This window comes from Mustela nivalis (assembly GCF_964662115.1).
Source record: "Mustela nivalis genome assembly, chromosome: 17".
Taxonomy (NCBI): domain Eukaryota; kingdom Metazoa; phylum Chordata; class Mammalia; order Carnivora; family Mustelidae; genus Mustela; species Mustela nivalis.
Window position 1 is genome coordinate 43,861,930 of NC_139036.1, and position 128,662 is coordinate 43,990,591.

Genomic DNA, 128,662 nt, shown 5'->3' on the forward strand with positions numbered 1-128,662 from the left:
GCTGCATTCAGGAAATACATGTTAAATAGATAAATGAACAGAAGATGTGGCCAGTAGGTCTCATTCATGGTAGGTAGTCAGTAAGTAATTCGTTCAGTAAGTGGGCGAAAGTTCTGGGCACTCCAGGATTGCCACCACAAAGCCACCCCCACCTATCTTCCTGCACCCCCTACCACCACCCTGCCACACACAAATTCATCTTCCAGTATTGAAGTTAAGACTACAAGCACTCCCACCAGGCTGTTTAATTCGGGTCTGTTTGCTTCCAATTGCCTGAGATGGGGAGAGGAGCCTCGTGTGAATTAAAAATTCCCACTCAGCCAGTAAAGCTACATACAACACCTCTCATATCTTATTTTTTAGTCCCTGGAATAAAGCCTGGGCATAACAGAAACATGAGGGAGAGACAGATATATCCATCTAGGATATAACATCTAGGAAATGGGATTATTGTGTACCTATGTGCTGGGGTGGGGGTGGGAAAGAGGAATGTCCAGACGAAGGGAATGAGAAAAAACTTGGATTAAAGGCCATTTTGTTTACCTCCCCCCATGCACCAGTGACAACCACGTGAGGTGAGTTTTCCACAAGTACATAGTACAGAATCAAATTTTCCCTTGGCTTTATTTTTCCATCTCTTCACCCATTCCCAATTCAAATGTGACAAGAATGCAGAGCCCTCAGGAGGAAGCTAAGGTGTTGAGGACTGGAACTGGGACACTGTACGCCCACAAAATAGTTGTAGGAGCCTGACTGGGTTGTCCCCACGGGAACAATACCCCTACCCCATCCCACCACCTTCATGACTTTATCAACAGCAGTGGCCAGGGACATGTGTGGGGAGGGGCAGGAGACGGATTCATGAAGCTTCCCTGGGTACCCCTCCCACCTTAATTCCCTCTGGTCTCCAGTCTCTGCCTTCTACTGCCCTAGTCCCTAGAAGGTTGCTGAGATGTACTAAGGGTCAAATCCCTTTCTAGGCTTGGGAAAGATGCTAGCATTGTGCTAAGGCAGAGACCAGGTGAGTGGGAGGAATGCCTGCGAGAAGAACACAGCCATTTGTTGCCCCCTGCCGCTCCCCCCCCCCATTCTTCCCACTCCTGTCCAGGACGACAATTCAGCTGGAAAGACTTCTGAAGAACAGCCTTTTTTGTCGTCTACATCTCTACCTGATGTCCACCTCTCTATCTGCTTTCCCTCCTCCTGCTGCCTTCACTTCCCTTTGCAGCAGCCCCTCCCTCTCCAGAGGGCTCTCCCATCCCCAGCTCCTCTGGAGCCCCACCTGGGCTTGTGCACTGCCATGCCCAGAGCCACAGTGACCAGCATGGTGCCCAGGGTATCCAGCACAATAGCTGTCTCAGGCAGGCAGAGCCGGGCCTCCGCACTGCTCAGCACCACCCCCAACTGGTGAGGGCCAGGAGAAGTCAGGTTGCCCAGGTTGACCACCCACAAGTGCCACAGGTGGTCCAGGTTTCCCAAAGGCCTACTGCAGGTCAGTCTTGCACCCAGGGGTTACTAGCCAGCAGCAGCCACATGCCTGCCATCTAGGTGTTTGCAGTCACCTTGAAACTAAGGTGTGGCAAGCAGTCATCTACTGGAGAGAGGCTGCCTGGCGCAAATGAGGCTGCAGAGACCTCAGCTTCCAGCACACTGATGTTACTCCTAGCCACAGGGGACCTCCAGGCCTGCATGGTGGCCAGGCCACTCATAGCAGTTTCCAGCCAGCAAGAGCTAGTGTAGACAGAAGAGGCCCCCAAGCCTGGCTCTGCCCAGCTCGGTCAGCCAGTTGGGACTTAGCTTGAACTGCTCAGGTTCCCCAGGCCCCACAGGCTGCAGGGGTCCAGGATGATAAACAGGTTGTGAGAGAGAGCCAGGAGGAGCAGAGAGTCTGGGGTGGTGAAGACGTCCAGGGGCAGGCAGGCCAGCTGGTTGTGGCTGAGGTGCAACCACTCCGGGAGACCCAGGCACCCCAGGGCTCCACAGCCAGATCCCACAGCAACACCCAAAGTCCCCACTCAGATTATCGTGGCTCAGCTCCAAGAGTCACTCTGCCAAAGAGCCTGAGAGGGAGGCTGAGTTGGGGGAGAACTCTCATACCCCGCACTTCCTGTGACTGGACAGGTGCACGGTGCTGGGCTCACTGCCACCAGATTCCTGAGTAAGGCCATAGCCACCATATGGAAGGAGTAGCCACACCTCCCCCATCCTTGCCCCATGAGGGGCTGGGAGGATGATAGCCTCAGGCCTGCATCAGGCTCATGGATATACAGACCTTGGTGCCTCACTCCTCCAGCCAGGACTCTGGGGAGTGTGGGTGTGCTAGGGAGAGGAAAAGCAGATACTACTCAGAGGTCTCACCATTTGCCATGTCCCCCAACATGGTCTTATGGACACCTCCCTCCATCTCCCATAATTTAACCTGCTACCAAGGCTCTAGCAAGTGCCATTGCAGCCTGAGACGCCAGCATTCTGATCCCCTACCCCTGCCACCTGTCTTTCCCTTATGCCTACTAGGATGAAAAACAATCAGGGAAAATGGCCTTTTTAAACTCCGGCACCCCTTCTTTCCTCTCACTCCATACCCACCCCCACTTATTTCCCACAGCCCAGGAGCACCTCTGCCTTTTCCTGGCCCTAAACACTCCCTGCGTCACTCAACCAGCCAACATTTGCAGAGTCCCTGTTCTGCAAGAAGACACAGCCTTGACTGGACCCTGGCTTAATCTGGCCACTGAGGTCAGAAGCGCAAGGCACTCCCTTGTATTCCTGGCACCACCTGCCAAGTGCAGCCCCAGCCCAGGAATAGCAGTGAAAAGAATCTCAGCTCTAGTTACCTGCCCTCCTGGCCTCCTGCCAGAACCCCAGCCCCAAGCAGCAGAGACCCGATCTTAAGGAAGCCACAGCGCTGAGGGTGGGGATGGGGCAGGGGGCAGGTTGAGGACATCTCCAAGGCGTTGTGGCCTTATAACCAGGGGAGTAGGATCCTGCCCTGCCTAAGACCACCACTCCTCACTCCCCACACCATGGCCCTCCTTTTGAACCCCACATCCTGGCCTATCACTTGTCAGGATGGCAGCCTGAGGCCCCTAGGAGACCTCCACTCAGCACATCTCACATCCACAAGTCAAAAAGGGGCCAGGCATCTTCTTTTCATTCTATACTGCCTGCCTAAGAAATATGCCATCATCTATAATCTGCATATATATTTGCCCATCTATAATCCATCTTCTCTGGACACAAAGGAAAGAAATACTCTCTCTCCTCACTGGGCCAAAGGTCAAAATACTCTGTTCTGGCCTTTGAAGAGTGTCCAGCATTGTCTCCTGAAAACAGACTGGTCTGGGGACAGGGTGTCTGTACCCACCACTTCTGCCTTCCCCTAGGAGGCCAACCAAACAAGTTTCTTTCTGGGTTCCCTAGTGTGCTCACCAGCCCCACGCAGCAGGTCTTAAGAGAATCCTAATGGCCATATGGAAGACATGGTTACCAAGCGCCAGGCATCTCATTAAAGGCTTGATTTAATCCTCAACTGAGACACTCATTTTACAGAGGAAACTAACACTCGGCAAAGATACATAGGCTGCCAAGTCACACTGTTGATCAGCGGCTGCGGTGAAATCTGACATGACCTAGACCTGTCTGAATCCGGCCATGTGCCTAACCACCAAACCACAGTGACCAAGACTGGGCCACTGTCTCACTTGCCAAACACCCCTCAAAAAATTAAGGTCTACGGGTGAATAACACAGATTATCACCAGAATGGGAAAAGCAGCTGAGCAACCATCAACTTAGAATATGAATCTGACCCTTTGATTGATCAGATCTGGGCCCCTTTGAATTAGTTCAAGGGATCTGGTTCAAGGAAATTAAAATGAAAAATTTGAAAAATCACTGTCCATAATCTTTAAGGGGTACCTGGCAAGCTGTCGCTGGAGTGTGTGACTCATGATTGTGGGGTTGTTGAGTTCAAGCCCCACCTTGGGTATTGAGATTACTTTAAAAAATAGAATTTTATTTAAAAATTATAATAATCTTTTTTTAAAAAGATTTTATTTATTTCACAGACAGAGATCACAAGTAGGTAGAGAGGCAGGCAGAGAGGGGGAAGCAGGCTCCCTGTTGAGCAGAGCCCGATGCAGGCCTCGATCCCAGGACCCTGAGATTATGACCTGAGCCAAAGGCAGAGGCTTTAACCCACTGAGTCACCCAGGTGCCCCCCAAATTATAATAATCTTCATTGGATGCCTGGGTGGCTCAGTGGGCTAAGCGTCTGCCTTTAGCTCAGGTCATGATCCCAGGGTCCTGGGATTGAGTCCTACATGGGGCTCCTTGCTCAGCAGGGAGTCTGCTTCTCCCTCTCCCCCTGCCCCCTGCTCATGAGCTAGCTCGCTTTCAAATAATAAATAATAATAAGATCTTTTATTTAAAAATTTTTAAAAATTAAAAATTATAATATCTGAGAAAATATTACAAACTGAAGGTTACCAGAGACGAGCTCGCTCATCAAAAGTTCCAACTTTCATTAAGTCAGACAAGTGTAACAACAGTTAACAAAATTCAAAAAGGTTCATTGAGCATGATGTGTGAGCAGTTACCTAGGACACAGCGACTACCAGGTGCCCGCATGAGGGCACCAAAAGTAAGTTATACTCAAACAACTTCGATTCCTTTTTTGATAGGCTAACTAGATGACTATCTCAGACAAACATCTGGATCTTATTAAAGTCTCTCATCACATTCCTTGCGATAATGAAAACACAGAAGACAGTTTATACAAACTGGAATTAATACAACACTGGGATGGATAACCGCTATATTATAGAATCAAGATTTTTTAAAAGCTCTTAACAGGCTGGAATAGTTGGCTGAAAAAAGCCATTTCACGCTCCCAGTCACATCTGTGTGCCCTCGGCCGGGGCCTATGAGGAAAGGAAATATCCTGAAGAGCAGGGCCAGCTTGCTGGACACCTGAGCTCTAGCCATGGCTCTAGAAAGGAGCTGCTGCTTACAGGACAAAAGGACACAGTTTCACAAAGCAGTGAGCTCCCCATCAATGAAAGAGGTCAAGTAGAGACAGACAGTCTATTGAGGATGCTGGAGAGAGGATATTTAAACTGGAAGATGCGGCGCCTGGGTGGCTCAGTCGGAATCACCCTTGGGTGATTCCGGGGTCCTGGGATTGGAGCCCTGGGTTGGGCCCCCTGCTCAGCAGGGAGTCTGCTTCCTCCTCTGCTCCTCCCCCTCCCATGCTCTCTCTGTCTCACTCATTCTCTCTCTCAAATAGATAAATCTTTTTTTTCTCTTTTTTTCCCAAAGATTTTATTTATTTATTTGACAGACAGAGATTACAAGTAGACAGAGAGGCAGAAAGAGAGAGAGGGAGAAGCAGGCTCCCTGCGGAGCAGAGAACCCGATGTGGGGCTCGATCCCAGGACCCTGGGATCATGACCTGAGTCGAAGGCAGAGAGGATTTAACCCACTGAGCCACCCAGGTGCCTCAAAATCTTTTTTTTTTTTTTTAAGATTTTATTTATTTGACAGAGAGAGAGCAAGAGAGAGCACAAGTGTGGGAGCAGCGGGCAAGAGGGAGGGAGAAGCAGGCTCCCCATTGAGCAGAGAGCCTGATGTGGGACTTGATCCCAGGCCCCTGGGATCATGACCTGAGCTGAAGGCAGACGCTCAACCGAGCAACCCAGGTGCCCCTCAGATAAAATCTTAAAAAAAAAAAAAAAAAATTATAGGGGCGCCTGTGTGGCTCAGTCATTAAGTGTCTACCTTCAGCTCAGGTCGTGATCCTGGGGTCCTGGGATTGAGCCCCACATCAGGCTCCCTGCTCAGAGGGAAGCCTGCTTCTCCCTCTCCCACTTTCCCTGCTTGTGTTCCCTCTCTCACTGTCTCTCCCTCTCTGTCAAATAAATAAATAAAATCTTTAAAAAAAATTATAAACTGGAAGGCTGGACTATTCCCTATGAGCTGCAAAATCCGTGACATTTCTAAGTCAGGGTATCTGTGCTGAGCTTCTTATACCGCCTGGGCCATCCCGGCCCCAGAAGCCTCCTCTTTCTGCACACTGTTCACATACTGACTTCTGGCTTCTCCTTCCCATAGCCAGGACACAAGGAGGACAGTGGGACACTTTCAGAAAGAGTAATCTGAACAAAAGCCAAAATGTATCTGAGAACAGCTTCCATCTGCAGGGGTGAAGAGTCCATTACTGGATCCCAGCCAAACTGCCCCTCCCCCTACAGTGCCCACCTGATGAACACCCTTGGTTGTGCCCAGCTCTCCACCTTCTGTGTCAGCACCTCGGCCACTTGGCGGGACAACCTCAAGGTCACACAATGGGCATCTGGTTACACGCTAAATGCATGAGTTTAGACCTCAGAAACCATGCCATTTCTCCCGTGTCTACTGAACCAGTGGACATGCTCTCCTTTGCCCTCACCTCCCCGTTAAATCTACGAACACCAGCAACTGTACAGTCTTCTCCTTCCTCCCTCTTTATAGTGGAAGGAGAGCCTCTTCCCATCAGAGGCCAAAACATCTGTGGCCATGGATCTTGTCTACGACCTTCTGGAGTTCACGATGAGGTAATGACTCTGAAACACCCCAGCTGCAGCCCAGTCCCTGCTGAATGCCAGGCTTGTCACCCACCTGTCCAGCTGCCATCTGCTCTTCAGGGTTTCATGGGTAAGACAAATATGGCAGAACAAGACTCTTGATTTTTCCACAAAACTCTTCCTCTCTCATTGTTTGCCATCTACCCGGTAGCTGCTCTCAGTTCCTTTCCGCCCACCATCTCAGCCTCAATCCTTCTTCATCAGCAAGCCCTGTTCCTCTGTCACCACCATGTCATGCCTGGATGACCGGAATGCAGCGATGTGGTTCCACCTTTGCCCCTTGACAGACTAAAGCCCTCGACAGCTTCCAACTCTCGAACAGCTCCCCACTGTGCCAAGAACAGATTCCAGTCCCTACGATGGCAACGAGGCCCTGCCTGATCCGGCTCTTGCTCACGGGGCTTCAGCCACCTGTCTTCTAGTCATTCCTAAACACCCCAAGTTCCTAGCACCCTCACTTAGCACCTGCTGCTGCCCCTATCCAAGCACTCTTGGCTGGCACCTCGTTCAGATTTCAGCTTATATGACATCTCAAGGGGCCATTCCAGAATGTTGTCTTCAGAGCAGTACCTGTACCTCCCCACAATGACCAGGAGCAGCTACCTGAAACCAGGACAGAGACCAGAAGAAAGGGGGCCGGATCCGAAAAGAAGCCACCACTTATGAATTCTTCCACTAAAACTAACTGCAGAGAGTCAGCATCAGAAGGGTTGATGGGACAGGTTATTTGAGAAGTCACTAGAAATATGCCTCACCCTCGCCTCACTTAACCAGTCAGGAAGCGAGTTAGTTCCCTGTTAAACTTTTCAACAAAATTGAAAATGACAAGAAAATGGGACGGGGAGGCCACAGCCCGCCCAGGGTTGGTCCCAGCCGCCGAAGCATGCACTCAAGAAACCTGAGGGAGAGCCCCGCTGCTCCCACCTTGCCCTTCATCTCCCATGTCCTTTGCTGATCCCTTGTCCTCTTTTCAAGCTGGACCTCCAGCCTTCCTCAAATCCCACTCCATCCTGGATGGCTTTACGTCTCCTCCACTCAGGCAACTCATCTAGTTATTAAACTGGTAACTTTCGAACTTCTACCTTCAATTATATTCAACAGCCGGGTGCTAGGGAATACTACAAAAATGAGGAAGTCATTATCCTTGCCTTGGAGCCTCAAAATTCCCCCATCAGACCACTCAAGGCAAACCTAAACAAATAACGTATAATGCACATCATACATGCCCCATGACGTGAGTAATACAAAAAAATTCTAGGAATCGCCTTCTACCTTAATTGTCGAGGATGGCTTCCGAGGTGGCTCTGAAGCAAGGCATGGTAGGATAAGACAGACAAGATAAAATAAGACAGGCTGGGAGTAATCGGAGAGATCATCTATCCCCGTGTTTCTTCGATCGTAACAAGTCTAAGATGCTAAGATTAGCATGCCCTTCGTGAGCTAGGGATGAGGCAACCACAGCCGGCAAGTTTCATCCGACCTGAAGCACACTGCAGTGTAGAAGTGCAAGGGGTAGGGATAAAGAAATGTTTTAGAATCTGGAAGTTTCGAAAGATGTTAGCCATCAGGGGTGGGAGTGGGAAAACGTTCGCCTTATTTTCCAGCTTTCTCTAATGAGCCATTTAAGTCTTTTAAAATAAAAAAGAACAAACTTGTTTTGAAACTCTAGCCCCAGTAGTCTATGACCAGTGGACGGCAGCCAAACAGCATCCTTTTCTCCCCTTAAGGTCCCCTGTGCTCTTATGCCGAACCCCTTAAGTTTAGGCTGTACATGCTGATGATTCCTTTTTTTTTTTTTTTTTTTAAGATTTTATTTATTTGACAGACAGAGATCACAAGTAGGCAGAGGGGCAGACAGAGAGAGAGAGGAGGAAGCAGGCTCCCTGGATCATGACCTGAGCCGAGGGCAGAGGCTTTAATCCTCTGAGCCACCCAGGCGACGCCATGCTGATGATTCTTAAAGGAGAAATCTCTGGCATGAGCAGCCTCTTCCAGCAGTGATAAGAAAGCAAACGCACCATGTAAACAATGACCATCCTCCAATCCCAATTCCCAGACCTGCCCCGGCCTCTCTCCCCACCGCTGCTCACCCTGCAAGTTGCAGGTCCTAGCCTCATTCGTTCTCACCACCGTGTCCCTCGTGTCAAGAAGACAGGCGGTTCTATCCCTGCGTAGGACTAAAAGATCTCAGTATCTTCCTTTACTCACTAGTAGGTCTTGTGGAAGAACATATTGCAACACACACACATTCTTAACTTCAAAAATGTAAAGGGGCCTTTATCCTTCATCACGAGTTCCAGGCTGGAGCTCCTGACCTAAGACCGCAGTGCCTGAGCAATTTTCAAAGCAGCAAGAAACTGCTCGGCCTCTTCACAGGACAGACTCAGCATTGGCTCCCTGTGCGCATGCTACCTAGAACGTCCTGACTACAGCTTTGCCACAGCAGTAAACCCGAAGGCATGCGGCCACGGGGAGGGGAAGTCATTGAGCGCTGGGGTAGGGAGGTCGGTGTGTCCTGCGGAGCTACCTGCACACGGGTCATCAGAGACGTGAGCCCTCCACACCATACTCTTCAACAGTTCAGTGCTCGTCCAATCTAGCCGGCCTTTTCTGCCACTCTGCCCTGTCTGTGCCCCATCCTACACCTGGCAAGCAAGTGAGCAGGGGACATGCCATCAGTTTGGAAAGTCAGAGCGTGGCAGTAGGAGCCCACATGTGGATGTAAGCCTGAGGTTTTGTTCCAGCTCTGTCAGCACAGGTAGCAGTGGTTCTCAGGACAAGTCACTTAGCCCTGTGGAACCCACTCTCCTTCTGTAAAAGGAGTGGTTTTCATATTATAATCAAAGGGATTCCCCTCGACTGCAGGGCAGAGGTAGAGGTGAAATCGGTTAGAAAAAAGGCAGGACTGAGACAACCCCCTCCCTTGCCCAACTGCTTTACCTTATCAACCTCATTTAAAATGCCATATAAGGGGCCCCTGGGAGGCTCAGTTGGTTAAGCCACTGCCTTTGGCTCAGGTCATGATCCCAGAGTCCTAGGATTAAGTCCCACATCGGGCTTCCCCTGCTCTGCAAGGAACCTGCTTCTCCCTCTCCCTCTGCCTACCACTTCCCCTGCTTGTGCTGTGAAATAAATAAAATCGTTTAAAATAAATAAATTTAAAAAATGCCACATAAAGGGGCGCCTGGGTGGCTCAGTCGTTAAGTGTCTGTCTGCCTTCAGCTCAGATCATGATTCTAGGGTTCTGGGATTCAGCCCCACATTGGGCTCCCTACTCAGCAGGAAGCCTGCTTCTCCCTCTCTCACTCCCCCTGCCTATGTTCCCTCTCTTGCTGTGTCTCTGTCAAATATATAAATAAAATCTTAAATAAAATAAAAAATAAAAATAAATAAAATGCCATGTAAAGCCAGGCTTCCAAAACAAAGCCAGAGCCTCTGATCTCCGTCTGTCAAATAAATAAATAAAATCTTAAAAAAAAAAAAAAAAAAGGAATCATCAGCATGTACAGCCTAAACTTAAGGGGTTCGACATAAGAGCACGAGGGACCTTAAGGGGAGAAAAGGACGCAGTTTGGCCTCTGACCAGCTAACATTTACAGAGCACCTTCCGGTAGCAAGCATTTTAAAGATCTTTAGCCTTCCACACCAACAGTAGGGAACAGGTATGAGTTCCACGTTGACAGTGGGGAACCAAAGGCTCAGACTGGTGAAATGATTTACCCACAATCTCAAAGTGAGGAATGGGAGGGTGGGGATTCCAGCCCAATTAGTTATGCTTCCAAAGTCCTTGTTCTTTCTTCTTTACCTCACTGCCTTTTACACTGTCTTAACTCCACATCTTGAACTGCTTCAGGTTCCCCATCATTTCATAAACTAAAACTGAAGAGTCAAAAAAGTACTCTCTAGCAGAAACAGTTGGTACCCACAGTCTTCCATTCACACCTACAGACTAATGGGGAGGAAGTGATGGTGTGGATACATGACACAGACCTTCCTCCCAGGCTTCTATTTTCCATTAATCACATTCAATCCTTTAATGGCATCTCTTACGGTTTCTAGAGCTTACAAGGCCTCCCTTCTGCCTCCCTCTTTCACCTTTTCCAGAAGCTTACACTTCCATGCAGACTAAATTGAAGGCCTGGTACTTTAAATCTACAAGTACCAGGCAGATGAAAGTACCCTTCTCAGTCTTCTCGTTTTTCTTCCAAACAGCCCATAACAAATGGCCTCATGTATGTGTCCAGCTCTGTGTGCCCCTACCCCACTCACACACACCTCCCAACCCTGGATCCCCTTCTCAAATTATACACTTTGCACTGTATCTCTGGGTGAGCTGCATGGGGTAGAAGGAGACAGGGTAAAGAGCAGAAAGCAGAGAATCTAAAGGGAAAGATTACCAAACACCCCCCCCTTATGCCCCCACCCTCTGGGGTCTCTAAAGCACGTACAAACCTGAGACATGAGTGATGGTTAAAAAAATTTGGGTTTTATTGTTTTTGCTAAACAATACTAAAAAAAAAAATTTCATTTTGAAGGCAGGGCTTGAATTATTTAATTTTGATCCATTTATTTAATTAAAAAAAAAAAAGGAAGGGGAAAGAGATCATGGCCAAAAAGATAGTAGTTAACCCCCACCCCACCCCCAAAGCTCTAGCCAGTCACATGAGCATCACCCACTTCCCACTAGGTGCCTGATATTCAGCTGGTGGCACACTCGGCCCCACTGGACTGCCCTGAAGGCACAGGGGCACCGCGTGCCAGTTTTTGCGCTCAGCAGGTTAGTCAAACCAGACAAACTGGTGGGCTAAAGTCCAGAAGTTCTCTCCAGGTTTTCTGCCCATCGGCTGAGCACATACAAACTATCATAAGCTTGTAAAATTTAAGGGGGTGGGGAAGGGCATAAAAGCAGGAGGTTGGTGGGAGAAGAGAAACTACAGGTCACCCAAGCTTTCTCCTGGGCTAGTGGCTCTGGATACAGACTTCGAGAGACCGGGAGAGGTGGGCTCCAGGTTTCTTATGGAAGAAAATCATCCTTCGAGGAGGAGCTGAGACGTGCCATGCAAAAGTTTTCTTCCTGCAGAGGGCACAGGAGACAGGGCAGCGGACTCTCCCATCTAGGAGACAGGAGAGTGGTGAGGAAGTTCTTCTAGTACCATGAAGTAAGACAAAAGGCAGAGGGAGAATCCTGAGGTTCTGGCCCAATGTGAGACTGGTACACACACATGGTTAAAGACTAAAAAGCCATCAGGAACCCTCACAGCCGAATCCCACCTGCAAACACTGGCTCTAGAAAGTGCTGCAGAAGATTCTTGCTGTGAACCAAGTCAAGTTAGTTGCCTGGCTATAGGTGGTGGGGAGGGTAATACGTTTTTATTTTCGAAGGGATGAGGTGGGAAGAGCGGCCATGATCTAGTAAAAAGAGACCTGCAAGAAGCAGAAAATATTTAGAGAACATTTTAATATATATTTTCATATATATATTTAAAGTTAAGAAAAATAAAACTAATTCAAGCCATGCCCTGTGCAAAAAAAGGAAAAAAAAAAAAAAAAAAGAAAGAAAAAAAAAGACAAATTTAAAGTGAGACCTCTGTCTGCTGCTCTAGTCTCAACTTAAGTATCACAGTCAGCTTGTTACTTTTATTTTGGAAGAGAAGATGTAAAAGTTTCTTTCGATCACTCAGAAGGCAAGTGTAGCCACTTATAAAAACAGAATGGCAGGGACAGACTAGGAAAGTCAGAGGTGAAAGGGCAGAGCAGGAAAGGAATTTTCAAAAATAAAATTAACAAGGTGACTGTTCCAGAAGGGGGCTGTGAAAAGGACATGGTGGACCGAAGTCTGTTAGTCAAGTAATGATTCAACTTTTAAATTATTCTCTTGTTCTTTTTTGTTGGGTGTTTTGTTTGTTCAAGTCTAAGATTTGGAAATGCCGACCCTTTGTTAACAAGAGCCAACAGGAAATATAGGATCCCTTCCCTCCCCCGGCCTGCCTCCGCCGAAGCCACCACCATCGCCTCGTCGGCTGGATGCTGGAAGAGTCCTCCGTGTGTGCGGACTCAGGATGACAGGGCAGCCTCCTTCTGTGGTTGCTGGGCTTGTGAACGCTGCAGTATCTTTTGGCTTTCCACGTCTCTAAAATGTTTTTCAACCTGAAAGAGACCAGTTCAGCCTAGGTCAGAACAGGAGATAGGCACCAAGGCCTCCCAAACAGTTCATGCCAGGCCTCCACAGCCTGTCCTGGCTGTCCAGCTCAGGGACCATTCAGGCCCCTCCGCCCTCGCTATCTGCGGGCCTTCTTGGCCAGGGAGAGGTGGCGGCCTCTTTGTTTCAGCCGCATGTGCTGCACCTTCAGCTCAGACTGTCTAAAAGAAAGTGAACCGGTAAGCTCAAACGCAGTATGAAAAGAGATTATTTTGACCCCAACTCCCTCTCCCCTCTTCATGTAAGTGCAGAAAAGCTGACAGGGAATTCACAGTATTAGACTTTTTACACCCACAATGTTGGTCTCTTGATGCTCAGAGTGTTTTTACAAATGCTGCAACTCAGTCGAGACAGTCACATGACATATGCAGGGTCACAGACGCCAAAAGCAACTGATTGATACCAACCAGCCCATCCTGAGAAGAACCCAGCCTGGGATGAGAGGAACTGCTCAGGCACAGTCCCATGGAATGGTCTGGCTAATTCTGAAAAGCGACACTGCCAAGGACATGGGGCTGAGCGGTCACTTTATCACACTGCCCAGTGGGTTCCCTCCCCACACAAGTGGCCCAGGCACAGCAGCGAAGCACTGCAGCGCAGGGGACAGGGGACTAGGCAGGGCTGCTCTCGGGCTGGCATGTCAGAGCAGGCAGAGACTGCAGCACAAGGGCCTGCCCTGAGGCTGGAGGGGTGAAGGCCAAGGAATCATCATCTCTCTAAAGGTTCCCGGCTCCTTTACTTACTATTTTGCGTACATGGCTCAGTGCACTCCCCTCTTTGCCTTTACAGTTTTCCACTTGATATGGGGGTGTAATAACAACTTCTTCCATGACTACGATGTTTTTTTCTTGCCATTTACAGTCTTTAATGCTGGAAGGAGAAGAAAGCAGGTGAAAGTTGCCTCTTGGAGGCATCCCACACCTCCTGCCTGATGAATAAGTAACTCGAGAAAACTGACCCCAACTTCTCAGCTCAAGCTCACACAGTAACCAGAGGCCAGCAGCCCGTAGGGTGCCGTAGCCAAGAAAGCCCCTGGGCATCACTGGCTAGGAAAAGCAATGACATGATGCACATTCATTCCAAGGAGAGCCCAGAAGAATTACTCAGAAGCAATGGGGACCTAGAAAACCAGAGAAACCTTGGTGGCAGCCTCAGAAGTCTAATCCAAATTGAATTCAAATGAACAGCGAGGCTCAGGCCACTAGATTCAACTAAAGTAGCAGCCTAGGGCAGGGGCTGGCAACCTTTTTCTATAGAGTCAGACAGTAAGTATTTGAGGCTGTGAGCGCCATCCAATTTCTGTCATAACCACTGAATTCTGCTGCTGTGCCTACTACAAAAGCAGCCACAGATGATACATAAAGAAAGGAGTTGATCTGCCTGCAGTTTGCCAACCTTTGACCTAGGGGGAAATAGCACCTTTAGAAAGACGGGAAAAGAAATTCCCCCAACTTGCTATGATCTGCACACTGTCCCCTACCTCCCGAAACGGAAACCGCTCCTCAAACCAGCCCCTCTCAATTATCAGACAGCTGGGCACTTGCCAGACTGGGAAAACCCATTCCAGTTCACACTTGGGGAAACGCAGGGCAGCTGATATTCCTCAGAGTTCCCTCACATACCTGTAAATGTTCAGACACTCATACCACGGCCTCAGACAGCTCTGATGCCAGCTGCCATCTGTGCACCAGACCCAGGTGGTTAAATAGGGTAACAGAAGGCAGCAGGGGGGAGGGGGGAGTGTCAAATGTTTCAGTTTTTCAGCAGCTAGGGAAGCTAGTGGAGAGTCAAATGACTTCTGCTGTGACAAAATGTCTTTTAGGAGGTGGTAATAAGGTGGCCTTCTGCTTTCCCTAAACCCTATATACACCCCGATGTACAATTAATTAGAAAGAAACAGACACGTAACTCTCCCTTAGTAAAACTGCATCAGCTTCTGGAGAAAGTTACAAGATCAAAATAATAAAGAGAAAGAAGCAACGAGTTCTAAATTATTGAATACCAGTTCTGAAAGGGATCTTCAGGAAAATCCAATCCCAAACGAAGTTTTGCACTTGAAGGCACAAAGGCCAGGGAAGACAACCTGCCCGCGATTCCACCGTTCTCCTGGACGGGAAAACCCATGTCCCTGGACACCGAGGTGCTGCCGACACACTACCCAGCACCTCTGCTGACCTTCAGGAACACGACTACCACACAGCGCGGCCAGGCAGCATCGCCCCCGGGGACAAGGGACCCCTATGCTCCCCCGACTCACGTCTTGTGTATGGTCTGGAAGAGCTGCTGGCCCTCTAGGGAAACACCAGCGCTGATTGCATAGGCCTGGCTCAGCTTCTCCTCCTTCTCTGTCCGTGCTTTGCTGGCAAGCTAGGGTGGGGGAGAGGAAAGAGACTCAGAAAAGCATTCAACTTCATTCTTCCCAACAGTCAGGACCTGTTGAGGAAAGGAGGCTAGGAAAGACTGGTTTGGTAGCTTCAGTTTTCTCAGAGTCCAAAAGTGAAACAAAGCGCACCCCAAGATGCCTGAGTAGTTACCGCTACGGTGGCAAACATTCCTTCCATCCACTTACTGAGCGCCCACCAGGTACCCATGCGCTGTGCTAGGCTAGAGATACAGCACAGAGGCGGGGACTGGACAGAGACCACAAACAAAAACAGAGTAACTTCAGACGGTGCTAAAAGGAGCTAGGCAGAAAATAAAGCACAGCAATGTTACACAGTGGGACTGGGAACTGACAGTCGGAAAAAAAGGTAACGCACACATATCTATGAAAGGAGAAAATTAAGAATTTTTATCAGTCACTGCTAGAGTCTCAGGTTCAGAAATTAATGCCTATGACACCTTCAGAGACCAGAATTTTAGATTCTAAAGACGACCTTTCTGGTACCACTATCTGTGCTCACATGGGGAGCCAAAACTCAAGTAAACCTAACCCATGGATACTGTTGACCTTCAACTTAAAAGACCGATATCCTACTCTTTAGAATATGGAATGGTTTGCATTCTACTTTATGTTCATTCCTTATCTGCCCTCTAGTGGAATGCTCACAAACTGATCAAAAGAAATTCTAACAAACTCTAGTACAGTAGTTCCCCGCCCCTCCCCTCCTCTTATCCAGGGTCAACCTTGGTCTGGAAACAGCTGACGCTCCTCCTGGACATATCATCAGGTCAGGTCAACAATAACCTAATGCTACATCACAGTGCCTACATCATTCACCTCATTTCATCACATCACAGAGGCATCTTATCACCTCCCATCAGCACAAGGGTGAGTAAAAACAATACAATGAGGTATTTTGAGATAGAGAGAGAGACCATATTCACGTAACTGTTATTACAGCATATTGTTATACTTTTTCTGTTATTAATAATTATTGTTGTTAGTCTTTACTGTGACTAATTATAAGTTAAACCTTATCATAGTTATGTGTGTACAGGAAGGAAAAAAAAACAACTAATACATATAGGGCTCGGTATTATTCCCGGTTTCAGGCATCCTCCAGGGTCTTGGGACTACAAACCCTGCAGATAAGGGGAGACTACTGTAGTCTACTAAAATCTAGTAAATCCCTTCCAACAGGGGTGGGTTGCCCTGTCAACCCATACTGTCCCTCTAATACACTTCTAGCCCCCACCCTACTGTACTCGTTGCTAGAGACTCCAGAAGTACAAATTTGTTTCAGTGTAGAGCAAAACAAATGTGCTGGACAAGATGGTTAAAATGAAAGGCAGAAAATACATCTGAAAGTCAAACAAATGATTTGGAGATTTTTCAGGCCCACAAACATGAGCACGATGCTGCAGCTAGTACACTAAAGACATACAGACACACACATGAGAACAAACAGTTTGTCCCCAAATACCAGCTCCTTATAATAGAGAGTCACACCTCATACACATCCCCAAGTACCTGGATATTTGGAATTCCTAAACATTTCTATTCCATTTTAACAGTGACCCCTCAAACCATAGACCAAATACAGTTTGTTTATTTAGGCAAAGTATCTATTGTTAGCAAAATGAAGCACTTTATTAAGGTGTGGGTTTGACCATGAAGAAGAGAAAAGGAGACCTTTGGGTTATGGGGAGCACTGCCTCTGAGTTTCAAAAATCATCTGAGGGGTGAGGGGTGTGAACACAGAAGAGAGAGGTCATGCATGCTGTCATTTCAGTGTCCCCAGGGAAAAGAGGAAAGAAAGGCCAGAACTCTGCAGTGATCTGAAGCCTGAGCTCCCTTTTCACATAGTCCCCAGCACGTGGAGAGAGCCAAGTACAGCAGCACTAAATAAATAATCTTTCAAGCCTGGTCCTGCCATTCTGGCCCTACCAGGCTAGAACTCCACAGAGAAAGAAATGCACAGGGCTGACAGTATTCCCCAGAGCCTCAGCAATCCCAACTGCAGCAAGAAAGCTCTCGGTCTCTATAGAAAAAGAACCACTGATGGCCTATTTTAAGCAGCAAAAAGCAAAACTTAGTCACCCAGAAAACCCTGATAATAAGGAGTTTCCCTGAGTCTCACTTGCCAAACAACCCTGTACAAAACCTGAAGTCTTCAAGGAAAGAAGGGAAAACCAGGGGGCAACAGCGCTCCCCTGGATTAACCACACTCTCCCAGGGCTCCTATGGAGCGCAAGTGACCAGGCAGCTATTTACCTTACCCTGTGAACAGGCAGGAAGGTCTCACTTGCAGGTCTTTTTAAAAATGTTTATCCCACGCGCTTGGGTGGCTCAGTGGGTTAAGCCTCTGCCTTCGGCTCAGGTCATGGTCTCAGGGTCCTGGGATGGAGCCCACATCAGGCTCTCTGCTCAGCAGGGAGCCTGTTTCCCTTCCTCTCTCTCTCTGCCTGCCTCTCTGCCTACTTTTGATCTCTGTCTGTCAAATAAATAAATATAATCTTTAAAAAAAAAATGTTTATCCTTGGGGCGCCTGGGTAGCTCAGTGGGTTAAAGCCTCTGCCTTCAGCTCAGGTCATGATCCCAGGGTCCTGGGATCAAGCCCCACATCGGGCTCTCTGCTCAGCAGGGAGCCTGCTTCCTCCTCTCTCTGCCTGCCTCTCTGCTTACTTGTCATCTCTGTCAAATAAATAAATAAAATCTTAAAAAAAAAAAAAAAGTGTTTATCCCTGGAACGCCTGGGTGGCTCAGCATCTGTCTTCAGCTCAGGTCAGGATCTCAGGATCCTGGGATCAAGTCCCACATGAGGCTCCCTGTTCTGCAGGGAGCCTGCTTCCCTCCACCACCCGACGTAGGCCTCTCTGCCTACTTGTGATCTCTTTCTGTCAAATAAATAAATAAAATCTTTTAAAAAAACGTGGGTGCCTGGGTGGCTCTGCTGGTTAAGCAACTGCCTTTGGCTCGGGTCATGATCCTGGAGTCCCAGGATCTGAGTCTCGCGTTCCCTGCTTAGCGAGGAGTCTGCTTCTCCCTCTGACCCTTCCCCCTCTCTCTTTCTCTCTCAAATAAATAAAATCTTAAAAAAAAAAAAAACAAAGTTTATCCCTGAAAACCAAAATCATCTCCCTGTGTTGGATCAGACAAAGCTGCTTCTATAAAGCTTGTGTTGACTAGACAAGAGAGGATACCCCCAGCAAAATATCCTTGTCACCTACATAGCAAATTAAAAACTAACCTCACCCAAGAGAGGAAATGGCTCAGGAAACCAGGCACCTATGCTGAATGTTTAAGAACAGAACTGACAAATTTAGGCTAGAAGAAGGAAAAGGCTAGGAAAGGAGTCACTTTTGAATTCTTGCCAGAGGCAGAATAAAACGTATATAAATCTCAGCCAGAAGTGATTCCTTTGGACAGCCTGAGTAACAGCAACAGTTAGAAAACAAGGATTTCAAAATACGCTTCCAGCCCCCCAAAATACCAGGTGTATAATCTCCTCTAAAGGCTCTGAGAGCAAAGGAGAATAGACTAGATGATTCTCTATTTCAACTCATAGTGCAAACAGGTCCCAAATGCTAAATGATAAAGTGCCTTAGAGGGGTATCTGTGTGGCTCAACTCGTTAAGTGTCCGACTCCTGTTTCAGCTCTTGGTTTCAGCTCAGGTCGTGATCTGAGAATCGTGAGATCAATCCCTGCAGCAGGCTCCGCACTCAGTGCGAAGTCAGGTTGTCCCTCTCCCTGCCCTTCATCGCCCTTTCTTGCTCTCCAATAAATAAAATCTTTACCAAAAAAAAAAAAAAGAGCCTTAGAAAAATCAAAAATCAACAGAGGGGCGCCTGGGTGGCTCAGTGAGTTAAGCCTCTGCCTTCGGCTCAGTTCATGGTCTCAGTACCCTGGGATCAAGCCGCGATTTGGACTCTGCTCAGCAGGAAGCCTGCTTCCCCCTCTCTCTGCCTGCCTCTCTGCCTCTCTCTCTCTCTAATAAATAAATAAATCTTTTAAAAAAAAAGAAAGAAAAGTCAACAGAAATCAGAGTAAACTGACTGTATTTCAATTTGCCCCAATATTCTCAATTACTCTACTTGTACCTGCAATTGTGCTCTGGGGGATCTGGATGCAATGCAACCTTTGAAACCTCCTGCTGTCTGTTTATGAATTGTATTTTCATGGCAATCTGAAAAATGTTTTTATCTGATTCAGCTACATAGATCTTCTTTCACCTGGAACTTATACAAAGGGGTAAATTTCTCCCTCAGAGGAACCTAACAAACAGGAATAAGGATGGTTACCCTCACAAAAGGAATCCAGAAGTCTCTCAAAACTGGGGGTGAGATTATCTTGCTCTTTTTAGGCATGTTCCTGAAAATTCATGGAAACCGTAGATAAGACTCCTTTTGTAAAGCAAATGACTATCACTCTACCCTCAAGTTAGCAGTTACTTAGGTTTGAATCCCCCCACATCACTCATGCATATGTATAAATGGTCCAGTTACTCCAAGATAGTAAGTTTACAGTTACTGTCAAACCACTAGAGGGAACCAATAAAAGCTGCCCTCAGTAGAGGTGTAGGGTGTACCTTTTAAACCTGGGAAGATTGCACCTGGGTGGCTCAGTGGGTTTAAGCCTTTGCCTTTGGCGCAGGTCATGATCTCAAGTTCCTGGGATCGAGCCTCACATCCGGCTCCATGCTCATCAAGGAGCCTGTTTGCCCCCACCCCCCGACTGTCTGTCTGCCTACTTGTGATCTCTCTCTGTCAAATAAGTAAATAAAATCTTAATAAACAAACTTAGGAAGATAACCAGGATAGCAATTTTTAAAAATTCAATGACTACCACCATACTACATCTATTTTCAGTGAAGCATGCTAGCTGCTGGCCTCTCTTCCAATCAAAACTGAAGTACTGGGGCACCTGGGTGGCTCAGTGGGTTAAGCCGCTGCCTTCCGCTCAGGTCATGATCTCAGGGTCCTGGGATCAAATCCCACAGTGGGCTCTCTGCTCAGCAGTGAGCCTGCTTCCCTCTCTCTCTCTCTGCCTGCCTCTCTGCTACTTGTGATCTCTCTCTGTCAAATAAACAAAAATCTTAAAAAAAAAAAAAATGAAGTACTAACTGTTGAGAATCTCCAAGACTATTAAAGGTAGCACTTTACAAACTGAGTTCAGGCAAAGTGAGAAGCACAAACCTATGATTACTTATTACTAATGTGCATGTGGCTTCATTGAAATGACTGCACAAGACAACCTGTGCTTACCTGCCTCTCCTTTTATTTTGTATGAAACTCAGTGGAAACAACTATTCCTGGTCTACTAACCAGTGCTTCCTCCCGTGGCCGTTCTGGATATAGCAACTTGATGTGGGCAACAGAGAAAAGTATGTGAACTTGATACCAAAGCACATCAATATTAAAAGGCATCTAGTCATGCCTGCTGCGGAGTAACCCTTGAATGAGTGAACTAATGCACAAACCTCTCCTCCTACACTTAGTGACATGGAGAAAAGGAAGCAGCCACAACGACAAAATCTAAGCGATACGCACTTCATCCTGTTACTGAGTCACCAGCTGGGCCAGCTTAGCCCCACACACCCAGACTGGGAAAGCACAGGCGCTGTGGGGAACCCAGACGGGTTCCTACCGCAAGTATTTAACAGGCTGCGACAGCTGAGACAACAAGGGAAGCAGAGTCCAAAGAGGAACACACTGGATGTGACCTACTGACTCCAATGAGCCACTCTGAGTTTGTCTCATGTGTGCACGCGGGCCGTCCAGCCAGCTGCCCTCACACGGAGGCGAGGAAGCACTGCAGCTGCCACCGGGGACCTGCCGGCACTGGCTATCATGCCTGTGGAGGCGGACGGATGACAGACCATGGCGGCTGAGAACCGTGGCGGCCAAGAACCACCAGCATCCTAGGGCCTGCGCTTGCCTCTGCAGTCCCCATCCTGGGGTGCGCCCTCAGAAAGCCCTCCTTCCTAGCTAGCAACAAGCAGGCTCTCAAAAATATTTGTTCCAGCTTCCAATCAGTATCCCCAAGTCTTCCTGTTCCCTCGCTGAAAGCTCCTATCTGACAGTTTCAGTAAAATACTGTTCTTTACAACTTTGGATAGTTGGGAACTCCAAAAATAGAGTACCCCACTTGTCTTTGTATTTTAGAATATATAATAATGTATAAAAACACTGAATCAAATAGGAACTATAGAGCCTAAGAGGCTTGATAGTTAATATTAAAATTCTAAGAGCCAACCTGCTGAGTGAAAGCCTACTCCATCCTAGGCACCAAGCTACACACCTCACATGTATTAAAACATTTAATCTGCACAATGGGGCGCTGAGTGGCTCAGTAGGTTAAGCATCTGCCTTCGGCTCAGGTCATGATCTCGGGGTCCTGGGGTCAAGTCCCATGTTGGGCTTCCTGTGGGGAGTCTGCTTGTCTCTCTCCCCCTCCCCCTTCCCCCACCCCACTTGTGCTCACTCTCTAACAAATAAAATCGTAAAAAAAAAAAAAGATCTGTACAAGCCTACAGAATAGGGACTAAAATTCCTCCTACTTAATAGATGAAGAAACTTAGTGACTTGGCCAAGTTTACCAAGCCACAAGTGGGAATCTGAATTTCAACCCAGTCTGACTCCAGAGCTTACATTCTTTTTTTTTTTTTTTAAAGATTTTATTTATTTATTTGACAGGCAGAGATCACAAGTAGGCAGAAAGGCAGGCAGAGAGAGAGGGAGGAGGAAGCAGGCTCCCCGCTGAGCAGAGAGCACGACTCGAGGCTCAATCCCAGGACCCTGGGATCATGACCCGAGCTGAAGGCAGAGGCTTTAACCCACTGAGCCACCCAGACACCCCCAGAGCTTACTTACATTCTTAATCCTTTGCTACAAACAGCTTCACCTAAATAAGTCTAAATTATTGTTGAAAATATAAATTTGAATGCAAAAGAAAATACTTTCAGAAAGGAAAAACATTTTTTTTTCCAGAAAGGAAAAACTTTTAAAATTCAGCTGCCACCTTCTCTTTTTGTCAACGTATTCTGGCATTTCCACCAATGTCTCCAGTTCAGAACAAAGCTGTCTGCCTTCTAGAGAAGGACTGCTCTTACCTGAAAAGGGCCCCAGTCTCACCCTAAACGTCAAGAACATTATTTTTGTTTTGTTTTAAAGTTTCTTTTATTTATTTGACAGACAGATATCACTAGTAGGCTGAGAGCCAGGCCAGGGGGGTGGGGGAGAGCAGGCTCCCCGTCGAGCAGAGAGCCCTATGCGATGCGTGGCTTGATCCCAGGACCCTGGGATCATGACCTGAGCCGAAGGCAGAGGCTTTAACCTACTGAGACACCTAGGCGCCCCTTTATTTCTTTTGTTAAAGGTAAAGCATAAAACTGTTTTTCAGAAAACACATCTTGTGTGACAAAGAATTTCAGGCCAATAATTGTAAGTACTCCCTGGACCCTCATTTTCTATTTTTTTTTTTTTTTAATATTTATCTAGGGGCACCTGGGTGGGGGGAGTGGGGTTGAGTATTCTCTCCATCTGCCCCTCCCCTGGCTCATGCTACCACTTTGAAATAAATAAATCTTAAAAAAAAAAAAAAAAGAAAGAAAGTGGAGTACCTGGGTAGCTCAGGGGGTTGAGCCTCTGCCTTCGGCTCTGGTCATGATCTCAGGGTCCTGGGATCACACCCCACACCGGGCTCTCTGCTCAGCAGGGAGCCAGCTTCACCCCGTCTCTGCCTGCCTCTCTGCCTACTTGTGATCTTTATGTCAAATAAATAAATAAAATTTTTAAAAATAAAGTTACATTGAGTGCTTTGAGCTAAGATGAAAAACACCCTGCAAATCCAGAAGGCCATAGAGACGTGATACTTGTTAAACCATCATATTGCTATTGTACAGTATCGACCAGCCTCAAGTCACAGCCAGTCCACAAAGGCTAAGGTTTCCCTCTCCGGCTTAAAACGAAACCTAGTTTTAAGTCAGTGGTTTGTTAGCAACTTGTAATTATGTCACCAAACACAATTCATAACTCTAACAGAAAACTAAATTTCCAGGACACTAAATAATTTCCTACTCCAGAGACCCTGAAAGCAGTACTGCTGTGGAACCTCTAAGTGGCCCTTCCAGAGAGAAAACTGGCTGAGAAAGAAGCTAAAATCTGACCTCAACAATCTGAGAGTATCCACTCAAATTAGCCAACTCACACGTGGCTGTGAGGATTAAGGGAGACAGCCCAGGTGAAAGCCATAAGGGAGCTGTAAAGCACTGTATAAATATTAGCCGTTAACACTATTATTATAATATCATTATTGTTAGCACAGAGGTGGCTTGTGGGTCATTTCAGAAAAATCCATACAATCCAACCTTTTAGCCAATGAGCTCAGTGCTCTCTCCTTTTTGGTTTCTGTAAGAGCTGCTAGACAAGTTATAAGTCCTAAACAGAACATCTTAACATATTCCAAAATATAACTAGAATAGTAAGTTGGAAATGTCTTTAACTCTATGTGCCTAAATGGGGGCACTACCTATGGAATAAAGAGCTGGGGTGCCTCAATCATTAAGTGTCTGCCTTCAGCTCAGGTCATGATCCCAGGATCCTGGGATAGAGCCCCACCTTGAGCTCCCTGCTCAGCAGGAAGCCTGCTTCTCTCTCCCACTCCCCCTGCTTGTGTTCCCTCTCCCCCTGTGTCTCTGTCAAATAAATAAAATCTTTAAAAATAAAAATAAATAAATAAAGAGTTGATTTTGGGGTGCGTGGGTGGCTCAGGCAATTGAGTGTCCAACTCTTGATTTTGGCTCAGGTCAGGGTCTCAGGGTGGAAAGTGAGCCTATGTCAGGCTCCTCCATGGCAATGAAGTCTGCTTAAGATTCTCTCTCCCTCTCTCTGTCCCTCCCCTACACCTACCTTTCCTCCCCTCCTAGGGAGCACATGTGCTGCTCTCCTTCTTTTAAAAAAAAAAAAAAAAGTTGCTTCTATTCAATGGTACTGAAATTAGCCATGCCCTGTTGTTTCCTGGGCTCTGAAAAGAGAGAAAACAAGGTAAAATAGAAGAGCCATACCCCTTTACTACCTCAAAGAGAGATTCTGGCTCAAACTCTTGCCTACCACACACTAGCTGTGGGAACCTGAGCACGACGCACAACCTCTCCAGAGCTTCAGTCCATTCATCTGGGGCCCACCCTGAAGGGTTATTGTTGGAATTCAGCGAGCATGTACAGCACCTAACACCAATCCCAGCACGTAACAAGTCCATTCCCTCCCTCTGAGAACTAATAACCTCCAGGTTAGCTTCCCGACAGAAGAGCAAAAGCTTCTAAACTGTAGATGGACAAACTGAGCACCTTCCAAATTAGCTTGACTCCATTTAAGTTCCTTCCTTTTATAATTTACTCTTCAAGACCCTACTCCACTATTACAACAGAAAAGCCTTCCCTAAAATGTTTACCACTCTGCGCCAAGGGTTGGCAAACCAGAGCCTCTGGGCCAAATTCAGCCAACCACCTGTTTTAGTTATGCCATATTGGAAAGACCACACCCACCTGTTTCTGTATCATCTATGGCTGCTTTTGCTACAAAGACAAAGGGGAGTAGTTGTGACAGAGAATGGATATCCCACAAACCTAAAATATTTACTATCTGGCCCTTCACAGAGAAAGTTCGCTGGCCCCTGTTCTATGCGCCCACAACACCTTGCTCACACCTCTCGTAACACGGACCCCGCCGTACTGTCAGCAGCAGCTAAATGCTGCTCTCCCTCGCCACCACCAACACACATGGGATTCTTGAGGGCAAAAGGCAGTCTTAATCATCTTAACATTCCCAGTGCCTGGAAGGGAAGGGGAATGAGAGGAAAAGAGGATAAAAGGAAAAGAAACCTCAACTATCAGAATTTCAAAGAACAGTTCGCAGTTTCAATAAGTGACTAACACATGGTCACACAATTTAGCTGCTGGAAGAACTCAGCTCTTCAAACTCCCCACATTCGACCACACACACAGTTGGCTTTTGACACAGTGTGCAGATCCTTTCATTTTCCACTTCAGGTACAATTTGCTGAACTCTCCAGGGTAGTTTCTGATATTTACCTAAGTTAGTCTCAAAATTCCAGGGCTAGAACTTGACTGCATCACCCTTTTCTCCACAAGCCTGTTCTGCAGCTGTAAGACCAAAGAGTTAGGATGCCCTTAACCGCAGAAGCGATACCCCCACTGACCCAGCAGTACAGCCCTCAGTTTAAACCACCTCCACGTCAGAGTGCAGAGGTGGCTTCAGTCACACACAGGTGGTGCACTCTGCCAATAACTCGGGCCTAGCAACTGTCCCCACATCCCACGATGTCAAGAAAGCCCCCTTTACAACTAAACCCTTAACAACCTAATGAAGGCTCACAGGACTGGCTGCCATGCACTATAGCTAACTGAGCCACAAGTCCCAGCCCAGAGTACTGCATCCCCCGCTATGGCTCTGTCATTTGGACGCTGAAGTTTGAATGCCACTGAATGTGACACGCTTCAGAAGGCCAGTGATTGTTTAGACAGGCTTCCTGCTGAACCGCGGACCCCAAGGCAGAGTTTGAACTCAAGACACTGAGATCAAGACCTAAGCCAAGGGGCACCTGGGTGGCTCAGTTGCTTAAGCGTCTGCCTTTGACTCAGGTCATGAACCCAGGGTGCTGGGATCAAGCCCTTTGTCAGGCTTCCCACTCAGCGGGAGTCTGCTTGAGATTCTCTCTCCCTCTCCTTCTGCCCACCCCATGTGCTCTCCCTCTTTCTAAAATAAATAAATAAATCTAAATTAAAATAAAATAAAATGGCAATCACTCGACCTTGCTAACTTCATCTGATACCACTCACTATTTAACACGTCCTGTCACACAGCAGTAATGGGCTCTTCCTTTTCACCCCCAACCTAAACCATGATGCTTTCATAAGGAAACAGCTGTGTCTGCTCACAGCCACAGGCAAAACACTGGTGGACTCTAACCTGGTACTGGGGCCTTGACATTACACTCTAATCAAGTGAGCCAATAGGTTATATACAGCTTCTAAAAGCTAGAAAAATTTTTATCTGACAAAAAAGACTTGCTTTCTCTAGAAACATAATTGTTTCCATCGGTGCTAACTCCATATCTCCACATATTAGGGTCACGATATGGTCAAGGGCCCACCTGACAAGACAGATCCACGAACAAAGGCAGCAGCTAATAACCACTCCAGAAGTGTACTTGTACTTGGGAATTAACCCTCAAATCACTGGAAAGTCTATGGCTATGCTAAACCTTACCTTATTTTTTTTTTTTAATTTTATTTATTTATTTGACAGAGAGAGACAGAGCAAGAGAAGGAACACAAGAAGGGGGAGTGGGAGAGGGAGAAGCAGGCTTCCTGACAAGCAGGGAGCCCGATGCGGGGCTCGACCAGGGATCATGACCTGAACTAAAGGCAGATGCTTAACGACTGAGCCACCCAGGTGCCCCTAACCTAAACCTTAGCTTTGAAATCGGGAGAACTCAAAACAAAGAGTAAGCCAGCTCTTCCCTGAATACGACAACTACCTAAAGGTAAACAATTTTTTTTTTTAAAGTGAACTCTGTGACTCTTTTGTTTTCTCAGCCGTTCCAGAACTACCCCCCTGCTACCGCACCCAATCTCCAAATACCCTTTTTTATCCAAAGGCACCCAACTCCTTCTTCATTACCAGGGGCTAATGATAAGCTTTTTGAATCTCTTCTTCCTGGGTGCATCTGGTAACTCAATGCTTGTTAGCAAGATCTAAAGAGGTAATAAATGGATAAAAGAGGCTGACAAATTAGTCAGTGGTTTGGTAAGGGAGGTGGATGCCTTATCTGCGGATTTCAATTTCTATGCTTTGTCAGTTTTCCTGCCTCCCCCCACAACTCACAAATATCTCTTCAAGAAAGTCTTCTCCGACTCAGCAAAGTGAGAAGATGACTTACATCTCATTCAATGCACTGGATGCATTTATCTTAATAAATACATACACTTGCCTTGGCTATGTCCATGAGTTCTTTCCTAAGGGTCTCAGAGGTTGAAAGCACAGCCTCCTAGGTTCTGTGACTACTCACTCTAAACTCCAGTACCCAGCCAAGTGTTAACTACACCACCTGGTAACACTGCTCTCGAAGTTCAAGTTAATTCTGGTCACCAAGAAGAGATCTCTTAAAAATATTTAACTCTGTTACATATTAATGGCATTCAATACAATTTTGATTTTCCCCAATCTTGGGTTGGCAAGTTCGGATAACTGAACAAATGTCGATCCAAAGCCAGGAAAGACTGACAGAGTAATAGCATTCATGTTCTTGGCTGCCTTCCCTTAGTCACAATGCCCCCCCATCCTCCCATCGTGCCCCTATGCCTATTCAAGGAACATCAGTTGGCTACAAATAGCTAAGCAGAAGAACAGAACTAATGCCTGCCAATTCTAATCAATTGATCTAATCCCCGCAGCAACTCTGTGAGATAGGTTCAAACATTATCCCATTTTTACAGTCAGGAAATTCATGCTTAGTACAGTTAAGAGGCAGAGAAGTAACTTTAAAGACTTACCTGCTTGGTTCCTGCTTTTTCTACTAGACCACAATGCTCCTGACCACACACACAGGTTTCTCTACGTAGAAACATTACTAACATGGGACTTGGCAGTCAAAACACATCAGACCTGAGTTCAAATTCCAGCTCTGTTACTTAGTAGGTGGATGATCTTGAGCTAGTGACTCGTTCTCTCTGAGCCTCAGTTTACTCTCTTATGAGATGCTGATGGTACCCATACCATAAGAACTGTTAGAATTAAATGAGATGTCTACCAGTTGCTAGCTTAGAGTGGCACATAGAAACATTAGTTTCCATGCTACCAGCCACATAACCCAGAACAAGTCACTTAAACTAATAAGCCTGTCTTCTCATCTGTTAAATGAAAAGAATACACTCTAAAGATCACACAGTGTGACTGAGATAATGGAATGAGAGGTGTCCAAGTTCTTTGCAAGTTGTGGTCCCCAGCAGAGCTTACCACAGCGCGTTGCACAAAATAGATTTCAGGAAATGTTTTATAATGCTACACAAGAGCAACCTTGTTAATGTTGACATGTCCCAAATCGTCTCCTGAGAACACTACTAACCCACGGGTAATCTCCATCCCCAGAGAGCAAGAAGCAGAGTCAGTTCAAAGGAACTTGTTCAGAAACATCATACTTCATCCTGCCACGTGGACACTACAGTTCTTCTTGTCCTAAAGAAACATTAAACCTGGGGCGCCTGGGTGGCTCAGTGGGTTAAGCCGCTGCCTTCGCCTCAGGTCATGATCTCAGGGTCCTGGGATCAAGTCCCGCATCGGGTTCTCTGCTCAGCAGGGAGCCTGCTTCTCTCTCTCTCTGCCTGCCTCTCTGCCTACTTATGATCTCTGTCAAATAAATAAATAAATAAAAATCTTAAAAAAAAAAAAAAAAGAAACATTAAACCTTCCCCATGACAGAATAAACTAATAAGCCACAGGGTGAGTAATCTGAACCTCACTTATGACTGGCTTTGATGTGCTTTTGTACTTCTATTGAAATGCTTCTGTCTTAGAGTCAGGAAATTCAGAACACTTTAACAGGGTACCACGGTACTATGGAGAAGATCAAATGATACCTGTGACTTCCACCTTCAACAACCCTACTGTCTCTCACATCCCACATCTGTGGACAGACACAGGACTTCTTAGCCAGCAGTGAACTGTCAATGGAAAGCAAAACAGACTCATCTCTAAAAACTGCTAGTTCGTACCTTCTCTAGTTGGACTGGAATTAAGTATTTTCTTTAGAAGTCCTTCTCCCCCCCCCCAAAAAAGTCCTTCTCTTCCATTTCCTGCTGGGTCAGAGTAAACAAATATCCAATTTATATCAATGGGATTGATTAAACGGAGCTCTTACTAGATCAGCAACATGAGCCAACATGTGATGGTATCTTCCTACTGGAAGTGGAGCACATAAGTGGTGTTTCCTAAGACTGTGAGAGCAACAGCTTCCTTCCAGGGATCTCTGAACACTTTAGTTCCCTCCTAACATGCTTAAACAACTCTCCATCTTAAAAAATCCCCAAGTCCATGTTCTTCAATGGGATGAACTTCTCAGGTCATTCAAGCAATATGCAAACAACTGCCCAGATTTAAGTTTTCGGTAATAGTACAGCAGGCTCTTCTAAGTCTAATTGAATCCAGGGAATCACAAAGCCTCCTCAAACGATAGTTTCAAGGGAAAGCCAATATAGCTGACTCCTCAACACGTCTGGGAAGGGAAGAGTGAATAAATGAAGTCCAAAGATAGCCCTCCAACCTAATTTTAGTTTTTAGTTTCTGACTCCTCTTCCCAGCAAACCTTTTTCAAGACCTGGGAAGCATGCCACAAAATAAGAAAAGTAAGAACTTCTGATCTTCCCTAACCTATTGATTCCTGCTGCTTTCTTGAAAGAGTGGGTAAACAACTAGTTTACAACAATACTAATAATCTAAAACTGACCAGCACAAAGCAAAACCCTAAAGACAAACTCCATAACCGAGAACTATTTATATTTGAGGTCAAGCATAAGAAAATTACCTCTTAACAGTCCCCCCATAATACTTCAAGCCCTCTAAATGGGGGCACATACTGGTCCCAAGAACAGAAACTTAGTCCTTTACATTTGAGAAAATCATCCCCCTTCCAGATAATCTTTCCTCTAATACTCACTAAACATCCAGTTATTTAGTAACAAACTTCTCATACCTTATAGACACCAAAAGTAACTACTTTCTCTTCAATATACTAGGAATAAACAACTTCACCTGAATCTTTCAAATCTCTTCAGTCAAAAAAAAAAGACAACCACTCAAGGAGCTCCTACATTCTAGTAGGAGGTACCTAAGGCAGGATTTTAAAAAATCTATAGATTTCTAAGAATGGGACATTCTATATGCAACAGCCTTTAACATGAAACCCAAGACCCTCCCAAATCTGTCTTCAGCCATAACTAAAAAAACAAGTGGCATTTCCCTGGAATCTGAAAAAAAGGGAGCTCCAGATCACAGGTAACTATATTCCACCAGCCTCAGTTACCCTCTATTGTTTCAGCTGCCTGAGTGTTTCCTTGCTTTGCTGAATTGTAGCCAACATACCACATTCCCGAGAGAGAAGCAAGAGAATATACGTTATTACAAGACTCCTCCAGAGGGAAAAACTTCCACCACACTAACTCAAGAGACTTAAGGAAAGGCAGCTGCTACTAAAATCGAATGTCTAATAAGGTTTAATATTCATTCAAAAATATTAAGCACTTATTCTGTGCAAGGCTCTGTATATTCAGCCATATACAAAACAGGGATGGTTCCCAAGCTCTGAACAAAGTTTGGTGAGATAGAAAAGCAAAGAAACAATACACAATTATATTTATAAAAAGGCTACAAATAGGGTTATCTTAAATTTCAATTTGCCCAGGACACACTGGTCTATACTTGCCCCACTGTACCAGCGTAAAACAAAAGCACTAACGCTTTACTCTCAAAAATGTCCCAAGTTGGACTATAAATGCTGCCACCTTAACTCTAAACGATAAAGTACTGTAAGAGAGAATAATGGGAGCAAATTACTTTAGCCTGGGTGATCAGAGAAGACTTCTTGGAAGAGGTGCTGAAGGATGCGGCTCCAAATTCCGGAAGAAAGAGTGTTCCAAGTACAGGACAGCAAAGACTACAGGGCATGGGGGTTGTATTATTACTAATGTTATTATACATGAACTTTCACTCATAGAACTGGAGAGTCAAAGTGATTTGGGGGTTCCCACATCATCAACATATCCATCCAAGATTAAAATATCCTAAGCCTCTAATTCTGTCAGACCTCAAAATACAAACATAAAGACAAAAATGAAGCTCTAACGCAGTAGTTTTCAAATTTTTGTAGGTCATGAATCAGAGATCTGCAAAGTACTCCCTATGTTCACCAAAATCACATATATTCATGTGTGCACAATTTCAGGAGGTTCACAGGCCACACCCCTACCCAACCCCACCAACACCAGAAGTTCACACATGGACTCCAGGTTTAAAAAAAAAAAAGTCCTCTTTCACAAAGGACAAAAGCAAACTCTCAACTTTCTCTATTTGGGCATTAAAAGGTTTCTTAAGTCTTCTGAGGATACCCAGGAATAAAGAGAACACCTAAACTGACAGGTCTTTCAAAAAGGTTTCGGAACAATTTTAAGTCAATGAAAAAAGGAAAAACAATGGACAATGTATGTATGACCAAAAGTCAATGAATCTCAAATCTCCCCACCATTCTGGAGAGCCAGAACTGCCCTCAAGTCCTTACCTTACTAACATTGAGTGAAGCTAGGGGAGGAGGGGTTTCTGTTCGGTCATTAATTATTTCCACTTCTGAAACATACTGTAAGTTTATGAGCAAGATGTCTGCATGGTTGGGCTTTCCACTGGAAGAGGGACATTCTGGTGAGAAAATAAAGTTAAGGAAAACAGGGGCAAACCGAGCACTGACACATCCCAAAAGGGGCATGGAAAACACAATTCACACAAGGCTGGTGTAACAGGTGTGCCATGAGCAAGAGGGGGGAGCCTTGCAAGAATCACAGCTCTCCTCAGGGAATCTCTGCCGGCCACCTTCTGCCCACTCAAAACCCAGAACCCAAAGATCTCAAGCTTTTCAAAGCCAAATACCATCCAAAATTGGAAACCTCAGAAAAGGTTTCTGTCACCTCTCTGGTTGGAGGGAGAGATAATGCAGTGTTAATGCCGTATATATAGTTTGTCTAGGACCTAAGGAACCACACAGGAGAGGCAGTACTTTCTGTTCTTGGTATAATACTCCTTTCATCTATATACTGCTCTTTTCACTTTTTTAGATTTCAGATTTCCCATTCTGCAGAGGAGAAAACTACAGCACTTGGAAAGGAGGCTCACTCAAGGTGAACCCAGCTAAATAAATCATTCATTTATATATATATATATTCATTCATTCATTCATTCATTCACTCACCTGCCCTCCAACTATTTATCAAGAGCATATTATATGCCAATTAAAAGTAAAGGAATTCCTCATGCCAAAACCCTTCCAATTAAACCACTATCATAAAAGGTCTGTTTGGTCCAGATCTGAGTTTTTATTAAAAAAAAAAAAAAAAAAGGCATGGCTGTTGCTGTAGTTTCAGAGGATGTCCTCCTAGGCTACAAATCTACAACTAAGTGATTAAATAATTTAAAATACTTGCCACTCAAATGCAGCACTCGGTAGGGAAACTTCCTTTTGAAAGATGCCATAAAAGATTACTCTTCCAAAAAAAAAAAAAATCCAAATAAACCCACCTGTGGCTCAGAAAGGGGAAGGGGTGGCATATTTATTACAATCAGGAAGTACTATAATTCCAAGATTGAGTTTCCTGGAGTAATTCAGAAATCATTTCCACCCCAAAGAAGCAGGCCTTCTTTTCCATTCTGTTTAACACCGCCACTTCCAAAACAGGAGGCAACTACTATGGAAAAGTCAGGACTCCATGTGCTGGGCTGAGGAGGAGAAGATAACTTACTCTTTCACCTGTAGCCCACACAACCCTACGGGAGCCCCTAAAAAACGTGGTCTTCTGTCTGGACCAGGTTTCCTATGCAAACATTCTCAAAACAGCAATTTTCAAATGACTGAGAAAGCTAATTCAATACTCTCCGCCCCCAATAGCACCATGCACACTCACCAGCAAAACAAGCCCCTATCCCCATTTCAGATACAAACTCTGTCCTGCACTTATTCTCCCCCAAAGCAAGCAAGGCCCATTTGGTCACCACCCCACCGCCCTTCCTTGGACCAAATCCCACCAGAAGACACCCCTTCTTAAACTATACCCTTGAGCTACTAGCAGTTCCTTAATCTGCACACCCCCTCCCCACATGATTCTACCCGCCCCCCTTCCATCCGGGCTCCAATCCACCAGCCCCCTCCCACGACCACCCTCTCTCCGGATCACCGTGTCCCCTCTCACAGCGTTCCCCCGAAAAGGCATCCTCGTGTCAAGCCCCCTTCCACCCACTGACCCTCGCTCGGGGCCCAGCTCCCACAAGGGGTGGGAGACAGGGTCCCCAAAGCGGACCGAGGGACACGCGAAGAGGGGGAGGGGAGCTCAGGCCCGTGCGCATGCGCTCCGGGCGCCGCGGTAGCCGGTCGCCCCTAGGCCCGGAGAGGGCCCCAGCCGCCGCCGTCGTCCCCCACCCCCCCACCACCGCACATACACGCCGGCCCGGCCTCGGGCTCCGCGCAGCGAAGGATACTTAAAGCCAGCATTTTGGACTGGTAGTCGAAGGCTACCACCTCGCCCTGCAGCCGCTGCTCCTGGCACGTCCGGCACGACACCTGGCTCCCAACGCTGAAGTACTCGCCCGGAGGAGCCGCCATCTTGGGAGAGCAGCCGCGGCCGGCGGCGGCGGCGGCAGCAGCGGGCGAAAGCCGGGCCCCCAGTGAGCGCCGCGACGCGACGCGACGCACGAGGCGCACTGACGTCACACGCTAGGGCGTGGCCTCGCGCTGGGTGGGGCGGGAGCCTAGGTGGAAAAGGGAAGAAGAGGAAATAAAGGGCAATCTGAGTTAGTGTGTTGGTAAAGTCTTTGCAGAGTCATTTTCAGAAGTTAAAGATAAATGACCTACGTGGGATGAAAAAGGGAAGGAGGAGGGAGCTGCTGTTTACGTATGTGCGCACCTTGACACAAGGGTTTAATGAATGAATTCTATATTTTATATATGAGGAATGTGAGGCCCAGAGGACTTAAGGAAACTTGCCCAAAATTACTATACCCAGTTATAAAGTGGTAGTGGAAAGAACATTGCTTATAGAATTAGCTAAACTGGGATCGGAATCCCAGGTCTGCCACTCGCTAAGTTCTATGAATTTGAGCAAATTACTAAACCTGATCCTGAATCTATTTCTTCCCTCTTACTACTTACTGAAAATCCAATAATCTTTTGGGATAAGAAACACCACCTTCATTTTACAGAGGAAGAAACCAAAGTCTTAGACTGAACTTGGCTGGTGTCACACAGTCAGAAAGGATTTGGTCTGCCTGACAAATGCAATTTACAAAGATGGTGCTATTTACTGCTCTGCTATACTAAATAATACTGTCTAGAGTATTTTTTAGTGAGATGATGTGTACAAATGAATGGTATGTAGTAGGTCTTTAATAAATTGTTGTTCCTCCATGATCACCCATCACCCTTGGAACTTGAGAGGTTTCCCCATTTCCCATCTTGCCCTCTCTAGAAAGCCAGGCAAAGGGCAGGAATGAGAAGCAGTAGTGACAAAGGTGGCCTTGGGGCAGGAGTTTTGGCCCTCCCCCATTAGTGTCCATCTGACGTATGAAAGTTTAAACATGCAAGATGCAATTTTCAAGCCCTGTCATCACCAGTTTCTATCCCTAATCCACCTACTGCCCCTCCCTCCATGGAAATTCTGGAGTCTCATATCTGACCAACAATAGGCTGACCTTTCTCTAGTCCAGACAGAGGCAAAGGGCCAGCCCTGGTCCTACTTAACCTGAACACAGTTCAAAAGTGTTTCCTTGCCCTGCAAGAGACATCAACTTCTCAATATTGGGTGTATAGTAGTACAATCATTGTAATAGGAATAAATATACTGCTCCTTCTTAGTTGTGTTTTTTCAGAGAACTTTCAAGCCTGACCCTCTCAAGTCACATGTAACTGCTGCTCCACTTTTTATATGGTAGCATGATTATAGGTTTTCATATATATGACTGTCAGGTACTGTTAGGAAAAGCTTCCTAGAGGAAGTGAAAAAATCTGAGACCTAAAAGACTAGCATGATCTCTAAAAGGAGAGAGAGACTGGTGATTTCAAGGAACATAAAGTAGTTCAGAGATATGATGAAATGGAGTTGTGGGGGTAGGCTGGTTAAGGTTGTCTTGGTAGAGCCTGAGCAAACTTTTAAAGACCTAGAAAATGTAGGCTTTCTCCTTGGGGCAATTGAAAAACATTTAGCAAGGAAATGAAATGACATTTGTATCCAGCTTCCCTTCCCTACACCTTTTTAATTAGTGAAATTAATATTTTATTTATTTATTTATTTATTTATTTGACAGAGAGAGCGATCACAAGTAGGCAGAGAGGCAGTCAGAGAGAGAGGAGGAAATGGGCTCCCTGCTGAGCAGAGAGCCCAATGTGGGCCTCAATCCCAGGACCCTGGGACCATGACCTGAGCTGAAGGCAGAGGCTTTAACCCACCCAGGCGCCCGTGAAATTAATCTCTTTCCAAGAACCATATTTACATTCTCAATTTCATCCACCCATCAGAAAACTCTCCAAGAAAAAAGTTGCTTGAGGTAGGAAGAACTGGGGAGCCACTCAACAGTCTCCCACCCCAGCTCTACCTCTAGGCAGAACCTCGCCTAGAATAGCTGAGGTTTCTACTTTGTGTGTGTGTTCCTGGAGAAGATTATTCCAAATTTTGTCGTGGGTGTGTGTCCCTCCTCTTCCCATACCAACCCAGCTACTATCTCACGGTTTTACCTGCCCATCGGGGTTTTGGAAGGCAAAGAAATGAAAGGAGGAAGGTAAAGCAAGCTTAGAAGTGGGAGGAAGTGTGACTTAGACTGCTACGTGTAAGAATTCGCAAGTGTTTACAGAAGACTCCTCAAAATTAAGAGGCTTATCTGTCAGCTTCCAAATCAATAACGGATGAATTTGGGCGGAAGATTCTTGGGCTGGGGGAGAAGAGCATGGTCTGATTAGAGGTGTACGTAAATTTAAGGTCCCGCTTCAGCGCTGACCGGCAATGCCTGGCAATGCCGATGAAGCAGTGCCCGTAGCCTTCTCTTCATGAAATCTCAGAATATCTCTGGAGGGTAGCGGTACCGGAGAAAAGAGGTCTGGTACGGAAGGAATCCACTTGTCGGTGATAACACATCCACCTCGCAGCGGCAAAGCAAGAACACCGGGCGCGTTGCCGACCCGCAAGTCAGTCCTTCCTTTGACCCGGAACAGCAGCGAGAGCCGCCTCTGCGCCCAATGCCCACGTGCCGGCAACAGCGGCCACGTGGGGCTCTGCGGAAACGCCTTCGCAAAGATTTGTCCCCTGCGCTGCCCAGTAGAAAGGAAGGCCCGGGAAGAGCACTGGAGGAAACGGTACCGGCTAAAGGCCCGGCTCGCGCGAGTCTGGGACTGCTGAGGGGCGGGGCAGGAGGCGGGGCTCTGCGCCGGCCGCGGGCAGGGGGCGGAGCCGGGGGCTCAGAGAGGTGGGCTTTGGGCCGCAGTGGGGAGCCGCTTCCTTGTTTCCGACACTCCTCGGCTTCCGCCTTAGAGCATAAACCGGCCCGGCCGGCCCCTGGGTCGTCATGGAGTCCACGCTGGGCGCGGGCATCGCGATGGCCGAGGCACTGCAAAACCAACTGCCTTGGTTGGAGAACGTGTGGCTCTGGGTCACCTTTCTGGGCGATCCCAAGAGCCTCTTTCTGTTCTACTTCCCCGCGGCCTACTACGCTTCCCGCCGCGTGGGCATCGCAGTGCTCTGGATCAGCCTCATCACCGAGTGGCTCAACCTCGTCTTCAAGTGGTGAGACAGCGAAGCCCTCGGCGCCCTGGCCCCCCAACCCCTAGGGCCCTGAGTCCTGGGCAAGCCCTGATCTCTCTAAGCAGGTGCCTTAAAGGCTCGGACATCCCCCGCCAACCCGCCCCACTGAACCCATAGCCTTAAGACCTCCTGTCCCCTACCCCGTGTCCCCTGACTTTTTTCCTTTGAGCATCACTGTGCATCTTGGCCTCAGACCTCAGAGTCCCCATGTTACTCATTAAACCCGTATTTCTCAAACAGGCCTGACCGAGAAATCACCTAAGAGGCGCCTTTAGAATGCTGTACCTCATCCCACTTCAGACATACAGACTTAGAAATTTCAGGGAAAGGGTTGGGAATCTGTATTTTAAGAAGAGGCTAGGGCAGCTTAAGTAGCAAAAAGTCCTGCTTCTCAGCTCACGCTTTCATTCATCTAGTCATTCATTTATTTGACATAGTTGCTAAGAAGCATGCTTTGTGCCAGGCTTCACAATAGCTGCTAAGGTGCTGGAGAATTAAGGTGCATTTCCTGGACCGGGACCAGCAGCTTGGGAAGCCCTGGCAAACTTGCTAGAAGTGCAAGATCTCAAGCCCCAGGCCAGAGCTACTGAATCAGAATCTGCATTTTATCAAACACCTCAGGTAATTGGAGTGCCTAGTAAGACTTGAAAAGCACTGCCTCCCAGGGAACACTTGCTCCTTCCTTTTCTCCTCCGTTTACTAGTGGGCTCCTCACACAGACTTAGAAGCTGGGAATCCCAGGCAAGTGTGTGGGGCCCCCAGGGCTTATCTCTTGGTGCCACCTGTTCTCTCAAGGGTGAAGAGGGGAGCTATGCCTCCCGCTGGGTGTGAGCTGCTCCTCCCCATTCACCTCACCCCCTGTTGTCTGATGCCTTGCCTGGGGGAGGGGAGTTCAGAGGAGACATTTGAACAGGCTGGAATGACTTGCTGAAAAACAAAATAGGAGTTACCCTCCCCTCCACTCTTCTCTGCAAGAGTTTCATCCCTCCTGAAAAGGAAAAAGCAACGGTCTCACCATTTCCTTTTTGCCTAATTGCCTTTGCTTTGTGCTCTCTCTCTGCTCAGAGTCTCTGTGAGCTCTGTTGGGTAGACACATTCAGTGCTCCTCCCCCACGTGACAAAGCCCTTGTTCATTTCCTAAGTGTGTTTGGAGCACCTGGTGTGTGAACCTGGTGGCAAGGAGAGGCAGCTCCCTTTCTCGTGTCCCTCCCCAGCAGCATCTTTTCTGGTCTGCCATCTTTTCTCTTTCTGGCCCCAGCAGCATAGCCTCTTCTGTGTGCTGTTTCCCAGGGTCCAGCGAAGCACCTGCCAGGCCAGGGGAACTTGAGCTTTTGGTCCTCCTTGTTCCTTCTCAGTTTCCTCTGTCCATTTCCCTTTCCCGGTTTCAAACACCGGAGACCCACCTAAAGAGTTCACATGTAGGTAATTGAGGCTGGAATTTGGGGAATAGGAAGAGGGAGAAATAGGAGCATGAGTAGGGGTCTGGGAGCAAAAGAGGCAGGTCGCAGGCTCGCTAGGAGTGAGAAGAGTAGGGCTGGCCTTGCAGTGGGGTAAGAATGAAACTAATGAACATTTCTGAGTGTGCACTTGCACACATGTGCACACACATGGTCTCTTGTCTCCTCATCACTTCTTTAAAAATAGCGTGCATTCTCTTCCAAAGTTAAAAAAAAAAAATCACTGCAAGGTAATGCACAGAATTGGACTCCCCTGCAGACTCCACCATGCAGGCCTTCCAAAAACATCTTTTTGCTCCCTGTCTGTTCCCCTGGCTGCATGTGCGTGTAATGTCATCTTGCATCTGTTCTCTTCTAGGTTTCTGTTTGGAGACAGGCCCTTTTGGTGGGTCCATGAGTCTGGGTACTACAGCCAGGCCCCAGCCCAGGTTCACCAGTTCCCCTCTTCTTGTGAAACTGGTCCAGGTGGGAAGCCCCAAACCTCCCTGTCCTGGTGTGGTTAGGGTTTGGTGAGTGTTTCAGAGTGCTTTTTAGCCATGGTGGCCTACCCAGACACCCAGCCCCTCTGTTACTGATCCAGAGAACAAAGAGAGCCCGGGAAGACTGAGTTGAATTCTGGGAGGAGAGCGCCCAGGCCAGAGTGCAGCTAACCACCCTGTTTTGAGTAGAGCCAAGAGATACAGGGCAAAGCAGAAACCTGAGTGCAGTGGGCTCAGGCAGCGGTGAAGTAGGCTGCAGGGCCGAGGGAGCCTGGACCAAGGTGGGGCGGGGTTAGGGGCAGCGGTGGGGGTGAGGGGGACATGTGCAATGGCAACTGCATTCAGCTATCACCAGGGGCTCCTGAGTTCCACGCTCATGCTCTCACCTCAAGCTTCTGGATCCCCTGGCAGGCAGCCCTTCTGGACACTGCATGATCACAGGAGCCGCCCTCTGGCCCATCATGACGGCCATCTCTTCCCAGCTGGCCACGCGGACCCACAGGTACGCCTCGGCATTGCCTACCATCCCCCCAATCTCTGGATCCAAAAAACCCAGCAGCAGGGCAGCCTGGGAGCTGGAGTTCTGGGGGCCTTGGGGTATTTGGTCAAACCATGAAGTGCTTGAGTGCTGGGGGAAGCCGAGCTGTGTATGGACACCCCCTGAACTGTTTGCTTTTCTTTGTAGCCACTGGGTAAGGATGATACCCAGCCTGGCTTACTGCACCTTCCTATTGGCGGTCGGCCTGTCCCGGATCTTCCTCTTAGCACATTTCCCTCACCAGGTGTTGGGTGGCTTAATAACTGGTGAGCACCTGGGGCCCCAGGGTGGGCCTGGGGGTGCCTCGGCAGTGGGAGGACCGGTATAGGATCTTCCCTTCGTACAGTGGACCCCAAGGTGCCCTTACAGCTCAGACTATTTTGCCAAGCTGCCCTACAGCTCAGGGGGCTCATATCCCCAAACCCCTTGAAGCTGCTGTTACCCCACTTCTCTAGGTGCTGTCCTGGGCTGGCTCATGACCCCCCGCGTGCCCACGGAGCGGGAGCTAAGCTTCTATGGATTGACCTCACTGGCCCTCTTGCTGGGTGCCAGCCTCATCTATTGGACCCTCTTTACACTGGGCCTGGATCTTTCTTGGTAAGTCCTGCTTTGAAGCTTGGGCAGGCTGGGGCCTGTCCTGCTTCGCCTTTACCTAGCCTTGGTAGGTCCCTGGTTTGCTGTAGCTAAAAGGGGACACGTTCCTTTTCACAAATAGACTCTCCCGGGGTCACAGCAGAACATGGGGGTAGACCCCAAAGGAGCTAAAAGCCATTGGTCCTCATGCTTCGAGGGGAATCTTTCCTGGCAAAGACCCTCCTCCCCATAGGTCCATCAGCCTGGCCTCCAAGTGGTGTGAGCGGCCTGAGTGGGTGCACGTGGATAGCCGGCCCTTTGCCTCCCTGAGCCGTGACTCAGGGGCCGCCCTGGGTCTGGGCATCGCCCTGCATTCTCCCTGCTATGCCCAGGTACGGCGGGCATACTTGGGACATGGCCAGAAGATAGCCTGCCTTGTGCTGGCCATGGGGCTGCTGGGCCCCCTGGACTGGCTGGGCCACCCCCCTCAGATCAGCCTTTTCTACATCTTCAATTTCCTCAAGTACACCCTGTGGCCATGCCTGGTCCTGGCCCTCGTGCCCTGGGTGGTGAATACGTTCAGTGCCCACGAAACACCACCTGTCCGCTCTTCTTGACTTCAAGTGCCTCCTGTTCCCATTTGCATCCCCCACCCCAAAAAGCCAATACTCCGTGATCTCCACACTCCGGAAGGCAGCCCCATTCCCTTTCCAGCTCCCAGCAGGCCTTGCTCATCCTCAGTCTCCCACTGCTCCGTCATCTGGTCTTAGCCCCAGAGAAGGGCCTTCTCTCCTCCCAGAAAGGCTGGTCATCCTGCCTTCCCCCTCTGAGCTCCCAGGGAGCTAAGGCAACATCAAGACCAATGGGCTCCTGTAACACTGTGAGGGGCTCAGAACAGCCCCAATAAAGCCCTTGAACACTTCCGGATTCTTTTCTTGCCTATGCGCACATTTCCACTGATCTTGCCTGTGTGTGTCCAAGTGAGACCCTTGCCAGGCCACCTGTTCTGCACTCCCCACACCCGTTTCCACGGAGACCTTCCGCCTGCGCCCTCTCCCCAGCATCACCACCTAGGCCACAAGAGAGATCCCATGAAATGCTATGGCTAGGTTTGGTGAAACCTCGTCTCTAACCTCTGAGGACAGAGACACTGCTCCCTCCCACCCCAGCCTCTTGTTTCCTAAATTGGCTACTCCAGGGACTGGAGAAAAGCAGAGCAGTTTTTTGGGCCAGGATGGGGAATAAGAACCTCTATTCCATTTGGAAGCCCAGAGAAGAGAGACAACAGCCCCAGAAGGCACTGCCAGAAACAAGTTTATTTACATAAAGACACACAGTGTTAACAGATTACAAAATACTTAACTGAAATCCATATCCAGGGAGACAAAGCAAGGAGTGGGTTTACATGAGAACCAGACCAGCCATGGGGAGAGGGAGGGTTAAGGGCCCGGAGCTGGGGCTCAGCAAGGGGAGGCTTGCTACACTGGGCCTAGCCCCAACCGCATCCCCCAGGAGGATCTAGAACACACTAACAATACACAAGACACAGCACACAATGAGCCAATGGTGGTGGGACTCCTGGCCCTCTCCTAGCTCCCTCAATCCTACTCAGGCCCCCATTAGGATAATAAATATGTAAACAGGTGAGGCCCTCAGGATGGGGTGGAAAGAAATTATGTGTGATGTTGGGAGGAAGAGGGAGGAAGACTCAGCCCCCTGGGAACCGCTTCTCATCTTTGGTTTCCTACAGGCTAGACTGTATTCCCTAGAAGACTTATGAGCTCCCCAACCTCTTAAACAGAGGGCTAGGCTGGGCTCCTGGGAAAGAGAAAGGGTGCTATTCAGTCCCTCCTGGTCTTAGCTCCCTTGGGCTAGTGACCAGCAGAGGAAGCCCAGGAGGAAGGGAAGCTATAGCTGAGGGCAGGTTCCTGGGTTCCTGGGTTCTGGCCTTGCCCCTTCTAGAACCCCTACCCTCACCATCCCTGGGCTTCAGGGTCAAAGGCCCCAGGAGGGAGGTGGGCCACTGACCCTTCTCATGGCCTGCTGGATGGCTGGGGTAATGTGGTCCTGAACAGCAGTGGGTCTCTCACCAGCCTGGAGTCCCCCTGCAGGGATCACCTCCCCCTCCCCAGGCTGTGCCAGCAGAGGGCCAGGGAAGCCAAAAGAGTAAGGCAGAGAGCAGGCCTGGTTCTGCAGCTCCCCCGGTCCCGCAGAACCTAGGAGTCCTGCCCCATCCCATCTCCACTCTGACCCTCTCCAGCCCCTGGGAACGGAAAACAAGCCAGGAGAAGCATGAAGTAAGATTGCCTGGCCCACAGACCACAGGCCCACCTCTTGGGGCAGAAGCCCTCCCCTCAGTGCTGAGGCCAGGAGAAAGGAGGGGAAAGGGGTCTATACGGAGATGGTGACGACAAAGAGGGAAAAGGGTGGGGAATTGCAGGATGGGAGACCACCTCCCTTCCGCTCTGTCTCACACTGTAAAGCAACCTTCCTGATCTTCCCCTGAGGTTGGGAGAGGGAAGGAGGGTGAAATTAAGGCATTTCCCCCCAAGTCAACTGAGGCCAAGGCACCAAACTTACTGTTCCCTGTTCCGTCAGGGAGACCCCAAAGCCAGACGGTACTATCTGGGCCCCCATGCCCACCTTAAACTGGCCCAGGCCCCAAGGAGGAAAAGGATAGCCTGCGGGAAAGTGGGCATGGGACACAACACGGATGAGGGGCTGGAAAGGGCACCCCCGACACACGCCTTACAGGGGAAGCAGACTTCTAGAATGGAGACGTGGGCCACGCTGTGGGAAGTTGGGGGCGAGGCCCAAGACAGCTTAGAGGAGCAGGGGGGCAAGGCTGAGAGACCCACACGGCACACGTTGTTGAATGTGTGACTTTTTGTTTTTAATAGAAAAAATAAACAAAATCACAATGATGAAGCCCAGAGGATTGGGGGCCAGGGTGTCACAGGGCAGGCTCCTGTTCCATGGGCTCCTCTGGCGGCCTGGAGGAACAAGCACAGGGTGATTGAGGGGGGTGGGCACTGAGGTAGGGGCACCAGCTTGGGCAAGGGCAGAAGTCAGAAAGGAAGGTTACCTGGGGCTGTGCTCCCGGGCTGCAGCAGCCTGGGCCTGCTCGGCCCCCACTGACAGCAAGGCCATGGCGCTCACAGTCTCTGCCTCCTCTGTCTCACCTGCCTGAGCCTCCCGCAGAGAACGGCCTAGACCAGCGGCGAACCTCTGGACGCAGCTCCAGTGTTTGCCTGTGGACAAGGGGCAAGCAGGGGTCAGGGAGGACAGAGAGCCCCATACTACATCCCCAGCCCTGGTAGGCCTGTAAGCTTCTGCCCCTTTGGCTGGCTGAGGTCTGAGCCTCATCTCACGCACTCTGGATCTCGATGACTTTCTCTAGCGTGGCCACTGCGTTGATGTTGGGCTTTTGTTGCAAGACTGCCTCATCCAAGGGCTGCAGCTGGAAGGGGAAAGAAGAGAAGGCTCATGGTGGGGAGTGAGCCAGGGTGGAGCCTAGTCCCCTAAACACCCCACATTCGGCCCCAGAGATCTCCCATGACTGGGGCAAACCTAGCTTTCTGGAGGAACCCTGGGTCAGAAAGCCCTCCCTGGCCAGCAGCTGTCTTTAGGACCCAGGAAAACCTTCCCACCTTCTTGATCAGTGTTGCTTGATCAAGAAAGGGGCCCTCCCTTACTAGCCTCTCCCTGGCCCCTCACCCCCACTGCCTCCCTGTACCCCTTACCTCTACACTGAGCAGAGCTGAGACACAGGCCTCAGAGGCATCACAGATGGCGGTCAAGTCGTGGCCTCCCTCCAGGGCCAGCACCACCCGGCCCCCTGCCAGAGTCATCAGCTGCCTGGTCAAGTGGCCAAAGCCTTTAGGGATGGGTAAAGGGAGGAAGAAGAAAGAAAGAAAACAAAACAAACAAAAAAAAACAGGAGAAGGTAAGGAAGAAGAGAAAATAAACACAAGAGGTGGAACAAATAGCAGAAAATAAGATGGCAGATTTAAGCCCCAATACATCTCCATAATGAAATTTAATGTCAATGGACTAAATGCTCCATTAAAGATAAAACAACAGATGAGATTTTTAAAAATTCCAATTATACGTCCCAAGGAGCACCACTGAAACACAAGGGATCAACAAGCTCTATCCCTATGATCTGGGAGGAGACGTACCCTCTGCTACCCCACACCCACCTGCTTGTCCCCAAGTCCAAGACAGGCAGAGGGAGAGTGGGAGGCTCCTGCCAAGATGATTCAAGTCTCAGACCTGCCCCCCAACCCCGCGTCCATCATCCCAGCCTCTGCAGTACCAGTTCCTTCCTGCTCTGTGTCCCCACTCAACCCCCTCCTCACTGCTCCGCAACCTCCCTCCATCCCCCAGCACTCACATCTGGCGGTGACAGAGTAGCCACCCAGTGGAGACAGGTGTCCCTCAACAGCATCAAACCCGGCAGAGACCAGGACCACATCAGGTGAGAACTCGTGGGCAATGGGCATCACCACTGTCCTGCAAGAGGAGAGGGCCCAAGCTGACCCGGGCGGGTGGCTAGGCCAGGCCTCACCTAGCTCTCTTCCCCACCCAGAGACAACCCCCTCCACCCGCACCAAACTGAGTGCCTTCTGCCCCCCCATGGCAGGGCCCAGGGGGCTCCCACCCCGCCCTTGGCCCTTCTCAGTCCCCACCTGAAGGCCGTTAGGTACTCCACGTCTCCGATGGGGGGGTCCACACCTCCCGTCCATGCCACGTTCACATTGTACCCCACGCCCGGCCCTCCGCCAACCTGGCAGCACGGTGGGGGAGGGGTTATTCTTACTGCCTGGGGATCCCAGACATCGCCCCCACCCTCAGCCCTGATTCCAGCCCTTGCTCCACTCACCGCTGCTCTGCATGGAGGGGCAATTGGCCTGTGTGGTCCTCCCACTAGGAGCCCAGACTCCCTGGGGACCCAGCACCACCACAGGCCTCCGGGGCTCCCTGCAGGGTCCTGTTCTGCCACCTCTCCAAGGGGCCCCACGTTTGAGCCCAGGAACCTTACCTCTTCAGGGGCCCCCGAGCCTGGAAAGAAGTTCCCGTTGTCGTAGCGATGCAGGGAGATGTAGAGCACAGAGGGATCATTGTAAAACGCTTGCTGGGTGCCATTGCCGTGGTGAATGTCCTAGTGGGGAGGGATGGAAGCATCAGAAAAAAAAAATCCCAGGCTCTGGCCCCAAAGGTCAAAATTCCACTTGCCCCCCACCTCCACTCTACGGTGAACTCGGGGGGTGCAGCCCATCACTGGCTACAGGGCATCGTGTTCCGTTCACCACGGTATCATCCCATGCTTCTCTACCCGGGGTCCATGGGTCACTGTGCAGACACACAAAGCTGCGGGATACGTATGGTGGACCTGCCTGCAAGCCCATTCCACTCAACAATTGGGAGGAAACATTAGAGCTGGTAAGGAATTGAAAGCAGATACATTCTGATGAACCCAACGTTTCCATGAATTTCTAAGCCAGATCTGGGCTTCAAAGAGATGTCGTCTTTGCTGATGACTGCTCCTGGGTACTTTCCAGTCACCAGGAGTGGTGGGTGCCTTTCCCGCTGCCCTGAGAGGTGGGGTTTGAGAAGCGGTGCCCAGCAGCAGGAACACAAGCGTCAGGCCCAACACCCCAAACTATGTGACTTTGTGGCTATGTCACCCAACAGCTCAGGGTCTCCACTTATAGAAATGCACATCCATACTTGTTTGTACTACTCGATGCAGCCAGGAGCAGTACTGTGTGTCCCAGCAGAGTCCACCCCCCCCCCCCATCAAGAGTGGCTCCGGGACGCCTGGGTGGTGCAGCCTGTTAAATGTCCAAACTCTTAGTTTCAGCTCAGGTCATGATCTCAGGGTCGTGAGATAAGGCCCCGCATGGAGTTTCGTGCTCAGCACAGAGTCGACTTGGGTTTCTCTCTCCCTCTCCCTCCAGACCTGCCCTTCCCAGCAGGCATACACACTCACTCTCTCTAAAACAAATAAATCTTAAAAAAAGAAGAGTGATTCTAGCAATGCTGGTAATGGTCTATACTATTCAAGGTAGAAAACCTTGGTTGCTTGAGGCTACAAGGTGGGGGCCAAGAGGGACGGGGGCTAAAACCAGAGCCCCACGGGAATGGGAGGGCTGGGCAAATGCTCCAGCAGGAAGAGCTGTGGTAAGGCCTCAGGCCCAGCAGTGGTGCGGGCTCCTGAGGAAAAAGGGGCAGTGTCGGGGTGAGGCCCTCCTGAAGGCAGACCCCGACCCCAGCAGCCCACTGCCTACCCAGTCCACGATGAGAACCTTGCTCACGTTCAGCTTCTGCTGCAGGAGTTTGGTTGTGATGGCTACAGAGTTGAAGAAGCAGAAACCCCTGGTGGCCGGGTCGGGGGAGAAAACGGTTGGGGAGGTCAGCTGTAGCAGATGTTTGCTACATCAGCTCAGCTGGGAGGGAAAAGGGAAGGGGGGAGGGCAGTGGGTCTGGCGGGGGCAGAGGGGGCACTCACATGGCTGTTGACTCCTCCGCGTGGTGTCCCGGGGGCCGGATGATGGCAAATCCATTCTGAAGAGGTGCAGACGGAGGGTCAGAGACAACAGACAGACAGGCAAGATGGCCACAGAGAAGGTGGATACAGGAGGAAAAATAAACCAGGCAGGGAAGAGAATCCTCATGCGAGGAACACAGCTGCAGGCCACATGCACCAGTATGCACCATCTCTGACCTCGAGATACCCCTGAGAGCATCAGATGCCCGTGCCTCCTTCCCAGTCCCCACTGGACGCCTCACCTCCCTAGCTGGTCCAGGAGCTAGCACCTCCCCCGCCCCCGACTCCGGCATCCGATAGTTAAGGCACCCAGGGACAGTGCCTTGCTCTAGGGAAAGGCAAAGTTGTCCCTGTCCTCCACCCCTGAGGACCAAGCTAAGGCGGGGCCGTGGCCTTGGGCACACACTCACCTTGAGCTCTCCTGAGGCCACCTTGAAAGCCAGCTCCACCAGGCAGCCCACTGCCATGCGCACAGCACTGGAGGAGTGCATTTCATTCCACACAGTGTCACTGTCCACCTGCGGGGGCAGGAGAGCAGGCTTCAGCGTGCCCCCTGCAGGGGGAGGGCAAGAATGGGGGTGGGCACCTGGACAGTGGGCCCAGCAGCCATGGTGGGCAGGAAAGGCGGGGCAAGAGCTGGGAGAGCCACCCACCCACCCTATTAGCAGGTACCCTACTCACCCCAATGCCCCCACAAGGCAGCACGGCGTACATCTTCTGGCTGATGGGGCCTGCATAGAAGAGGAACAGAGCTACTTGGGAAGCTGGGGCCCGCAGAGGGTGGCGAGCGCCATGCCTGAAAAAGGCGGCCAGACCCAAGCAAAAGATAGGCCTCTGTGGCCTGCACCGGCTGGAAGAGGTCTGTGCTCTATTCTGGGGAGGGGACACCTTACTTCTGGGGCAGATGGCAAGAAGAAAAAGGGGACGATCAGGGAGAAAAGCAGAGCCCTCCCCTATCACTGACCTGCTCCTTTCTACCAGCTGCAGTGCACCCCACCCGTGTGATAGTCTATGTGGACTGGAGACGTGCACCCTAGAGATGGGCAGTGCAGCAAGGGGATGGCCTGTGCCCTAGGGGGCCCACCTCCCTACCCTGACAGTTCCCTATCTCCACAGGGCGGTGGACATAGCCCGGACCCCGCCTGCCGGCTCACCGAGCAGCTTCTTGCTGTCCAGCTTCTGTCGGTTGAGGGGACTGGTCCCATAGAGCAGGGTGTGGTACTCGGAGTGCACCGTCTGGATCTCGTCCAGTGTGGCTTTGCGACCCCGGATCCGCTGCGCGGGGAGAGCAGAAGAGCCCGGTGAGGGGACACGCCGAAGGCCCGGCTCTCCCTGAGGCCCACACCCTCTCTCTGCCCCACAGCCTGGGACGCATGGAGCCACTTTCTGGCCTTCAGAGAATCCAATGGTTTTTGTGAATGTGCGCCCTGACCCCCAGGCGCCCCGGTCCAGGACCGCCCCCAGTCAGCAAAGCAGGCTGCAAGGGAAGGGACAGAAAGGTGGCTGAGGGGACAGACCCTGAGATCAGGGGTTGAACGAAGGATGAAGATGACACAGAGAGAGGCTTCGCGGACGGGGAGACACAAGGGTTTTGGCTGGGTCTGAGCTAGGGGGTGGAAGAAGGAATGGCTCCCTTACCTCACACTTGCTAAGCAGGCCCGTTTCCTGCAGCCGCGACCAGATGCTCTGGATCCGGCCGGCGTGCTCAGGGTGCACGTGTGTGTTCCCACACATGCACTGGTGCTTCAGCATGAACGTGTCGTAGACCACACCTGGGCCGCACACACACCTGTCAGCCCAGCCAGCCGCGGCCACCCTCGGCAGGGCTCCCTTTGCTCCCGCCAGCCCGCCCTGTCCCGGGGACCTCCTCACACCCTGCCCCCCAGCCACCCTGCCCCTCTTATCTCTGCCTGTGGTCCCCTTCACCTGTTACTGCCCCTCAAAAGCCTCCCCGCTCCTCAAGCCACAGCCAAAACCCCCACTGGTTTTGATTTCTGCCCACCATGCTCTCAGCACTGTGCCCCCTCTGGGGCACGGCCTCCTTTTCCCCCTTCTGTCATAGCCCGTGTGTGCCATGCCCCCAACTCCCGACACCCCACTGGTGGGGTCAGACCATCACCGGGCATCTGTGCCCCCTCAGAGCCCAGTCCATTCGGGGACGGACTGAGGCCTCACTTTTGACCTCACAGAGAGGACAGGGCCCAGAGAAGGCCGGAGCCCAACTGAGACAGTAGGTTCTCGGCACCCAGGGACCCAGGGCTTATGGGATGATGGCACAAAAATCCCGTGGTCCCTCAGCCGGTCGTACAAGGCTGGGTAGCCCACACAGGCTCCTGGTACATGCGGGGGGAGGACCACTGGTGTGGCGGGGCTCACCTGTGGTGAAGAGGTGCTTGGCGGGCTGGTCTGGGGGGCTTTTTAGGCCGCCAGGAGCAGCAGGTGAGGACTGGGTGCGGCCCAGGGCCTGGTGGGGCACAGTGGCCAGGCTGAGGGGCGCCTGGAACACCTGAAGTGGTTGCAGCTGCTGGGCGTCGGAGAACACCTGCACAGGAGGAGAGCGGGCAGGAGATGAAAGTGAGGACAAGTGTCCTGGGGCCTCTGGGGGGCCCCCCTGTTCCAGCCCTTCTCTTCCAAACCCGCTCCCCATCTCCTCCCACCAGAGACAGGAGGCACTGCAGCCTTCACCACCGCCACCTCCCAGGAGATGGTAGGGGGGCGGGGGGGACGTGATGAGTCAGCCAGAGTAGCACTGAGGTAAGAGGCAGGAGGGACGGGGGCGTGGGAGGGGGCAGGATGACTCAGGCCTGGAGGGCTCAGCGCTGTCCGCAATGAATGGAGTGCTGCTAGGTGCGGGGCAGACTGGAGTAACAGTGGGGGTGTGTGTGTACACACACACACACACACACACACACACACGTGTGCACATAGAGACCGATGCACAACTGGCCCAAAGCAGGCGGAAACACATGGGCGCTCGCAAGTACACACACGTGCGCGCGCGCACGCACACACACACGTGCACACACACACACAGCTCAGCAGGGGGGCAGTCACAGTGGCAGCCAGGACTGGCTGGTGGACTGGGCGGAGGAGGCTCTCCTGAGACCAGCACAAGCAGCGCCCCCTTCTACCACCCCCTGCCCCCTCCTCCTCCGTGTTTGCCCTCTACACAAAGCCACCGTCCCCCCACCCCCTCCCCCGCATCCTGGGCCACACAGAGCGGGGAGATGGGGATGTGGGGGACAGAGGGGCAGTGATCAAGGGCTGGGGTGGAGGGGTCACCTTTTTGTAACCAGCGCTGGACTCATCCAAGTCGGGCCCCTCCTCAGGGCCACTCTCGCCCTCCTCATCCTTGACCTGGATGCAGTCCTCCTCCCCCTCTTCCTCCTCCTCTTCCTCCTCTTCCTCCTCCTCCTCCTCCAGGTCTTCCTGCGTGCTCTCGCTCTCCGTGGAGCCTTCCCGGGGGATGGTCAGGGCTCCCTCCCCAAGCAAGGCCTCCTGCTGCTCGGTCAGCTCCTCCTCCGTCTCCTCGGGGTGGGTGGTGGGCTGCCGTGACAGCTCCCCAGTCTTGGTGAGGATCTGGAGGAGCAGAGCGAGGGGGGACATCTGCTGGGAGGGGGCGCAGCCATGCAGCCGTGGCCCAGGATGGTCTGCCCTTCCCTGGCCTCCCCTGGCAGCTGGCCAGCCGTACGGAGCCTCTCCAGGAGGCCAGGTGATATGTTGGAGCAGATGGAGCCTGGGGGATGGCCCAGGGCATTAGCCCCCCGCTCCCCTCGCTCCTTAGCTGCCAGACCAGTGCCCTGCTCTGCCCGGCCCCCAGCACCGCCCTGGCCCTTGGCCGCCCCCAGCTCACCTTGCCCAGCTGCAGCTGCTGTTGCTTCTGCTTCTCCAGGAACTGCTGGTGCTGCTGCTGCATGACGAGCTGCTGCAGGGCCTGGGGGCTCTGGGGCAGCGGGGATGACTGCGTGCGGCTCAAGGGCCGGTGCCGCGGAAGCTTGCCCACTGTCCGCATGCTGGTGGCCACACGTTCACCTGTCACCAGCGGGGACTGCCCGTGGAGTGGCACTGTGCAGCGGGAGGAGGGGAGGAACCATCACTGCCAAGGAGCCAGGCACCCCCGTCCTACCCCAGCTCTCTCCCCCTCCTAGAACGCCACCACCTACATAATCAGGAAAAACCCTGGAGGGGCCTGGGGGCACCTGGCTCCCCAACCTGAGCCCCATTCTTCCTCCTCCCCACAATGGAACGGTCCTGTAAGCTCAGAGTCACTGCCTCCAGCAAGCCTTCCTGGAATCACCACTCTCTCCCTTAGATTCCCTTATGATTGCACATATAGTCTTACGCCCTCAGTGTAGGTAAATAATAACTTGTTTCCTCCAACTGCAACAAGACTGCCCTGATAGTAGACATGGATGCCATTGGGTGGGGAAGCCTGGGGCCAGGATTGTATGTCTTTTAGGCAGAACCTCTTCTAATGCCACTAGCTGCTGAAGGTCTGAATGTCCAAAACTATGCTGTCCAGTTCTGGGATGCCAGCCACTTGTAACTACTGAGCATTTGAAATGCAGCCCCTCTAAATTGAGATGGGGACGTCTGGGAGGCTCAGTCGGTTGAACATCTGATTTTGGTTCAGGTCAGGATCTCGGGGTCATGAGATCAAGCCCCACGTTGGGCTCCCTGCTCAGCATAGAGTGTGTGTGTCCCTCTCCCTCTCCCACATACATTCTCTCTCCCTCTCTAAAATAAATAAATAAGGAACCCTGGGGAGCTCAGTCAGTTAAGCATATGCCTTGGGCTCAGGTCATGATCCCAGGGTCCTGGGATCCATCCCCCAACAGGCTCCTCGCTCAGCAGGAGCTGAGCCATTCCCCCTGCTTGTGCACGTGCTCTCTCTGACAAATAAATAAAATCTTTAAAAATAAATAAACAGGGGCGCCTCGATGGCTCAGTGGGTTAAAGTCTCTGCCTTAGGCTCGGGTCATGGTCCTGGGATCGAGCCCTGCATCGGGCTCTCTGTTCAGCAGAAAGCCTGCTTCCCTTCCTCTCTCTCTGCCTGCTTCTCTGCCTACGTGTGATCTCTGTCAAATAAATAAATAAAATCCTTTTTAAAAAATAAATAAATAATTTTAAAAAATAAAAATAAATAAACAAAATACAATCTAAAAATACATACATAAATAAGGGGCACCTGGTGGCTCAGTCAGTTAAGCTTCTGCCTTTGGCTCAGGTCAGGATCCTGGGGTCCCAGGATCGAGTCCCACATCGGGTTCCCTGCTTGGTGGGGAGTCTGCTTCTCCCTGTGACCCTCCACCCATCTCATGCTTGTCCTCTCACAAATAAATAAAATCCTTTAAAAAATGACAATATTCCAGATTTACTGAGTTAAGTATGTTATTAAAGTTAATTTTAACAGTTTCTTTTCACTTTTTTTTTCTTAAGATTTTAATTTTAAGTAACTGCTACACCCAACATGGGGCTCGAACTCACAACCGTGACCGAGATCAAGAGTCATGTGCTTTCCCAGCAGAGCCAGCCAGGTTCCCCATTTTACATATTACTACATGGCTCCAGAAAACTTGAAGTTGGGGTGCCTGGGTGGCTCAGTGGGTTAAGCCTCTGCCTTCAGCTCAGGTCATGATCTCAGGGTCCTGGGATCAAGCCCCACATTGGGCTCTCCGCTTGGCGGGGAGCCTGCTTCCTTCCTCTCTCTCTGCCTGCCTCTCTGCCTACTTGTGATCTCTGTCAAATAAATAAATAAAGTCTTAAAAAAAAAAAAAAAAAGAAAACTTGAAGTTTCAAGCGTGGCTCATGCTGTAGGTCTACTGGATAGCGCGGCTCGAGGACGTGAGCACGTGGCGGCTGTGGATGACCTCGAGAACAGTGCCTGGTGGGCTGTATGTACTCAGTCATGTCTGGAGGACACAGGAGAAGTCACCGATGCCCTGGAGGGCAGCTGGGACAGAGCTGGAGAGCAACCCTAGCTACTCCCTTAGGGCGGCCCTGCGGGGCCTCTGCAGCAGCCTGACACCCAGGTGCCCCCCCATCCCCCCCGCATAGCCACCCACCCCCCTCCCACTCACCAGCGATGAGGGTGCTCTGCTGCCGAGCCTGCTCCAGCAGCAGCACGTGCTGCAGTAGGGAGGCGTGACCGTGGGGGCTGCTGTCGCCCTCCAGCGCCACGCCCAGCAGGCAGCCAGGGATGGAGGATGTGCTCATGAACTTGCCCGTCAGTGCGCCACCCTGCCGCAGGGACTGGAGGGCCTGCCTCTCGGCCTCCTGCTGTGTTGACAGCTTCGGGGAGGCCTGTGGTGGGAAAGGGAGGTGGAGATGAGGGAGGGGCTTATATGGCCCCGAGTCCTGCCAACCAGGATCAGCATCCCTCACCCACCCTCTGCCCACCAGAAGGCCATCTGCTCTCACTCGGGGCCTTGTGTGGACCAAAGCCCCAGCTGGAAGCATCCAGGACAGCAGACCTCAACACCAGAGGGAGGAGGAGGCACACGCCCCATACTTACGGTGAGGTGTGAGTTGGTGACAGTGACTGTGGCCTGCAGCCCTAGGGAGATGTTGGGCAGAGAGGGAGACGTGTAGAGGCTGAACTGGTTGGGGGAGCTGTCCAGAGGGAGGGCCCGGTGCTGGGGGAGCATCTAGGGAGCAGTTGGGAGAGACAGGCATGAGAGCCAGCAAAGGAGGGTTTTCTGGGGCCAAGGACTCTGAATGGTGCCTCGCTCTCCCTGCTCCCCACACCAAGCCCCACCTGGGGGTACTGAGAGATCACAGTCCTCCAGAGGCCCATGGGACAAGCCCACCTAAAAGCAACAGGTCCCTCTAGCCTGTCCACATGGGCAGGGAGGTCCCTGCTGGATACTCTCAGCGAGACAGACAGGAAGGAGCTGCCTTTCTTCTTCCAAGGGAAATGGAGCAGGTTGGCCCACCCGCCCAGCCCTCAGCAGGCCTGTACCTCGGTGGGGATGTTGGGGACTGAGCCAGTAAAGCCATTCTCAGCAATGGTGCTGTGGGAGCTGTTGGGAGAGCTGGGGCCGGAGCCTGGCGCACTGTTACACACGGACGACACTACGGGAGAACTGGCTGTCACTGGGACATGCTCAGAGTCACCTTCCCCGCCCCCCCACTCCCAGGACCTCAGAACAGGAATGAGACAGAAGTCCTTACCCCCAGGCCCAGTGCCAGTGATCTCAACAGCTCTCTTCTTAAAGGTGCTAATGACTGTTCCGTCCTTGCGTCGCAAGAGGGGACTACTTCTCCGCTCAGCCACCTTCTGCTTTAGCCTCGAACGCACTTTCAAGTTGGGTTCAGAGGCTGGGGAGAAGGGAGCCAGGGCTCAGATGCACCCACACGAATAGGTACACACCCACCTCCAAGGAGCCATATTCTAGAAAGCCAGGCTGGCCACCACACACCTGTTTTGCGGAGGGGGAAGTCATCGCGGCTGTCATAGGGCCCAAGCAAAGGCAGTTTGTAGGAGGGAGGCGTCCCAGGGGGGCCACTCTGGGGAGGGGAACTCTGGTCCAAAGAAGCATGGTGGGCTCCCCTGGGGGATGTGGGGTGGGATAGAAACAGACCTAGGTTACTACCCAGCCAATGGGGCCTCCCACCCAGCAAGCACCGTTAGGAAATGCCCAGCACATCAAGGGATAAGAAATGGATCCTGGGGGGACGCCTGGGTGGCTCAGTTGGTTAAGCGGCTGCCTTCGGCTCAGGTCATGATCCCAGCGTCCTGGGATCGAGTCCCACATCGGGCTCCTTGCTCGGCAGGGAGCCTGCTTCTCCCTCTGCCTCTGCCTGCCATTCTGTCTGCCTGTACTCGCTCGCTCTCCCTCTCTCTCTCTCTGACAAATAAATAAATAAAATCTTAAAAAAAAAAAAAAAAAAAAAAAGAAATGGATCCTGGGGAGGGAAGAAAGGAAAAAAGCCAGGGGTGGGAGTTTCATCCCCTAAGAAAGACTGAAGGGCCCGACTGTGGGTTCCGGCCAGGAGACCCCCTGCCATCCTGCAGCCAGGCAAGCTCCTGAGCAGGGCAGCTCTGTGTCCCACGCCTGCCAAGGGCCATTACCAGCATTTGGGATGCTGTGGGAGGGAATGGTTGAGGCCGCCTGGCGTGGGCTCCTTTGACTTCGACAGGAGGAATTCCTGGAGCCTCAGCTTCACCTCAGTGCTGGCGATGGCACCTGCAGGACAGGGCACGGCTGACCCGGGTGCTCGGCGCCCAGACCCCTGGGCTGGGGACGGTGCGGGAGGCCCCAGGCCTTACTCTCTTTGCTCTTCTCCTTGTTCCGCAGGATGAGCAGCTGCTGCTCCAGCCGCTGCTTCTCCAGCTCTTCCTGCCGCTGCTGCTCCCGCTGCCGCTGCTGCTCCAGCTCCTGTTGCCTCTTGGCCGCCAGCATCTCCTGCTGCTGCTGCAGGGGTGCGGTGGGGGGGAGGGGAGAGGGACGACGGGACGGACCCAGGGTGAGCCAGGTCCGGGCGGGGATCGGAGGTCTGGGCAGCCCCCCCGCGCCCCCCTCGCTCACCTTGAGGTGCTTCTGCAGCTGGACCTCATGCTGCCGTGTCAGGTGGTCATGCTGTTTCTGGAACTCGGCGAACAGGAGCTGCTTCTGCAGCTGCTGCTGCTGCTTGAGCGCCAGAAGCTCCTGCTGCAGCTGCTGCTCCCTCAGTGCGGGGTCAACAGGGCCTGCCAGAGCCCCCCGCAGCTCCGCGGGGCTGGGGCTGCCTCCCCCACCCCCCATGGAGCTGGGCATGGCTCCAGGCAGCACCGGCTTCACCTCCACTGTGGGGACAAGAGATGGGCGTCAGGGAGCCCAATGGCAACACCGTGACACCTGGGCAGCCATGTTGGGGCCCCAGAAAGCCACCAGCCAGGACTGCCAGATCTAGGAGGGAAAGTTCTGGGAGAGGGACAGGAAAACCCCTCTGCTCCGCAGAACCACATTCTGTCTTAGCTGAAGTCAAAGACATGAACTTCAATAAGAAAACATGCACAAGGGGCACCTGGGTGGCTCAGTGGGTCAAGCCTCTGCCGTCAGCTCAGGTCATAATCTCAAGGTCCTGGGATCGAGCCCTACATCGGGCTCTCTGCTCAGCAGGGAGCCTGCTTCCCCCTCTCTCTCTGCCTGCCTCTCTGCCTACTTGTGATCTCTGTCTGTCAAATAAATAAATAATATCTTATAAAAAAAGAAAAGAAAAGAAAACATGACAAGCCGGGACACCAGGGTGGCTCCATCGGTTAAGCGTCCACCTCTTGGTTTTGGCTCAAATCAGGATCTCAGGATCCTGAAATTGAGCCCCACAATGGGCTCTGCACTTGGCGGGGGGGGGGGGGGGGGGATTCTGCTTCTCCCTCTCTCCCTCTCCCACTTTAAGCTCACTCTCTCTCTAAAATAAACCATTCAATCTTTGAAACAAAAAGAAAAGAAAAAAAAATATGCTTAAGCATGAAGCACAGTCTCTGGGAGACTGAGTCCTCAACCTGTGATACTGTCATTGACGGTTAACGCCAGTGGGCATTTTATAGGAACTCCTTTACGGAAGAGGAAACTGAGCTTTAGGAAAGTTGAAGTACATGACCAAAGACACACGGCCAGGTGACCGACGAACTGAATGTGAATCCAAACCCTATGCTTGCACCCACTGTCCTTCCCAGGCCTCCTCCCCACCTTTCAACATCACACATTCCCTGCCAAGAAGCCTATACTGGAAGAGAAACTGAAGCCGAGGATGGTTCTAGAACTCAGGGGGCTGGGAGCCAGGGCTCTTAGTAAACCCAGGAGAGACCTGTGGGGACCCTCTGGACACCCCTACTCTTGCCTCCCCCCTTCTCTCTGTCCCACACCCAGATGGGGCAGATGGGGCCCAAAGGAGAGGCTATGAGACTGGGGTTGGGGGGTTGGAGCAGGAGGCCTCAGGGAAAGGGGGTGCAGGGCTGCATGAAACCAGGGACAGGAGGGGGCTGGGAGTCAGACTCTGCTTCCTTTGCTGGATTATCTCCTTTCAACAGTTTTATTGTAATTACCCTGAAAATGCCGCTATATATAGAGTGAGCCAAACAGCAGCTGTGCCTGGGGGGAGGGGGAATGAGAGAATGGGCGGGCGGTGCAGGGAGGAGGTAGGAGGAGGAGACAGGAAAGGAAAGGGAATCAGACAGGAAGAAGGGTAACAGCATGGGGTGGGGTGGGGTGGAGGGACGGAGGCTGGAGCTCAGGCAGAGATCTCAGAACTCCAGTCTCAGGGAGAACCAGCAGGGAGGGGAAAGGGGTAGAGGGGCCAGCTAGGTCCCAAGACCTTAGGTCCAGGCCCCCATGTGGACAATGGATCCCTGGGCAAATGTTCCAAGGGGCTCATGGGAAGCATGGGTCTCGACTTCATCCTCGTGCACTGTCCTCTGGTCACTCAATGTCACTCCCCACCCCTGCCCTGCGGTTGCCAGGGCAACTGGGCAAACACCACACCAGCAGGGAGCCCTAAGCCCAGCCCGAACTCCACAGAGCCTCTGGCAGGAAGGGGAAGACAGGCTACCCACTGCCTGGAAAGGAGGAAGTTGAGAAAGGCAGGGCCAACCCACCTTGTTTCTCTTCCATTTCTTTCTCCAAAGAAAGCCCTCACTTTTCTCACTCCAGCCCAGGGAGGCCACAGGGAGCTGGGAAGACCTTCCTGTGGCAAGGCAGCCCACTCCAGCCTGGGCCTGGAGAAGGAAGGACCCCAACATGCTGGCGGCTACCAGTGTGCCTCCTGCCCTCGTGAGCAGACCTCTCTGCCCAGGCTCCCATCCCTTATCTTCACTGGGAGTGGACAGGGAGTTGGGAGGGGACAGAGGGCTGAGCTAAGAGAGGCTTCCATACCCTGCACAGTCTGTGGGTTTGGATCTCTCCAGTGACACTGAATGAGTTATCACCCAGGCAGGGACCAGGCCTGCTGAAGGTTCGGGCCCTGCTACGACCCTCATGCCTGAACACGGCCTCTGGGACAGGCTGGGGGAAGGTAAAGCCTGAGCAGAATAGCTTGGTCCCCGCCCGCCTGTTCTCCGCCCAGCACTGCTAGGCACGTTCCTCTGTGGTTTGCCCGCCAGCCACACTGACGACTCTGTGGCCACGAGGCCTGAGCCACATCTGCAGGAGTGGCCAGATGTGGCCAGGAGGGCAGGGCTACATACAAAGACACACACTCACTCACTCCCTTTCCCTCCCAGCCCCCGTCCTCCCCCAGCACCAGGAGGAAGGGCCCTTGGAAAGGCCCTGCAACGGGGCTTTCCTGGAGGTGGCCGACCCCATCCAGTGTGCAAAGCAGGGTGAAAGCAAGGACCCAGCAGACAGCCTCTGGTCTCCCCAGCCCTGGAAATGCTCAGTAAAGCCCCAAGCTGGCTGGAGAGTTATCTATTCCTCGGCATGGCTTGGCCCGTGGCACTCGGACCGCTCAGCCAAGAGAAGGACAGGCTTCAACCTGCTGCTCCCAGCAGGCCTGGGGCTGTAGGAGCTGGACGCTTGCCAGCCTGCTGCCTGCCTAGGGAAGGGCAGGGGTCCAAGCGCTCCTGGCTCCCAGCAGATAACCCGGCTTGGGATGCAACTGCCGCCAACAGGGCTGGCTTCCCTTGCAGGAGCCCCGCGGAGAGGGCACGGGCTCAGGCTCGGGGACCCTCCCCCCGGGGTGGCAGGGAGAGTAGGCCCCAGCTGTAGTGGGAGCCACAGCCCCATGGCTCTGCAGATAGCAGGACAGGCCGTGGGCTCTACCACACCAGCCTCGTTCCCATGCAAGTAGGAAGCACAGCCGATGAGGGAATATGAGTCCACAGGTGCTGTGGTGGCCCGGACAGAACACAGCAGCCCAAGGCCTACCCGCTCAGCCCAGCTCTAACGGATGACGGCTGAGCGCCTGGAGTCCAGGAAAAGGTGCGGAGGAGGCACAGAGCCTCTTGAATGAAGGCTGCTGGACACAAAACCTGCAGCCTGGCTGGCCTTGCACCCCCTAGAGGATCTGTGCCCTCTGCCAGCGGGGCGTGAGCAGAGCAGATGGCCATGGTTACCATTAGAACCAAGCACCTGGAAGGTGAAATGGGTGTGTGAAGACAGGAGGAGGCTCTCGACCGCCTCCTGGTGGACCAAGACAGTGGGAGGACTTCGGACGACAGAAGAAAGCAGGCTTGAGGGGCAGTGCTCCCTAAGAGGAAAGGCCAGGAATTCCAGCTAGCAAAGAGATCCCTGAAAGGCCAGGAGAGGGGTCAGTAAGAGGGTAAGGCCCCGGGGCCCCCATGCCTCCCTCAGACAGAGAGCTGTAGAGAATACAGAGGAAGTCAGATGGCCAACACAGTCACCTCCTAGAGAGGGAAGATGCAACAAGGGTCCAGGTCTACCCTCCTCCAGACTCTGCTCCTGCGGGACTCTGACCCTTCCTCTTGGGAGCAGCGGCCTTAGGAGAACGTTATCATCTTATCCTTCGGCCTTCTGCAAGACTGACTCACGCTGCCTCCACTAAGAAGCCCCAGCCTAGGTAGATGAGTGGGCAGGGCGGTGTATTTCTGGAGTGGCCTCACGCAAACCAGGCTCTGCCCGAGAGGGGCTGCCCTGCCCAGTCTCGTGGGCCCACCTGGGCGGTGCCAAAACCTTAGTGAGGATGCTTGCCCCACCCCCACTTCTCCGCGAGCCCCACCAGCCAAAGGCGGGCTCCCGCCGCAGAGTCTTTAGGCAGCATGCCCAGGGATAGATAGGCTGGCTCCTAGGTAGAGACAAGGCAGGTGCTGGCGGGACAACCTCTGGGACGCGCACCAGCACAGCCTTAGACTAAAAAGAGTGTCCAGACAAAGGGACGCAGCCCCCAAGCAGGCAGGAGCTCTGGGATGTAAGCAGCAGGTTTTAGCAACAGCTTTAGGAATAAGAGTTCAAAATAAAAAACGCATCTGGCTACCGGAGGGCAAAGCCAAGCCTTCCCCCTGCTCGGAACATACCTATAAGCCATGCCCCAGCTCTGAGCCCTCAAGTGGAGAAATCACCAGTTCCAGAATCCCTGTGACCCAAACCCTGGCAACAGGGAAACCGGTGCCTTCTGACCCACCCCTGGAGAAGCCAGAGATGAAAGGGCAAGCCCACAGGCCAAAACAGCTTACCGCTTAGCTCTTTAAAGACCCTGCTCCCTGGAGCCCACCACAGAGGGCCAGGGCAAAAGGAAGGGACCCAGGGTACGCGGATTAAGAGCCAGGGGTGCACTGAGCTATTTGGAAAGTCTACACAGGACAAAAAAAAAAAAAAAAAAAAAAACAAGGCCTCTGCAGGTAAGACCTGGGTCAAAGGAACTACCCTGCTGAAATGGGGAGAGGATGAAAAAGGCCTTTGCAATCACCTGCCTCAGGCCCCTCTGTGCACAGACGAAGAAACCAAACCTCTTGGGCCACTGTGCAGAAGATCCCGGCTATGCAGTGGGGACTCACACCCTCTGAACACTTATCTAAGAGCCTGACTCCACCACAGGGCAACTCAGGCCCTCTGCACCAGCCCGCCTATGGAACCAGGCCCTCTGGAGAGCAGCACGCTGCCAGCCCACCCGGAAGGCAGCGCCTTCCCCTGGCACCTGAGCCTCAAGGAGCTCCCTCCACAGGCTGGGTGGTCCCCAGCTTCCTTCAATGTCCAACGCCCTCATTCTGTCCCTCTGGAGAATGGGAAAAGGAACTCGTCCCTTCCTTGGCCTTGAGGGATCTTGGAAGGAGGCAGGGAACAGCATCTCTCACTCCTCCCCGTGACGCTGATGACCCCTCCCCACCAAGGACGGTTTCCCATGATCTATTTCTGGGCTCTTACGTGACTAGGGAGCCCAATTTAGGCTCAACAGGTTCTACCACAATTCAGACAGTATTTCCCCATGCGCAAGCTGGGGAGGACTCTCACCTAGCAATTTTCGCAGTTCCTCACGTAACGCAAGCTCACACACACCACGTGATAGTTAAGAGCCACGGCCCTGGAGTAAGAAAACGCCCGGGTACAGGTCAGGCTGCGCCACTTCCTAGCGCAAGGCCCTGAGCCCCTCTCTGTGCTCCAGGCAGGCATCTGTGAAACAGGAGTAAGACCAGCACCTTCCTCCCAGAGCTCTTAGGCTCAGGAAAGGACTCCCAGGAGAGCCTGGCCCCAGGCCCAGGAAGATCTCAGGGGTAGCTGGTCAGGGCGATCACTAATGGTTCCTGCTATCTGTGTGTGTCCCAGACCCCTCTGGCAGTCTGGACCACTTCTCAGAATGTTTCTCAAGTTTAAGAAAGAAAATATGTAGAACTCAGGGCACCTGGGGGGCTCAGTTGGTTGGGCATCTGCCTTCAGCTAGGGTCATGAACTCTGGCTCCTGGGATCAAGCCCCCACATCGGGCTCCCTGCTCAGCGGTGAGTTTGCTTGACCCTTTCCCGCTCCCTCTGCCCCTCCTCCCACTTGTATGCCCCCCCAAAATAAATAAAATCTTAAAAAAAAAAAAAATACTTAGAACTACTCCAAGCCAGAGGGAGGCCTTAGCTCTCTGGTTTCAGATCACTCCAAGGTCGCTCTGTGGTCCTGATCAAAGCCCGGCCTGAGTGCCCCACACAACACACCCTGGGGTGGCCAGCAGCTAGATCCCTGCGCTCTAGCAGGGATCTCTGGGAACAGCCTCCTGCTGACCACAGCATATCCAGGCTGTCTGTCCTGCCTCGCTACATCCCAGTAGGGCTGCCCCGTCCTCTGTAGCACAGCCCACAGGCCTCGGCCTCCCTCGGGTTCCTCATAAGCATTACTTAGCACAGATGCGCACAAGTGTGGCTCCCTGCTCTCAGGGCCCCAACCCCAAGCAGTCAGAAAGTCTTCTCTGGTCTCCTGCCTCCCTGTGCCAGCTCGCTCTCCAGTACCATCCCACATCTTCCTGGGCCCCTCTTCCTGAAAGGCAGAAGCAAAGTGCAATCGACTTCAGAGGCTCTTAGAACGTCTGAGCGGGAAGGGCCTGCTGATGAGCAACTCAGCTTCCCAAACCAACAGAGGCCAGGGGGCCACAATGAAAGAGGTTTGTCCCTGGGGCGCCTGGGTGGCTCAGTGGGTTAAAGCCTCTGCCCTTGGTTCAGGTCATGATCCCAGGGTCCTGGGATGGAGCCCCACATCGGGCTCTCTGCTCGTCAGGGAGCCTACTTCTGATTCTCTCTCTGCCTGCCTCTCTGCCTACTTGTGATCTCTCTCAGTCAAATAAGTAAATAAAATCTAAAAAAAGAAAGAAAGAAAGAAAGAGGTTTGTCCACATCATCTGGAAAGGAGGCAGAGTAAGACTTAGGGCTTCCACAGGGTCTTCTCTCTAATAGCCTCCCAATAAAAAACAACAACAACAAAAACAAACAAACAAACAGAAAAACCACCAGGAGAAACCATGATGGCTGCTCCGGCATTTAATGAGAGATGAAGAGAGGAGCCAAACTCTGCATTAAGGATGCAGGGATCTAGAGAGAGCATCCATTAGGCCCCCAGCACACCAGGGCCCAGGAGCGCAGGGGAGAAGGGGGCTGGGTGGTTTGAACCCCCAGAAACCTTGAGGCAGACGATGTGACTGAAGGACCTCAAGCCAGCAGGTGTGTGGACGCCTGCTGGAAGGCGCGAAGTGTCTTGCTGAGGAAGAGAGAGTCACTCACTGACCTCGGCTGCTATCTGGAGGAGAAATGGACTTACTTCTCCCAGCCCAGACATTTCCAGGGAACACTGGGGTGCCCAGTTAGAGGCAGCTAAAAGGCACGCTACCCATTCAAAGGCTGCAGCTGTTGGTGGGACTGTCCACTCCACACTTGGGGTGGACAGCAGGGGCCCCAGGCCAGGGGATCTGCTTCCATTCCCCAAGTGCAACTCAGCCTCCAGCAGGGCACCCTGCCCACCTGGTCACCTGGCCACTTGCCATAATCCACCCCCCCAGCTGGGGTTGAGACACGGGCTGCCCAGCATCTCAAGACATTCTCCCTCTGCAGGCCGCCAGGCTGCTGGGGGCTGGGTGTGCCTCTGAATGGGGCGATAGCCTTCTTCCCTCTGCTCCAAGGAGTCCCAGAGCCTGTCCAGGCCTTCCAGGGCTGCTGGTGACATGCACTGGCAGGCTGCGAGGCCCCATGACCGTGTCCACCCGACTTCTGTCCACACAGCCCTTACCCCCAGCACGGTCTAAGTCCATTCGCATCAGAGTCACTGGACATATGTCCAAAATGCTGGCTCCTGGGCTGCCCTACAGAATCCGAACCCTTCAGGGGATGGGGGGGCCAGGCTTGGAGGTCTGCACTTTAATATATAAATTCAGTATATGTAAAATCAGTAATTCTGATGCAACTGAAAGTTTGAGAACTTTCTTTCTCATGGTGTCCCCGGGCGGGCGGGCTGCACGCACTTCTGCTGCTAACCTGACAGCTGTTACAGCTGTGTGTGTGGACACAGTTAATCTGATTTCCTGTCTGGCAGCTGTACAGCAAGGAAGGGACAGCTGAGGGTCTCAAACACAAGAAGAGTGGATGGGGGCAGGGGAGCTGGTCTGATCAGGATGGAGTGTTCAACTTCGCGTCCAAGGTCCCTTCTCCCTTGAAATCCCTGCAGGAGGGACAGCGTTGACCAAGGAGTCCCCAATGTTCACAGAAAACAAAGTCTCCTCTCTGAGAGCTCAGGAGCACCCCACCCCACACACACACACAGAGCCACACTGGTCTCTATTCCTGAGATGCTTACACTCAGGAGGCACTAAGACAGGTCGTGTAGACTGTATACTACACAAGGACACCCAACCCAAGGGGCCAGTCAGGACTGAAATTAAGCCCACGCCTCAAGGGCAAAGCCACCTGCTCCGGCATGAAGATGTACACCCTCCCCAGAAGAAGGGCCACCTCTCAAAAGCGTACACAAAGGAACAATTGTGTGGACCTGAATCCGAATCCCAGCTGTCACTTACCCTCTGACCTTGGGCAAGTTCCTTAACCTCTCTGATCCTTCTCAGTTGTACAACATGGCTAATAAAACCTTCCTAAAAGAGACAAGGTAAGGAAAGCCTGATATGCTCGTGGCTTAGGACTTAATTAGTTCCCTTCCCACCTGAGCCTCGCCCTTCCTACTTTCCCCACACCCCTCCACCTACACGCCCACACACCCCGCCAAGCTTGGAATGGCCCCAAGAACATGAGCAAGAGTATCCAAGGGAAAACCCAATACCGAACCCAAACGCCATGGCACTTCCCAGCATTCACAGCCTCCTTTCCTGGCACAAGCAGGACTCACACCCTCCCTCACTGGGGAAAGGAAACTCCTCTTCCACGTCTGCTCCTTAAAATCTTGCACGATGCCCGTATCAGCGCTGCCCAGTCCGGGCCACAGGGGCATTCAGGGCCCACAGGAAACACGGGCTCCCCCAGCACTGTGTCCTGGGGAATCCCACACAGGAGCTCGAGCCCCGAGGCTCCCCAAGCCGCAACGAGGCCTGAATGATGGGGGTGCCCTCTGTGTGGTGGGCTGTTGCAGAAAAGTCCGGCAGAGATCCCATCCATCAAGTAAGATCCCTATAGGGCTAGAAGAAAGTGATGCCTGGTCCCCCTCTTTGAGCAGACACAGCACAGAGCGCCCTGCAGCCCCCGTGGGCTCCCCGCTGCCAAGGCTCTGCTCACCCACTGGGGCAACTCAGCATATCTGTCTGCTCACCCAGATGGCCAAGCCCCAGAGTAGAACCCAGGAGTCCTGACCTCAGCCCTGGACACCGGCCCCTTCAAAGCAACCTTCATTTATCCATGCGCCAGGCTCTGTGCTACACAACGGCCATGCACAGACAGCAACAGACCGCTCAGAGAGCAAAGGATGGCCCAAAAACAGAGTTCCAAAGTCCTGCTGGTGAAGCAGCCAGCCACCCTGGAAAGCCCTGTTCCCCAGCCTCTCCGGCCAGGGAGACCGGGCAACACATACTGCCCAAGAAGCGTTCCTGGACACCTGTTTTTTTAGCCATAGGCTTCGTTAGGCCTCCTGTTTGGATACTGATCAAGAGATAGGGAGAGGAGGCGGGCGGGGGCGGGGGGGGGGGGGAACACCGGGCTGCCTGGGCCCTCATGGCCGTGTTTATCCGGGGTGGATTTTTTTTTAACCCAAAGGTTAAAGCGTTTCTATTTGAAACATCTATTTACATTCCAGAGTCCAAAAAAAAAAAAAAAAAAACACAAGGCAGCCGAGCTCCAGGCCTATATCTGTCCCCAGCCGCGTCACAAACACAGCATCAGAGCTGCGCAGGGGGAACATTCTTAGCCCTCTCCCGGAGCTGCTGAGGTGACTCACACCTCCCTCCTGCCAGCATGGACCACACCGCCGATCAGAAAGCTAGGCAATGCATGCGTGAGCGTGTGTGTGTGTGTGTGTGTGTGTGTGTGTGGTAGGGGGACACAGGGATCTGGAGAGAGGGCTGGCCCAGAGGAGGTCTATGCAGGGACAGGCAGCCTTAGGGAAGGGACAAGAGCAGCAGGGCTCCAGCCTGTGAGGGTTTTGGGGTCTAACTTGAAAGAAGGTAAGAGAACATGCTGAGGAGGCAACTTCAGACCAACTGCCAGCCGCTGCTGGGAAGCAAGGGACAGCAGAGTAAAAGGGCAGGATGCGGACCGAAATGTGCATGATGGGGGAGAGCTGCCCGTCAAGTCCTCTGCCCTCCAGGGGACCAGCTCTCTGAGGCTTCCAGGCAGGGGTCCGCAGGCACTTAGAGCTTACAACTGAGAGCTGCCGACTCCACCAGACCAGGGCTAGAGCTCTGGGTTTACATTTCCTCCCAGGGGATGGTGTCGGTCCCCCCGCATGTCCAGCCCCCAAGGTTAGGCCCCCATCCCAGGGGCCTGTGTGGGCACCCTGCAGGGCTGGCTCCTAAGGTTAGGCCCCTACCCTTGGAAACTCTGTGGTCATCACTGCCCAGGCAGAGGGCAGGCCTTATTCCAAGGATTTTCCAAAATTTCCCAAAACATCTGTCCTCTGACGCATCTTAGTCCAGCTGCAACATTATCCCTGGACAGCTTAGAGCCAATCACAGGCACCTGCAGAGACACACAGCTCCCACCTCCCAATTCAAAGCTTGGGACCCCCACCCACGTATCCAGAGGCCAAGACTCCCAGTACACAGGCACACAGACACCCACACCTAAGTGCCAAGCCACTGCCAGGAGGGGCCAAGCGGGCAAGGGTCCAGCAGGCCCCTCCCTAAAAGAAGCATCTCGCGGTGCCGGCCCAGTGGGAAGGCTGTGCCAGAACAGCCTGATGATGCCAACAGGTTCCTGGGAGGGAGGGAGGGAGTGGCCCAGCTCTGGGGGACCCCACCCCCAGCCAAGAACCAAAAATGTCCCTGCTGAGAAGGTGGCAGGACCAGGGGGTCCTCAAGCCCAAATGAACTGTGGTAACACTCCTTCGCCATCACGAGATGGGATGAAACCAAGGCCTGAGGGACAGAGAGATGAGGAAGCTAAGAGAGCCAGGACCCCCGACATGCCAGCTGCCAGCCTCTACCTAACCCTACCACATAGCCTCTATCTAACCCTACCTAACCCTGCATCACATCTGATTCCCTGGGAACTCCTGACTGGGAGACTTGCAGAAGCCACATGCTCCCCAAGAACCCAGCCAGAGGAGCTGGGGTCGCCTTTAGTCTTGTGGATCCTCAGCTAGCTTATTCCTTTGCCCGGACCTGGGAAGCAGGCCCCTGGGAGGCAGGTCACTGACCCACTTCCTCCCCTCCGACCACAGTGCCAACTAGGCCAGGATCCTCCAGCGATCCATGGCCCCCAGCAGCTTAAGCTGACCCTGCCGGAAACCAGAGAGACTCTCGAATGCAGCACAGTGTGGCTGGAGGGTACGGCGGGGAAGGCAGGGTCAGGCCGGGGAGAGCCACAGAGCCCACCTCAGGAAGCCCAGCTCCCCCGACCGCCCATCTTCTCAGCAAAGCCCTCCACAAAGATCCAGGCAGGACCCCAGCTGGGCGATGCTTAGAGCCAGAAGCTTGGCCCAGGGACAAGGATGCGTGATGGCAGAGGGCAGGCGGGGACACCGAGGCACTCACCTGCCACAGGGATGCCGTGTAGAGGGGTCCGAGGCAGGATTTCCAAGGCTGGTTCCCGGCCTGACATCCCATCTGCTGAGAAACAGGATTCCGTCTCATAGATGGTCTGCAGCATCTCCACGAGCCCCTGAGCCTTGGGCACCAGCAGCATGCCAGGGAAGGGGCCGCCGGAGGCGGGAGGGGGCTGCTGGAGGCGTGAGTCGGCCAAAGGGAAAGGTGGTCGGGCGGGGCCCTCGCTGCTCAGGGGCTCCCCGAGGCCACTGCCGCTGGGACCCGGGCAATGGGGAGGCGCCTCATCCGGCCTGGGCGCTCCAGGCAGCAGGAGGAGCCAGGAGGCCCCAGAGCTACAGGCCCGGCTCTCCGCTAGAGGGGCATCAGACCGCGGGCCTTGCCCAGCTCCCAGGAGCTGGGCTATATGGCTGAGCACTCAGGGGACAGGAAGGGGAGCTCAGCAGGCAGGCGGGCTCTCAGTGTTCCCTCCCAGCCCTGGGTGACAGCTCTGGGCCTGGCTCCCTGCTCCTCCTTCCCGAATGAGCCGCCGGCAGCTGGCAGGAGACTGAAATAGCAGTTGGGGGAGGGCCCTGTCTATAAATAGGTGGAGCATGCTCAGGGAGCCGCCGGCTGGCTGCCAGGAGCCCAGGAGCCCGGGCTGGCGGAGGCCCCAGGGGGGGGGAGGCGCGTTCCACCCCAGGAGGAAGCGCCAGGCAGGGGGATGGGGGCCAGGGGAGGGCCCGCACTCAGGGCCAAGGCCACAGAGCGGGGTGGCCGGAGGCTGGGCCGGGGAAGGGCACAGGCCAGAGTACCCATGTGTCTGGGACCGGCTCGGGTGCTATCCGAGGGGCCGGAGACCCAAACACCAGATTCAATCTCCACATTCCCTCTCGCCATCAGAGCAGGTAAAGAAACCAGAAGGGTCTGGGAGAGGGTGGCAGACAGGGCCACTTGCCCTACCCTCACATCTTCCCTGGAGCCCTCCTACCATACCAGCCAGATGGGAATTGATTTGATTTCTGTCCTCCCTCAAGAGCTGGAGGGTGCCTCCCCACCCCCTCAGTCAGAAGGGAGACCCCTGGGCAGCAGCTGAATGGCAGCTCCCTCCTACCCCTAACCCCTGGAAGGGTGTCACCTCCAGGGGCTGCTCAGCTGCCATCCAGGGAGCAGAGGCGGTCTTCCCGGATAGGCCTTGGCCCTCACCACGGAAGGGGACCAGGGAGCACCTGCCCATTGTGGGAGCACACACAGCTCCTCCCTGGCAACATACCAGGGGCGACGCTAGCAACAGCACATACATCACCTCGTTTACTCTGCACGATGACCTCAGGAGATAGGTGCAGGTGGGGAAACTGAGGCAGAGAGATGCAGTCACTCACTCTAGGTCATACGGCTGCTTAAATGGTAAGGCCGGGATGTCTGAGGCTCCAGTCTGAGTGCTAACCACCACAGCCCACTGCCTCCTACACAAAGGAACACATGAAGCTGCCCCAGGGTTTCCATGAACAGGTACGATGACCCCCAGCACCCCAGGAGACACAGGCATGAGGCTGGAGCCCCTCTAAGAACTTAGGAAGCTGATAAAAGCCAGCCCTTCCCTCCCAGCTCCAGGCCTGGCACAGCAGCCCATGCTCCTGGGGCCCTGACAGGACCTCGGGCTAGGGCCCCACAAGGACCGGTGATGCCCGCCTACCCTGCCCACTGCTGGCTCGTCCCTCCTCCTCAGGTTGTGCCTCCCACTGGTACAGAGATCCCACTTGGCCCCCTGACCTCACTGGAGCCTTTTAATAGCCTGGTTATTCCTGGGTCTGGATCCCCCTCCCCCCTTCCTGATGTCACAGTTGCTATTTTAGAGCCCCCTCCTGGCCCCTCCTTGCCCCCGACTCCAGGCATGGAGCCAGGGACACCTGTCCTCTCCCTGGACTGGATGACCTCACCCTCCTGTCGGGAGCCCTGGAGGAGCTGGCCAACCAAGGACACAGTAGCCATGGCGCCCGCGGCCCATCTTCCCAGCCGGCTCTCTGGCCAGGCAGAGAGGACAGCAAAGGGGCAGGTGAGGGGAGCACGGGGACAGGGGAGGTGGCGGAAGTGGACTTTCCCAGGCCCTGGACTAGCCGATATTCTATGATAAGATGTACTTTGAGGTGGGGGATGGGAAACAGGACCTGAACAAAGATCCAGAGCCTCAGCTTCTCTGCCATGGTTGACTCTAGAAAAATGGTGATGGAGCAGTGCTCCCCATGCGGGTTTGGAGTTGAGAGACACCCCAGGGGTAGGCCTGGGGACCTCATTCACGACCTCCCGCTCCAACCTCATCCTGGCTGACCAGACTCTCTGAAGAGGAAGAGAAGGGAAGACCAAGGCCCCCCCAGCGGGGTGATGGGCAGCAGACTCAAGACAGCCCCAGAAAGCCGGAGGCAGCAGCCCCTCCCAGCTCAGGACTCCACCCACCCACGCTGGGAGCAACCAGAAGGGCTGGCTAGCCCTGTCCCGGCTCTCTCTGCCTGCCCCAGGCACATGAGAGTATGGTAGGGGAGCCCTGTTCTAGAGGAGGAGAAGTCATCAGTTACAGTGACTCAAAAGCAGGGCCCCCCGAACCCAGAGCAGCAAAAAACCCAAGGAAAAAAAACTCCTTGGTAAGGGAAGACAGGAGCACCCAGGGGTTTGGGCACCCAGAGGTGGTCAGAGCCTGGGGCTCAGGGCAGGTGCCAGCACCGTCAGGACTTCCGGTAACAGCACGAGGTGGGAAGCAAAGTGCCAGGCAGCCAGATAATCCTCCATGCACTTCCCAGAATCCTCCAGGGGAATTAGAGACAAGACCTGGGGTGGGGACAAGTGTCTTCTTTTCCTCTGAGATTCAAGTGATACAAGGTCCTCTTAATGTCTAACCTCAATCCTTCCTGCTTTATAGCCTCTCTCTCTGCGGTTCATTCATCTTCTCCGTCCCAAGCCATCCAGCTCTCCCAAGGGTCATCCCACAAATCTTCCAGAGCACCCACCAAGCACAGGGTGCGTGGGCTCCACTGGGAGCAAGCACCACCCCCTCCAGGCCACAGTGACCTCATTCCCTTCCTAGAGGCTGGCTTCGGGACTCCCAACCCTCTAAAGGTTAGGAGGGGAAGAGCCCAAAGCTGGCTTCTTGAGCTCTTCTAGGCTACCATTTCCTGGGTACAAAAGGTTGGGGGAAGGCCCTGACCTAAAAGAAAGCAAGTCTTCTTCGTGCCCATTACAAATCCAAGGGCTGGCTCAGGAGCGCCCTGGGTAGAGCAGAGCGTGCCGGCTGTCCCAGGGCCCCGGAGCCATCAGGCCTGCCTGCCCTCCAGTTTTCTCCTGCCCTTGGAGGCCCATCATGCTGGAGCCCGTTGGCACTGCCCGGGAGCTGCCAGGTGCCAGGTTCCGTGCCAGGTGCTGGCTGAACCCAGTCCCGGAAAAACGTGAACACCTACTTTGGCCTCTTTCACATCCCCTTAGGGCTGACCCTGCCTCTGACTATCCCATCTGAGCCTTCGATGGGACTTTCGACTGATGAAGCGGGAAGAGGAGGGCGGAGCAGATCCCAATCTGCAGGGAGCACAGGTGCACCAGGGGGCACCTAAGTGGAGACTGGATGCCAAGAGTCCACTTCCCAGACCCCCCGGGCCAAGACCGCACTGACCCACTTTCTCCTCTTCGGGGCTGGCTGCCTGCCGTCCCCGGGGGCTCCGAGGCAGAGCCTGAGCCCGAGGCTGGGAGGCAGGACGCCGAGGTTCCTGGCTCCACCCCACAGCCATGCCCCAGTTTCTCTGGTCACCCAGAGGGGGCAGCCACTTTCTCTCCCTCCTTCCTGGGAAAGGGAAGGAGAGAAAGTGTAGAGCGTGCTGGGAGGTGCTGGGCAGGCCGGTGTTGTCATGAAGCTTGTCTCCCCTCCCACGCTGGGGCTAAGGAACCTGGCTGCCGCCTCCTGGGGCCCTGTCGCCGGCCGAACTGGCTCCCACAGCAGCCCTGGTTCTTGCCCTCCTTCCTAGGCAATGGCACAGAGCACAGGGCAGAGATCAGAGCAGGCCCAGCTCCCAGGGCCCAGGGCCCACGCCAGCTCCTCCAGTCTGAGCCCTGACAGGGGGCAGGTTCTGTCTGTCCTTCAATCCCACAGAGGAGAGCAGAAATGACCAGTTCCAGAAAAAGAAAGCAAGCCTCCCTCCTTGAGCCCCCTTTGGCCTGAGGAGAAGCCAGACACCGGGGAGCAGCCTCCTCAGGGAAGCAGAGGCAGCCCCATCAATGGCCTCCTCCTGTACTCCCAAGACTGCAAAAGAGGCAAATCAGGTCAAATGCTGGCGTGCAGCCCAGCCCAGAGGTAAGTCAGTCAGCTCCCACTCCCTGGGGAGGAGGGGGGAGCCCCAGAAGTACACTTCTCTCCCCGCCTGCCTCCCCTCACCCGGGACCTGCTCTCTCACTGACTCGTCTGCTAGGGGGGCAGGGATGGACCATCTTCAATTTTTCTTCTGTTTCCCCGCAGGCTGAGCTCCGGGTTGGGCGTGTTGGGGATACTCAGGCACTTGCCAGCCGGAAAGCTCCCACACTGAGAGAACTGGAGGGAGGCAGGAAAGGACGCTGTTCTGTGGCCTGAGGATAGGGGAGCGAGTCTCAGGGATGCAGGAGAGGGTGCGTGCGAGGTGCTCCGGGCCAGGGCAGCCAGGTCCCAGGAACGACCCATTCTCATCGCTCCCACCTCTCCCCCCCGGCCCCAGGGCCCCGTGCTCTTCCTAGTGCTCCCGTCAGCGTATCCATAGCGAAGTCAAAACCCATCTGCCCAGCTATGGTTTCATCTTCCCTCTGTGGTGTCCAAAGGCACGTGGACCGCAGGCTGGTGCCAGGCGCCGGGCACCGGCAGCCCCAGCCCAGATGCCACTCTGAGCTCTGGTAATAGCAGGTGCAGGGCCCCTCAAAAAGGAGAGCTATGTGGAAGCTGGCCGCCTCCCTGGCCCAGAGCAGCTCTCCCTCCACAAGGAGAGGCAGCCCCAGAGCCCCAGGGAAACTGGACAACTGGACGGGAAGAGCCTCTGGAGTTTGCCCCCAGGCAAGGATCCCAGCCCCCAGGCCTCTCTGCAGGCCTAAAATGCAGTTCCGGGTATCTGGCCCCCTCCTCCTCTCCCTCCTTCCCAAACATGAGAAGACAGCATCTCCCCCTGCTGGGGGGAGCTGGAAAGCCAGCCAGAAGGTGAGACCAGCTCTATCTATAAGCCCCACTGCAGGGGCGGGGGTGGGGGGGGCAGGGGTTCCTGAGCCACATGCGGACCCCCACCTTGCATCTACCACCATACTCTCACCAGCCCTGGCCAAAGTGGCTGCAAGAGGACCTTGGAGCACCAGCATCTGGCAAGGCAACCCAGTGGCCTCATCTAGCCAAGATGGATTGTCGTAGCCTTTCCCTGTTCAGGGAATAAAATCCCAAAGCCGGGAAATGTCCTTCCCAAGCCATCATCAGATACCTCTGCGCAGTTTCTGTTCCCTTGGCCCACGGTCCGACCCAGGCTCAGTGTGACTGTAGGTCGCCCTAGATAGGTCAGCACAGTAGCTCAGAGGAAACAAGCCATTGGCATGGCGGCCGGTGTCCAGGAGGGGGGCGAGGGACTGGGGAGAACCCACCAGGCCTCTCCCTTCCCTTGGCCAGACCAGCCTCAGAGGAGGAAGAAGGAGGTCAGAGCTTGACCGCCCGTTCCCCCCCAGTCCCGGTGTCCCTCAGCACCTCTCCGTGTCTAACTCCTAGCCACAGCCCCTCCAAGTTGAATGAAGGCAAGGACAGAGGCAGGGGGAACTGCACACACTGCAGGAGGGGGTTCCCTGGGCAAAGCTGACCTGGGGGTCTTGAGAGCCCAGCTCTCAACCGCTGACACCCTATGCTGCCTGCAGCCATGCCCTGAGGATGTCATTGTCATGCCCCGAAGAGACAAAGAGGAGAGGGCATAACCTTGACCAAAACAAAGGGCAAGAAGCCAAACAATCCCACCAACTCCCAGCTTCCCTGAGTCTACTGGTACTTCCAGGAGCCTTGTCAGGACCTCGGCCACATCGGGTCCCCCCAAGAGAGAGCATCAGGCCCAGCAAACTGCTGAGAAGCAATGAGATGGGAGGCAGCCTGGATTCGCACCCCCCCACCCCCACCGATGCCACTTCCATCCTGCAAATCAGTTTCCATCCCCAGGTCCTAGTTCTCTTATCCCTAAAAGAAAGGGAAATATCCCTCTATCCCTCCGGAAAGAGACGTGGAGGTTCAGGCTGGGCCGTGGGGGGTTGAAGCGGAACAAGATAGATTCTGGCCCTCTAAGACTGTGCAGAAGGAGACAGCCAGGGAGAGAAGGCAGTTATTACCCTGACCACACTGACCCATGACCCTCCTGGGAAACTCCTGAGGGTCCAGCTCAGGCTACTTGGACACATCCTCACGGGCATACACCCAGACCCACCCATACATAAAGCCGCCTGGAGTCCCACCCATGGACTATTTCTGGCAGCACAAGGCAGCCTCCTAGGAACAGAGGGGAAAAGGACATCACAAAGTCAAAGTCCCCAGATCCAAGTCTGGGGACCCCAGTCCAGTGCCCAAGAAGAGAAGGAGTGGTCCACCCAGATTCAAAGGAGAAAGCCAAGACTCCTCCATCAACATGACATTGCATCCCCCATCCCAGTACCACACACCCCAGCAAAGGCCGAGGCCAAAGGCCCTGCAAACCCTCCCCTAAGAAAAAAGCATGGAACAGAGAGAAACTCCACCGGGATAAGAAGCACCACAAAGGGCGCCTGGGTGGCTCAGTGGGTTAAGCCGCTGCCTTCGGCTCAGGTCATGATCTCAGAGTCTTGAGATCGAGTCCCGCATCGGGCTCTCTGCTCAGCAGGGAGCCTGCTTCCCTCTCTCTCTCTCTGCCCGCCTCTCCATCTACTTGTGATTTCTCTCTGTCAAATAAATAAATAAAATCTTTAAAAAAAAAAAAAAAAAAAAAAAAAAAAGAAGCACCACAAAAACGAAGCTCCATTCAGCTATTGTGGAAACCTTCCAACATCATCCTCGGCTGGCCCAGAGATATCCAGGGACACATATCCCCTCTCAGGCCTGCCTGTAGTGGCAAACGGGACCGCGCAGAACCGGAACAGCAGGTCCCCGCGATGAGACAGCAGGCATGGGGACTGAGTTGGACCCTGGGTCCTCCCAGGGCCAGGCTGGACTGTCAGCCCATGTTTCCAGGTCAGTCACTTCAGGTTTGCCTCCTTCCTTTTCTGGAAATGCTTCTCCAGTCCTGACCCCCTCGTTCCCTTACAGCTCAGACCCCGATGGTCAGCTGGCCTGGGCTAGAAACTCACCCAGCCCCCTGAAGCCAAAACCACCCCAGGGTGCCCTTCTCTGGCCTTCCAGCTCTTACCCGACTCGGTGGGAGAGTTCATGCCGGCTCTGGGCCCACAGGAAGCTGGCGTTGGGGGCTGGGATGGGAAGGGGTGGAGCTGCGGTGATGTCAAGAGAGACAGACGATAACAGACAGACGGACGGGACAGGAGCCCGGGGCTGCTGGCCTCTACTGCCCATCAGAGGCCATCCTTCGGGGTGAGGCAGTCAGGCACTCAGAACGGCATCCCTAGGGAGAGATGGAGCAGGGTTAGAGGCCCCCAGCTCGGGAATCTGAGAGAGTTGAAGGAGACCTCGGGGCTTGTTGGGTTACACTTGGGGAAGAGAGGAGGGACACCTGTCCCAGGCTTGGGGGGGGCGTGGGGGGCAGCGGAAAGCAGCAGCACTGGCCAGACCCTGGCTGCTTCTCTTAACTGTGAGGCTGCCAGCACTCAAGGAAAGGGAAATGGCTACAGGAGCCACACCCAAAATCCTTTTCAGGTGACAGTGTCCACAGCCAGGTGGGAAGACCTTACAGACCCGCTTGGGTGCCTGACATGGGACTGGGTGTCCACAAAAGGAGAAAAGCACAGGCAGATTTGAACTCTTGTCTGTGGCAGTGGGAAGATACGGGGCTGGAGTCCCGGGAAGAAGGTCAGGGAGACACTGCTCTCCCAGCCCCAGCTGCCTGGGTGGGGACCCTCAGGCGGAGTGCCACTTTCTCCTTCTTCCCTAAGCCCCGTGCCGCCCAGCTCGGGAACTGTGATAGGCTTCTGTCTTGGTTTCCCCCATTCAACACCGAGTCCAGGGAAGAAGGTAACCACCTCTCTTCTACCCATAACCCATGCTGTTTCCAGGAATTTAGAAAGGCAGAGACACGTACTCCACATCCAACACTCCCCGGACTGGGGTCCAGGACCCAAGCCCAGGGCTTTGTGTGTGTTGGACAGACAGTGCCCTGTGCAAGGAGTTCTGAACACCAGCCTTGGCTTTGCCTGCCAAGCCATGGGTCATCCAGGCTGAGACCACCCAAAATAAAGGACACCTTTTCCCAGTTTGTACAAAGGTGTCAACGGTGTATCTGCCCAGACCAGTACAGTAGTGGGGGATATCCCAGTATTACAGGACCGTGAGTTTGCCAACCTGTCCCACTCCTCCAGCTCCTCGCCTCCCCCTGGCCCCATGGTTAGCCTTCCAGCCTCAGACGCTACGCCTGAACCCACCTGGGCCCATCCCTGAATGGCCCGTGAACCACCCCAGACATGACCTCATTCATTCTCTTCCAGATGAAGGCAGGCCCTCCAAAACCCAGTGATAAAGTGAGGTAGCAGGAGTGATCCAGTGAGGCTGAAAGGAGTGAAATGTGTAAGCCCAGACTCTGCTCCCCCAGCTGGGGAGGGGCAATCAGCTCTCCACTCCCCACCCCCAAAACCCCACCTCCTGGCAGGATTCACTATTGTTAATAAGCCTTACATTCTCATCAAAGATTCCCAGGAGTGCGGTCCATTTGGAGCCAGTAGCTAGGGAGTCAGGCATGGCTGGGACACAGGAACACGAACACACACACACACACACACACACACGTACACATGCACAGAAGACCTCAAGCCTTCCTAGGCCTGCTGCCCCCTGCTTTCACCCACAAGGCTGGGCCTCAGTAGCAGAGAAAGGTGCACTCAGATAGGGAGTTAGGAGGAGGCAGAGAGAAGGGGCTGAATTGCTCCTGGCAGGCACAGGTATGGGGCAAGGACAAAAGAGGCTGTGCAGGGCTCAGGCCAAGCTCAGGAATGTGGCAGGTGGGGCTGTTGGTGCCCTGGCAGGGCCCGCGTGGGCAGGCGGCTCAGCCCGTGCCCACCCCAAGGCTGGCGCCCAGTCCTGCTCACACCCTTTCCCGTGGGCTGGGGAACACAGGTTCAGAAATTCCCACGATTCCCAGCAGCCTGAGTGGCCCAGCCCATCTCCTTAGTGAAAGGCGCCTCCACAGCAGGGCGCTGAGAAGGGGCAGAGTCTCAATGGTACAAAAATGGAAGTTAAGATCAACTCTGACGCCCCCTCCATCATCTTTACCACCCTCCACAGAGAAGAGGAAGGGAGGGGCTCCTAGAACTCCATTTGGCTCGGGATTCAATTAGGCCACGCTCCTCCCCCGGCTCTGTAGGACACAGCAGGACCCCTGCCCCCCCCTTCACCCCACAGCGCGGGGTGTCTGCCAACACCTCTATCAGGCCTCCTGAATGAACAGGGGCCTCTCTGGGAGACAAAGCAGAGTTCACTGCCTGATCAGGACAGGTACAGATTCTTGTCTGGGTGGGGCATAAAGGGGGAAAAAGGACAGGGGGATGGTTAAATCTGGTTTTCTGGTGCCTACTCTGCTGCCAAAATTTCGCTGTTGCCTACAGTCATAGGAGGGTCTCTGTGGGCACTCAGGGGCCAAGGGCCATGTCACTGCTGGATGACAGCACAGGTAGATGCCAAACCAGTGAGCAGCTTGGCTTCCATGACTCCTAAGCAGGCAGACCCCCCAGAGCCCAGTCCCCATCCCATCAGCTCTTGTGGTCAGACCTCCAGCCACAATGGCACGGAATGAAGGAAACAGGGTACATCTCCTCCTACAAGCTCCCGGCTAGACATGGGGTGGGGGTAGGGCAATCCCCCACGCCCACCCCATTCATGAGTAATAAAAACTCTGGCAGAAAGTGGGAGGAGAAGGGCAGACAAGTAAGGGAGACATGCAGCAGCGTAAGGACCCAAAGGCCACAAGTTCACGGAGCTGCCCCGCAGGTATCTGTCCCTGAAAAACTCCCTCAGCATTCCTGGGGAATCAGGTGTCCCTCCGAGGGCCTCTCTGGAACCTGGACTCCAGCACCACCAGGCAGCTTTCTCCCCAGCCCTGAGCACTGCAGCCTGGGGTCCCCTCCCCAGGTCACAGATGGCCTGGGGAGCCATCTGAACCAAACCCTGGGAACTGAGATTGCCCAGAATCGGAGATCTGTGACAAAGACCTCATCAGAGAGGTGCAAACCCACACATCCCATCCAAGGCACAAAAGACCTCTCATCTCAACCCCTCCTGCCTGGGACCAGAACAGATCACTTTCCCAGCCAGAGAGCTTCCACCACCTGGTACCTCCCTCGGGCAGGGCCACCAGTAGCCCAGGATTATCAGAGCCAGGAGGGGGTGCTGACTTGGATGTCCAGGCTTCAAACTAAGGGAATGGGGAGAGAACAGGAAAGGAAAAAAGGCACCAGGCTGACAAATTCATTTTTGCAATCGGCCCATTTCTGTTTGTCTGCTCAGACGCAGCTCCAGGCATCTGCACAAGCCAGATGGAGGAGGCTGCTATTTCTAGAAAAAAAAGGGGAGGGGGGAATGAGAGGGGAGGGAGGGAGGAGGTGGAGGCAGAGGGCAGAGACCGGGTCTGTTTGCCCTAAAACCTCAGGCAGACCCATACCCCCTCCCCAGCACTACCAGACAGGGTCCCCATTCAAAAAGGGCTGGGGCGGGGGCTGGGGTGAGGTGGGGTAGGGGAGAAGAAAGGCAGAGAAAGTTTAATTAGCCAAAGTCGACTACAATAGGCCCCCTCATGGGCTGCATCAGGTTTTCATTCATGAGCAAGCGACAGTGCTCCCAAAATGCCAAGAACCGCCCCCCCTCGCAGTCTCCCCCCGCCCCCCCAGGAGTGCGTCCTCTAGCAGGCTGGCTGAGCCTGATGCTGTGTTCCAGACATCCCTCCTCAAAGGGATGTGAGTAGGAAGAATTAATTATTAAAGAGCAGCTGGTACTTAGGCACCGACTGCACTCCCCCCAAGCTCCGAAAGCTGATTCCCCCTCCCCCTTATGGAGAAACACAAACTATAACCCCCACCCCCATCCCCAGGCCCCACTTCCAAACACTGGGCTAGGATGCCACCCCTAGGGAAGGAAAAGCAAACCTTTGTTTCTGCAGCTACTTGGAGTGGGTGGGGCATGTGATACCCCCCCACCCCCATTACTCGGCCCAGCTACTCCCCGAGGATATACTGGGGAGGAAGGGAAGGCTGGCACAGGGAAAACATGTCCTCCAGCCTTGCCCCCAAGTAACTTGCACCTGGTACGTGTCTCTCTGATCCCAGGCACCCATACCGGACAGAGTGGGGATACTGGGGGCCCACCCCTCTAACTCAGAAAGACCCCTACCTGCCCTGTCAAAATAGGTCAGATTTAACTCCAAGGGGAGACACAGCAAAGAGAGGATTCAAAAGGGGCAGGGGCAAACTACGATTGTCCAAGCTTTGTGTTTAGGAGGGAGAGGAAGGAAAGAAGACTGGAAAAAGGGAGCAGCCCCCAACATGGCTCACTCACCAGCCCAGCCCAGCCCAGCCTCTCAACTTACCCCCCTCATCTCAGGGACCCTGGTGCCTGGAACTCGGATCAAGGACCCTCTCTACCTCTGTCCTCTGAACCCAAACCGGACCAGGGCAGGACCCAGCCCCCACCCCCCCACCCCACGCTCCAGTCCTGCAGGGCAATACAGTCAGGAGCACCTCTGGCCAAGACTCCTGGATCTCCCAACCTCTGCCTTCTTTTGTTCCTCCCATCTGGCACCTTCCTCCCCTCCCAGGTGACCCCATCATCACCATCATCGACCCCAATCACCAAAACGAATTCCAGGTCCCAGAAGCACAGTGGTCACCATCAGGAGTGGTGGGTCTCTTGAGCACCCCCTCAAAAGTAACTGCAGCTGCTACCCTTCCTCTTGGAGACACAGGTCGTTTCAGAAGGCCAACAGTGGGGGCATCAGGTGGTCACCTCTTACCCCAAATGGGGCACCCCCACCTTCCCCACTTCTCCCTGCCCCACAACAACCAGACTCCCAAATTAATTACTTATGGCCAAGCCAGCGTTCATCACCCCCTCTCCCCCCCCCACCCCCACCCCCCACCACAGAGAAGGGCGGGGTAGGGAAGCAGCCCCCCTCAAGTTGAAAGGCACAAGCAGTGTCCCTGCCTTTATGAGACACGGACCCAGGATTAAAAATTGGGGGCATCCACCCCAGACAGGAAGGAGGGGAGCTTTCACCTCTCCCTGGCTCCAGGGTGTCAGACGGAGAAGAGGGCGGGAGCAAACGCAATAACGCCTCACCGGGGAAGGGGTGAGAATAATGGGAAAGAGAAGTAAGGTGGGCCCGCAGGCCCCCTCCTCACGCACAGAAGTCAAGGACACAAAATCAAGGATGCGTTCTTAGGTCTGGGTGGAAGCGCTGTGGGGTGGGCAGCGCCCCTCACCTCAGAGTACCAAGAAAGGAGTGTCCAGCGAAGAGGGGTCTGCACAGAATCCGGGTGCAGGGCTCAGATCGCTCTGCAACGCAACACGCGCGGCCCGGGAAGGGGCAAATCAGGCAGCCCCCGCCAGGCTCCGGGCCGTTTGAGGGTGCGGGTCGCGGGAAGGCGGGCCCCTCCCTCACCTGCAGGGAACGCGCCCCTGCACGGGAGGGGCGTGGAGGGGCGCGGGCAATACCCCGAGTCCCGGCTCCCGGGCTGGCGATGCTCTCGGGGGGCGCCGGCTGGCACCGGGCGCCGGGAGGAAGCAAGGGGGGCGCGGGCGCGCGCGCGCGCGGGGAGCCCGCGGGCAGCGACGGCAGGAGGAGGGGGCGCCGCCTCGCGTCGCGGGGACCCGGGGGAGATGGGATCTGGGCTGGTGCGGCGCGCTCACCCCCTGCGGCTCGAGCTCCGGCTTCGCGGGCGGCGGCGGCAGCAGCGGCGGCGGCAGCAGCGGCAGCGCCTCCTCGACGGCTCCTCCATCTTTGCGGCGGCTCCTCCGGCTCCGCTCGCCGCCGCCACCAACAACAACATTCGGAGACGTCACTCCCGTCACGTGACCCGACCCGGAGCTAAAAATAGACCCAGACCCCCCCCCCCCGCTCCTTCCCCGCCCGCCCCAGCTTCAGCCACCACCAACTCCTCCCCTCCCTCTCGGCCCTCCCCGCCGGGCGGGGCCAGCAGCGCCACCGTGACAGCTTCTTAAAGGGCCGGCACTCATCGAAGGGCAGGGCTGGGGAGGGGGTGGAAGGCCAGAGGTCCGAGCCCCGCGAGGAGTGGTGGAAGGAGCGTTGCTGGGGACCTGGTCCGGCTGCTGGGTCCTGGCCTTTGGGACGCTCGACTTTCCTCCCTGCGCTTCCTCTACTTCCTTTCAAACCGTGGATGGTGCAATCGTTGCCTGCCTAAGCTTCTCCCTAACACGTCCTCCCGCGATGGGGGAGGGCAACTAGGGATGGATTCCTAGGGACTGGGAGGGCCGCGGAAGGCCCCACCTAGGGGGCTGGGCTGGGGTCGGATGGCTGGGGCCGGTCTTGAAGCCACCAGATGCCACCGCACACACTGCGTCCATGCCAGGGAAAGAAAAGACTGGAAAGGCCAGAGAATGGCTGTAACAGCTCAGGGCCTTCAAAAGGAAGACTTCCGGTTCCTGACTGATGCCATCCTCCTCTACAACTCCCCTTAGGACCCAGTATGAACATATGTGATTAAACCTAGACAGTTTGTCAATGACCCAGTCATTTCACTAACAAAAATTGATCCTAAGGAAATAAGCATTGTGTTCAAAAATAAGTGGAGACGGAAAGAGGTTGTTTATAATGGTGTTGGAAAAGTTGGAAACAACACGAATAGTCACCAGCAGGGGATTGGCAAATAAACTAGTGTACGCACACTCAGCAGAATATCATCCAGATCGTATATATATATACACGTCTGTATGGACCTGAAAGATGTTCATGATACATTGTTTTCTTGAAAATCGGGTATTACAGAATTGTTCCATTATTGTAAAAAACAACAAATTAGATCCAAATGTCTGAATACATATGTATATTTAAAAGCTTAAAAGAATATATACCAAAATATTTACCTTTTGCTTTCTTCATCTTTGTATATATCTGAAATTTTGCAACGATCATGTATTACTTAATCAGAAAAAGTAAATGAAATAAATATTTCTGTAATGAATTTTAAAGGTTGTTCCTACAAAATATCTCATGACTCAGGCCACTCCACGACCCCCCCCCCCACGACCAGCCCTCCCCCGGCTTGGTCTAAACCAAATCATCCCTGGCCTGAGACATTTCTATGTCCATTCCTGCCTCCATCCCAGGGCCCTTCCAAAGCCAGAGTGACCCTTTTGGAACACAAATCTAATAGAAGGGCTTAAAGCCTTTCCAGTTTGTCACTGAAATCTGTATCTGACCCGGAAAAGTGGCTTCCCAACTTTAGGATACTTACAAAGACCTTTTTCAGTGGGGATGGGGTCCACAAATATTCAATTTTAATAAGTACCCCAGGGGATTTGCTGCAGCTGGTCCTTCCTTCATACATGGGGAAAAAAGCAAATAAACCACCTAGAAGCTTCTATGTACATGATCTGGTCCCTGACCACCTCACTCTCTTCCTCTAGCTGCCTTTCCCTTGTGGCCTTGAACTGTGTGCCCTTTGCTCCTCAGGGCCTTTGCACAGGCTGGGCTTTGTTTTGGTTTGGCTTGGTTTTTTTGTTTTGTTTTGTTTTGTTTTTCTGGAATGCCCCCCTCCCTCCTCTTTGTCTAGCTAGCTCTTAGTCATCCATAGAACTCAATTAAATATCACTTCCTGAAAGTGCCCTTCCTTGGTTCTTTAGCTAAATTGATTCCCCTTGTTATATATGTTTTAACTGACCCTAATAATGACTTGGAAATATGCACCTATTTGTGGCATTATAGGGTCAGTGTCCATTTCTTCCTCTAAACTGCAAGCTTCTTGATGCAGAAACCGCACATCTCCTCCCAGCAGAGTGCCTGGAACAACAACGAATAGACTTAATGAGTATTTGTTGGGTGAAATGAATGAGTATTAAAAGATTAGATCAGAGCCAGCACTTTGTGATTAGACAATGGACTCTGAGCAGAAAGACCACCTCCACAGTCACCCCAAGACAGAGATCCTCTTGCCTTCACCCCCATTGCTGTCACTCTTGATCAACCTTATGTTGTCTCTAGGGCAGTTGGGTTGGGCTGGGATTTGGCTTTCTCAAGGCTTTCATTTCGCCTCCCCAGAGCATGGGCCACTTGAGAAAAGAGGTATGATCATATTTTTTTTGCCTTTCCAGCACTTAGCACATCACCTTCTGCGCAGCAGGTACTAAGTCAAGGCCTCGGGATCCTGAAGAGCTGGAATTTCTCCTCTCAAGATCTCAGAACATGGGGAACATCCCCCATGGGATGATAGAGGTCAGTAACCATTATGGAGCACCCTGGCTAAGCACTTCCTATTCTATAAAGGAGGGGACTGAGGCTCAGAGAAGCTAAATAACTTGCCCAAAGTCACAGAGTTCATGCAAGCAGGAACTGGGATTCAGACTCAGGTCTTGGGGTGCCTGGGTGGCTCAGTCAGTTAGGCCTCTGCCTTCCCCTCTGGTCATGATCCCCGGGTCCTAGGAGCCTGCTTCTCCCTCTGCCAAATCCCAGCCCAACCCTTGCTTGTGCGCTCGCTCTCGCTCTCTCTACCTCTCTCTCTGTCAAATAAATACAGTCTTTTTTTTTTTTAAGATTTTATTTAATTATTTGACAGACAGAGATCACAACTAGGCAGAGAGGCAGGCAGAGACAGAGGGGAGAAGCAGGCTCCCTGCTGAGCAGAGAGCCAGATGCTGGGCTGGATCCCAGAACCCTGGGATCATGATCTGAGCCAAAGGCAAAGGCTTAACCCACTGAGCCACTCAGGCACCCCAACAAATAAAGTCTTAAAAAAAAAAAATAAAAACAACCTTCAGGTATCTCTGTCTCCCAAACACAAAGGATAGGACTTGAAGGAGTTGGCTTCCAGTGCTCTAGCCCTCTCTTCTGGAGGTCCCTGAGATGATCACCTCCGTTCTCCAAGAGCCAAATGCCTCAGAAGTTATAAGAATTCACCATACAGGACCCTGATGAGCCTTCAGATTTTCCCTTCTCAGCTACATGGGGGTTAAATGATCCTGTACTTCCTGTGTTTTTGAGTACCAGTGGTAGGTATTAGAGATCTAGAAATGAATCTGCCTTTGAGGAACTTAGAGCTCCTCACAGAGAATAAAACTGCCTTTTGCTATGACTTATGAGTCTTTGCTTGGACCATTCACCATGGAAACGAGGGTCATGGGGCTGTCTCATTAAACGCTACCTCAGTTTCCCAATGTCGAGTGAGACTGCAGATAGAATCCAGTAGCCAATTAGGGAACTTCCGCCCCAGGGATCCAATAGTGAATTTGGCCTCTCGGTAGAAAGAAAGGAAATTACTTTTGGAGGAAAGCTGAGCCTTTAACCTATAGCCTGACAGGTTGTTAGCACTAATAGACTTTAAGAAGAATGCATCAGGGGAGAAAACTGGGGATGCTGAACAACACTGCTAGGGCCTTTGGGAGTAGCAAGCCCTATCCGAAATCATGAGAAATGCCCCAGTCAGTACCCGGAGCAAAAGAGAGAATGAGCTTCCTCCGTGCTCAGCGGATGCTGTTGAACTGATAACACCCATCTCCAGCACACCCACTCTTGCTCACCCAGGCCTAGGCCCTCTAAAGTTAGCCTTGCCTGGGGGAGCCTGGCTGGCTCAGTGGGTAAAGCATGTGACTTGTGATCTTGGGGTTGTGAGTTCAAGCCCCACGTTGGGTGTAGGGATTACTTAAAAATAAAGGCTTTTGGGGCGCCTGGGTGTCTCAGTGGGTTAAGCCTCTGCCTTTGGCTCTGGTCATAATCTCAGGGTCCTGGGATCTCTGCTCAGTGGGGAGCCTGCTTCCCACGCACCTGCCTGCCTCTCTGCCTACTTGTGATCTTTGTCTGTCAAATAAATAAGTCTTTAAAAAAAAAAAGTCTTTTAAAAAATTAAAAATGAAAAAGATAAAGTTAGCATTGCCTGCGGCTCAAACAGGGCACCCAGTTCAAATGTGCCCCCACTTCCACACTCTGACCTAGAATTTTGTATGCAGTGGAGATCCTCAGATCCATGCCCAGGATTGCAAAGGCTCTGGCCAGAGTGGTCTAGCCCACTGTTCCAGCCTTGGGTGGGGCAACACTTATGTGGTCCTGCGGGCCTCCAAAGAGTGCCTCGGGTGGAAATAATCCAGTTGTGCCTAAATATAGCCTTAGGCAGAAAATAATATGGAACAAGGGAAAACTGAGCTAATAAGCCCAAGCAATAGGCATTTATCAAAGGAAATATGCATTCTTTAAATCTATCAGTTACTAAGGCTCAGTTACTATAGGCATTTTGTTTTTAGTTCATCAGCAAGAAATTACTGAGCATGTTGAAAAGTTATGAGACCAGCAGTGTAAGGTACTGTGGGGACTGCAAAAATAATAATAATAATAATAATAAAATAAGAAAACAGGACAGGAAGTGAGACAATCTGGGTCCTCCGATCAGCTCTATCCCGGTGTGTTTTTGTATGAGTCATTTTCCCTCTGGACCTTAGTGTCCTTATCTGGGAAACAGGACTTGGACTTCTGTTCTCTGAGGTCTCTTTCAGTTCTGACATTCTGTGAATTCCAAATTAGATGTGATGGCAGATGTGACCACATCCAGCATAGCTCCGGAGCTCAAGGTTTGGGCTGGACCTTCATTCCTTGCGATGCTTTAAGGTCCTGTCCTGCCCTTGGGCTGTTTACAATATGTTCAAGAAGCCAGAAGAGAATTTATTTCAGGACAGACACTTCATATGTCCCGAGGCACAAAGCAAAGGCAGTCACTGAGGACTGAATCATGCAGAGTATAATGCAATGTCCTCCCCACTCCAGGATGCCTGAGTTAGGCTCAGGTCTCCCTGTGTGACCTGAACAAAGGCCCTTCTTCTCTCTGGGTCTCTGTTTCTTTATCTGTAGGAGGAGAGGGTTGGACTGGATTTCCTCCCTTCCAGCTAGAGACTTTTCTGGATGGCCCAACAAGGTAAAGTTGAGAAGGAAAGACAGAAGAGGAGTTCCTCCTTCCCTCCCTTCCTCCCGTCCCTCCAGGGTCTTCTTCTCTGAACTTAGGGCTGAAAGGAACTGGTTCCAGGCCAGCATCCAACAGGAGACCTCTTGACGGAGATGGTTGGGAACAAGGGACAGATAGGTACCTGGAAAGCTGCCATTCCTGTGCTGGTTTCCTCATCTGTAAAATCGTAGGTTTGGATGGATAACTTCTTCTTTTTTTTTTTTAAGCTTTATTATTATCATTTTTAGATTTTTATTTATTTATTATTTTAGAGAGACCACATGAGCCAGAGGAGTAGAGAGAGAGAGGGAGAAAGAGAATCCCAAGCGAACTCCTCGCTGAGTGCAGAACCCGACAATCTGGATCCCCAGATTGTGACCTGAGCTAAAACCAAGAATCAGACACCCAACCGAATGAGCCATCCAGGTGTCCCCGGATGGATAGCTTCTGAGGTTTTTTCCCTAGCCCTGCGAGCCAACAATTCTAGAGTTACAGCTCGAAAAACCAAAACCAAAACCAAGAAGGCCTAGCTGGAGGCAAGGGCTTCAGTCACTCACTTGAAAGTATTACCTGGCCCTCAACACCTCTGTCACTTCCTAAGCTTCCCAGCTCCTGCCTTCCTGGACTAGAGATCAGAAGTAGGTCCCTGTCTCTACACTCAGCAATAACCAAGCCTGGAGAAAGCCAGAATCATGGCTCATAGACTAAGCTATGAATTTGTATAAAAATGGACTGTTTGGGGGGCACCTGGGTGGCTCAGGTCATGACCTCCCGGACCTGATCTCCAGGTCCTGGGATCAAGCCCCAGACCCTGCATCTGGCTCCCTGCTCAGCAGGAGCGACTTCTCCCTCTCCCTCTCCCTCTGCCTCTTCCCCTGCCTGTGTTCTCTCTGTCTCAAATGAATAAATAAAATCTTAAAAAATAAAAATAGACTGTCCTGGGTGCAGCTACCATCATTTGTCACACACACACACACACACACACACACACACACGCATTTAAAGAGAAAGAGGGTGGGGGGCGCCTGGGTGGCTCAGTGAGTTAAGCCTCTGCCTTTGGCTCAGGTCATGATCCCAGGGGCCTGGGATCGAGTCCCGCATTGGACTCTCTGCTCAGCAGGGAGCCTGCTTCTCCTCATCTCTCTCTCTCTGTCTCTCTGCCTATTTGTGATCTCTCTCTCTGTCAAATAAATAAATAAAATCTTAAAAAAAAAAAAAAAAAAAAAAAAAAAGAGAAAGAGCGGGGACGCCTGGGTGGCTCAGTTGGTTGAGCAGCTGCCTTCGGCTCAGGTCATGATCCCAGCATCCTGGGATCGAGTCCCACATTGGGCTCCTTGCTCCGCAGGGAGCCTACTTCTCCCTCTGACTCTGCCTGCCACTCTGCTGGTGCTTGCTCTTGCTCTCTCTCTCTCTCTGACAAATAAATAAATAAAATCTTTTAAAAAAATAAAGAGAAAGAGCGGAGAAAAGCTGCCAGTCCTGTGGTGTGTAGGTCCCAGGTTCCTCATCCAGCCTCCCATAGCAGCAAGGTACTTGCTAAAGGACAGCAGGTGACCAAAAGGTCTAGGATGGACTCCAATACTTCTTAGCCCAGAACCCTACAGGAGCCTGGAGTGGTTCACATAGGACCCTCAGACCCCTTCAGCAACAAGGAGAGCAGGAGGTCCAGACGAATGACTGATAAGGAAGCTTATCCGCTCCCCCACATCATGCAAGGATGCTAGGACCTGGAAGTGAGGCCCACAATTTCCAGGATGGCACAGGGTTCCTCCCTGACTGCTTAAGGGTCAAGGCCATGTGGACACAAGAGCACAAGGAACAGTCATGGCCAGTCCCATCCCACGTGTCTGCAGATTCCTCCAGAGTGTCTTCTCTGGGCAGAGCAAGCATGTTGGGGAGGAACAGAAGATGCAAGTATGCCTGCCCTCTCAGAATTTATGATCCTTTGGAAACCACAGAACCCCCGAGAGCAAGATGGGACAGTGGGGACGGAGGGAGCCTGGGACACACAGACCTAGAGAAGTTCAGGCAAATCATCTGCCCTCTCTGAGCCTCAGCTTCCCCTCTATGACTGGAGGGTTGAGTACTCGATTTCTGGAAGCCCCCTTGGCCCTGAAGTCGTGAAACAATAGAGAACAAGACACAGCGGACCTACACGCTACATGGAGGGGCATGGACCATGGCCACTGAAAAACCGGCCTAACTGCCCTCCCTCCAGCAAGCAAGCAGTCTGCAGGTGACATATGCTTTGTCCCCTTTCTTGTTTTGTGGGTTTTTTTTGATATTTTATTTACTTATTTGATAGAGAGAGATCACAAGCAGGCAGTAGAGAGAGAGAGAGAAGCAGACTCCCTGCCAGCCAGAGAGCCCAATGCAGGGCTTGATCCCAGGACCCTGAGATCATGACCCAAGCCAATAGCAGATGCTTAACCCACTGAGCCACCCAGGTGCCCATGTCCCCTTTCTTGTACACATTTATTGAGCAACTTCCTTTCAAAAGGCCTTGTCGCCTATATTATCATTCTCACAACTCTATAAGGTAGATGTGATGCCTTCCCCCTTCTGGATAAGGAGAGTGAGCCCAGGGAAGGTAAGTAAGTGGCTGGGCCAGGCCATGACCCAGGCTCTCTGGGTACAGCACCAGGGGAGGTCTCCCTGGCTTTGAGGGGTTCTTCCCCCAATAGGCAGAAACAGCTATGTCCTCTTTCTCCAGGGAACTCCTTGAGGACCCAGGACCTCCATGGGAAGTCCTTTTTTTTTTTTTTAAGATTTTATTTATTTATTTGAAAGAGAGAGATCACAAGTAGGTAGAGAGGCAGGCAGGGTTGGCGGATGGTGGGGGGGGGGCAGGCTCTCTGCTGAGCAGAGAGCCCAATGTGGGCTGATCCCTGGACCCTGGGATCATGACCCAAGACGAAGGCAGAGGCTTAACCCACTGAGTCCACCCAGGCGCCCTCCACGGAAGGCCTTGATTCATGTGTCAGGAAGGCACATTCCATCATTCTTGAGCAGCAGGGTCTTTGGCATATCTGTCCTGCCCAGTAGACAGCTCAGATGACAAACTTGACCTGTACCGTTTCATTTCATCCTCCAGCCCACAGGTGGACATTATTATTATCTCACTTTCAAGACGAAGTTCAGGAGACTAGACAAACCTGCCCAAAGCCACAAACCCAGTAAGCGAGGATGTCTTCCTGACCCAGACATCAGGAGCAGGCCCCTGTCTCTATACTCAGCAAGGGCAGGGCCTAGGGAAGCCGACATCATGACTCCTACAATAAGCTATGAATTTGTTTAAAAACAAAGACTGGGGGGGGGGGGCGCCTGGGTGGCTCAGTGGGTTAGCCGCTGCTTCGCTCAGGTCATGATCTCAGGGTCCTGGATCGAGTCTCGCATCAGAGCCTGCTTCCTCCTCTGTCTCTCTGCCTGCCTCTCTGCCTACTTGTGATCTCTCTCTGTCAAATAAATAATTAAAACCTTTAAGAACAAAAAAAAAAAAAAAAAAAAAAGTAAAAACAAAGAGTAGGGGTGCCTGGGTGGCTCAAGTTGACAAAGTATCTGACTTTGGCTCAGGTCATGATCCCAGGGTCCTGGGATCGAGCCCACTCTGGGCTCTTCCTCTCAGCAGGAGCTTGCTTCTCCCTTTCTCAGCAGCTCCCCCTGCTTGTACTCTCTCTCTCTCTACGGATCAAAATAAATAAAATCTTCTTAAATAAATAAATAATTAATTAATAAAAGCAAATACGCTTCTGGCTGCGGCTATAGCCCAGGTGAGCAGGGGACAGAGCCTGCTTGTTTAACCACTGGATTCTGCCCTCCATGAGACGGTAAAAACCAATCAGGACTGAAGCTCTGCCATTTCCTAGCTGTGAACTTGACATTTTGCATAAGAGGCACTTGGGTGGCTCAGTTGGTTAAGTGGACTGCCTTTGCTCAGGTCATGATCCTGGAATTCATGGATGGAACCAGCACTGGGCTCCTTGCTCAGCAGGGAGTCTGCTTCTCCCTCTGACCCTCCAGCTCTCACACGTGCTCTATCTCTCAAATAAGTATATAAAATCTAAAAAAATCTAAAAAAATCTAAAAAAAAAAAAAAACTTAAAAAAAAAAAAAAGAAGAAGAAGAAATTCTACTTAAACTCTTCAAATCGATTTCCTCACCTTTAAAACATCCTCTTCCGTGGGTAGCTAGCTAGGGCAGGACAAGAGCACTTGTGTGAAAGCCCAAGGGGTGGGGCAGTCAGCCACAGGGTAAACCCCACCCTCTCCCCTCCCCAGCCTCTGTGTTACCCCTCCGGGGTTCTGTGGTGGTTGACAGGCTACTTACTGGCCACACCCACTCCTTGTGCAAGGTACTCACCTTCCACACCTGAAATGACTCCTGCCCCCACCTGCTCTCACCTTGCTGTTTCCACCTGAGCTCCCCATCCCACTCTCCCAGGCTTTGTAGAATTGCCCTAGGGATGGGTGGGGATACAAGCTCATACAGCCACCCCCAAGTCTGTTTCCCTGCTCCAGGAATCCTGCAGAACCAAGGACTCCAGGCTGGGGGCAGCGAGAATTAGCAAATAAAAATACATACAGGAGGGGCACCTGGGTGACTCAGTTGGTTAAGCGACTGCCTTCGGCTCAGGTCATGATCCTGAAGTCCCGGAATCGGGAGTTCCGCATCGGGCTCCCTGCTCGGCAGGGAGTCTGCTTTTCCTGCTGACCTCTCTCCTCTCCTGCTTTCTCTCTCTCTCTCTAATAAACAAATAAAATCTTTAAAAAAAAATACGTAAAGGATGCACAGTTAAATCTGAATTTCAGATACACGAGGATTAATTTTGTATACTTATATTAAGAGTTCATGACTTTTTAAAACTTTTTTATTTTTATACTTATATTAGAAGATTATTCCTGGGCACCTGGGTGGCTCAGTGGGTTAAGCCGCTGCCTTCGGCTCAGGTCATGATCCTAGGGTCCTGGGATAGAGTCCCACATCGGGCTCTCTCTGCTCAACAGGGGGTCTGCTTCCCTTCCTCTCTCTCTGCCTGCTTCTCTGCCTACTTGTAATCTCTGTCTGTCAAATAAATAAATAAAATCTAAAAAAAAAAAAAAAAGATTATTCCTTATCTGAAACTCAAATTTAAGCGGGTGTCCTGTATTTTATCTGCCATCCATTCCCCGACCCGTTGGAAGACTAACTTTCATGGCAGACAGCCCTGCAAATGATTTTTATTAAGAGTTTTTGAACGGGCGCCTGGGTGGCTCAGTGGGTTAAGCCGCTGCCTTCGGCTCAGGTCATGATCTCAGGGTCCTGGGATCGAGTCCCGCATCGGGCTCTCTGCTCAGCAGGGAGCCTGCTTCCACCCTCTCTCTCTCTGCCTGCCTCTCTGTCTCCTGGGATCTCTCTCTGTCAAATAAATAAATAAAATCTTTAAAAAAAAAAAAAAAGAGTTTTTGAACAATTTTAAGTATCTTTTTACATAATATAAAATGTACCCATTTTAAGTATACAAGTCAATTTTTTTTAGATTTACCAAATTGCACAACCATTACAAAATCCAGGGTTTTTTTTGTGTGTTTGTTTCTTTTTTTAAGATTTTATTTATTTGACAGACAGAGATCACAAGTAAGGCAGAGAGGCAGGCAGAGAGAGGGGGGCAAGCAGGCTCCCCGCTGAGCAAAGAGCCAGATGCGGGGTTCTATCCCCGGACCCTGGGATCACGACCTGAGCCAAAGGCAGAGGCTTTAGACCACTGAGCCCCACAGGCGCCCCACAAAAATCCAGTTTTAAAACATTTTCATCACCTCAATAGATATCCACTTACAGTTAATTCCCATTACTGCCTCCCACAAATTGTTTTTTTAAACATTTAATAAATTAATTGTTACTTCTGCTATAAAAAGTCACAGACTCTTATGGAAGAAATTCTGGGGGAAATAAATCAGAGAAAGAGAAGAAAGTAAAATTACTTCTAAGTCTCTGGTCTCATGAGGACAATTGTTAATAAATGTTTCTAATCTTTTTTTCCATGTTCCTATTTTCTTTTTTTAAAATATTTTATTTATTTATTTGACAGACAGAGATCACAAGTAGGTGGAGAGGCAGGCAGAGAGAGAGAGAGAGGAGGAAGCAGGCTCCCCACTGAGCAGAGAGCCCGATGCGGGGCTCCATCCCAGGACCCGGGATCATGACCCAAGCCAAAGGCAGAGGTTTTAGCCCACTGAGCAACCCAGGCGCCCCTCCATGTTCATATTTTTTTAAGAAAAATGGTATCAGGAACACTTGGGTGGCTCAGTTGATTAACCCACTGCCTTCAGCTCAGGTCCTGATCCCAGCGTCCTAGGATAGAGTCCCACATCAGGTTCCTTGCTCAGCAGGGAGCCTGCTTCTCTCTCTGCCTCTGCCTGTCACTCTGTGTGCTTGTGCTCTCTCTCTACCTCTCTCTCTATCTGACAAATAAATAAATAAATAAAATCTTTAAAAAAAAAAAAGAAAAAAGATATCACACTGTATACAATATCTTACAATCTAATTTTTTAGGTAATACATCATGAAAATACTCCCATGCAATCAAATCTTCTTCCACAATATCATTTTCAGTGGTTACATAGTATTCTGTTGTGATTTTACCACTCTCTTTATTTGCTCCCCTTTTGGGTTTTTTTGTTTTTGTTTTAAGATTTTATTTATTTATTTGACAGACAGAGATCACAAGTAGGTGGAGAGGCAGGCAGAGAGAGAGAGAGAGAGGAGGAAGCAGGCTCCCCACTGAGCAGAGAGCCCAATGTGGGGCTCCATCCCAGGACCCTGAGATCACGACTGGAGCCGAAGGCAGAGGCTTTAGCCCACTGAGCCCCCTAGGCGCCCCCAATCCCCTTTTGATGAACATCTAGTTTGTGTCCCATCTTTTCACCATTTTAAATAACGCTGTGGTGCATGTTCTTATAGCTAAATCTTTGTACACATCAATTACTACTTAAGATAAATTCTTAGAAGTGGAGTTGTTTTGTCAAAGTGTCCACACATTTTTAAGGCTTTCGATGATATTTTCTGACTCAGTAAGGGGTACTGCCATGGGACCAGCTGTCCAAGTCAGAAGCCTCAGAAAAGTTTCAGTCCAAGAGAAGGCGGCTGACTGACGGGAAGAGTGGTACTGGGGAGACCACTATGGGGGACTTCTCTGGAAAACAGAGGAATACTCCTATCCCCTCCAGGTCCCCTCTTCACTAGCAGCCACAGCTGCTCCTGGCAGCACCCTTCAGGAACTCCTTCCCTGCCACCCTCTGTTCTTCTTGGTGTTCCTCCAAGAAGGCTGGATGTCACCTCCCTGAGGTCCAGCCAGCCACAGCCTGCCCTGAGCCCACCCCACCCCCCAGCCTTGAGTGGGTCAGCCTGGCTGCCAAAGGCAGACCCTGGCACCTCACCAAGGGTCCAGCCTCCCTGCCGATCCCCTCCCCCATCACCACCCCAGCTTTGGAGGAAGACCAACTGGGAGAGGTCAGAGCAGGTGGGGGTTGGATTGGGGGCGTAGATCTTGAGATGACTCAAACGCCAGCCACCCGAGGGGAGAAAGGGGCTGGGGGATGAATGGATTGCAACCCAGAAGGAGGGGCTGAGGAGATGAGCTTTGGTGCCTTGATTCGCCCGCGTCAGTTTCTTCAACATCTGCAGTGCGTGGGGTTGAGCGATCCCACTGGGGGGTGGTAGGGGGTAGGGCTGGGAGGCTGGCTGACGTTTGCTTCCCGCCTGCTGGGTCGGTCGAGCAGTTCATGAATGACTCACCTCATTGTCAGGCTGATTCACTGCTCTGCTGGGGACTGGGGGGAGGGGAGGTAGGCTGCAGCAGCCCCCTCAGTTCGACTCATACTGTAGCACACAGGCGCGCACACCCGCGCAACGCGCACACACGCGCGCGGGCGGGGCCCCGGCGGGTCCACTCACCTGCTGGGGTCAGGACCCCATAAAAGGGTTTCCGGGGTGAGAAGGAGGGGGATGCACACCACTTGGTCTGTGGAGAACAAGTTTGAGGTTTCTATCTAGTCTACCCATGGCTATTTACATTTAAATTAATTAAAATTAAATACAATTAAAACTTCAGTTCCTTAGTCTGATCAGCCACATTTCAAGGGCTCAGTAGGCACATGTGGCTAGTGACTACTCTGGGGGGCAGAGTGGATAGAAAATACTTCTATCCGGTGGGTGGGTGGGTGGTTCAGTCCATTAAGCTTCTGTTTTCTAAGCCTGTTTTTTAAGCATCTGTCTTGGGCTCGGGTCATGATCCCAGAGTTCTGGGATGGAGCCCCACTTTGGGCTCCCCTCTCAACTGGGAATCTTCTTCTCCCTCTCCCTGGGCCACTCCCCCTGCTTCTGCTCTCTCTCTCTCTCCCTCTCTCATAGAAATAAATTAAATCTAATTAAAAAAAAAAAAAGAAAAGAGAAGACGTCCATCAACACAGAATGGTCTATGAATAGTGCTGGTCTACACAACCTTCAGCATACACAAAGCTGAACAAGCAGATCAGCCCTCCCCCAGTCCCAGACACTCAGCACCCCCACCTTCTATGCAGCACACAACAGACATTTAACTGCACTCACTCACCCAACACACACCCACCAGCACAGCCCAGCAAGATTCTCAATGTGTATACACATCTGCGGTGTATGCCACTGTCTGTACCAAGGCAAATGTAAATACAAACACATAAACACACATCATCATCACTGATTCACATACAAGGGCTCATACAATAAAAACACAGATTAGGGCAAAATGCACTTGCAAATATGTTGAAATAGATACAAACTCAAACCATGTGGCTCTCATAACGAATCTCAGCTCATGTTCACAAACTCAAGTTGGAGTCGAGGGAACCCACATTGCTGAGCCCCTGCCAACGTGCCAGGCATGGAGTTAGCCATGTTGATGCATTAATTCATTTAATCTCACAGCAGCCTTGCAAAGGGCGATGTATTATTCCATTTTTATAGATGAGACAGCTAAGTTTCAGAGAGGCAACGGAACGTCGTCAAGTGACAGCCCTCGGTCTGTGGAGCCTACTCCCCCCTCCCCCCAGTGTCCCCACAAATATAAACCAAGATTCGTCTGACTTCATAGCCAATGCAGCACGCTATCTCCAAACACATGTGCATAGGTGTGCATATGCATGCATACACACACACTCAAGGTGTGCCCTCCTTTGTACCTAAGAAGGTGAGTCTTGTTGTCCAGCAACTGCAGGGATTTTGGGAAATAAGCATGGAGTTGCCCAGGTTCATTAACATTCCCTCCTGTGAAATGGCATTAAGTCATTCAACAAACCCTTGGCTGAGTGTCTTCCCTGTGTCAAGTCCTATGCTAAATACTGGTCACAAAGGAAATGCCACAGCTGTTGCCCTGAAGGAGTTCAAAGTCCAGTGGAAGGTGTGAGGGAAACCTATAGACAATACAGGGCACACAAGAGACCCAAGCTATAGTGAAAGTAGGCCCCAAATGTAGGGAACCAAAGAGAAGGTAAAGCTGGGCCTCCTGGGGTCGTAAGGAAGGCTTCTTTGAAGAGGCATCCTTGGAGGGGAGGGTGAAGAAGGAGTGTGAAGGAGATGGATTGGTATTGATTGAGAGATTGGTTTGAGAGATTGAGAGATTAGCTAGGGCAGGGGGGAAAATGCCAGGGCAATGCAGGCCCTGGGGATTTTATATGTCATTCCCCAGTAACTGGGGGAATTAAAAAATTTTTGCGGTGGGAAATAGTATCCCATTTGCGTGTTAGAAAGAATGGACAGAAGGAAGGACAGCTTGGACTAGGGAGAACATTCAGGAAGCTACCACCATAGCTCAGGCAGGAGCTGGTAAGGCCTGGTGTATAATGGAAGGTCTCTGGACAAGGTGAGGGATAGACAGGGATGGGGAAGTTGGGGTCTATCCTGGTCCTGAGAAAGAGCGAGGCAAGGAAAATGTAACGAAAGCCTGGATTCTCTCTCAGAACAAGGCATTTATGCATAGGCAAACTATCTTTTGCACATAATTATAGGGGACTTACAGTCCCTGTAGCCCCAGATTAAGAACCCAGTTCCTTGGAATTCTAACAGGCCAAACAACATGGTGGTTAAGCCTGTGGAGGCTAGAATCAGACAGCTGGCTTCATCATCTCAGCACCCCCACCTATTACCTATATGAACTGGGAAAGGACCTTGACCCTTTCCTCTTCTGTGAAGCGGAAGTGATCCTAACACCTATATTGAGGCTTGTTACAATGATTAAGTGAGCCAATATGTGGAAAGTTCCAGAACCTTGTCTGGAACAGAAAGTGCTCAGGAAGTACTGGCTGCTATTATTATGAGTTAAATCAGAGTGCTTTTGAGACCCCATACCCCTGCCATGGGGCACCTGGGTGGCTGAGTTGCGTTAAGCATCTGACTTTGGCTCAGGTCGTGATCTTGGGCTCCTGGGACTGAGGCCCGTTTTGGGCTCCCTGCTCAGTGGGGAGTTTGCTTCTCCCTCTCCCTCTGCCCCTCCCTCCCACTTGTGCATGCTCTCTCTCTGTCTCAAAAAAAATAAAGAAAATCTTTTTTTAAAAAAAGGCCCCCTCACTACACTTATTCTCCTTGTATCCCACTTCATAGCTGGGGATCTGGTGTCGTCTAGTGCCAGCCTGAGACCTGGCACCCATTTTGCCCTTTTCCAGAACCCACCTCTTCCTTTTTGGCTTGAGTTTCCATTATCCTCAAGCCTGGTTCTTAGAGTTTAACATTAACCTCTCTTCTAAGAGGAGGAAGGGGACCCTGGGTGGTTCAGTTAGTTAAGTGTGGGCTCAGGTCATGATCAGGCTCAGGTCATGTTCTCAGGGTCCTGGGATCAAAACCCCTGGCAGTCTCCTTGCTCATCAGGGAGTCTGCTTCTCCCTCTGCTCCTCCCCTCTGCTTGCGTGTGCGTTCTCTCTCTCTTTCTCTCTCACTCCCAAATAAATGAATAAAATCTTTAAAAAAAAAAAAAAAAGAGGAGAGAGAAGAGGACATAGGCACCATCACCATGGAGACCCAGTTCTTGCCTTGACCATAAGATGACGGCGCTGGGGAGAAGATGTTTGATTTGGGGGAAAGGGGACCCTTCAGCATGGGGGTCCTTCCCAGCTCTAAAATCACAGACCACCTCCTCACTGTGTCCTGCCAGCTCCTCTCTAAAATGTCTCAGGTCCACATTTTCCATTAGCTCTGACCACCTCCCCCACCCCCCATCCAAGCTCTAACAGGAGGTGGGGGCCATAGATGTCAAATTCATTGAACTTAGAAAAGTGATGGAGGAGAAAACAGGATTTCCCATTAGAAGATCTACCACTGAGGGACTGTGTGGCCCTGATGGGCTCTCTTACCTCCTGGGCCTGAGTTTCCTAATCTGTAAAATAATACCATGCCCCCCCCCCCATTCTTCATGGGACCTTTGTGAAGACAAAATCAGGTAGTGGTTAAAATTGGAAGCTGCAAACTTCAGGGTGGGTAGGAGTTGCTCTTAGCCCTCTTGGTCTTTTGGGCTCTGTGATCTCCCTTCAGCTGGAGCTGGCAGAGCCCAGATGCCCCAGGACCCCAAATGGGTCTCCAGGGCTATCCATAGCCGAGCAGAATGAGCTGCACTTAGGAAGAGGAGGTCTGTAAGTGGGATACTTGGGATTTTGTACCCAGCTCAGAAGAAGCACAGAGGCTGTGAGGGAATTTCTAACTTGGGTGAGAGTTGCAGAGGTCCAGCTTCCATCTCCCATCACAATTCTGGCTTCCATTCTGATGTGGGACAGGTAAACTGGTCCCCAAGAAGCTATGATGCTTGCCCAGAGGAGAGGCCAGGCTAGGCCACCCTGGGGAAGATCCAAGGTTGGCTCAGATCAGATCATTAAGAACTTGAGTCAGCTACCTTCCTCCTGTCTTTTGAGTCCTCAAAACTATGCAGCCCTAAGCTCTCTCCAACTAGCTTTATAGTGACGAGCAAGAAGAACAGAGGAAGGACTGAGGGCTGGCTCATGAAGGCTAGCTTTGCCAGCTCACAGCATCCCTGCCCATCTCTCTGCACAACTAGCCTGTCTCCCTAAGTTGTAAAGCTGAGGGCACAAGGAGTCTTAAGTTTCTCTATCCTCAGTGTTATGTACTATGCCAGATACACGGCAGTCATTGTAGAATTCCTCCAATAATTCTTTTTTTTTAAATATTTTTATTTTTATTTATTTATTTGACAGAGATAGATCACAAGTAGACAGAGAGGCAGGCAGAGAGAGAGAGAGAGAGGGAAGCAGGCTCCCCGCCGAGCAGAGAGGCCAATGCGGGACTCAATCCTAGAACCCCGAGATCATGACCAGAGCTGAAGGCAGCGGCTTAACCCACTGAGCCACCCAGGTGCCCCTCCTCCAATAATTCTGTTGAGCCTTGTGCTAAGTGCTGGGGACACAAAGTTGAACAAGCCAGACAAAGTCCCTGCCTTCATGAAGCTCATTTTTGTTTGTTTGTTTGCTTTTTGTGCTGAACCCCAAGAGCTCGTATTTTAGGGAGGAGGACACGCAATAAAGATGTATATCATGACAGTTATAAATTATGGAAAGCGCTGAGAAGGGAAGAGTGTTGGATGGGGGAGGGATGTTACTTGAGAAGTGACAGGGAAGATCTGAGATCTAAGTTGAAATATTAAGGGTTAAAAAGAACAAGACCAAGAACATCTTTGCTTAATATACGTGTTGCAAGTATGGGTGGATAGATGAACAAACAGCCAGTGGGGCGGATTCTAATGTGAATGAGAGTTATGCTCCAGGACCCCATCCCCAGTGTGCTTAACTCTGGAGAGGAGGATGGGCGGAACTGGGGACCCAACCAGAACTCCTGTTGAACTAACCAACCTGGCCCGAGGGGCCGCTGGGGGGCGACCGAGAGCCCACTCATTTCCCTTTAAGGCCGAGGCGGAAGACAGAGGAAGAAGAGTCTTTGCGTCGGCGGGATAGAAATAGGCCCGCCCCTTTAAGAGGCGGAGACGCCGGAGTGGCGGCCACTTCGAAAGCAGCCACGGGCTTCAGCCCCCGGCTTTCCGGCGAACCCCTCTCGGCCCCCGCCCGAGTCTCAGAGTCGTGACTTTCCGACCTCGCTCCAGAGACCCCGCAAGTCCGGACTCCGACTGTCCCGCCCGGGACAAGTCCGAGGCCCCGGCGACCCCTCGAGTGGGGGGCCTGCCCGACAAAACACTCTCCCCGCCCGGGGTCAGAGGCCGCCCGCCGTCGCCATGGTAATGCCGCGCCCCAGGCGGTGGAACTGCCGCACAACCGGGTTAGGTTTGGGTCAGAGCTTGGTGGCCTCGGAACACCTGGGCTCTAGTCAGGGCTTGCCTGGACACCCTGGGAAGGTTCTTTCCACGCACCTCCCTCTGGGCCTGCTTCCCTCCTGCTGCTCTTACCTCTCTTCTTGGAGAACTGCTCGTGGTTCTCGGTGTGCCCGAACGTCACGGCCCCAGAACCGACCCCCTTCCCCCCCAAACCCGTACCTCCTGATCCTTGGGCACTGGGTTGCGGGGGTGTGTGTCACTATAGCTCTTGCTGCTCTGGCAACGGGGGGCGGGGGTAGGCACAGCCCGCCGCGCTGGGCTTGACACGTCTAAGAACTGCCCACAGCAGCTCTGCTGCCTAGAAAGAAGGAACTCTGGGCCCGGGCATCCAACCCTCCTGGGACGCTGGCTTTGGTGCATGGGATTAGATAGAAGGAAACCACTTGCTTCAGAAACAAGGCCACTGTACTGGGCATCCTTGGATTTATGGTAGCCTCTCTGATGTTTCACATAGGTTCCCCAGGCCAACTTTTTGGGATGTTGCAAAATCCTTCAGCCCATGTGCCCAGTGCTAAGGCTAAAGAATGACCCATGCACTCTTTTAAGCCTTCCCCTTGCCTCTTCCTCCCTCTTCCAAGGTGAATACAGATGGACCCGAGTGGATTATTTTGCAAGAAAGGATTCCAAATCCTCTAAATCTTTTTTTTTTTTTTAACATTTTATTTATTTGACAGACAGAGATCACAAGTAGGCAGAGAGGCAGGCAGAGAGAAGGGGAAGCAGGCTCCCTGCTGAGCAGAGAGTCCGCTGTGGGGCTTGATCCCAGGACCCCAAGATCATGACCTGAGCCCAAAAGCAGAGGCTTAACCCACTGAGCCACCCAGGCGACCCTGAATCCTCTAAATCTTTTTTTGTTTGTTTGTTTATTTTTGAATCCTCTAAATCTTTAAGTAAATCCCATCTCTTCCCGCCTCATCCCTTATTCCTCCCTCAACACTAGGGGGAAAAAAACAAAAACAAAAACAAAAAACAGTACACCCGATGGTCTTGTTAGAATTGGAAAGAAGCGTAGTGAGGACAGAATGTACTTGTAAGCAGTATCTCTCCTCCAACCTCAATTGCTTTGTTTTCCTTTCAGGCATGCAGTTTGCAGAAGCTGTTTACTGTGGAAGAGGAGTTTGAAGATGAGGTAAGGAAGTGTTGGTGATCAGAGATAGCAGAGGACGTCTTGAGTTGTCAACACGCAGACCCAGAACATTTTGAAGCAGTCTGCCCCAGCCTCCTTTTACTTGACATGTATAGCTTTTTTGTCTGTGAGAGGCTGAGAGAAGATGAGACATGTAAACAACCTACTTAACTGTTTTAGAGACAGAAAAACAGAGATGTGAGCTGCCTAATTGACATACCTTTAAATTACTAGGGCCCTTGCCTGGAAGCTGTGTCATGTGGATGATTCAGTTCACCTTTATGATGGCATACTTGAGGTGGGAAGAAAGTTTATGGAGAGCCACAGACAACACAGTTAGTGGATAGCAGGAGGCTTGGGGTCACCAAGTCGCTACATGAGCCAGGGCAAATTACTTCATTCTCTGGCCTTCTGTTTTCTCTTCTATAATAGGAGGGATGTTCTTCTGCCTCAAATACTCTTCCCTCTTGCTCAGAAGATGAGGGATTAGACTGTATCAGAAGCTGGCACGTCAGAATCACCCCTGCTGAGGCCTTTCCACACACCAATTAAATCGGAATTTCTGGGGATAGACCCAAGCAGGGCTGTTTCTAATCTCGGGGTATAGTCAGAGATCACTGAACTAGCTAGCACTCCCCGCAGCTCTCTTCCCGCTCAGATCCAAAGGATATAGTTTGGTCTGGGAGGCCCAAAATCGCTACCTGAAACCCTTTTCAGAAAGAGGCAGGATTTAAGCAGGCAAAATGCAAAAGAGGTAAATTAACCTGTTTAAGAACACACCACCAACAACCAGGGTGAGGTCTTGGCCTCCTGATTCCAGGCTGACATACATAGATACTAAACTATATTTATAGAGTAGAATTGCTTTCTTTTATCAATGACAAAGCTTTCAAACTTACTTTTTGTCTCCCAGCACTGTGCTTTAAAAATCGAATTTAGGATTTGTCAAGATGCCCCATTTGTACCTAGCCGGGTGATGAATGCTGCACCGGGGACCCTTCTGGCAGCCCAAGCCCCGCACTCCTCTTCCTTTGAGGCTTTTGGAACCTAAGGTTTGAAAGCGAAGACAGACCTTCCTTAGACCTCTTAAAAACCGGTCTCTGGCTTGTCTCATTCATTGAGGCCCTAAGACATAGTGACAGGGACACATATGGCTTCTAGTCCTAGTTCTGTGAAGTTATTTAACTTCTGAGTCTCCATTTCTGCATCCATAAAACGGGAATAATAATAACACTTATTAGGACCATCGTGAAAATTCATTGAGAGAATTCCGGTAAAATGTGTATGGGGTCCCCGGCACCCAGTGCCATTTCAAATTGTAAGATGTTTTTGTCATCACTTGGGGACTTGAATTTTGCTTTTACAAAAAATTCAAAATTGCCAGCTTTGTTAAGGAGATGTGTCCCTGTCTTTGTCTTTCAGCTTTGGAGATGTGTAATTACAGGCTGAAAAAGTGACTGCTAAGTGTCCCTTTCGGGTCTTACCAGGTGATGAGAGGACTGTGGGGCTGGCAATGGGATTAAGAGTGAAGGTCTCTGTGGTACCTGGCTGGCTCAGTGGAGCATGTTGGCTCTTGATCCCGGGGTCTTGAGTTTGAGCCCCATGTTAGGCATAGAGATTACTTTAAAAAAAAAAAAAAAGAGTGAAGGACTCTGACAGTTCAAGTTTCTGTTCTAAGAACAGCCCCTTTCCTCCTTCCTCAGGCAGATGACATCATGTCTAAGCTCTTTAGGAGAAAAGGATTGTCAGGATTTCACTGCTGCTGTAATTCTAATATTGTTATTGCTAAACCCCATGGCAGTCCCGCTGGGGTATGCCATTCTCCTGACAATACACAAAGCAGGGAAAAACCCTTCTCTGGCCCAGATAATCCAATGCAGCACCAAAGGATGGGGGTGGAGGGGACCTTCCTGTCAGTTAAATCAGCAGTTCTGACTCAAAAACACCCTCAGAACAGGTCTGTTGCTCTCGAAGGTGTCAATCTCACCTTGCTTCCCAACTGGAATCCATACTTAATTTAACCTGCCTGAAAAGCTATATTTAACGTCTGCCTATTTTGCTGGATCCAAGGCCTCTTCGGCTTACTGAAGGTTGTGTGTGTGTGTGTGTGTGTGTGTGTGTGTGTGTGTCTTGGGGCAGGGGGAGAGGAGTGGGCTGAGGACAGGCAGCATGACCAGCTGGAGAGACCCCTGTTGCACAGGCTGGACACCAGAAAACTTATTTCCTTGAGATGGGTGTGTAATCTTGGGTGATTCGATTCCTTGGTGCCTGATATGTTTGCTTCTGCCTACTCCCCTGAATACCACTGCTCCCCCACCCCCCAAGAGAAGCTACCTGTAAACTTAGCCTTATAATTTTTTTTTAAGACTTTTTTCTTCAAAATTTTAATTAATTAATTAGTTTATTTATTTTTAGAGAGGGGAGGGGCAGAGGGAGAGAGAAGGAATCTCAAGCAGACTCCGTGCTGAGCGTGGAGCCCAATGCAGGGCTCGATCTCACAACCCTGAGATCATGACATGAGCCGAAATCAAGAGTCAGACGCTTAACTGACTGAGCCACCCAGGCGCCCCTCTTCATATATTTATTTAAGTTCTAGTTAGCGGGGAACCTGGGTGGCTCAGTTGGTTAGGCATCTGCCCTCAGCTCGGGTTGTGATCCTGGAGTCACATTGGTCTCCTGGCTCAGCAGGGAGTCTACATCTCTCTCTACCCACCCTTGCTCCAGCTCATGCTCTCTATCTCTCAAAGAAATGAATGGAATCTTTAAAAAATAAATAAAATAACTTCCAGTTAGTTAACATACAGTGCTAAAGGTTTTATTTTTAAGTAATCTCTACATGCAACGTGGGACTTGAACTCACGACCCCAAGATCAGGAGTCACATGTTCCATCCACTGAGCCAGCCAGGCGCCCCTGGATGGTTCTGGTAGAAGTCTGGGGGTGGTGGGGCGCCTGGCTGGCTCATTCCATGGAGCATGCGACTCTCGATCTTGGGATCACAAGTTTGAGTCCCATAGTGCATGTAGACATTACTTTAAAAATTAATAGTAAAATCTTTTTAAAAAGTCTGGAAGTGGGCTCATGGGCAAGGTCAAAGGTGGTAAAAGACCCCACCACGGCCTTTCATGCCTTGGTTTCCTACTTCCATGTATCTGCTTCCATGTACCTACTGCATACCTGGAACAGTAAAAGCAGAGTGTTTCTTGACGTCCAGATGCCAAGACCCACCATCTTTGCTTCTTTGTAGGACTTCTTGTCTGCCGTGGAGGATGCAGAGAATCGGCTTGCTGGCTCTCGGTCTGTGAAGGCTGGGTGCCTGAGACCCTCCTCTTCCAGCCCACGGGACTCCGGGCAGGCACAGTCTCCCGGGCAGCTGCCATCCGGCCCCACTGCTCCTTCAGAGGCTTTGGGCCCATCAGCCCTGGGACTCCGCCTTTCTACCTCCAGCATGCCCGCGGCCATCAGGGGTCCACCTTCTGTAGGAACAGCCTCCCTAAGGCCTATCCCGACTTCCAGCAGCTGGACTGGCCATCAGAGACGAGTGGCACTGGCAGAAGTGCTCAAAGTGCCACCTAGACACCAGACCTCTGCCTCCCACTCCCTGCTCAGGTTTGAGAGCCAGCAGCCGGTAACTGGAGGCTTCGAGGGGCCTGAACAAGATGAATTTGATAAGGTCCTCGCAAGCATGGACCTGGACCTTGGAGGCAGCAGTGAGGCCCCAGGAATCTTGGCCACATGGCATCAGGAGGACTCAGCAGTGGCTAAAAAGGCCCGGGTCACTGAGCTGAGTGGGTCATGCCTGAAGGGGCCTGTGCCTGCCCCCAATAAGAGTAGTGTCCTGTCAGCCCATGGTGAGCCTCCAGAGCCTGTTGTCCACTGCAGGACTCCAGAGCCCCATGCGAGATCGGCTGCCACCAGTGACTTTCCCATTCCTGTTCAGCAGCCCCGCTGGGAAGCCTGTCGGAGGGGCCCCCTTCTTCAGGCACCACAGCCTCTCCAAGCAGCTGGCGGGCCTGTTCAGAGCTGCCCTCAAAACCGTTTTCCTGGTCACTCATTCCAGTGTCCAGACGCCTCCATACCTGGCAAATCTCATTTTCCCGGGCCACGGACTCCCAACTCCATGTGCTCTGCTCCCTCAAAGACTATCTCCGGATCGTTTCCTCAGAGCCCCTTACGACCCAGAGCACCAGTGTCTTCTGTCAGGTGTCCTCTCAGCACCCCAAAGAGCTCCCATTCCTCCCCGGTTCCCCAGGCAGCTCTGCAGACACCCATCGTCACCAACCACCTGGTGCGGCTGGTCACTGCTGCCCACCGGACACCCCAGCAGCCCGCCAGCCCCAAAACACGCCGCTTCCCTGGCCCGGCCGGGGTCCTGCCTCACCAGGTGAGGGACAGTTGTCCCAGACATGGGGGGTGGCGAGTGGGGGAGGAGGGAATGAAGTGTGGAGAGAGGGTTTCCAGAGCTTCAGAAGAAGTTAAAAGAAGTGGGAAGGAAGAACTGAATACCGCAGGTGAGAGAGGCGCTCCGGGCTCTGAGAACCTCACGCCTTTCCTTTGTTGAGCACCTACTGTTTGCTAGCACTGGGGCAGTAAGAGCCACTCACTTATATTTGCTAATTTGGAGCTGAGAACACAGAAGTTAAGATGGGCATGGCTCCCATCCCAAGTTGTCCACAGCACAGCAGAAGCAGCAGATGCAAACGAGCGGTGATACGTAAAATGCAGAGTGTCCCTGGGTGCTGCAGAGACTCTGGGCTCCTTGGGGTGATTGAGTGGGCTTTGGAGGGTCAGGTAGGAGGTGGATGGACAGGTGCGTGTAGGAAAGCTGTGCTCTGGGAGACATCTCAGCAGTGGGAAGACAGGGAAGAGAATGTGCAAAGGCCCAGAGGCAGGAGGGCAGGATGCTGTCAGAGGTACACGGAACGGGCCACTGTGGCGGACGCGTGGGGTCAGCAGGGGGAAGCTGTGCTATGCCGACCATTTGGAGTCAGTGGTGGTGGAGGGACAGTTTCCGTCAAACCATCTTAGATCAGATCCTAGATAAAGGGACCCTGAGCGTCTGGTCTGGTTGTGATTGGTGCACTCTTTCCTCTCATTTTAAGGCTGGTTCAAATCATTTCTGCCCGTTCCTTGCCTTTCGCTGGCACTCTAAGGGAAATCCAAGGAGGCCATCCACATTCCTCCTGGGCTGGATCCCTGCGGGGAAGGGTTAGGTCCCTGAGAAGGGACTTGGGGAAAGCTGCCTCTGTGCCTATCCCAGGCCTCCCTATCCGGGTCATTGGCTCCTTCAGGAAGCCCTGGGTTTTGCTCCTGGGCTAGCTCCAGCTTCCTCACATTCCCCAAACAATCCCCAAAGCATCTTTTTTGAGCTGCCAGCAAGGCTCCTGAGACTTCGTTAGGAGAGCTGTGATATGTGTTAATTGTCCCCGATAGTTTCCTGAACTCATTATGTAACCCAGACAAGAAGCTGTACTTGTAAGTAACAGCTGCCGCGCGTGCTCTCGCCTCCCCCTTCTCTCTCCCCTTGTAGCTCAGCGGGAAGCATCTGGAGGAGATCATGGTTTCCACACCCCAGACTCCAACTCATGGTGCTCTGGCTAAATTCCGGACAGAGGTAACTAGTTCCACGCATATGCTGACTTTCTGGGCATTGTTTAAGGGTGAGGGACACCCCTGTGGGTTTCAGGAGTTGAGAAGCAGAGTCTGGGGTACTAGGCCTGTTCCGGGGCTCCCGCACCAGAGGCACATGGGGAAGGCCGTTTGGGGATGTGGTGGTTTTACTAGCCAAAGATGAAGCCTATCCTGATGCTGACCCATGTCACGCGTCCAGTCTTCTTTCTCACCTAAGAAAGAAAGGCCCAGCTAACTCCCATCTTCCCTCAGAGGAGGGCAGTGTCACAAGTATTAGGAAATTGTGTCTCGGGAACCCCTCCTCGCAGGTTTCTGGGAATTGATCTGGGAAGGACCTGCCTTCGTCTGGCCTCCAGTGGGTTCCTTTTGCGGGGGTGAGACCCATCTTCCCTCCTCACTGGGGTTCTGGTTGACCTGCTCTACCCTCAGACCCACTTTTGCTTTTAATTCTCTTTGCTGCCCATCCACAGATCCATCTGGTTACAAAACATTTTCTTTTTTAAAGACTTTTTATTTATTTATTTGGGGGAGGGCAGAGGGAGAGGGACTAGCAGACTCTTCACTGAGTGCAGAGCCCAGCACTGGGCTCAGTTCCACAACCCGAGCAGAAACCAAGAGTCAGACGCTCAATCGACTGAGCCACCCAGGTGCCCCAAAGCATTTTTTAATGTAAGAAGATTAATAGTTAAGCCAGAGGCAGCCCAAATAAAATGTGACTGGTTTCAAAATGGCTAAGGCACTCTGGAAACCTGTCAATGTGGGGGCGGGGGCTCGCCGGCCCCAATACTTCTCGAGTCTATTACACAAGTGACATAGCCTTTTGCTTCAGTGCAACCAAAGTTAGGACCTGATATAAAATAAAATAAACCTTTGGTATTGCTGCTTAGTGAAAGATATGCTATGCAGCAAAATCTCTCATACCATTTTGTGATGTGGGAGAGGAAGAGACTGGTTACCATGCTGCAGGGAATTCGACCTTCCCTCCCAGCCCCCCATCCTGTCTCAGTCAAGGTCAGAAGGGAGTGGATCCACTCACATAGGCCCCCTTTGCTCTGTGGTACCAGATTGTTACCAGTTCCCAGGCATCAGCAGAGGAGGACTTTGGGCGAGGGCCGTGGCTGGCCATGAAGTCTTCTCTGGGCTTAGACGAGAGAGACCCCACCTGCTTCCTCTGTGCCTATAGCATTGTCATGGTGCTGCGGAAGGTAAGGATACTGGGTGCTGAGCTGTGCAAGAAAGACCATTTCTTTTCCTTTCTTTTTTTTAAGATTTTATTTATTTATTTGACAGCGAGAGTGACAGCAAGAGCAGGGGGAGCAGAGAGGGAAAAAACAGGCTTCCCGCTGAGCAGGGAGCCCAGTGCGGGGCCCAATTCCAGGACCCTGGGATCATGACCTGAGCCCAAGGCAGACGCTTAACAAATGAGCCACCCAGGCACCCCAAGAAAGACCATTTCTACCCTTTCTACCAACCTGCTGTCCTCCTCCACCTTAGGAAAGGGGGCTGTCCTTTTGCTCCCTCTCCCCCCAGGCCTATCTCCAAGCAGCTACATGGAGTCCCTTTGGTTGTATCTTCTCCTCACCCAGCATTTCACTACTACTGGGCATAGGTGGAAGGTGAAAGTGGGGTATGGGTATGTCTCTGCGTGTCCAGGTCCTGGATGAGATGGGGTGAGCACACTGCTACCCTTCAAGCTGCCTCATGTGAGGACACATGCCCACGGCAACGGAGGTAGAGCTCCGTATAAAGAGACATATGCTGGAGAAAGGAAGCAGGGGGTAGTGATAGATGAAGGCCCTGCCAGCCTCAGTTCTGCTAGAGAGACAGGATGAGGCCTTCAGACCGCCCTTTTGCCCTCCACAAAAGGAAGATCATCACCATGTCTGTCCTCGGAACCCACTCCCCGCTCCCTCCCCCCCTACTCCAGTTGCCCTGGCCCACTTGGGAACGTCACTGGTGGGATGCTGCTTGCTCAGCAAATGCCTCTCCTCGTAACCAGGCAGCCCTGAAGCAGCTTCCTAGGAACAAGGTCCCCCACATGGCTGTGATGATCAAGTCCCTGAGGCGGAGCGTGATGGACGCCAGCGTGGTTTTCAAGGACCCCACAGGTGAGCAGTCAGGCCCTGAGCGGGTCTGATGAGTGGCCTTCGCTGAGTTCAGGGGATGAGGAAGAGTCGTCCTCTCTATCTGCAGACGGGAAAATTGAGGCAGTGAGCGGTCCACTTCCCAGCCAGGGCCCAAAGCAGTCCCTGTGCTGCCCTTGACCCAGCCTGATGGGCCACGTGGTATTTGCAGGAGAGATGCAGGGCACGGTGCACAGGCTGCTGCTCGAGACCCGCCAGAGTGAGCTGAAACCTGGCTCGGTGCTGCTGCTAAAGCAGGTGAGGGGCGCCCCAAACGGGGACCTGCTCTCCAGCCTTCCCGCCCTGGAGAAGGTCCCTGAGGGCTTGGCCTGGCTCCCATCCTTTGGAGGTGGGTGGGGATGAGGGGTGGTGCTGTGGGGGCCGGAGGGTGCAGTACTCGGTTCTGCTCTGGTCCCAGGGCTGGGGTGAAACCATCTGTGTGACCCCGGTGCCGAGGCCAGCGAGAGAGACGCAGGCGGGAACCGGGTAGCATCTGACCGTGTCTAGGGCTCCATGAGGACACTGACCTTCCCCCATCCCCGGCTCAAGGTTGGAGTGTTCTCTCCGTCGCTCCGGAATCACTACCTCAACGTGACGCCCAACAACCTGGTCCGTGTTTACAGCCCAGATTCCGGGGATGGGAGCTTCCTCAAGCCGTCTCAGCCCTTCCCCAAGGTAAGAGGAGCAGGATGGAATGGGGGCTGACAGGGCCTCTCTCTGGCTGGATCTTCTGGTACCTTCCGTTCCTTCACGCTGGGGAGCAGAGGCGTGAAGGGGCCAGTTACCCCGAGGTGAAGAGATGCCTCTGAAGACAGTGCAGCATCCTCCTGTTCCCAGGGCCCCCGCCTGCCAGACGGCACAGTAACAGGACCTAGAGCAGCTGGCTACTTGGTGATCTGATGGCAGGCTTGAGCACCAGGGAGGATGGAGTCACCTGAGAACTAACGAGGCTGTGGTTTCCTGGGTGAGGGGTGGTGTAGCCCTCAGTAAGTGACTCAGGGTCAGATCTGCTACAGGCGGCGGGGCAGAGAGTAGGGAGCTGCGTATGGCCTGTCATGTGAGCCAGCCCTTGCTCTGCATCTGCCCTCCTGGCCTCCACCTCTACTGGGTGTGGGGGGCACCCGCACAGAACTCAGGAGGGGACACCCCCCTTTGGGAACTAAGGGAGACTAGGGTTCCAGGCAGCTCCACTCCAGGTTAAGAGTGCAGAGCTGGCCCTTGACTGGCGCATGGTGTCCCCTCTGTGGCCACCTCCCCCCTTCCTGGGGTCCTGGGTTGTTGGGCCTGGCCTGGGGGTGGGGAGACCTCCTGTCTCCGCTCTGCTGGTAATTTGTAACTTGACCTTGGCAGGTACTGTCCCCACCCCTGCTGTTGCTTCATCTAAAAAGCAAATGCTCTAGACTCGATGACTTCTTCTCAAGTTACACCTTTCACTCGGTGGGGTACTTCCCATTTCCCTCATCTTTCCCCTTAACCTTCCACATTTTCTCAAAAATCACCCACTCCCAAAACCTCATCCTTCTTTTCCTTTTAAATGTCAAGTTATCCATACACATTGACAAAAATTGCAATGGTACAGAATAAAGCAAAACATAAAACTTACTCTTCTTCTTTCCCATTCTCTACGGCAAATGATGGTCAATGGCTTAATTACTGGGGCGCCTTCAGCTCAGGTCATGATATCAGGGTCCTGGGATCCAGACCCACATCCCTGCATCAGGCTCTCTGCTCAGCGGGGAGCCTGCTTTCCCCTCTCTCTCTGCCTGCTTCTCTGCGTACTTGTGATCTCTCGCTCTCTCTGTCAAATAAAAATTAATTAATTAATTAAATTAAAAAATAATAAAAAGCTTATATTCTTTTAAAAAACAGCTTAATTACTAATTTCCATTACCTGACTGTATATTAGCTAGTGTGCAGATTTTTTTTTTAAAGGAAAGGTTGTTTGTTTGTTTTTTGTTTTTATTTATTATTTTGTTAAGATTTTATTTATTTGGCAAAGAAAGATCACAACCAGGCAGAGAGGCAGGCAGAGAGAGAGAAGAGGGAAGCAGGCTCCCCACTGAGCAGAGAGCAAGATGTGGGGTTCTATCCCCAGACCCTGGGATCATGACCTGAGCCAAAGGCAGAGGCTTTAGCCCACTGAGCCACCCAGGTGCCCCTAGTGTGCAGATTCTTAAAAGGTTTTTTTTGGTGTTTGTTGTTGTTGTTGTTTTAGTGAGGGAAAGAGAGAAAGAGAGAATCTTAAGCAGGTTCCACACCCAGTGCATGGGGCTGAATCTCCGAACCCATAAAAGCTCATCTTTTTTTTTTTTTTTTTTAATATTTTATTTATTTATTTGACAGAGAGACAGTGAGGGCAGGAACACAAGCTTGGGAGTGGGAAAGGGAAAGCAGGCTTCCTGCTGAGCAAGAAGCCCGATGTGGGGTTTGATCCCAGGACCCTGGGATCATGACCCAAGCCAAAGGCAGATGCTTTAATGACTGAGCCACCCAGGCACTCCCTAAAATCTCATTTTTAACCCCAGGCCAAATCCTCAACATATTTCTGAATGGCCTCTTCACTCTGTTCCTGGTATATACAGATTTCCTAAAACACCAGATACCAACAGAATTAGGAAAGAAAATTGCCCAAAAAAGTTTGTGTTTTTAATTACCTGCTCTTTGGGGTGTTTGGTATTTCAGCTCCCTCCCCTCGGTGACTGGCCCCTTCCACACTCCTCTGTCGTGTCTTTCCTAAACCCCTACCTATTCTTTTGAGGTTGTCTGGGTGGCATGGGACTGTCCAGAGGGATGTCAGGGGCACGGACATTAGTAACCAGGCCCTCTGTCCCCAGAACCCGGGAAGCTTCCCTGGCAGTCCCCATCATGAGACTGCAAAGTCTGGAAAAGGCTTGAGAACAGCACCGAACACAGAGACAGGGGCATCCCCCGAGGAAGAGCTCCCAGAAGCAGGTAAGGCAGTCAGCCTACCCAGGAGCAAAAGCGGTTCTTCTTCTATTTCCTCTTGGATAGCGCAGCCAGGAGAATCTGGCTACATCTCTTCCCTCCTTCTGTGAATCCTTGGGTCTTACAGAATCTTCCAGAAATCAGATGTGGTATCTTTTTTGGCAAGGCTGTAGGCCACAAACTAACTATAGTAGTGTGATTGGGGCTACATAAACAAATACAGTGGGATCCACGGGTCTCCCCTTTTCCAGGCCATGTGGTTACCCACAAGGAGAGGATGGATGGGCACCACCCCTGTGCCACACCTTGAGTCTTCTGGGGGCTGATTTCCCCATTCTGACTAAGCTCAGAGATCCTGCAGGCAGGGCTGAGGAGTCAGACATCCATGGGGTTAGGGTGGCACCAAGAAACAGACCTGAGAAGCCCAAACACAGACCTGTAAGGGTATGACCAGCTTGTTCCTCGGGAGGGAGCATCACCCACGTGGAGCGTACACAGTCCAAGTGTGAGCCTTAGCTTTTGGATTCCATAAATTCAACCCTGTCCAGCCCCAAAATTCATGGGATTGTGGGTAAGTGTCTCACATTAATCAGATTCACATTGAACTAATGGATAAACCACATAAGCCAATTTACTTATAGCCTATAGCCTACGAAAGGGTATCTACCCCTCATGCTAGAATCTTCCCTGAGATGTTGCACTCGTTCCTTATAAGTAAGCTGGTTGACAAGCCAAACCATCATCAGGAGGTTACTGGAGCTCATGAAATAAGTGAGGAGAGTCATCTCTAGAATATTGTGGCTGGTGTCACATCTCCATTGTAGGGACAGACTTGCCAAGCAGGCAGCTACTAGCTGTGGCTGGACAGAGTTGGGAGACACCAACACTAGTTCTTTTTTTTTTTTTTTTAAGATTTTATTTATTTATTTGACAGAGCTCACAAGTAGGCAGAGAGGCAGGAAGAGAGAGAGGAGGAAGCAGGCTCTCCACGGAACAGAGAGCCTGATGTGGGGCTCGATCCCAGGTCTCTGGGATCATGACCCGAGCCAAAGGCAGAGGCTTAACCCACTGAGCCACCCAGGCGCCCCACCAACACTAGTTCTTACTCTGATTCCCAGTTTCGTAGGCCCACACAGTCTGCTCATTGCCCTTCATTTAACATCGAGTTTCCCTGAACAGTCATAGTGTAATCAGTGAGGGACACCTCTTTTTTTTCTTATTTTTTAAGATGTATTTATTCATTTGAGGCGGGGGAGGAGCAAAGGGAATGGAAGAGAGAGACTCCCAAGCAGAGTCCCGGCTGAGCGCAGGGCCAAATGTGTGGCTCGACCCCAGGACCCCAAGATCATGACCGGAGCGACAATCAAGAATCGGCCGCCCAACCGACCAAGCCCCCCCCCAGGCGCCCCATCACCTTTTGTTGGTACAATCAAATTCCAGTCTCACTTCCCTAAGTACAGTGCCAGGCACCTTAATTAAATTTTGAATGCTAGGGGCGCCTGGGTGGCTCAGTGGGTTAAAGCTTCTGCCCCCCACCCCCCGGCCTGCCTCGCTGCCTGCTTATGATCTCTGTCTGTCAAATAAGTAAATAAAATCTTGGGGCACCTGGGTGGCTCAGTGGGTTAAAGCCTCTGCCTTCGGCTCAGGTCATGATCCCAGGGTCCTGGGATTGAGCCCCACATTGGGCTCTCTTCTCAGCGGGGAGCCTGCTTCCCCCTCTCTCTCTGCCTGCCTCTCTGTCTACTTGTGATACCAGTCAAATAAATAAATAAAATCTTTAAAATAAAAAAAAGTAAATAAAATCTTAAAAAAAAAAAAAAGTCCTACCAAAAAAATTTTTTTGAATGCCAGCAAGTGGACTTCTTTGAGCAGCATCATGGTTGTCAGGAGCTCTGTGCCAGGCCAGAAGCTAGCCTCTGCAGGTGTGGTGTCCAATTCTGACCCCATAGGCTGCCTGAGCCCATCCATTACACTGGAGCTCCCTGGTTGGGAGCCGTGTGCTTCTGGCCTCAGATGGAGCTTGAGGACGCTCACCACCAGTTACCTGACCGCTTTAAACTCCATTCTGTCAAAGCAGGGATGGTAAAGAGGAACCATGCCCTCCAAAGGGCTTTGTGAGTTCGGAAAGGGATGAGTACAGCAGGTATGGCCAGGAGCATTGGGTCAGCGAGCGGTAGCTGCTGTTGTTAACTGGGATAGTCCCAGGAGGGATGACTGAGATAGGTGGCTTCCAAGTTCTCAGACACAAGCTTGCAGCTGCGAACTGCAGTCAGGGAGAGTTGCTTTCATTCCACACGCCCAGGAAGGTCCACAGGGGAAGGGGCCCATGTCTCATGCTCTTCAGGTAAGAAAGGGATTCCTGAATGCCGTGATTCTGAATGTGTCTGATGACTTTTTCTGGCCTTTTGCCTTCATCCAATGAGCGGGTTGCATTGGTGGATCCCTGCAGCCTCTCTGGTCAAGCACTGTGCCTCTGGATGGATAGAGATGGATAGAGGGTCATGCCCAAGGCCAAGGGGAGCGTCTTTCTTGACAGAAAGGCCCAGGCGTTTTGTCCTTGTCTCTTGTGATGTGTGCATGTGTGGGAAGCAGAAGGAAGCCGGGAGTCCAGTCAGCCTCAGGCCCAGTCACCACTGCCCAGGGGGAGGGAACCCCCCAACTGTGCAGCCAGGTCCAGAACCCCCTGAGAGGCAGGAGCTTGGGACCCGAGTCCCGTGGAACCCTAACGTCGTCACTAAGTCCGTCTACCCTCTCCATGCCCTCCTGCAGATGACCTGGATGGACTCCTCAGTGAGCTCCCTGAGGACTTCTTCTGTGGGACCAGCAGTTGGGACTGCCCCAAGGCAGCGCCCCCGCCTTGAGCAGGCGGCCTCTCGGCACCCAGGAGAGCCTCTGCTTGTGTCTGATTGGGTCCCAGAGAGAGAGGAAGCCCAGCATGATGGGACAGCCAACAAAGCCCAGGACTGTGGTTGCCCCCCTGGACGCCTTCCCAGGAACACCCTCGTCCCTCAGATTCTGCACTGCTGTCACTTTGGGTCTTCCTTTGGCATTCTAGAACCCAGCCCCAAGGATGGCCCTTCTGCTCTACTGTCCTCCAAGCCCTTGGATGCCACCATCCCTTCTCCTCCTGCCAACAGGGGAGGTGTGTCCCCCTCCTGCTTCACCTTGACTTTCGAGGACCCTGATCCCTTTATTCCCTATTCCCTGGACCGCTGAGGAGTCACACCACAGTCGTGGTGACCCATTCCTCTGGTTAGAGGAGGAACACACTCAGACCTCCCTCTGCCCAGCTCACCTGTGCTCAGCGTTCCCAGGTGTGGGGGTGGGACAGGGCTGTGTCTTGTTCGGAATTAAAGCAGCTGTCTGCTCCACTCGCCTCCCCCGCTCCTTTCCACCCGCACTGCTCCTTGTCCCACCTGGCCGGGACAGAGCCAAGCTCCTCGTTTTCCTTCCCTCTTTCACTCTCTTCATGAACTTTCCTTGAGACAGTTTTAGATTGACAGAATTATTGCAAAGATAATCCAGGGAGTTCCTATATACCCCCCACGCAGTGCCCTCTGTCATTAGCCTCTCATACTAGGATGCACACAGCTTACAACTGACCAGCCGCTGTTGGGACACTACTATGAACCGACCTTCATGCCTTTTTCAGACGTATGCGGCTCCCCTGTCCTTTTTCTGCTCCAGGATCCCACATTCCCTTTAGGCTCCTCCTGCTTCTGGCAGCTCCTCAGGCTTTCCTGGTTTCTCCTGGCTCTGACAGCTGCGGGATTTTGTGTTTTGCCAAGGAAGGCCACAGAGGAAGGCATAGTCTCATCACACATCAAGGATGGATGTTGACTTTGATGACCTGGCTGAAGTATCGTTTGTCAGGTTTCTCCACTGTAAACTTGCTTCTCCCTCTTCATACTGTCCTCTTTGGAAGGAAGTCACTGGGTGCAGCCCACACTTAAGGAACAAGGAGTTATGTCCCACCCTCTCTAAGGACAGATTATAGATAGATAGATTCTATTATTAGCTAATAACCTCTATAGATTATTTGGAATTCTCCCGCATTTCTTAGTCCTACATTCCTATCAGTCTGGACCCGTGGGTATTGTTTTATGCGCTGGGTTATAATCCAATGCTGCTTTCCTGTGTGGCCCAGCAACTCCTTGTCACCGTAGCTTTGCCCTGCCACCTTTCAGACGGGAGCTGGACAAAGGGCACCTGTGCACTGTAAAAGGCCTAATTACACCAAGTCGCCAACCTTGTTTTTCCTTTCTGGGATGAAGGGAAGAAAGGACTCATCCCCCAGCCCGTGGTGGAGGGAGTGTGGGTTAAAGACCCTATTCTGACCGCCAGCCTCCCCTGCCTTAGCCCCTGCCTTCCCTAAGGGGCTGTGAGTCTGAGGCTCCCTACTACTTCGTACTACTCTCCCAAAGAAAGGCTGATCCCCTTGATCCCAGTCTCAAAGCTGAAGTGAGCAAGTGCTGGAAGAATTCCACATTCAGCTGGCTGCTGGTTGCAGTGGGGCCCTGTTCTAGAAGGCTTTTGTGTTCCAAGCCCAGGAGCAAGAAGGGGCTAATTCACCAGCAGCCCTCCTACCTGAACAGATGTGCACTTCTAACTCTCCTGCCCACTGCTAATCCCCCAGCTCTGCTGATGCTGCTCAGACCTGGGCCAGAGGCCACCTATACTATATGGTCTTCCCGCACCTAAACCACCCCATACCCCTGGCACGCACAACCATGCCCCAGTCAACTCCCTTGAGCCCTGATCTTTAGGGTTCATGGTCCTGACCAGGGTCATGGCTTCTGGGTGCTTCATCACCCTACAGACTCAGCTCCCAGAAGGCTGGGTGGCGATCCAATCCCCTAGCACTAAACTGGGCTCCCTATGGGTTCGTGTGTGGGTTGGAGTCAAAGCCGCCTTTTTCTGCCCTCAGGAAGCGAAGGACAAGAGACAGAACACAGGACATTTCTGGGGACTGGGCTGCTGTGAGAGTAGCCTTAGGCTTGTATGACAAGAAGGCTGCAGAGAGGCCGAGGAGGTCAACAGCCTTGCACCCCGCACGTCATGGCTACTGTATGCCTCAGAAGGAAGGGGACGCCTACCCTACCTTGGCCCCTCTTGGCCCCACCCGGCCCTGTCAGCTCCCAGCCCTGGGAACCCAGCTGTGGGTGCTCAGCCAGGCCGTTGGCGGGGCAATTAAAACACTGAATGGGTTCCAACAGGGTTAATCACAGTGGCCTTTATAGAGGCGCCTTTCTCTGAGGATCTCCAAGACCTCGAGGGGCATGATCTCATTCCTCCCTCTGGGATCTGGGAACCCCCCACCCTGGAACACCACCAAGAAGCTGGGCCCGGAGTGGGTGAAGAGCAGGGTAAGGGCAGTGCCGAAAGCGGCCCAGGCTGCTGCCACCCACTAGGGCAGGGAGATGAGTGTTTGCTCTGGCCGAGAACAAGGGCTCTCAGTCAATTCCCTGCACATTAGGGACCGGCCTGTAATGAGCCAAGCGCTCCCGAATCCCACATTGAGACCTACTGTGTGCCAGGCCCAGGTGGGTTGCAGAGACCCTGCTGAATAAATTCGGGTCCTGCTCTGGAGCCCCCAACCAGCATGGCAGACTTTTGCCCACAGCAGGTCGGGACAGGGCCTTGACGAAGTCCGTGTGTGGTCCTCCCGGAGCAGGGATCAGGGAATGGCCGGGAAGGCTGAAGGGCCACCAGGAGGCTCTGAGCCCAGACACTGGGCTTACCTGGAGAGGGCTGAGGTTGCAAGCCCGCAAAAGTTTTCAAACTAGGAAATGAACCATTTTAGACAGATCCTTCCCCTTGGGCGGCAGAGCAGAGAGGCTTGGCCAAAGAGGAACACCAGAAGGCTGGGCAGGTCCCAGTGAGGGGCACTGAGATGGTGACTGACAGCTGAGAATGGGAGCTGGAGCTTGTTTGCGTGCGGGACAGGGAGAGGAAGAAGTCTGAGGTCTCTGAGCAGGGGTGGCTGCTGAGCCAGGGAGGGGAGGAAGTGCGGTGGGCAGGGGAGGGGGGGGGAGTCCACTGCGCTGGGGGAGACAGGCCAGGGCGCCCCGGACCAGGGCAACCCCGCGGGGCTGAGGGGCTCCCCGCCAGCACACTGAATGCGGTGGGGGTAGGTTAGCAGAGTTCCAGGGGGGAGGCTGGGGCTAGCACCCTTTCTGCCCCTCCCCTCTCCTTCCCTTCCCGGGCTCTTGGTAGAGCGTCATCGAGCGCTATTTCACGGCCTCATTCCTCCCCCTAGAGGCTTCTAGAAGCAAAGCTGCTTTTTCCTGAGGGTGAATGGATTTGTGGCTTGAAGGTTTCTTTGGTCAGAGTCCCCAGAGTTGCCTGGGTCAACCCCTTGGCCTTCCTCAGGCAGGCAGGTGAGCCGTTTTAGGAGCTGGGGGCTGGAGGGACACAAGATTTGCGGCGGGTGGTTTCTAGAGATCGTGCTGTCGTGCTAGGAGGGTGGGAGAGAGGCTCCCATCAATGTCCATCCTCAGGTGGCCACAGCAGCAGGAGCCGAAGTGCTCCATCTACGCCATCTGGCCAGCTGGGTCCTAGTCCTCCACCGCTCACCAACTGTGACCCTGAGCGAGAAATTTTACCTTGTTAAGCCTTCAGTTCCTCATGGTTTAAATTGACATAAAAGCACCCATTTCAGAGGTGATCCACTGTGGTCCTTAGCCGGATTGTATAACTCATTGTCAAAACCAAGCTTTTTACCTCCATGAGCCAGGAAGTATGGCCCCTGGAGTAAAGATGGATGTGAAAGTGATGTCATTACCGTAAACCCCGTGCGCAAGCGCGCAGTTACCGGGACCACTGCAGGCCCTGGAAGGCTGTTTGGACTCCTCTCCACCGCCCTTACTTCCCGGGCTGGGGTCTGCCCTCCAGCCAACATCTGAGAAGCTAGGGGCTCGGGCTCCCCCTCCCTGTCCTGACCATCTCCCAGAGAGACTGTTTCACTCCCCTGGGACCTTGCCAACCCAAGACCTCCTCACTCCAGAGGATTGGGATGATGCTGACCCTGGGGCTCCCGCTGCCCCCTCCAGAGGGTATCAACAGGGGCAGGGTTTGGCCCTGCCCCTGGGCTGGGGGTTGGCCCTGTACCTTCTCTGCATTAGGATCATGACGCCCGGCAAGCAGTGTTTACCAGCCCGGGAAAGGACCTATTTATAGCCTCAGCTGCTCCTCTGGCCGCGTCACGAGTGAGGGGCAGGGTGGCTCCTCTGAACGAGGGTGGTAGTCGGGCTGAGGGGAACACGGCTGTGCCCAGCTGCCGCCGCCCAGACCCCCGGGGCCCCTCCCCAATGGCCGAGGAGACCTTCCCCTTCACCTCGTCCACGCTGCGGGCTCTCCGCCTGCAGCGGGAGTGGCTAGAGTGGGAGGACCGGCGGCGGGCTGCCGCCCAGCAGTGCCGGAGCCAAAGGTGCCCCCCCAGTGCCCGGGCCCGACTCACCAGGCCGCGCCGCTGCTGCCGAGACCCAGCCGTGCACAACGCTCTGTTCTCCGGTGACCTGCAACAGGTCCAAGCCCTGTTCCAAGAGGAAGATGCTGCCAACATGATTGTGGAGACTGTGAGCAACCAGCTGGCCTGGTCAGCTGAACAGGGTAGGGAGCACCCAGCGGGGCCGAAGAGGACGGAGGGAGAAGAGGGAGGGGACGGGGAAAGGCTTGGCCCCATCCTCCTTCCGGAACACAGACTAGAACTTGCTTTTCACTTAGCAGAGATGAGGCATCGTTAGTGGTTTGTATGTCTTTTCAGGATTAAAATTACATTACCATGTGAATTACATAGGAACACAGTTATATTCTAATGCAATCTTTTCTCTGAATATGTGTGTATGTATATATATGTATATTATAATTTGTATATATATAAAACATATATAATTACATATATATATAATTTAAATATTTTATTTTTAAGGGGCACCTGGCTGGCTCATTTGGGAGAGCAGGAGACTCTTAATCTCAGGGTCGAGAGTTCAAGCCCCGCAGTGGGTGTGGAGCCAACTTAAAGAAAATTTTTAAAAAAGATTTTATTTATTTGACAAAGATCACAAGCAGGCAGAGAGGCAGACACAGAGAGAGGGGGAAGCAGGCTCCCCACTGAGCAGAGAGCCTGATGCGGGACTTGATCCCAGCACCCCAAGATAATGACTCGAGCTGAAGGCAGAGGTCCAACCCACTGAGCCACCCAGGCGGCGCTCCTACTTAAAATTTTCAAAAATTTTTTTAAAAATTTTAAAAATAAGTAAGATTTTATTTTATTTTTTATTTTTAAAAGATTTTATTTATTTATTTGACAGAGAGAGATCACAAGTAGGCAGAGAGAGAGAAGCAGGCTCCCTGCCGAGCAGAGAGCCCGCTGCCCTGATCCCAGGACTCTGGAATCATGACCTGAGCTGAAGGCAGAGGCTTTAACCCACTAAGCCACCCAGGCGCCTCTGTAAGATTTTATCTTTAAGTAATCTCTGCACCCACCGTGGGACTTGAACTCACAAACCTGAGATCAAGGGGCACATGCTCCACCAACAGAGCCAGCCAGGCCTCCCCACATAATATATAGTTGTTTTTTTTTTAAATTTGAAAGAGAGAGATTGCACATGTGGTGGAGAGGGGGAGAGCGGGGAGGAGAGAGAAAATCTTCAGAAGACTCCACACTGAGTGTGGAGCCCACTGTGGGACTCATCTCAGGACCCCAAGATCATGACCTGAGCCAAAATCCAGAGTAGGATACCTAACCGACCGAGCCACCCAGGCTCCCTGTCCCCACATAATATTTTAAATAGTCGCATAATTCATATTGTATGAGGGTCCCATGATTTATATAACTAGCGCCCAAATAGACTGGCTAGATTTGGGGTCCCAAGATGAGCCTCTCCGCCCCCTCTTCTTTCCCCGCCCCCATCTCTTATTCCCCCCTCTACTCTTCCCCCACTTCCACCCTTTTCTTCCCCATCTGCCCCAGGAATATCCTAGAACTCCAAACTAGGCTCCTTGGTCACTCCCGAGCTCAGCTCCAGGCCCTTCTATGTATAGCTCAGACCCACCCCCAACCCCACAGCCGGAACACCCTAGTGAACAACCAGGAACCAAGGAATCCATCAGGAGCTCAAAGATCCACAAGGTTTCCTTAACAGGATTAACTCTCCTTCCGTCACCCTTGTGATTTTAAAGAGCAATTGCCTTTTTTTTTTTTCTATGACACACATACTATACAGATTGACAAACCGTTCTGAAAGGCAGTTCCAATACATACTCCCAGTTGAGGGTTTGAATGAGCCCCTCTCCATAGCTACAGCCTGGGGCATGATACATGCTGGGCCAAGGGTACAAAGGAACAGCCATGGTCAGGACCTGCCCTGTGAGTCTCATGCACCTCTCCCCAACACTGCCTGCTCTTCCCAGGGTTCTGGGTGCTGACCCCCAAGACAAAGCAGACAGCGCCCCTCACCATCGCTGCCAGCCAAGGCTACACTGACTGTGCCCGCCACCTGATCCGGCAGGGAGCCGAGCTGGATGCCCGGGTTGGGGGGCGGGCAGCCTTGCATGAGGCCTGCGCCCGGGCCCAGTCTGACTGTGTGCAGCTGCTGCTGACCTTCGGTGCCAAGGCCAACGTGTTGTCCGAGGAGGGCACGACCCCCTTGCACCTCTGTACAGCGCCTGAGTCCTTGAAGTAGGTACCTGGGGGAGGTGTGTGTGTGTGTGTGTGCGCGCACGCGCGTGTGCGTGCACCTCTCATACCCACATCCTCACAACAGTCTGGGAGACAGATCTCATTCCACTAGTGAGAAAACTGAGGCTCAGAAAGGTTTAGGGACTTGTTCAAGGTCACATATGCTAAGCCCAGGAGGCAAAAGCCTTGTTGCCTTTTTGGAAAACCCTGTTCCAACTATAGTCCTCTATCCCCTTTGAGTCCTCTGTAGCCGAATTCCTACCTGTTTTAAGGTGAGCATCAGGAAAGATGTTTCCCAACCTTAGTGCGAGGTCTCCCCCAAATTCCCTCCTCCCACATTTTTAAGATCAACAGGTTTTTTGGAGAGGAGGCATGGAAGGTTGGGCAAAATGGGTGAAGGGGAGTGGGAGATCAGGTTTCCGATTATGGAATGAGTAAGGCTTGGGAATTAAAAGGCTCAGTGTAAGTCAGTGATATTGTAATAGCGCTCTTACAGGACAGATGGTAGTTACACTTGCGAACAGAGCATAATGCATAAACTTGTCAAGTCACTAAGTTATACACTTGAAACTAATGTAACATCGAGTGTCAACTATACTTTAAAAAACAAAAACAAACAAACAAAAGAAAACGGGCTTTTTGACCTCCTGCGTGATGGTATTTGTACTTTCAAAAATCAGGTCCATAGCCAGGGCTGGACAACCGTGGTGGACAACCCCACAGCCCACATGCTCCGGACTTCTCCCTAGCCAGATCCAAATCAATGGTGGACCCAGAAGTGATTTCAATTTTCCAGCCCTTTCTTGAAAAGCTTTTTTTTTTTTTTTTAAATGAAAATGCTTTTAAAAAAAAAAAGATTTTATTTATTTATTTGACAGAGAAATTACAAATAGGCAGAGAGAGAGGAGGAAGCAGGCTCCCACTGAGAAGAGAGCCCAATGCGGGGCTCCATCCCAGGGTCCTGGGATCAAGACCCAAGCTGAAGGCAGAGGCTTTAACCCACTGCACCACCCAGGTGCCCCTTGAAAAACTTTTTAAAAAGATTTATTTATTTGAAATTTTAAAAAATAAATAAATAAAAAGATTTATTTATTTGAGAGAGAGAGAGCATGAGAGGGGGGAGGGTCAAAGGGGGAAGCAGACTCCCTGCTGAGCAAGGAGCCTGATGCAATGCAAGACTGAGCCCCGGGCTCCAGGATCATGACCTGAGCCAAAGGCAGTCCCTCAACCAACTGAGCCACCCAGGTGCCCCCTTTCTTAAATTCTTATGAGTGCACAGTGTGCTTTCCAACAGACTTTATCCCTTTAAGTGAAACTTACTGAAACCCTACTGAATGAGCTTGTCAGTGTTATTTACATGTAGTATTTAGAAACAAAACCTAGCCCATGACTAGAATTGACAGAGGAAATAAGTTCAGCAGTTTCATAGATGGCTGGCGGCTACTGCGTTTTTGCCCCCTAAGCCAAGCTCCTACTGGACCTGTGCACTGATGGAAGCAGGAATTCTGGCCATTTGAGGGGGAGGGACCCTGCCTCATCAGGGTTTCTTTGGGGTTGCTGTGTCTGCTCCTGGGTTTCCAGTGGCTGCCATTCTGGCTTTCTAATTATAAATTACTGTTAGTTTAATGGCATCATTTTTTTTTAAAAGATTTTATTTATTTATTTATTTGACAGAGATCACAAGTAGGCAGAGAGACAGGCAGAGAGAGAGAGAGAGAGAGAGAGAGAGAGAAGCAGGCTCCCTGTGGAGCAGAGAGCCCGATGTGGGGCTCGACCCCAGGACCCTAAGATCATGACCTGAGCCGAAGGCAGCAGCCCAACCCACTGAGCCACCCAGGTGCCCCAGCATCATTTTTTTTAAAGATTTTATTTATTATTTGACAGAGAGAGAGACACACACACAGCGAGATAGGGAACATAAGCAGGGGGAGTGGGAGAGGGAGAAGCCGGCTTCCTAATGAAAAGAGAGCCTGATGTGGGGCTTGACCCTAGGACCCTGGGATCATGACCTGAGCCAAAGGCAGACACTCAACTGACTGAGCCACTCACATGCCCAGTTTAATGGCATCATTGAGTTTGTTTCATGTTTGGTTTACCCCCTGGTGATTAATGATGCGTATTTGCCTCAACAGTGTTCTGGCCTTTTCTAGAGACAGAGCATGCGCTCCTGTGAGATGAAGGAAGGATGGGGTGGGGAAGAAGGTGAGAGGAAGAGAGAGAATCTTTTTTTTTTTTTTTTTAATTTATTTATTTGACAGAGAGAGAGATCACAAGTAGGCAGAGAGGCAGGCAGAGAGAGGTGGGGAAACAGGCTCCCTGCTGAGCAGAGAGCCGGATGCGGGGCTAGATCCCAAGAACCTGAGATCATGACCTGAGCAGAAATCAAGGGTCAGACACTTAGCCCACTGAGCCACCCAGGTGCCCCATGCTCCGGCCTATAGTTTTTCCAGGAACTGGGAGACCGTGAAACATGTGCTCCCTAAAACCTGATTGTTGTTGTTTGGTTCCGTTTGTTTTCTCTAAGGGAAAGTGGAGCAGGTCGATCCCCAAATGCCTTCCTTTGCTTGAGCGGGTGTCACTGGTCTGGAAGGGTACTCTTCAAGTTTGGCGGCAGAAGAAAATATTAGGACTTCTATTCCTTTTTCTTTCCAGCCCATACACTTTAATTTAATTTAATTTTTAAAGATTATTTATTTATTTGACAGACAGAGAGAGAAAGATCACAAGAAAGCAGAGAGGCAGGCGGTGGGGGCCGGGGGGGAAGCAGGCTCCCCGCTGAGCACAGAGCCTGATGTGGGGCTCGATCCCAGAACCCCGGGATGAAGACCTGAGCTGAAGGCTCAGGCTTAACCCACTGAGCCACCCAGGCTCCCCATCCCTTTAATTTTCTATATGTAACATTCATAGTGGACATGGTCATGGGTTTTCAAAACTTTTTGTGCTATCAAAATGTTAGGAGACCACTGGCATGTGATTCAGAACCAGGTCTTGGGGTCCCAATCTACTCAAGGAGTCAGGTTTTGGAACTAAAGATTAGCCCATGATTGGAATTTACGGAGGAAATAAACAGATTCGGGAAGGGACCATCTGAGGCAGAGAGTAGCATTCTGGCACAGCCTCTACCCTGCTGTGTGTCCTTGGCTGTACCACTGTCTTTCTCGGCTGAGTTTTCCATCAGAAGACTGAAGATGCTCCTGGTGACATCGTGGACCTCGCAGCTCTGCTGTAGGTCATGGGGCTTCCGTGAGTCTGATGGTGGACACCAAGGCTCGCCTTGCCGGCATGCAGGGTGGGAAGGAAGGGGGGAAAGGGATGACAGCAGACCAGGTCTTGGTCCCTCAGGATTTGTCTCTGGGTCTTGTGCCTTGTCCCCAGGTGTGCCAAGCTGCTGCTGGAGGCGGGAGCGACTGTGAACGTGGCGGCACAGGACAGCGAGGTGACCCCCCTGCACGTGGCAGCGGCTCGCGGCCTGGAGGAGCACGTGGCTCTCTACCTGGAGCACGGAGCCAACGTGCACCTGCGCACCAACCAGGGCGAGACCGCCCTGAACGCCGCGTGCGCGGGGGCCGAGGGCCCGGGCAGCGGCCGACAGCACCATGCGGCCGCGCGCCGACTCCTAGCGGCCGGGGCTGATCCCCGCGCTGCCGGCCGCAAGCGCCACACGCCGCTGCACAACGCCTGTGCCAATGGTTGCGGGGCCCTGGCCGAGCTGCTGCTGCGCCACGGCGCCTGCGCTGGAATGCCCAATGCAGCGGGCCACACGCCCATGGACTGTGCCCTGCAGGCCGTGCAGGACGCCTCCAACTGGGAGCCCGAGGTCCTCTTCGCTGCGCTGTTGGACTACGGGGCCCAGCCTGTGCGCCCAGAGGTGCGCGGGGAGAACCTGTGAAAGGAGGCCCCAGTTGGGCGGGATGCCTGTGACTGCAATTCCCCCGGGGGGGGGGGGGTGACAAGAGGCTGAGAGCCAGGTCCTGTAGGCAAAGGTCTGTCCTCACCTTGAGAAGGACCACTGAGAACTATAGGGGTGCGTGTGGAAGGAGAACAGCTCCCCAGGAAACTGGTGGGGGCCAAGAGGTTGCAGCCCCCAGAAGGTGGGGTAAACTGGGGCAGAGGAAAGCCTGAGGAGAGACTCAGACCTTAGCCTCCCAAATTTGCACGTGAGGGAGGCTTCTGTTTAGGCTGACCTTGGTTCTGCCCTAGGCTGGGAGAGCCATGGTGATCCTAAGACCCTCTTTTGATTTCTAGATGCTGAAACACTGTGCTAACTTCCCTCGGGCCCTGGAAGTCCTGCTCAATGCCTACCCTTGTGTCCCCTCCTGTGATACCTGGATGGACACAGTCCTCCCAGAGCTGTGGCAGGTATGTCCACCCCAGGGGCACAGCTCCTTCCTGAGTACTGGGGAGATGGAGAGGAAGGACGAGCCCTAGGCCTCATCCCTCCAGGATGGGCTTCCCAGGGTCTCCTGTGTCCCCCCACCCCCCGCCAAGCAGCTCAGAACAAGCTCTAATCCCACACATCTCCCCAGCCTCTCTCCCTGTACCATCGTGGGCATTAATCAGGTAGCTCTGACTCAGAGGGCACTGTGCCAGCATCTGTGGAGTGGTGAGTGCAGACATGGCCGAGCCTCCACCCTACAGAGTGGTCCCGTCTTCCATGACCCCTGCAGGGCTTCTGGGTTCTGAACCCAAGTCTTTCAAGATGCACCAAACCCCAGGGTGGGTATTGCAAATTCCCCGGGGCCCCTGGTGCTAGGTCATCCCCAGATGGAAGGGCAGGGTCAAGGGTGCTGGGCCATCTAATCTTGTTCCACTCCTGGCTTAGGAGCACGAAGCCTTCTACATCTCAGCCCTGAGCATGGCGAACCAGCCGAGGCGGCTGCAGCACCTGGCCCGGCTGGCTGTGCGTGCTCAGCTGGGCAGCCGCTGCCGACAGGCCGCCGCCCACCTCCCCCTGCCCCCTGTCCTCAGGGACTATCTGCTGCTGCGTATTGAGGGGCGTATCCAGTGAGCCCTAGGTGAGGGTGCTCCCAGAGCTCATACTGCCCCCTCCATCCGTCATCTCCCTACAACCCCGGAGGACCAACCCCTGGCTCCCTTGTCTACACGCCCCGTGCTCTCCCCGGCCAGCTCCCCATTCACTGGCTTCTAGAGCTACTTGCTGACCTCCCTCTTGACCTGAGCTTCAGCTTCCAACGGGATGATCTGCATACTCAGCCTTCGTCCGCCTCCATCTCTTTTGCTTAAGCGGATGGCCCTTCCAGCCCAAGCCAGTTGGGGGTGATCCTTATCACCCCCTGACCCGTTTACCTGTTTGGCCTCCTAAAGTGTGCGCTACTCTGCTTGTGCCCAAACTGCCTTTGTTGCTTGAAGGGAGGCCCTCCCTGCTTGGTCTTGAAATCCACGCCACGCAAGGATGCCGGAGTTTCTTTTGGGAATCACAACTCTGATTCCTGGTGGCTCCTTGCCACGGTCAGGCTAAAATCTAAATTCAGTAAGGGAGACCCATCTTCCTCCCCTGCCTCCGCCAAGCTTTCTGGCCTTCTGATCGCCCTTCTGCCTCTGAGGTTCCTGTAATCTAGCCTCACCAAACCAGGCAGACTTACGGGTTCCTGGATATGACCTGCTCTGATTGGCCTCTGGGCATTCTGCATGTGCTGTTCCCTCTGCCTGGTACACACCCTTCCTACATTTTTTGACTGGGCCAAAGCTAATTTGACTTAACCCACTAGCACGGTCTCCTCAGAGCCTTCCTTGGACTGCACTTACTTAATTAAGGGCCTGTGCCTGCCTCAGCTTGACTGGGACTGGGACTGTATTCCTTGAAAAGGCATGTGAGCAAATGGTTGTTGAGGAAGGAAGAAATGCATGATCCCTGGGACCCTTTTATGGTCGAGTCTCCCGCCCCACCCTGCCCAACCAGGGATGCATGATGTCTTAAACAATGTTCCCTACACGTGTGGTCTCGAAGGGCCTGTGACAGACAAGCCACTAGCTGTCCCTTCACTCTCTCATACCCTCCTCTGGTCCCAGAGTCAAAAGTACCATCCTTCATCTTTAAGAGGAATCTTTTAAGCCAAGCCAGTGTTTGTGAATGCAAATAAACAATGTGTGCCCAGAACCCAAGCGTGGATGTGTTAGGTCACATGTGCCTGAGCTGCCCCTCACTCCACGTTTATCGCCTCACCACGGAGCAACTGTTGCTCTTGTGATAGGATAAAGGGTATAGGAACAACAGAAGGCCCTTGCCAGACCCCAAGCCTGTAGTACCCACCACAGGAGGGTCCTTTGGCTGAGGGACCTTGGGCTGTCCACTCCATTACCATTTGGAGTCCCACAGTAGAGATGGGACAGGAGTCCCAGGGTCGGCCTCCTTCAGCTGTCGCCAGCCTCCTCGCCTCTGTGGAGAGTTGTATCTGCGGAGATTCCTTCCCTTTCTCCAACGCAAAGGCAATTTTGTACCGTCTTATGTAGAGCCACAAACTCTCCTTTCTAGAAGAAATGTTGGCTTTCATTTCGCAGAGCCAAAAGGCCGGACGGAAGAGAAAGAAATGCTTTGTGGTCCTGGGCCTAAGCTGGCAGCCTGGCTCTCAGGTTGTGGGGACGGTGGGGGGAGGAAGACGCTGAGCTGTCTGCCCTCTTCCAGGAGGTAGACCCCAGCGAGCTCAGCCTTTTCTGTTGTATTTACAACTATGACAAAAGACCCACTTAAAAAAACAACTGAGAGGGGCGCCTGGGTGGCTCAGTGGGTTAAAGCCGCTGCCTTCAGTTCGGCTCAGGTCATGATCTCAGGGTCCTGGGATCAAGCCCTGCATCAGGCTCTCTGCCTGCTTCCTCCTCTCTCTCTCTCTGCCTGCCTCTCTGCCTACTTGTGATCTCTGTCAAGTAAATAAATAAAAATCTTAAAAAAAAAAACAAAAACCTGAGAGATACATGAGATTATGAGTATTATTTGGGGTAGGAGATTTTCCTGGGTGAAAGCATAAAAGAAAGGATTAAAGGATCTGGATGCAGACACAATTTAAATTTGATTATAAAAGCACCGAATCGTAAACATAAGTGAAAGACAAAATATTGGGGGAAGAAATCCGCAACTAAAAGATTTCATTTCCTGGGGCGCCTGGGTGGCTCTGCCTTCGGCTCAGGTCGTGCCCTGGAATCGAGCCCCTCATCGGGCTCTCTGCTCAGCAGGGAGCCTGCTTCCCTTCCTCTCTCTCTCTGCCTGACTCTCTGCCTACTTGTGATCTCTCTTTCTCTGTGTCAAATAAATAAGTAAAATCTTCAAAAAAAAAAAAAAAAAAGATTTCATTTCCTTCACCTGGGAGGATGGGAACAGCATCTGTTTTATTCGCCTCTGGTGACTTGGTGGCTGTGCAGGGCTTTGCAGAGACTGGACACTCCACTCTTTGCCCAATCAACGAGTCGACCTTACCAGCCATGAGGGAAATGCAAATTAAAGCAATCAGAAGATACTGCTACCCCACTAGATGGAGGGAAATGGTGAAGGTCAATAACAGGGAGAGCGCATGAAGATCTAAAGATGGAAATTCTTGCTCATCCTGTTGGTGGGAAAGGAAATTGCTTTCTTTGGTGGGCAATCTAGCAGCACCCTTACCCTTAAACACCGCTCCCCATTACTCAGAAGGCTGGTACGCACGGAACATTCACCCCAGCACTGCCAGCAACAAAGCGACATGTGGGAGGTGGTGCACAAATCCTTCCTCTGGAATACAATGCAGCCCTTACAAAGGGTAGTCCCCGCCACAGGAAGGAACCAGGGAGGGATGCCAAGTGACTGTCATAGGCGTGGCCTTGAAAAGATCGCCTAGACTGCTGTTCAAGAGAAGAAACAAGTCGGAAAACGACATGTACAGCCAACAAGGCCAAACCCCATGATTGTAGATGGAAGAGAAAAAGGTCCAGAAGCAGGTGCCCAAGAATGATCCTCTGGGGAGGGAAGAAGACTGTGCCAGTGGGGCATTTTATGGTCCGGGTTTGAAATTTTTTAAAAATTTCAATCCCACTATTTTTAAAAAGATTTTATTTATTTGACAGAGAGAGAGAGAGAGAGCGCGAGCACACAAGCAAGGGGGCAGCAGACAGTGGGAAAGAGAGAAGCAGGCTCCCTGGAGCCAATGTGGGGCTTGATTCCAGCACCCTGAGATCATGACCTGAGCTGAAGGCAGAGGCTTAACCCACTGAGCCACCCAGGCACCGCTTATTTATTTTTTAAAAGATTTTATTTGGGTGCCTGGGTGGCTCAGTGGGTTAAGCCGCTGCCTTCAGCTCAGGTCATGATCTCAGGGTCCTGGGATCGAGTCCCGCATCGGGCTCTCTGCTCAGCAGGGCTCTCTCTCTCTCTGGCTGCCTCTCTGTCTACTTGTGATTTCTCTCTGTCAAATTAATAAATAAAATCTTAAAAAAAAAGATTTTATTTATTTATTTGATAGATAGAGAGAGAGAGAGCACAGTGAGAGAGGGAACACAAACAAGGGGAGTGAGAGAGGGACAAGTGGCTTCCTGCTGAGCAGGGAGCCCAATGCAGCGCTCGATCCCAGGACCCTGGGATCATGACCTGACCCGAAGGCAGACGCTCAATGACTGAGCCACCCAGGCGCCCCCCTGAAGTAAGTTTAATCACCACCCTCGGATAGGTTCAATAGGAGTCTAAATAGGGGGGTACTCCTGGGAGCAGCCTGGGTAAAATTTTTTTAAAGGAAGAAAACACAAAAGACCCAACAATTAATTTACAAAGTGGCTGATGAAACATGAAAAACTGAAAACCTCACTAGTGACCCAATGAATGAAATCAAAGGAACAGACACGCTTTTGTCTGTGAGATTGGCAAACATGGCATGAATGACAGAGAGTGGCTAGGGAAAGAGCAGTTTTAGTAAAACAGATTTCTTATACACACATTGGCCTAAGGCAGCATTCCTGGACTCACAGATTTATTCACTATTCAATAGCTATCTTAACTGCACACACAAGTGTAAAAATGCCGAAATTCCATAGGATAAGAAAAGCAAACATCCCAAGAACTCTATCATGAAAAATGTCCAAGGAGCTCAGATCCATTAAAAT

The 128,662-nt window shown here is 52.1% G+C and overlaps 5 protein-coding genes and 1 long non-coding RNA gene across 31 annotated transcripts; 3 read left to right on the forward strand and 3 right to left on the reverse strand.

The window, feature by feature from the left end:
• Positions 1 to 11,086: 11,086 nt before the first annotated feature.
• Positions 11,087 to 33,742, reverse strand: LSM12 (LSM12 homolog). Its single transcript, XM_082706310.1, has 5 exons — positions 33,517 to 33,742; positions 31,556 to 31,689; positions 15,079 to 15,188; positions 13,565 to 13,691; positions 11,087 to 12,769 (listed from the first exon to the last, which is right to left on the reverse strand). Exons 1-5 carry the CDS (start codon positions 33,638 to 33,640, stop codon positions 12,677 to 12,679), a joined length of 588 nt encoding a protein of 195 aa, XP_082562436.1. The 5' UTR covers positions 33,641 to 33,742; the 3' UTR covers positions 11,087 to 12,676.
• LOC309851287 lies at positions 15,190 to 17,674 on the reverse strand. Its single transcript, XR_014304714.1, has 2 exons — positions 15,907 to 17,674; positions 15,190 to 15,505 (listed from the first exon to the last, which is right to left on the reverse strand). It is a non-coding gene; the product is annotated as an uncharacterized lncRNA (long non-coding RNA).
• Positions 33,743 to 36,033: 2,291 nt separating the features above from the next.
• Positions 36,034 to 40,793, forward strand: G6PC3 (glucose-6-phosphatase catalytic subunit 3). Of its 5 annotated transcripts, none has more exons than XM_082706416.1 (7): positions 36,034 to 36,379; positions 36,555 to 36,806; positions 38,640 to 38,746; positions 39,172 to 39,262; positions 39,446 to 39,564; positions 39,754 to 39,895; positions 40,125 to 40,793. In XM_082706416.1, exons 2-7 carry the CDS (start codon positions 36,589 to 36,591, stop codon positions 40,486 to 40,488), a joined length of 1,041 nt encoding a protein of 346 aa, XP_082562542.1. In that variant the 5' UTR covers positions 36,034 to 36,379; positions 36,555 to 36,588; the 3' UTR covers positions 40,489 to 40,793. The 5 variants fall into 5 exon arrangements, with proteins under 5 accessions (XP_082562542.1, XP_082562543.1, XP_082562545.1 ...); XM_082706418.1 differs by lacking the exon at positions 36,034 to 36,379 and adding an exon at positions 37,288 to 37,445 and having other exon boundaries at positions 36,430 to 36,806; XM_082706417.1 differs by lacking the exon at positions 36,555 to 36,806 and having other exon boundaries at positions 36,297 to 36,379.
• A 1,949-nt stretch (positions 40,794 to 42,742) lies between these two features.
• On the reverse strand, positions 42,743 to 80,019 carry HDAC5 (histone deacetylase 5). Of its 17 annotated transcripts, none has more exons than XM_082706322.1 (28): positions 79,490 to 79,982; positions 73,839 to 74,048; positions 67,751 to 67,910; positions 66,457 to 66,528; positions 54,956 to 55,212; positions 54,697 to 54,841; positions 54,499 to 54,613; positions 53,846 to 53,976; positions 53,598 to 53,744; positions 53,386 to 53,498; positions 52,940 to 53,071; positions 52,505 to 52,727; positions 50,278 to 50,489; positions 49,707 to 50,003; positions 48,801 to 48,969; positions 48,063 to 48,196; positions 47,579 to 47,699; positions 47,106 to 47,155; positions 46,835 to 46,942; positions 46,386 to 46,441; positions 46,165 to 46,252; positions 44,916 to 45,035; positions 44,563 to 44,660; positions 44,268 to 44,386; positions 43,615 to 43,748; positions 43,247 to 43,331; positions 42,957 to 43,122; positions 42,743 to 42,864 (listed from the first exon to the last, which is right to left on the reverse strand). In XM_082706322.1, exons 4-28 carry the CDS (start codon positions 66,521 to 66,523, stop codon positions 42,825 to 42,827), a joined length of 3,327 nt encoding a protein of 1,108 aa, XP_082562448.1. In that variant the 5' UTR covers positions 66,524 to 66,528; positions 67,751 to 67,910; positions 73,839 to 74,048; positions 79,490 to 79,982; the 3' UTR covers positions 42,743 to 42,824. The 17 variants fall into 17 exon arrangements, with proteins under 17 accessions (XP_082562448.1, XP_082562449.1, XP_082562450.1 ...); XM_082706323.1 differs by having other exon boundaries at positions 48,801 to 48,966; positions 79,490 to 79,981; XM_082706324.1 differs by having other exon boundaries at positions 48,801 to 48,966; positions 54,697 to 54,838; positions 79,490 to 79,645.
• A 17,691-nt stretch (positions 80,020 to 97,710) lies between these two features.
• Positions 97,711 to 113,270, forward strand: HROB (homologous recombination factor with OB-fold). 6 transcript variants are annotated; one of them, XM_082706361.1, is made up of 11 exons: positions 97,727 to 97,978; positions 99,153 to 99,203; positions 100,623 to 100,687; positions 102,447 to 103,583; positions 104,730 to 104,813; positions 105,895 to 106,035; positions 106,830 to 106,938; positions 107,126 to 107,211; positions 107,503 to 107,628; positions 109,788 to 109,905; positions 112,669 to 113,270. In XM_082706361.1, the coding sequence occupies exons 4-11, from the start codon at positions 102,648 to 102,650 to the stop codon at positions 112,758 to 112,760; spliced, it is 1,692 nt and encodes a 563-aa protein (XP_082562487.1). In that variant the 5' UTR covers positions 97,727 to 97,978; positions 99,153 to 99,203; positions 100,623 to 100,687; positions 102,447 to 102,647; the 3' UTR covers positions 112,761 to 113,270. The 6 variants fall into 6 exon arrangements, with proteins under 6 accessions (XP_082562485.1, XP_082562486.1, XP_082562487.1 ...); XM_082706363.1 differs by having other exon boundaries at positions 106,845 to 106,938; XM_082706359.1 differs by lacking the exon at positions 100,623 to 100,687 and having other exon boundaries at positions 97,711 to 97,978.
• A 3,836-nt stretch (positions 113,271 to 117,106) lies between these two features.
• ASB16 (ankyrin repeat and SOCS box containing 16) lies at positions 117,107 to 126,541 on the forward strand. Its single transcript, XM_082706379.1, has 5 exons — positions 117,107 to 117,510; positions 119,314 to 119,581; positions 122,957 to 123,449; positions 123,827 to 123,940; positions 124,404 to 126,541. The coding sequence occupies exons 1-5, from the start codon at positions 117,210 to 117,212 to the stop codon at positions 124,587 to 124,589; spliced, it is 1,362 nt and encodes a 453-aa protein (XP_082562505.1). The 5' UTR covers positions 117,107 to 117,209; the 3' UTR covers positions 124,590 to 126,541.
• Positions 126,542 to 128,662: the final 2,121 nt, after the last annotated feature.

Coding starts and splice junctions, on each gene's coding strand:
- G6PC3 (XM_082706416.1), top strand. CDS start 36,589: ATGGAGTCCACGCTGGGCGCGGGCATCGCGATGGCCGAGGCACTGCAA. Junction 38,747..39,171: donor TTCTTGTGAAACTGGTCCAG/GTGGGAAGCCCC, acceptor ATCCCCTGGCAG/GCAGCCCTTCTGGACACTGC. Junction 39,263..39,445: donor CTGGCCACGCGGACCCACAG/GTACGCCTCGGC, acceptor TTTTCTTTGTAG/CCACTGGGTAAGGATGATAC.
- HDAC5 (XM_082706318.1), bottom strand. CDS start 73,860: ATGAACTCTCCCACCGAGTCGG. Junction 46,442..46,834: donor TGGCCTCAGGAGAGCTCAAG/GTGAGTGTGTGC, acceptor GCACCTCTTCAG/AATGGATTTGCCATCATCCG. Junction 43,749..44,267: donor CTACTCTGTCACCGCCAGAT/GTGAGTGCTGGG, acceptor CCATCCCTAAAG/GCTTTGGCCACTTGACCAGG.
- LSM12 (XM_082706310.1), bottom strand. CDS start 33,640: ATGGCGGCTCCTCCGGGCGAGTACTTCAGCGTTGGGAGCCAGGTGTCG. Junction 15,189..31,555: donor CTTCACTCAATGTTAGTAAG/GTAAGGACTTGA, acceptor CCCCCACCCTAG/CTTGCCAGCAAAGCACGGAC. Junction 13,692..15,078: donor TTCCAGACCATACACAAGAC/GTGAGTCGGGGG, acceptor TTCTCCTTCCAG/CATTAAAGACTGTAAATGGC.
- ASB16 (XM_082706379.1), top strand. CDS start 117,210: ATGGCCGAGGAGACCTTCCCCTTCACCTCGTCCACGCTGCGGGCTCTC. Junction 119,582..122,956: donor ACAGCGCCTGAGTCCTTGAA/GTAGGTACCTGG, acceptor CCTTGTCCCCAG/GTGTGCCAAGCTGCTGCTGG. Junction 123,450..123,826: donor CCCAGCCTGTGCGCCCAGAG/GTGCGCGGGGAG, acceptor TTTGATTTCTAG/ATGCTGAAACACTGTGCTAA.
- HROB (XM_082706358.1), top strand. CDS start 100,181: ATGCTGCACCGGGGACCCTTCTGGCAGCCCAAGCCCCGCACTCCTCTT. Junction 107,629..109,787: donor CGTCTCAGCCCTTCCCCAAG/GTAAGAGGAGCA, acceptor CTCTGTCCCCAG/AACCCGGGAAGCTTCCCTGG. Junction 109,906..112,668: donor GGAAGAGCTCCCAGAAGCAG/GTAAGGCAGTCA, acceptor GCCCTCCTGCAG/ATGACCTGGATGGACTCCTC.